This window comes from Hoplias malabaricus, chromosome Y (assembly GCF_029633855.1).
Source record: "Hoplias malabaricus isolate fHopMal1 chromosome Y, fHopMal1.hap1, whole genome shotgun sequence".
NCBI classification, from domain to species: Eukaryota; Metazoa; Chordata; class Actinopteri; order Characiformes; family Erythrinidae; genus Hoplias; species Hoplias malabaricus.
Window position 1 is genome coordinate 63,380,608 of NC_089820.1, and position 121,896 is coordinate 63,502,503.

A 121,896-nucleotide genomic window follows, 5' to 3' on the forward strand; every position below is an offset into this window, starting at 1 on the left:
ACTGTAGGTGTACTGTTCTTGGATTCTCATCAAACTTTCGTATCTTCAAACATGTGCATTCGTTTATTATCTGTTAGCGCTTATCCAGTTCAGTCACGGTGGGTCCTACCTGGAATCATTGGGCACAAGGTGGGAATACACCCTGGAGGGGGCGCCAGTCCTTCACAGGGTAACACACACACACACACACACAGAAACCGGAGCACCCGGAGGAAACTCACGCAGACACAGGGAGAACACACCACACTCCTCATAGACAGTCACCCGGAGGAAACCCACACAGACACAGGGAGAACACACCACACTCCTCACAGACTGTCACCCGGAGGAAACCCACGCAGACACACGGAGAACACACCAACTCCTCACAGACACTCACCTGGAGGAAACCCACGCAGACACATGGAGAACACGGGGCAGGACTTGAACCCACAACCTCCAGGTCCCTGTGTGACTGCGACACCACCTGCTGAACCACCGTGCCGCCCTCCAGCACAGAACACTTTCCTCCAAAAGAGTGCTGCTTGGTGTAAATGCTTGGGTGAAAATACTTGCTCCTTGAAATAGCACTTTCACTGAGAATACACCAATGAATCAGCATTCCAGCTGTGGTATAGTAGCTTAGAAGATACAGTATAAATAATGTTTGAGTTAATGGGAGGACAGCCATTCATATTGTCCAATAAGGGGTCTTATCCTTCTAAGGAAAAGGTAATGATTCTGTCTGCTAAAAGGAATCAGTTGCCAGTTTGACTCATGCGAAGTGAGAGGTACTTGCCATACCTCTGTAAAGACAAGCCTAGAACGTACTAAAGGTTAACAAAGAAGAACAATCCAAGGTTGTCTAAGTTACTACACCAGTCTATGCCTTATTTAATGTTATTTTTTTTTAAATAAATCTTTAACAGGAGGTTTGACCAACAGAGACAAACTTGTAAAAAGAACTGGGAACATGGCTGTGTTACTTGATAGTGGTTAAAGGATCGATAAACCAGACCCTGCATTTTACTCACGTTATGGTGAGGTGTAACTGGTGTATGATGTTGATGATGTAAGATGCAGTAAGGAGGTGGCGTGTGAGTTTTGGCAGGATAGTCCTCACCCACTGCTGCTTTCCTCTGAGTCAGAGCCTACGTACTGCTAGAAAAGGCGGGTAGGCGGGATCCCTCGATCTCTCTCTCTCTCTCTCTCCCCCTCCCTCTTCTTCTCTCACACCAACGCTCCTTCTACCTTCGCCTCTCACTCTCTCCCTCTCTCTCTCTACCTGTTCCTTCACACGCAGTGCTCAGAAGCTCCTTGAACACCGCGGATGATTCATTGCAAGTCATGTTTGCTCTCTTTCACCTCCGACTGCCTCTGCATCTCCTGTGGGAATGACATCTTCATCTGTGTTCATTGGCCCTGCCACCAACAGGAAGGAACAGCAAACTTTATTATCTTCATCAACTTACATTCAGCATACAAAAGCATCTCAGTTGCACTTATGTAACGCGCACAAAACAACAAAGCAACACCCTGCACTAGACGAGTGGAACAGCCCTCACCTCCAATGAATCACTGAGGTGCATGACACAAACAGATGAAAAACAGCTCGCATATTGATGTTAAGCTCAGTAGCATTCTCATGGCTTTGTGACTAATGTTGCCTCAGCCCGCCTCAACTTTCCCTGCACAAAGAAATAAACAAGAAGCAACAAAAACAACCCAGACAGTGACTAAGACTCACACAGAAAGTCCACAGAGTGAACTTCTTTTTAAAAAAAATACTCTCAGTCACTCTGCTAATTCAGAATCCACCTCTCGAGCAGGACGATCTGCATGCAGGTGATGTCATCAGCTGGGGGGGGGGGTGTTGGAGGGGGGCATCCTCTCAGCACTGAGTCAGAGAAGGCAGTGAGGGAACCCTCTTCGTGTCTGTCGTGTCTAAATGTGGACGTCCTCCTCGGCTGCTGAATCACGCCTGCTCTCTAATCTGCACTGCCGCTGTGGGGGGGCTATTTCGGATCACTGCGTGTTTTGATGACACAGCTCGACACGTAGACTTGAGCAGTAAGCCCAAGTCGATCTGGCTGTAAGTTTTGACAAGGTTCTCGTCCATGTTCTTCCACAGGGGCCACAGTTTAGATCCTACTGCCAAAAGGCCAGCCTGAAAAGACATTGAGGGGAAGAGCAAAGTCCTACAGCGCTCCCTTGTGGACAAAAAAAAAACCTGCTGTAACTTCACTAGCAGAATACTTTCACTTAAAGTTCTTCATCCACAGAGTAAACATCTAACCACCAACATATGGAACACTGTACATTAACAAGTGAGTAAACACACAACACTAATAAAAATAAAATATATCAGAGACCACCCACAGATAGCGTTTCTTTTCTTTGGTTGTAGATCATCAACAGGTAACATATAATAACAAAGGAAAAACTGTCACAGATAATATGACTGGGCCATGACATTTGCGCCGTACATATATTAACAATAAAGAAAAGGGTAAAATCATATAGCGTTTAAACCCATGTACATTTATTCAAACATTCAAAACCATTTTCACAAAATACACATATTCACAAAATATTACAGAATGCATTTTTGCAAAAGCACCTCACAAGCGATCTGAAAACAATCAGACACTGGTGAGACGCTGTGGATTGAAGTATTCTGAATTACAAGGTTTGTATTCACCACATTAGGCTCTGTACTGCTGAATAAATAATGAATTTAGAGATGCTTACTGGCAATCTACAAACTACTCTAGTCACTTATTTTGCAAGCCGTGTGATTTATCGTGTAAAATCAATGAGTGAAATCAAAGTAAATATTAATAATGTGAAAACCTTTTACAAGAATGAATACATCCATAAAAGCTGATTTTGGCCGGCGTTAGGAGGCGGTTTGTCAAAGTACAGTACATCATCCCAAAGTGTAACCCATGATTTACCGCGGATGTGTAAGTACACTGACGTACCAGTAAACCTGTAACAAGAGGGGGGCATGTGGCATCTCTGGTTATTAGATGTAGACCTAATAATGTAACTAGTAAAGTAGTTTTGTAGTTTTTTTATTAATTCTTTTTTGAGCTGTATACGTTCATATCATTGCACAAAGTAACTGTGTACAGTGACTCAAATAAAGTGTTACTAACTTTTCTAAAAGCAAAAATAAAGCTTGCTAATGAGAATGATGTCATGCTCTTTCTGCTGTCTGCCACAAATTAAATGTTCCTCACATCTAGAATATACCAACAGTGCATCGTCACCTGTTTAAACCAGAAACATATCTCATTTATCGACTTTAAACTGTGGATCTAATTTACAGAGCTAGAACAAGCTGATTTATTTGTACAAGCTCGAGAGAAGAAATATTGACTTCAAAATAACAAAAAAATATATATATTTAATAGAAACACTTATGTTCTTCATATACCTTTTCATAATTTTCTCTCCTACGCGGGTTGGTCAGTGTTGCAAAATTCAGATATTGTGTGGCTAGAGTATTTTAACTGTGGCTTTCTAGCACAACAGAGCAGTATCCCATAAATTGATCACCGTTTCAGCCTGGGGTTCACTGACCAAGAGCTGGCACAATTAATGACTTTCCACAAAGCATCTCCTTTAGCACGTACCTCTGCATTCAGCTGTGCAACAGTATGGATTAGCAAGGTCATAACACCAGCCCTTCCAGTGGAGAGGGGCAGAGGCTCGGTTACCGTCCTCTGCCCCGGGTAAGACCCAAGCATCAGAAACATTCCCACTCAGAGCCCTGACGTCATCCTCCTCCTCTAAGAAATGCTTTTAGAAAGGCATGCCGCCTGTGATTTGTCGTGCCACCTGCTCGTCTGTGCTCTCCTCCTTCTCGCTCCCACGCTCCTTATTCCAGTCCTTTAGGCCCTCGGGGAGCGAGGTGTCTTCATCCATCCCTCCCGTGCCCTCCACGAACTCCTCGTATGTTGATTTCTCCGCAAATGGGCGCTTGCCCAATAGCTCCACCATGTCGTTCTTGTCCAGCACCTCCTTCTCCAGTAGGCGCAACGCCACCTAGTTGAAGCAGAAACCCAATCAAACACAATACTTAAAATTTAAAGAGCAGACCATCACTCACAGTAAATGAAGAACAAACATACTTTGTAGTCCAGGAGTTCGTAAATCTGTGTATGCTCAATAGACTTAACCCAATAAACGTGTATTTAAATAATGCCTTAAACAGTGTGTATCATGTTTTCGCCAATTCGTCCATACCTTCTCCACCTCTGCCTTCTTCTCGATCAGCAGTTGCTGTGTGCGTTGATATGCTGCGCTAATGAGGCTTCGCACCTCTGTATCGATTAGGCGAGCGGTGGCTTCACTGTATGGCTTCTCTAGAACCATCTCTCCCTGCCGAGGGAGGTCAAAGGACACCTGACCCACCTTTTCATTCATCCCAAACTGCACTATCTGTGGAGGCAAGCAAGCATATCAGCTCATATATCACCAGTTAGGTTCATTTACACAGGAGAACTATCTAAATATTCAATAGAACTGACTTATGACAAGTTTATTCACTGCATCATTGTACTTTTTTTCAAAAGCAGTTAAATCCTGTCAAACCTGTGCGTATGCACTCTGAGTCACTTTCTTTAGATCGTCTTGTGCCCCAGTGGTGATGCGACTGAAGAAAATCTCCTCTGCGACACGCCCACCCAGAGTCATGCACATCCTGTCCAGCAGCTGCTCCTTGGTATACAGGTATTGCTCTTTGGGGAGGTACTGAGCATAGCCCAGGCCTTTCCCACGAGGAATAATCGACACCTGAGGAAAGATTTCAACATTAAATATTACAGTGTGTACGAGACACCTATAACAGAATAGGGCTTAGTTAAGGAATTTAAGGACGCACAATATCAGAATCATATCATTGTTAGCTATACACACAGCTCCAGGGACCTGGAGGTTGTGGGTTCGATTCCTGCTCCGGGTGACTGTCTGTGAGGAGTGTGGTGTGTTCTCCCTGTGTCTGCGTGGGTTTCCTCTGGGTGACTGTCTGTGAGGAGTGTGATGTGTTCTCCCTGTGTCTGCGTGGGTTTCCTCTGGGTGACTGTCTGTGAGGAGTGTGATGTGTTCTCACTGTGTCTGCGTGGGTTTCCTCCGGGTGACTGTCTGTGAGGAGTGTGGTGTGTTCTCCCTGTGTCTGTGTGGGTTTCCTCCCATGGTCCAAAAACACACGTTGGTAGGTGGATTAGCGACTCAAAAGTGTCCGTAGGTGTGAGTGAATGTGTGTGTGTGTCTGTGTTGCCCTGTGAAGGACTGGCGCCCCCCCAGGGTGTATTCCTGCCTTGCGCCCAATGATTCCAGGTAGGCTCTGGACCCACCGTGACCATGGACTGGATAAGGGTTACAGATAATGAATGAATGAATGAACTGTAAGCTATATGTTTAGATTTTAAAGATATTTCAAAACGATATATTATTTCTTAATTTACAGTTTAAGTGACACTGATAAATGGCTGAAATATCTTGACTAAAATATTATTACTTTTAGCTACATTTCTCCATAATGCTAATTAAGTTATATTTAGTACAGGTTTGTATATTTTATTAATGCATTTTAATCTTGGTCAGCATGAGTATCAGAATGAGTCCACACTTTCCATATCAGTGCATCCTTAAAGCAAGCTTAAACAAAGCTGTGTCCCTACACATACATCCTAATGAATCCAGTAATATTCTGTGCATTAGTCATATCCTACAGAGTCAGGATTTTAAATGACTCTGTATTTTGCTTTTTGAGGTGAATGATTGCCAAAGTATGCCCACACAAAATATATTGCATTGTGAGCATTACAGCACTGCTATAGAAATGCAAAATGACCTTTAATAGAGGGTCTGCATGTTCCAGGAACCACCCAGCTACCGCATGTCCTGCCTCATGGTATGCCACAGTCTTCTTCTCCTCAGGCTGTAATACCTGTGTCTTCTTCTCCAGGCCTGCACACCCACAGAACATCCATAAATCCTCCGCACTTTTATTACAACTCAAGAGGTTAAACACTGTTCTTACCCCACGAGACATTGTAGGGTTTTGAAGCAGTATGCAGCATTTCTTTCCCATATCAGGCTGTGCTTACATAAGAAACACGTTCATGCACTCACCTCCGATCACGCGCTCGATGGCCTGCTCAAAGTGTTTCTGGGTGATGGCATCGGAAAGGTGGCGAGCTGCTATCAATGCTGCTTCATTACAAACATTAGCGATGTCAGCACCTGCCAACAGTAGAATAATAGGTGAGTTAGCTGGTATTAATTGCCCATGTTACAAAAGATAAACATCCTATGATTAGACCATATGGTGAAACAAGGAACACGGATTTGGCATCCCTTAATAATCTGATATAAGCGCAATACACCAGCTTCAGTGTGTGGAAACTATTGTCCACATTATCTGCAAACAAAACATCCCAATTTACTCTAATATACATTTAGCATAAATGATTCATGCAGAGGTTTCAGCATCAACTCATGAAACAATTATCATCTTTACAGCAGAGAGTGAGTTTGGGGAAAGAAAAGAGTGCATTTGCCACTCTATTGGCAATATGTTAAATAGCTGTACAGTTTAAAATAGCAACTGAAAAACAGAACAAAAATATCACACAAGAACTATGGACTGGCTTTACTTGGTATGGTGGAAGGATGTGATATTGTGATGTGAATATTTTCATTAAAAAACTAGAAAAACAACAACTTAGCCACTTACCTGAAAAGCCAGGTGTAAGGGCTGCCATTTTTCTGGCCAGAGTTTCTTTGTCCAGCTCTGTGTCTAGCTTCAGGGGTCTCAAATGTACTTTGAATATAGATGCTCTACCTTTAATATCTGGAGGACCTGGACAGTGAAGAAATGCATGACAGAGAAATGGTTAATGCTTTAATCCATGCCCTAAAGTTGCTTATATTTATTCCATAGACATTCATTAACTCCAGCCATTGATAGAAAGTATGAGTTTATTACATCTGTGGGGGAAACTTGTAAAAAGTAATGCTTAACTAACAAGGGGAAAGATTTATCAGAATCTTTCAGGAAAACCTTAAACGTAAAGTCAATGGATCCAGTGAGGTCTTAATAACTGCTTCACACACACAAACACTGAAGGGAAAGTTTCCCAGATGTAGCCTAAACCTTGATTTTACACTGCCGTGCAGTTTAGTGCAAGATAAGGTTTAAGCCACGTACCTATATATATCTGCCTGTCAAATCGCCCTGGTCTCATCAGTGCTGGGTCCAGGATATCCGGTCGGTTTGTGCCAGCAAGAACCACCACATTGGTGGCAGTATTAAACCCTAAATGGAGCAAGTATAGGGCAACATTATTATCCACACCATTGAGCTGTATTGAATACAGCTTCTGTTTAATAACAGTCCCTCTGTTATTACGTAATAACGTCAGATACATACCATCCATCTCCACTAGTAACTGGTTAAGTGTGTTCTCCTGCTCACTCTGCCCACCAAAATTGCCCCTGCCTCTCTTTCTTCCGACAGCATCGATTTCATCTATGAAGAGGATGCAGGGTGCGTTCTTACGAGCCAAAACAAAAAGGTCTCGAACCTGAGAAAAATAAAAAACACAATGCAGAGTAGGACTCACACACTGATCTAAAACATGTTCAATAAAATTAACGCCATTGTTCAATTCAGATTAATTCCCTCTGTTAACACAACACTTTAATGACAAAAAAAGAGGTCAGTCATGAAACTGGTTCATGAGCTTTTGAAAACTTTAAAGTCTTTAAACCCAGCTAAAACCAATCATTCCTCAATTACCAAGCAGAAAAAGATTATCATTGGAGCTATAAGAAGATAAACACAGAGACTGAAAGAGTTGTAGGCATTTATGGAGAAATGGACCAAAACAACCCAATTAATCTACAAATCTGGCCCATCTTGTAGACTGACATGAAGCAAGCTATTTCTCATGAAAGACCACCATGGGTGATGTTTAAGTATGCATAACAAATACCCACATTCTGCAAGTATTTTTCGTTTTGTCGAAAGTTAAACTTGTTGAACCTAGATGTGAGGAAATTCAATTGGCAATAATACTATTTCCATGCAGATATTAATTACCCTCACTGTCAAAATACAAACAAACTAGTTCTTGTGATTGTGAGTTCACCTACCCTGGCTGGACCAACACCCACAAACATCTCCAAGAACTCGGAGCCATTAACAGTGATGAAGGGGACGTTAGCTTCACCTGCTGTGGCCTTCGCTAGCAGAGTCTTTCCAGTACCAGGAGGTCCAGTTAGAATGGCCCCCTAAAGTCACAGTGTCAATTAATCTATTTGACGTTTATTCTTGGGGAAAACAACATGCACAATTTGAATTTATTCAAAGGTCAACTTCATAAGAATGTAATAACAAGGCTGACAATGTAATTTATATTCAATAAAGTATTTGGGAATGTTTTGAAAATTATTTGAGCAACATATTTAGCAGCAAGTCTTAGTTTGCTACCTTGGGAATCTTGGCACCCAGGTCCTGATACTGCTTTGGGTTCTTCAGGAAGTTCACAAACTCCATGATCTCCAGCTTGGCCTCTTCACAACCAGCAACATCCTTGAATTTAACATCTATTTCATCCCGCAGCACTTTGGCAGTAGTCTCACTCACACTGAACAAACCACCCATGCCTCTGCCGGGCCGCCCAGCACCTGCTGGTCCCCTTCGCAGCATGAAGAGCAGGAAGCCGATGATCAGCACAGTGGGAAGCATGCTCAGGAGAAAAGACCTGGGGAGAACAGGTGATATTTGAATTCCTCTACCACAATGATAATTCTTTTCCTTTAAAGTACTGCAGAAAAATCAGTGTCAAAAGGCTTGGCCTTACCCATCACTCTCAGTGGAGTAGACCACCGGCAATCGGTTCTCACCCTCAATACCCAGCTCCAGCTGAGCGTTCTCTAGATTTCGCTCAAAGGTGTCCACACTGCCAATGTTGAACCACACGTATTGCTGTTAAAAGAAATTTGTTTTTTTGTATTTTGGGTGAAGAACAATAATACAAAAACTATATAGAACTTTTAATGCACCAACATGGAGTGCTGTTAGTGTAGCATAGCGGACAACACCACAGGCCCCAACCAGAAGACTATGGTGTGATTCCCAGCCCTGAAAATCATATCTCGCTACACCAACACCAGTATTTGGGCAAGGCTGCTAACATCACAGACATTTTGTGACATAAGTACACTGCTCTGGACCAAAGCACCCCCCTCCCCTCAGATGATACAAATTAACTCTTTACAGCACTTGTTATGATTTCAGTTCATATCTGAAGCATCAGAAAAATGTTCTGAATGAATGACATAAGAATCGTCTAAAAAGAACGAAGCAACTAACCCCATCCACTGGTGCTTTCCCTGGAGGGAAAATCACTTTCACATAGCGCTTGTTCACAACTTCCAACCTGTCAACCTGAGAGAACACAAAACAAATTTCAGTCCTACGCTTACAATCAAAATGACTTACATTACTTATGAAATCTACAACTACAAACTCACAACTCCTTTTGCAAGGTAACCGTTCACAAAGTCTTTCCAGGTAACTTCTTTCCCACCGTCCCGTAAGAAGAAGTAATATGTCACCGCCGTCCAGAAAGCTGCAGCACTTATAAAGTACATACGGAACTCCTTATCATCCCATGGAATCTCACCCTGCGAAAAATAATACGACAAAAAAAATAATTATCAAAACTGAATAATGGTAAACATGATGTACTGTAACAGCTGACTTTATGAACGTTTAGGACAGCGTATCCATGGAAATATCAACATCAATCCAATACAACATTAAAGAATGATTCTCGCCTATAAATAAAATGACAGTAGCAGTAAATTATAGTAAACATTGCAGGCATCTTCTAGCACGCTGTATAACACTGTTCTTGAAAAATGACAGACAAACCTTTTGGAGACGACTGTACCAAGTGGAGTCTTCCTTCCTTCCTCCTCTTTTGCCTCCACTCCCTCCTCCACTACCTCCTCCGCCTCCTTCTGATTTCCCAGTTGCCTTTTGGGCATTGCTTGGCTTGCCCTCTGAAGGCAAATAGTAAAATTGAAAATACAATAGAGCATTGTTTTATGCCTGTAATGGTGCCTAGCCAGTTGATTTATACGTATAACCTACTTAAAAAAAAAGAATGCATGCTACTAAAGAAACAATACCTTTGGCCTCTGCACTGGGTGGTTTGGGCTCGCTGTTCTTTGAGCTGCCGTTCTTGCTGTTTGGGAAGTATTTTTCAAATCCTTAGAGGAAAAACAAACATAAGAAAACGGGAAGGAGAACAGTACTGCCTAAACGGAGAGCAACATTTTATGTAAATTGCATACCTTTTGGAGGCTTAGAGCTTAACCTTCTGTAGGCTCCCAGGAACTGGGAGAGCAACATTCCCCTGTCAAAAGTCTGCAGCACCTCTTTGTGAGCATTTATCTGAAAAACAGGCAATTGGACCCATCTGTGACAATGAACACACACAAGGGCACTAGAGGCAATGAGCGTGCACACACACATAGTGATGGGCAACCGGTGCCCAGGGAGCAGCTGAGGGGTTAGGTGCCTTGCGCCCTGGATGTTGAGGGAGGACTAAGCTCTGGTCCATCAGTCACCCAGCCAACAACCTTCCAGTTCCAAGCCAGGTTCAGTATCCATGAGGACTGTGCCACAGCGGCTGGGTTTACATGAATACATAGTAAGATGCTAAATATTAAGATACTTAGCCAAAGACAATATTTAATTTTAACGCTGATTGATTGTACTATATAAACTTTTTAAACATAAGGTATCCAAGAAAGCTCCTGGAGCAGTTAAGCCCAGCCCATTCTTGCTGAAGCTAAAATGAATGTTGGATGCATCTTAAAACTAAGTACAATTTAGGGCAGCCAATCAAAACAGAACTTATTTACAAACATGAGTCTTAAAGGAACCGTAGCATAACCTGTTTAACTACAACAGATAAAGAGAGTTGGGAATATGGTCATGCACATTGTTAAGATCAGTAAACCAAACAAGCATTACAAACTGGGCTCCAGCAGAAAATGTCAAAAACATATATTTAAAATTGGACCGTTTTAAATATTAGCATTTATTTTAAAAAATATTAAACAGGTATTTTCTTTTAAACGTAGTCCCTACAGCACAGCCAGGGAACGTTTGTCCTCAGTAATACAATCATGAAGTTGGCTCTTCCTCGCCAGCTTTTAATTGGAATTGTCCGTTCCACCTTAAATGCTGCAGCACCGACTATTGGAATTGAAGCTAACTTCAACTCTAACGTTATATCAGCAGTAAGAAGCTTCAGAGGTCGAAACAAGAACATTTTAGCACTATTGAAACGCTGAGATAGTAATATATAAAACATGGGAAAAGAGGTTTATTATAGAACACTCAGTTATATTACCGTTAGTAAGGTTAACGTTAATGAAGGTTAAAGCTCAGCTGTCATTGCCCAACGTTAGCCTACAGGCTAAAAGCAATAAAATAGCACCTTACCACTTTCCCGCCGTTTGCTGCTCTGTAATGAGGCAGAAAAGCACTGAAAACGCTCCTGCAGCCTTTGGAAAGGCGCAGAAATGTGTGTGCCATGTCAGCACCACACAGTGAAGCCCAAAACCGAACACAAAACTGGACTTAAGGTGGAGGGTGCGAAGCACAAACAACTTCAGGAGCCATACTAAAAAGCACCAGCTAAATAATCTACTGCGCATGCGCACTTAGTCTTTTCGCAGATCTTCAAATCATAGATAAATATAGTTTTCCAAGCCTATGATATGTAAGTCCCAGGATTTACACAAGTCTCACGATTTGACCATGCTATGAATGATTTAAAGTGCCAATTTTCTAAATGTCTTAGTGTGTTTCTTTTTCTGAAGTAAACTAATATTCAATTTGTCCACTGAGATGTGTATGGCTTTATGTAGCAAACATAATCCAAGCAATATTTTTTACAAAAACGCTTTTTGTCATTATTTTTGTTTGAGTTAAAACTGCACTATATTTGGCAGGTCTGGGGAATTAGCATTTTGTAACATGGATTGTACTATCTTTCATTTCCCTGAGAAGGTAAATTTGATCGTGAGTCCATTCAGAACTCATTGATTGTTATTATATTATGGAATCTTATTGATTCAGATCACTTCAGTTGACAATATACACCTTTCAATATTAATTTAGTTTTTCTGGTTTGTCATTTTACTCAGCGAGCAAGTCTATTGAACAGGACCAATTTCTGAGCCTACCTGTGACATTAAAACATAAAGATGTCTGACATGTCCTGAAATAATTAAAAACATTTATAAAATAATACCCATAATATAATTTGCGATATCACCTTCTTGTGGCCAAATAATCAGTGCTAATACAAGACCTGAGAGCACTCAAGAAAAGACTAATGTGCTTTCTTTACTTAAATCTGTGTTTAAGACCTCAAATCCTGATTTTCTCAAGTTACCAGTCAAAGCTTAGGTTCGGATTTCACGTGTGAAATCCTATAATGAATATGATTTGTTGTAGTAAAGACAATAGCTCTTTAAAATGTTTTTATCCACAAAAGTCTCATACACAAAATTATAAAACCAACTACTGATGATGTGTGAATGAAAAATGCTGTGGCCTTTCCTTGAGAAAGCCTAAATAACCGGCTTTTGCTGTCACCTGCTGAAGACATGAATGAACATAAGGTTATTAAATGTAAGCAGCTTAAAAGTGTAAGCTGCATGTTCATATTTTACTTGTGAGTCATACATAACACACTCACTGCTGGACATGTGATTGACCACAGCTGGCCAAACGAGCAGACCACAAGGTATGTTACTAATGCAACAAGGCGACTAATTGGGTAAATAAATATTAATTACTATTTGATCTATACACTGGTCCTATAAATTGCTTTCATTGATCTGTTCACCCAATTTAAATAACAGCTGGTATTTATAAATGATGTCAAATCTATGTTAAAGTATGTCTTAAGTAAACCATTTTGCATTATTGTTTACATTTAATATCAGAGGAAAATTCACTGCAAATCAATTCAAAGATATTCCATTTGATCACCTACTCAACAAAAGACAAATTCCTATGTAGAAGATCAGAGTGGGCGAATTCAGGTCCGGAAAGTAAAAATCCATCCCAGGATTGTGTTTCAACTGCTTTGCCATCTGTGAGGCCACTTCGAAATGATTAGAGAAGCCAGGTATTTGGAATAAAATTATGGAGAACATATTCCATTTTAGTGGCGGCATGGTGGCGCAGCAGGTAGGTGTCACAGTCACACAGCTCCATGGGGTTGTGGGTTCGATTCCCGCTCCGCGTGACTGTCTGTGAGGAGTGTGGTGTGTTCTCTCTGTGTCTGCGTGGGTTTCCTCCAGGTGACTGTCTGTGAGGAGTGTGGTGTGTTTTCCCTTTGTCTGCATGGGTTTCCTCCGGGTGACTGTCTGTGAGGAGTGTGGTGTGTTCTCTCTGTGTCTGTGTGGGTTTCCTCCAGGTGACTGTCTGTGAGGAGTGTGGTGTGTTTTCCCTTTGTCTGCATGGGTTTCCTCCGGGTGCTCCGGTTTCCTCCCACAGTCCTAAAACACACGTTGGTAGGTAGATTGGCAACTCAAAAGTGTCCGTAGGTGTGAGTGTGTGAATGTGTGTGAGTGTGTGTGTCTGTGTTGCCCTGTGAAGGACTGGCGCCCCCTCCAGGGTGTATTCCCACCTTGTGCCCAATGATTCCAGGTAGGCTCTGGACCCACCGCGACCCTGAACTGGATAAGCGTTACAGATAATGAATGAATGAATAGTGCTAATTAGCTTCTACTATTTGGACATTCCTGGTCACAGAGAATGAATGAATGAATAAATGTGCATTGTAACCGTTATGTAGTGACAGCATTTTAAATCTTTCTGCATCACTCTTTGTTTTTTTTTTTAAGAACCAGTCAGTCATTTTCCCAAAGACACTTTTTCATGATATTCTTCAAGAAGGAACCTAACAGTGACATCTAGTGGCCTGAATGCATCAGAGATTCTGGTCTATTTTCAAAATAGTTAGTGAGGTTATGGAAAAAGATGCAAAAATAAATAAATAAGTAAATAACTATTCACTTTCAGAAATATTGTTTGCTATTTTAAATTAATGTGTAAATTAATATTCTGTAGTCACTTCACCGTTATCAGTGTTTCAATCAGGTGCTTACTCATAATATTTGGGCTCGAGGCTGGAAAGCACTCAGGACAGGGGGCTCCTTTCATACTGCTCCTTTACATTTGATCAGAAAATGGTTTATTACACTTTAGTGCCACCTGATGGTCGAATGAACAAACAGCAGCAATAAACTGAGGAATGGGTCTGGGTCAGGTTTAATGTCAAAAGTCTTAAACTTCACTGTCAGGTTCATGGTCTTATAAAAAACATAGGCTTAGACTATTTATAGTAAATGTAAAGTGGGAGTGGGACCTATACAATTTTCTCTGAAAGAAAAATAAAGTAAAAAGATAATTGTTTTTAGTTTTATGTCAGTCACAGTTTCAAACAAATAAAACTAGTTAATAGTAACAATTCACTTTTCCCTCAAAAAAACCCCCTCAAAATATCAGTTCCTTTACATTTTCTGACCAATAAAATAACAAGTTTACAACTGAATGTGACCCTGCCTCAACACTTTTACATTTTTGTTTCATTTGTGTGTGTCATTTGGCAGTTGCTCTTAATCTTTTAATAAACATTTAAAAATATATTTTAGAGGGAATCTAATGCAGCGTTATGAGTCTTGCCCAAGAACTCTTATTGATATAGAAATTTATTCACCTAGTTTTCCATGCATCCATTATCTGTAACCCTTATCCAGTTCAGGGTCGCAGTGGGTCCAGAGCCTACCTGGAATCATTGGGCGCAAGGCCGGAATACACCCTGGAGGTATACATTCACTCACACCTACGGACACTTTTTGAGTCACCAATCCACCTACCAACATGTGTTTTTGGACTGTGGGAGGAAACCGGAGTACCCGGAGGAAACCCACGCAGACACAGAGAGAACACACCACACTCCTCACAGACAGTCACCCGGAGGAAACCCACACAGACACAGAGAGAACACACCACACTCCTCACAGACAGTCACCCAGAGGAAACCCACACAGACACAGAGAGAACACACCACACTTCTCACAGACAGTCACCCGGAGGAAACCCACACAGACACAGAGAGAACACACCACACTTCTCACAGACCGTCACCTGGAGGAAACCCACAAAGACACAAGGAGAACACATCACACTCCTCACAGACAGTCACCCGGAGGAAACCCACGCAGACACAGGGAGAACACACCACACTCCTCACAGACAGTCACCCGGAGGAAACCCACACAGACACAGAGAGAACACACCACACTTCTCACAGACAGTCACCCGGAGAAAACCCACACAGACACAAGGAGAACACATCACACTCCTCACAGACAGTCACCTGGAAGAAACCCACACAGACACAGGGAGAACACTCCTCACAGACAGTCACCCGGAGCGGTACTTGAACCCACAACCTCCAGGTCCCTGGAGCTGTGTGACTGCGACACCTACCTGCTGCACCACAGTGCCGCCCTTCACCTAGTTTTGTTTTCCCCATTTGTTGTCACAGTTTAAAGTAATAACATGTGAATGAGCATTTTGAAGCATTGAATGCTTCAGAGGTTTTGTTGTTATTATTTGTTTGATACATTACACTAATAACTCTTTTTCAAAACTGACCAAACAAACTCCTGCAATTAAACATGTCCTAGCTGATTGTTTACGTTTGGGCTTTGTTCACACCACAAGGCAACTTTAGACTCTAGTCGAATTTTGTCACTTAGCAATAATGGTTGTCATAGTAACACGGCATGAAGTCTGTAGCGTACATGTACATGAGCTGAAAAAAAATCAGATCTGATCTGTCCATGTGAGCAAGGCGTCAGAATGAGAGGGAAATTTTTGATTGATTATTGACTGAACCCTGTAAAATAACCCTCTGATCTTGTAACCTAAGCTTCAAAAGCTTCTTCTCCCCACGCCTGGCCCCTCAAACACATGGCTGATTCGGAGAAGCTGCAGACCGGTCCAGTGTTAAAACGCACTCAGCCCAGAGCTGACTCTGCGAGGGGAATAAGCCAGGGATAAAGGGAGTGCTGAGTGGCACAAGAACACACTGACACCCTCCAGTTCACTGCTTTTGTCACAGCTGCCTCAAACCGGCACATGGACGGACAGAAATGCAAGACATATCCACACAGCCTTTCTTTCCGCACTGAGAATAGTGCACCTGTTTATCACTGATCCCCTGTGTGGGGATGAGTATATTTCCTGAGGCACAGAACATTTCTCTGAAACAGTGACAACTACAAACCTCATTATTAAATGTGAGAATCAAGGAAATGCAATTACGGGCTGCTGGTGAAGTCTTGTATCAAATCAGAATGAGAAACATTCCGCTTGCAAAAGGTATTTGTGCTTTTGTCAGTTAAATAAAATTAACACAACACAAAGTCTTGTTTTTATTGCATTTTACAAAACGTCAGACACATTCTGCCATGATGAGGCCTGGGCTGTGGGATCAGCAGCTTCTGTTTTTGTTTGTCACGTGATCTCGTTTTATGTCTATTTCCATTTCTCAGTAAGAGCTTCCTGACAGCTCTTTCACATCCACAGCATGGAGTGCTATGGCATGGTCACACTTCAGACGTCTGGTTCCTATTACCCCTATAAGGGTCACAGAGCAGAGTATTTCACATAAAAATCACCAGACATTAAACTGTTAAACGAGACACTAAACTGTGCTGAACATTTTATAAAACACTGTAATTTCTCTTAAACCCTGCCTTTCAAAAGGAGGCGCTGTTTCGCATAATTTACACTACGCAGGCTTTAAACTCGTCAGTTTGCCAACGCTGGGCAGTGTGTGTGAACTTCTAGGAAGAAAGTGTCATGCAAACTTCGTCTCTGTTTAAACTTTTACTACAAAAATCCTAGTTTTGATCCTGAGGTAAAACTGTGTGGATATTTACTGGAAAATGGAGTCCAATGGCATTATGAACAAACACGGTGAGTAACAATGTACATCTGAGTGTTAGGAAGATATGCATGAGATATGCAAATTTGTTTGCTTTACTTTAACAGAGAAGATATATATCGAAGAGGTTTTATGATCTCATATTTCCATTTCTGTGATTTCACATTCTCATCAGTCTTGCTCTGAACTGTAGTCTGTGGATGAATTCATTTGAAATCAGTTTATTCTTAAAGAGGGAAGCCACCGACCTTTATACATTTCAGTGTAAATCAATCACTGTCCTGTAAAGTCACTGTAAATGGTTTGGTGTGAAATGCTTTGTTCTAAAATAAAAGAAATGGTTTTCATGGTGGTGTTAATAGGAACCAAATGTCTATATTTAGTTTATTGCCTCTAAAAGCTTCCACATCAAAAGCTGTGATATGTTCATTTAACAAATGTATTGTGTGATGTATTTTACTTTGTTGGATGAAAGGATGTGACTTTAAATTTATTTTAAAAACAGCACAGGATTGAGAGGCAAAATAGCCTCTAAATAAGTTTTTGTTTGTTTGTTTATCTCCGCACTTCCCTCCAAAGATATACCGTTATATTACTATTTTCAGCATTACATATAAAACTGATAAAACTGCAGATGGTGTGTAGGTTCACTGGTGGTTTTGGATCATAAATAAACTCTCTATATTCGCATTCCTCTCATCAGCACTGTATAGAAATTAGAGTCCGTTAAACTCCATTAAACTGATGTTAAATTTTTTTTGTAGAAATGCTGAAAGCTAAAAAAGAAATTCATAAAACATGGTGTTAAAACCCCTTTCATAATTTCAGAGTGGTACCATGGACAGCTCCAAGGGGGACGTGTTCATCTTTGACATAATTCATCAAATATTGATGTTGGCCATCATTTCATATTACAATGAATGCAACATCATTGGCTTCACTTTACTCGATAACTAACAAGGCACCTTGAACACAGTGCGCTCTGTTGTTCTCCTATGGATGATTAACTGTATTCCTCTGTGGCTAAAATGTTGGTTAACCAAAGCCACATACATAACTGCCCTACTTCAAAAACTCCATTGAAAGAGTGACTCCAGAGTTGAAGAGTTGGCCCCTGAGGGAGATTCCAGCTGAGAAGCTGGTGGAGCGGGTCACATAACACATAATCCACTCAGTCACTCCCTGCTCCTCTCTCATTCCCCTGTGGGACAAAGCCTAAAATCATAGGCTCACCTGGGTGATTACACTTGCTTCTTCACAACATTTTACAAATAATTACAAGCTTAGACACACGCCACAAAGCTGTTCTGTGTTGTTGTAGGGAAGTGGACTGTTAAAGAAGCAGGTCACGTTTACCACCAAATATTAGCAAACACTGTTTATGACTTTATTTATAATTTTAACACATTTTGTACCTTACACGAAGGAAAAAAACGACTTGCATTGTACTCCCTGAATGAATCAATTTATGCTCCATGCAGCGGGTCCCTCTTGAAGGGCCCGCCATGTTTAAAATATGTTTAAATTTTAAAGTTGTGATAATGTAAAAAGAAATCATTGGCGAAAATGATTGACGACTCCTTTAATGCACATAAGCCTCAATATGGTGCACACTGTGGCCCTACCTTATTAAAATATTGTCACTATTTGAATAAAAGTACCTTCCCATTGGCATCTGTTACAAGTATGGTCAAAGTCAATGGAGCTTTTTGCTAAGCACACATACTAAGTCTGTGAAGTTTACAGAGAGGAACACCCTGGTGGAGTGTGTGATAATACGTCTGTTTGCAGAATTTACCAACCTTTCAAGTCGGTTATCATAGTAAATACCTGGTATTTGACATTAGCAAACAGTGGATGCTAAGGAGTTATTTGTGACATTAATTAACACAAAGATGCAAACATGGCCACGGCAAAATCAACAGAAATATATTAAGAGCCACCGCGTTAAACTGGTTTCCCTGGCTTTGTTTCAACAAAAACCTCTCATCTAGAAAACGGTAGGTTTATACACGAGAAGGCAAAATCGTACAATTTTTATTTTTATTTTTTTATATTTTATTGTTTGTTTGTTTGTTTTTGGGCCATTTCTTACCTCAGGTTTGCCTTCTTTTTGAATAATCTGCACAGAAATGCATTATAAATTAAAATAGAGCAGCCACACATAAGCCTAAGGTCACCACTCCCAATGTATGATCTAATGTTCTCACAGCTGAATGCCATCAAATCCTCACATCAGTGTTCCAGCATCTAGCGTAATGCCTTCTGAGAGGATGAGTATGTTTTACCACGTGTTTTAACAATTTTCTTTTAGTTAGAAAGGAAGATAGTGATTGCTGAAAGTGGGTCGGTTTATGACCTTTTATCTCAGGACAGGCCACAGCTTATATTTATTTATAAATGATATCAAACATTAGCTAAACACAGTGAATATGTAAATATATTGTACACTTACAAAATGTCTAACTAGTACTCATTGGTCCAGTGCTGCCTATCGTTTAAAACAATTTGCATAATTCATTCATTGTCTGTAACCCTTATCCAGTTCAAGGTCGCGGTGAGTCCGGAGCCTACCCGTAATCACCGAGCGCAAGGCGGGAGCACACCATGGAGGGGGCGCTAGTCTTTCACAGGGCGACACACACTCACACATTTGGACACTATTAAATAGCCAATCCACCTACCAACGTGTGCTATTGGACTGTGGGAGGAAACCCACTCGGACACAGGGAGAACACACCAAATTCCTCACTGACAGTCACCCGGAGGATCCTGGAGCTGTGTGACTGTGACACCCCTTGCATAATTCAGTCACTGACTAATCACTTTATGTCGTTGTTATCAGCATTTCCTATTTATGAGGAAGTGCACAGATTTTAATGTGAAATAGGCTGTATATTTCTAAAGAATTGATGATGATTAATGTGCATTTTTTATTCCTTATGCACATGAATTGTTTTGTATTTTCTCAAAGATTAACGTGAGTAAAATGTAATGAGTTAAAATCCCATGTCTTCTGATATGAGAGTATTAATAACTCGCACTTTAAAACTGTTGTGACTGCTAAAGCGGCCTTTCTCTTGGTGCCCTAAAGGGTTAATTTAAAATGTGTAAGTGCTGCATAAATAAAGTATAAAAATAGCAATATCCACCGAGGTATAATCATAGTGTGACCAGACGTCCTCTTTTACCCGGACATGTCCTCTTTTTTTAGACTTAAAAAATGTCCGGGCGGAATTTCACAAACGTCCGGCATTTTGTTTTTCTAGAGCTTACATAGACCTTCGAGAAGTTTCGTTCACAAACTAGTCCCGCCCTCCCCTACTCCGATTGGTTCGCTTGAGTGAGAAGGGGGCGTGGTGAAGTAGCCTAAAATCTCCTGATTGGACGGTCTGATTGTAGAGCTAACGTTATTGGTCGATAACCTTCTCTGCAAACATTTAATTGGTCAATCTGCACTTCAGTAGTCCTTGTTTACGTCAGGCAAAGCTCGAGCAGCTATGCCGAAACGGAAATGTAAGTTCTCGGATGAATTAAAAAAGAAATTCCCATGTTTTGTGTAGAAAATAAAGGTGTAAAGGACCTAAAAGCACACATAGGTTCAGACGTGTCCTCTTTTTCACCATCTCAGATCTGGCCACCCTAATAACCACCTTTATTTTCCGGGTGGCTGCAGTTCCCACAACATAACATCACCAGCAGCAGCGAGAAAACAGGTATTACATGCTTTGAACTGTAGGGGGCGCCAAAGCTTAAATATTCAACAGCGAAAATATAAGTATGTTTTTATAGCAGCGCTATTTTATCAATTAATTTTTAATACAGTGGTGGCCTTCCTAGGGCTGTTTTTTTTTTCTTCTTACGTATAATTAAATATTAGCGGATCCCTTAAACCTACTGTAACCTCGAATAATCAACTAATCTACAGTTAGTACCGGGCTGTTATAATTTCCAGCACTGTGTGAAGTGCAGGAGTTTGCTGACCAAAGATGACTGGGCTCCTCAGAGCTGTGTAACAGGCTGCTCTGAAATACAAGGAGTGAACTTTGGATAGTACACGCCCAAAAGGAAAAAGATACGAGTGCAGACTTCCTTCTGTGAAAACAGAAGCGCGTATTCTCGGTGATATTTCCCGAGAGAAAAAAAGCGCCGCGATGCAGTGCATTAGAAAACAAGCAAGCAGGAGCAAGTCTGAGGAATTACTGCATCAAGCTCAAAGCAAAAAGGTGGCAAGTCTGAACTCGAAGATTCTGGGTAGGTGCTTAACGTTTTCACCTTTCCCTGGCTTTCGTGTCACAGCTGACTGAGCTGTTTTGGGCTGTGTTTTCGCTTAGTCTGGGATTTCTGTTGGTTTCTTGGAGTGTATCTTCCTGTTTTCTTACAGCAAACTGAAATGTGTTTGTTAATTTGCCTCAGCTCTTGCCTTACTTCATTTCTAAGACTCTACATGACACCTTTCAATGGTATTCAGGATAGACAACAAACCACAGAAACATGTATAAAAGCTCATTTCAGCAGGTCATAAGACTCAACAGCTTTCATGACTAACACTAGAGCTTCATGAATGTTAATATGCTTATACAGATATCATATATGAATGATAACACAGTCAAGTGTTAAAGAGAGATCCATTCATTCATTCAGTCAAGTCATTCTTCTATTGTCCTTTGAGGTAAACAGTGTTTAGTGTTATGAACTAGTAACAGACACAGTTCATTTCAGGGCTATGTTGCCTAAAGGTTGTGTAGTTATCCTGCCTTTTAAAGTGGAATCAATAGTTTGAAGTCGTTAACACATCCTCGTGATATTGTTTATAAGTTAGAAGACGTATGTCTGGTTCAAACACGGTCTCAAAGTCAAGGATTCAGACAGCCAGGGTTTTGCAGTGTAGGGCTTTCAGTCTGCGGGTGAGTGGAGATAGAGTTGTGTATAATGGCATATTCATAAATTCATGCATACTAATTTAGAGGGAGTGTGTAGAGTAAATCTAAGCCACGTATAAGGCATTTGAAATAATTCTACATATGTTTTTGATGAACATATGTTAGTATTTAGGCTGAACTGATGGATATATGACATTGTAAAGACAATAATAAAAAGAAAGTCTTAATATGGGCTGTACACACTGAGTCGATTTAACGTTTAGGCATTTTTTAAACATACAGCATTAGACTATTCCCAAAAGTAAAAGAATAAATGAAGATGTAAAACATAGATTCCAAATATGAAAGGAGTGGGAAGTTAAGGGTCATATTTTATGTTTTTACATACTACACCAAACCCTATAATTTATTTATTTATTGTACATGATATTGGACATTCAAAGCTGTTTTGCACTGCTCTTGTTGTTATTGCACAATAATAACACATAGACAGGTGTAGACTGAATGATGAGGCGTGAACATCACTGAATGTGACATAACAAATGAGCAAGTAGATTATTTTCCTTACAAACGATACATCTATTAAATAAATAAATAACTAAATGAAGTAAGTCACACAGCTCTAGGGACCTGGAGGTTGTGGGTTCGATTCCCGCTCCGGGTGACTGTCTGTGAGGAGTGTGGTGTGTTCTCTCTGTGTCTGTGTGGGTTTCCTCTGGGTGACTGTCTGTGAGGAGTGTGGTGTGTTCTCTCTGAGGTTTGCGTGGGTTTCCTCTGGGTGACTGTCTGTGAGGAGTGTAGTGTGTTCTCCCTGTGTCTGTGTGGGTTTCCTCTGGGTGACTGTCTGTGAGGAGTGTGGTGTGTTCTCTCTGTGTCTGTGTGGGTTTCCTCTGGGTGACTGTCTGTGAGGAGTGTGGTGTGTTCTCCCTGTGTCTGCGTGGGTTTCCTCCGGGTGACTGTCTGTGAGGAGTGTGGTGTGTTCTCCCTGTGTCTGCGTGGGTTTCCTCTGGGTGACTGTCTGTGAGGAGTGTGGTGTGTTCTCTCTGTGTCTGCGTGGGTTTCCTCTGGGTGACTGTCTGTGAGGAGTGTGGTGTGTTCTCCCTGTGTCTGTGTGGGTTTCCTCCGGGTGACTGTCTGTGAGGAGTGTAGTGTGTTCTCCCTGTGTCTGTGTGGGTTTCCTCCGGGTGACTGTCTGTGAGGAGTGTGGTGTGTTCTCTCTGTGTCTGCGTGGGTTTCCTTCGGGTGACTGTCTGTGAGGAGTGTGGTGTGTTCTCTCTGTGTCTGTGTGGGTTTCCTCTGGGTGACTGTCTGTGAGGAGTGTGGTGTGTTCTCCCTGTGTCTGCGTGGGTTTCCTCCGGGTGACTGTCTGTGAGGAGTGTGGTGTTTTCTCCCTGTGTCTGCGTGGGTTTCCTCCGGGTGACTGTCTGTGAGGAGTGTAGTGTGTTCTCTCTGTGTCTGTGTGGGTTTCCTCCGGGTGACTGTCTGTGAGGAGTGTGGTGTGTTCTCTCTGTGTCTGTGTGGGTTTCCTCCGAGTGACTGTCTGTGAGGAGTGTGGTGTTTTCTCTCTGTGTCTGTGTGGGTTTCCTCGGGGTGCTCCTGTTTCCTCCCACAGTCCAAAAACACAATTTGGTAGGTGGATTGGCGACTCAAGAGTGACCGTAGGTGTGTGTGTGTGTGTGTGTCTGTGTTGCCCTGTGAAGGACTGGCGCCCCCTCCAGGGTGTGTTCCTACCTTGCGCCTAATGATTCCAGGTAGGCTCTGGACGCACCGTGACACAGAGCTAAATAAGGGTTACAGATAATGGATGGATGGATAAATAAATAAAAAAATAAGAGTAAACTTAATGTTGGTAACAGGTCTCACATTCAGACATTTTCATCCGGTAGTTTTGCCTTACTGAGATCTAACGTGTCCCCTCTTGTGCCCTTTCCCTGTCTTCAGACATGGAGGATGATCTGGATCTGCAGTTCCTGCTGAACGGCGCTGGGCTGGTGAAAGTACGTTCCGGCTCCTGGAAGAAGACACGTTTCTATAAGCTGCAGGAAGACTGCAAGACCATGTGGCACGAGTCCAAAAAGACACTGAGATCTAAACAAACCTGTAAGTTTGCGCGTTGTTTTTGAAGTATCGGTATATTAGCTACTTATTCTCATGGGCCGTTTACATTACACGTACATCAATAGTTGGAACTCCTTATAATTAGTGAATTATGCCGCTTTAAACTGCACACATAACTTGTATTATCTCTGTAGAAAAGCATGAAATTGGAAGCCCTGGCCTGGAGCAGCACAGAGTAGAGTAGTAGAAAGCCCCTTACTGGAGCCGTTCAGCCACTTGCTTCCCAGATGTTATGAGTCTGATATGGTTGATATTACCGTAGGTCTTGTATTATTATTCCTTTGTTTTCTCTTTGTATTGTTTTACAAGCCAAACATTTATTCAAATCCTGATTCATAACACAGCAATCATTAGTTAGATTAGGTGCTAAAAGTCATGGTTTATTTGGATCGACTTCTGTGTTGTGATATTTTTTAACATAAGCCTAAGAAGGGTTTTGATTTTGTTGTTAATCATAGGTCAGTAATATTCACTTAACCCTGAATCAGAAGGTGGGTGTCAAGCCAGAAAGTGTGATAGTTGCTATAGAGATGCTGTTATCGCTTTAATGCCTGATAAACCAGTCAGAGGAGGACTGACTTATTCTTTTATGCTGATGATGACATCGTCTGGTTTAATTTAGTGTTCGGATAACAGACCCATTTGGAAAATCCTGCACTAAGCACAGTGCGATTGATGCTGTTAAATTTATGACATGAGTGTGAAAATAAATTAGGTTTATTGTGTTAGACCTAAGTTCACACTCATGTTGTTTGCTGAGGTTGAGCGGTCACTGTGTTTGTTGAAGCTAATCTCACCATCCAGTAAAGCAACGTGTTCTGATGTACGCTATGTTTTAGCAAGAATGTAAATCTCTGGGATTTTGCTTCAAGTTGATTACCATATTTTGGGAAACGCATTCGAGGTAGTGTCACATCACACAGCTTCAGTGTCCCGAAGGTCTGGATTGAAGCCACTGTTTTGTGGGTTTACTCCAGGCGCTCTAGTTGTGACTGGGTGAGTGTGTGATGCCCTGTGCTGGACTGGCAACCCATCCAGGGTGATTTCCTTCCTCGTGCCCAGTAAATCTGGTTAGGCTCTGCACCCACTGTGACCCTGAACAAGATGAAACTGTTATACAGGGTGCTATTGGTAGGTCAGCGCACACAATTTAAAATTTAGTATAAAAATATGAACATTGACAAAGACAATAGGTTTATATTTGATGGTGAAGTCATGTTTCTTGTTTGTTTTTGGAAGTTTTTTAGTGGATTTGTATTGTTCATATCAGTATCGGAATTATATCATATCAACCAAAATTAAGAAAGTTATCGTGATATAAATGTTGGCCATATCGCCCAGCCCTAGTCTCTCCCTAACACTCTCTTCAACCAAGCTGTGAAACTGAAGATTTGCACATGCATCTGTGAGATTTATGAAACCAGCCACCTCTTCTTTTTGAACCGCTGGTTAACACTGGAACTCAACACACTTAGAGGAGATCACTTGCTACTCAGATCTGTTATACTAGCTGATAGATGCTTGCATTGGCTAACATTGTGTTGAACAATGAAGGGCAAACCAGGGCTGTGCTACTCACCCAGAGGATTGTTGCGAGGATTATTGTGTTCTCTTAGACAGCATCTCTCTATCATCAAGGTTAATACTTAAGAATATTCATTCATTCATTATCTGTAACCTTTATACAGTTCAGGGTCGCGGTAGGTCCAGAGCCTACCCAGAATCATTGGACGTAAGGAATACACCCTGAAGGCGCCAGTCCTTCAGTGCAACACACACACTCACACCTACAGACACTTTTGAGTCGCCAATCCACCTACCAGCGTGTGTTTTTGGACTGTGGGAGGAAACCGGAGCACCCGGAGGAAACCCACACAGACACAGGGAGAACACACCACACTCCTCACAGACAGTCACCCGGAGGAAACCCACACGGACATGTGGAGAACACACCACACTCCTCACAGACAGTCACCTGGAGGAAACCCACGCAGACACAGGGAGAACACACCAACTCCTCATAGTCACCCAGAGGAAACCCACGCAGACACAGGGAGAAAACACCACACTCCTCACAGACAGTCACCCGGAGGAAACCCACACAGACACAGGGAGAACACACCACACTCCTCACAGACAGTCACCCGGAGCGGGAATCGAACCCACAACCTCCAGGTCCCTGGAGCTGTGTGACTGCGACACCTACCTGCTGCGCCACCGTGCCGCCCTTACTTAAGAATATACAAAATTTTAATAAAAAAAAAACATTTTAATAAACCAAATTGTTATCCTTTATCTAACATTACTTCAGGTGACTTCAGATCAACAATCCACAATCAGTGCTGTTGAATTGCCACTTTCAGTCTGACGTGACGGTGAGTGTTTTTCTTGTTTTAACTAGTTTCTGTTGATGATATTGAGTCGGTGCGGTCGGGCCGTCAGACTGAGGGCCTGAGGAAGTTCACAGAAGAGGGTCTGGAGCCGAAGGCTTTCTCCATCCTGTTTAAAGGCCGCCGCAAAAACCTGGACCTGCTCGCCAGCTCAGATGAGGAGGCCAAACACTGGGTGAACGGCCTGCAGAAAATCATCTCCAACATGAATAAACTCAGTCAGCAGAGGAAAACCCAACAGTATCCTTCTGTACAGGCTGGAAAGGCATGTGTTTATGCCTGTATCTTCTTGTAGCATGCAGAAACAGTCTTACTCTTTCCTTTATATTTTCAAATCACTTCATTTGACATTTATAATGAATAATGCTACATCAGTCCCATCCATTTCAAGACAACATTCTGTAAAGCAGTTGGCCTTACATCAAAGCATTAAGCTGGATCTTCAACTGTTTGCGGAAAGCTGATATAAACTGTGACAACAAGATGAGTCCAGAAGAGCTAAAGAACTTCCTGCATGATATTAATATAGAAGTGGATGATCATTATGTCAAAATGCTCTTTGAGGTGAGCTTCCTTTCTGAAAGTGGTGCATCATTTATTATAGAGCATGTCAGAGCCATAGGCTTCAAATGTCTGTATTTATTCTAGAAGGGACAGTTCATATGCACCACATAATGTCAGCAATTGGGTACAAAAGTTCAGCTTGCAATCATGATTGCAAGGATACTTTGTTTTTTTGACTAGGGTTTGCCATTAGTTTATGGCCTGAAATGAAGACATAGATCTAATAATCAAAGTTCAACCACTGCTTACATGCTAATCTCTCTCTCTCTGTCTCTCTCTCTCTCTCTCTCTGTCTCTCTCTCTCTGTCTCTCTCTCTCTCTCTCTCTCTCGCTCTCTCTCTCTCTCTCTCGCTCTCTCTCTCTCTCTCTCGCTCTCTCTCTCGCTCTCTCTCTCTCTCTCTCTCGCTCTCTCTCTCTCTCTCTCTCTCTCTCGCTCTCTCTCTCTCTCTCTCTCTCTCTGCAGAAATGTGACAAATCAAAATGTGGCACTCTGGAGGGAGATGAAATCAGGCATTTCTATGAGATCCTGACCCAAAGGGATGAGATTGATGTGATTTATGCAGAGTACGCCAAGACTGAGGGCCTGATGAGTGCTGCTAACCTTCTTGAGTTCCTGCTGAAGGAGCAGAGGGAGGAGGTGGATTTGTCTCGCGCCGTTCAGCTCATAGACCAATATGAAGTGGATGAAACAGGTAACCGTTCAGTTTCTCGGTTTCTTAACTTTACTTCACTAATATATCAGGTGTTATACTGACACACATCCTTTCAGACCCACAGTGTTGTGTTGTGTATAATGGAAGGGTGGACAGAAACAGTGGATTTGTGCAGATCTGAAGCAAAATGAAGTTAATGTTGTGAAGATGAAACCTGTCCTGCCAGGTGCTGGATGTTTCTTGGTATTTGTAATTGTAATGTTTTCATATGGGTACATGGGGTATGTTTGTTGATGCTACACACAGTCAGGGTGGTGTAAGAGGTGTAGCCCACTACATGAAAAAAAAATTTCCATTTCCATTGTTTTGCATTTATGCATTTGTTTGTTTTGCCTACTCCTTAACAGCCAGAGTCAAGCAGCTGATGACAAAAGACGGTTTCCTGATGTACCTGCATCAGCCCGAGGGTCTGATCATGAACCCAGCCCATAAGAGTGTGTACCAGGACATGAACCAGCCATTAAACCACTACTTCATCTCCTCCTCTCATAACACTTACCTAATGGAGGATCAACTGAAAGGCCCCAGCAGCACTGAGGCCTATATACGGTACGCTCATCACTCACTGGTTAAGATGTGAATTAAACCTTTCAGAGTGGTTTGTCTGGAAATTAGTCTTAGTTTACAGTAGTGGTGATAGTAACAATGTCTTTTAATACAGAACAATAACTAGAAACAGTTTTCATATGGAATGGTGAGGATGTTTTCAGGCATCGTATCTGAACCCATTTCATGAATGTACTTGTACCGTAAAGGTTTTCTGCAGGGTATCAGTCATCATTCAGTGCATGTCCATACTGCTATTTTATTTGTTTACCTGCTGGTACAAGAACACTGCAGTTTTTTCTTCAAACTTCCTCATCTAGAACATCTTTAACTCACATGGTGCATAAGAAAAGGTCAGACAGGGATTTTTTGTCAGAACTCACCTATATAGTCATAGGCAATGTTTGGCGCCATTCACAAATAACATTTTCAAAGTAAAAGTAGGTCTCTACAGTTCAAACTTTCCAAAAATAAAATATTGTGACCAGGAATGTCCAAATAGTAGAAGCTAATTAGCACTATTCATTCATTCATTCATTCATTCATTATCTGTAACGCTTATCCAGTTCAGGGTCACAGTGGTTCCAGAGCCTACCTGGAATCATTAGACACAAGGCAGGAATACACCCTGGAGGGGGTGCCAGTCCTTCACAGGGCAACACACACTCACACATTCACTCACACACCCACACCTACGGACACTCTTGAGTCGCCAATCCACCTACCAACGTGTGGTTTTGGACTGTGGGAGGAAACCAGAGCACCCGGAGGAAACCTACGCGGACACGGGGAGAACACACCACACTCCTCACAGACAGTCACCCAGAGGAAACCCATGCAGACACAGGGAGAACACACCACACTCCTCACAGACAGTCACCCGGAGGAAACCCATGCAGACACAGGGAGAATACACCACACTCCTCACAGACAGTTACCCGGAGGAAACCCACGCAGACACAGGGAGAACACACCACACTCCTCACAGACAGTCACCCGGAGGAAACCCATGCAGACACAGGGAGAACACACCACACTCCTCACAGACAGTCACCCAGAGGAAACCCACGCAGACACAGGGAGAACACACCACACTCCTCACAGACAGTCACCCGGAGGAAACCGACACAGACACAGGGAGAACACACCATACTCCTCACAGACAGTCACTCGGAGGAAACCCATGCAGACACAGGGAGAACACACCACACTCCTCACAGACAGTCACCCAGAGGAAACCCACGCAGACACAGGGAGAACACACCACACTCCTCACAGACAGTCACCCGGAGGAAACCCACGCCGACACAGAGAGAACACACCACACTCCTCACAGACAGTCACCCAGAGGAAACCCACGCAGACACAGGGAGAACACACCACACTCCTCACAGACAGTCACCCGGAGGAAACCGACACAGACACAGAGAGAACACACCACACTCCTCACAGACAGTCACTCGGAGGAAACCCATGCAGACACAGGGAGAACACACCACACTCCTCACAGACAGTCACCCAGAGGAAACCCACGCAGACACAGGGAGAACACACCACACTCCTCACAGACAGTCACCCGGAGGAAACCCACGCAGACACAGGGAGAACAGACCACACTCCTCACAGACAGTCACCCGGAGGAAACCCATGCAGACACAGGGAGAACACACCACACTCCTCACAGACAGTCACCCGGAGGAAACCCATGCAGACACAGGGAGTCTGCACCACCGTGCCGCCCCTAATTGGCACTAATTGGTTTCTATTTATTTCTACATATTGTTTTGTTACTTTTAACAGACCATAGTAAGTTGTGTAGTAATTCTGTAAAGAGTGTCATGTCCAGGGTAAGTATTCTGGATATAAGCTGAGCTGTATGGGATTTTCAAAAATTCCATTCTTACAGCCATCAAACTATGAATACTCTCACAGCCATGTTCATTGGTTTATTACTCCTGACCGAACTATGACCGAGATATTCTCCTAACAGAGCACTAATGAAGAGCTGCCGCTGTGTGGAGCTGGACATTTGGGACGGTTCTGATGGAGAACCGGTTATATACCATGGCTACACCCTCACATCTAAGATCCTCTTCAAAGATGCCATCAAAGCCATCAAGGAGTACGCCTTTAAAGTAGGTCCTATACACTTCCTCAGACATCAGGAAAACGTCTGTCTTCTGTAGAAGTGTGGGCATGACGGGCTGGTTCTGTTTCTCCTCAGACATCAGAGTATCCAGTGATTCTGTCCTTGGAGAACCACTGCAGTGTGGAGCAGCAGAAGCTGATGGCTCACTACATGACCTCCATCCTGGGCAGCGCTCTGCTCACTAAACCCCTCGGGGAGCACATGCCCACAGAGCTACCTTCTCCAGAGGTTAGTTACAGTCTGTACAAGTTTGAGTGCCAGCACTAACAATGCTGATAATGATTGGAAGCTCATGACCTCCACATTATAATATACAAATAAGACCAGGCTTGCTGATGCCTGCTTGATTCCTCCAGTCACATTTATTTAAAGTGCCTCCTTATTGAGCCAGGAATGATCATTTTAAGTGCTGCTAAGTGGGTAGCTGTGGCTTAATGAGGCTTGGGACTGGAAAGGCACTGGTTTGATTTCCACAATCAACAGGAAAATTGGGGGAGGGGGAGCATAGAGACAACACTATCTCCTCCCTCAGTCCAAGACTGAAGTGCCTATGAGCAAGGCACGTACGCTCCAACTGCTCCCTGCCACTCACTGGGTGTGGGTGTGTGTGTGTGTGTGTAAGTGTGTGTTCACTACCATGTATGAGTTAAATGAAGAAGACATTCCGTTCAGACGTTGTACAATGAATAATAAATGCATATTTATGTTTGCTTTGCAAAGTATGGATTAGACATGCTGTTTTTTTTAAGCTGATAGGCATCTATTACACGTCAGACCTCAGTGTGAGACTGAAGAACCAAACCTTGCACATTACACTTTGGTGGGGTAAGTGGGGAATTGCATTTATTTCCCCCCTGAACTTTTCCTTAAGCTCTATCTCTAGTCGTGAAGAATAAAAGAGGATTTTTCATTGCCTGCTGAAACAGATGCGTTTTCTCATCAACAAATTCCCTGTGGAATGTGAGGAATGCCTGCAGCTGGAGTTCAGTCAAGTTCAACTCCTCAGCTTCTCTACAGCAGCTGTGTGTGATCAGAATGAATAAAACATTAAATAATAGAATTATTCAAACTATTATATTTTAATTATATGTACAGATTTATTGAGACAAAACATAATATTTAATGGTTTGGTGTCAGGATTCTGTCTGAAAATCTGTTTTGCTATTCCGTTGAATTGTAATTACAAAATAGTTACATTTAAATTAAATTTTCAAAGGTCACTTTGACTGATTTTCACCCTTTTTTCCAATTATTTGTTGTTAAAACTTAGGATAAATGTAAATTATTGAATTAGGTTCAAAAGAGGGCGGCACAGTGGTGCAGCAGGTAGGTGTCGCAGTCCCAGATCTCCAGGGACCTGGAGGTTGTGGCTTTGTTTCCCGCTCCGGGTGACTGTCAGTGAGGAGTGTGGTGTGTTCTCCCTGTGTCTGCGTGGGTTTCCTCCGGGTGACTGTCTGTGAGGAGTGTGGTGTGTTCTCCCTGTGTCTGCGTGGGTTTCCTTCGGGTGACTGTCAGTGAGGAGTGTGGTGTGTTCTCTCTGTGTCTGCGTGGGTTTCCTCCGGGTGACTGTCAGTGAGGAGTGTGGTGTGTTCTCCCTGTGTCTGCGTGGGTTTCCTCCGGGTGACTGTCTGTGAGGAGTGTGGTGTGTTCTCCCTGTGTCTGCGTGGGTTTCCTTCGGGTGACTGTCAGTGAGGAGTGTGGTGTGTTCTCTCTGTGTCTGCGTGGGTTTCCTCCGGGTGACTGTCAGTGAGGAGTGTGGTGTTTTCTCCCTGTGTCTGCATGGGTTTCCTCCGGGTGACTGTCTGTGAGGAGTGTGGTGTGTTCTCCCTGTGTCTGCGTGGGTTTCCTTCGGGTGACTGTCAGTGAGGAGTGTGGTGTGTTCTCTCTGTGTCTGCGTGGGTTTCCTCCGGGTGACTGTCAGTGAGGAGTGTGGTGTGTTCTCTCTGTGTCTGCGTGGGTTTCCACCGGGTGACTGTCTGTGAGGAGTGTGGTGTGTTCTCTCTGTGTCTGCGTGGGTTTCCTCCGGGTGACTGTCTGTGAGGAGTGTGGTGTGTTCTCTCTGTGTCTGCGTGGGTTTCCTCCGGGTGACTGTCTGTGAGGAGTGTGGTGTGTTCTCTCTGTGTCTGCGTGGGTTTCCTCCAGGTGACTGTCTGTGAGGAGTGTGTTACAGATAATGAATGAATGAATGAAAGGTTCAGAATAGACAGTGTGCTGAATATATTTCATCTTTTCTGATTAAACACCTCTTTTTATACTTCCAAACAGAAATGTGGAATGAATCGAAAGTTGCATTTCCATAGAATATCTTTGCTGGTTTCAATTAGCTACAAGGGACAAATAATTCATATTGAATTACAACTCATAGCCCCATAGCTTTGTTAAAGACAGTTATAAGTGCAGCGTTTTAAGGGTTAATCATAGCGCCTGCAGCGTTTCATTATAGTAGTGGAGGACATCCTGAAATGACACACTTCACATCACCCATAATGACTGTGGAGTTGTTTTGCAGGGGAAGGGGTAATTGTAGCTGTCCCATTGTTTTGTTCTATTCACCACAGTCAAGGTGTGTCTTCAGTTTTTTGACCTACTTTAACAATGCCATAGAACTGCTGATCTCCTTTGGGGGATTGGTCCTAACTCTACTGTTCTTTAAAGAAAAATAGTCCCCCAAAGATATTCTAGAAGGGCACCAGTCAGTAAAGCGGTTGGTTCCATGTTATTTGCATAATGCTAACGTCTACATTCATGGCGTAAATATGTAAATGCCATTAATCAGAGTGACGTATAGTTATATTTGTTGTAATAACCTAATTGAGTTTTTTATTGTCACTGTCCAAATAAAAACAGTAAATTTACAGCAAAAGGAAAAAACCTTCTCAACTCTCAGTGGAAGTGAAAGTAAAAAGATTTCATTCCAAATAATTTTGGAGCATTTCTATTGGTTCGTTCATCATTAAATTTTCACGCGATATAAAGAACAGTTCTGTGTTCAAATGTAAAAATCAACAAAAAATAGAGATACGTGTTTTAATTGGATAGCAACAATATGCAAAAGTAGGTTAACTTCCTGTTAGGCGTCTTGCCCAAGGACTCCAAATGGTATAGCAGTTTCCTTCCGTAAAACTTTTATCTAGGATTATGTGCATGTGTCTACACTAGCTTTTATTGACTATGAGCTGCACTGTTTGTTGTGCACATTACTCCGTAATTGAGTTGAGGCTAGATGCCCTCCATAGCTTTGTGTTGATCATTGTATCTCCCTCAGGCGCTGAAAGGCAGGTTTTTGGTCAAAGGAAAACGGCTGAACAAACTGGAACACTTTTTCTCAGAACATGCTGCTGCAGAGGATGAAGAGACGGTGACAGAGGAAGAGGACTGTCGTGATGAAGACGAGGAAAAGACCTCATCCAAGGTTTGCTGGACTTATGGATGTACTTTTCCTAACAACAGCCAATTTAACTCATCCCCAAGGTAGTGGATGGAGCTCCATCACTTCAGGGATGGAGCAGCCCCCTCCATATCGTCCCATTTTTTTTCGATGGAGTTTATTTATCAAGTTTTTCAGTTAATACAATGGGTGTCTACAAACCCTTGGATATAGTTGGTTCACTACAAGCCTCTATTTGCTTAAGTCTCTACCCTGGCTTTGTCAGAATCGCTAATTTTGATCCGTGTATGTGTCCAGAGATCAAAGAAATTGAAGATGGCCAAAGAGCTTTCGAATATCGTCATCTACTGCAAAAGCGTCGCGTTCCACGGATTTGAACATGCACGGGAGAAGCAGGCCTTTTATGAGATGTCTTCTTTTAAAGAGGGGGATGCTGCCAAATATGCAGAGAAATCTGGTAAAATACAGGTGTCAGAAAGTAATGTCAATATCAGATAAATTACGGAATTATAGCTTCCTCATGTCACTGACCTTCTGTTTCATAGCAAATGAATTCATCCGCCATAACTCTGAGAAACTGAGCAGAATTTACCCATCATCCTTCAGGACAGACTCCTCCAACTACAACCCGGTACCTTTGTGGAATGCAGGTTGCCAGATTGGTGAGATTCAACTGTGATAAGCATTTTTCAGTATACATAGTATGCATTGTATATTCGGAAATGATAACGTTACAGGTGTGTGTACAGCATACTGTAATGTTGTATAGAGTTGTATTTAAAGTCCTCTGGTCATGGTTTAACCCCTTTAATGCATCTTAAATTCGTCAGAGTGACAGATTTAGAAGTGATGTCCAAGAAAACATATTCCCCAGTAGTTCTAGGTCTTCATTCAAGGTCTATGAATATGCAGTTCGTCTATGACATATTCACAATTTAACGAGGTGATTACTTGGGGTTAAAAAAAACCCTGTCTGGGGTGACACAGTTGGTCAGAATGTAGTGTCACTGTCACAGCTCCAGGGTCCGGTGCTTGTGACTCGGGGTAGGCTCCGGACCCACAGCAACACTTAGTAGGTGGTTGAATGAAGGTATGAACAATGAATGAACCTCCCATTTGAGACTCTTGTTGGAGCTACGCTTTCAAAGCAGAAATGCTTTGTAGTTTGAATGCTAGATCCTCTTTTGTAAGTCACTTTGGATAAAAGCATCTGCCAAATGCATAAATGTAAATGTAAATGCATAGCCACTGCACTGATTTCTTATTTCACGCTTGATACATGTTCTAACAGTTAAACACCACCACACGGACACGGTGACAAGGTTGCACACTTGATTTCTACTAGAGGATCCATAATGTGTATCTCTCTGTCTTTTCCAGTGGCCTTGAACTTCCAGACTCCAAGCTTAGAGATAGACCTGAGCCATGGCCTGTTTGGACAGAATGGACACTGTGGCTATGTCCTGAAGCCAAGCTTTCTCAGAGACCGAGCCACAGAGTTCGACCCCATCACTCTCACCAGGGGACCATGGCTCAGACACAAAGAGTTACATGTGATGGTGAGTTATTCCTTCAATCTTAAACTGATAGTTTGACTGATAAAAGCTACTAGGCATGTTTGTATATTTGAGCAAAAATGTAATGTATCTACAGGTTTCATAAAACTGGGGGCACGAATTCTTGATTTTTTAAGTGAATATAACAATGTAACATTACAACACAAACAAATACATTTAGTTTATGTTAAACTTTATGTTTATGTTTTGTTACATCACCAAAAGTGACATTATCGATGGTAATATTCACGATAAACCTATTTTATTACTCTCCAGATCATCTCAGCCCAGCAATTACCTAAAGTGAGCGAGAAAACAACTTCTATCGTGGATCCTCTGGTTCGAGTGGAGATCTATGGAGTGCCAGCAGATACAGCCGAGAAAGAGACACAGCACATTCACAACAATGGTACTGAAACTGTTCCCTACCACTTCTGCATTTATTACTTCCCTAGCCATCAATTAAAGAGAGAACAGTTGCCCCAACCCCTCTCTCATCACTCCCTGAGCTGTTAGACAATGCAGAAATGTTGGGTTAATATTCTTCTCCAAGTGTGTTGAGACTCCTATCTCAATAGCTCTGTGTAATTTGGGGAGTCATAGCTAGAGCAGGTCGAAGAAACAGGAAGAAAATGGAGTACATTTTAAAATGAAATTGAAGAAAATACTGTCATGGCGTCTAATGCTTTGAGGAGCATTAATGAAACCCGCAAAAGCAAAGCCAACGTTATTCTCAAAGTTTGTGAGGCCTTTTTGTCCAGGTGTGTATGACTTTTGCAGAGGTATTACATTACAACCTGAGGCCTTTATTCCAGGTGTACTCAAGACATATTGCATGACAGAATGCTTTTTTACTTCAGGAAACTGCAGTGCAGTTGTTTGAGGCATTCCTTCATAATGTGAGAAGATGTAATCCTTAGCTCTGGGTCATTTTGGCACAAGAATGATGTTTTCTGTGAATGCACTAATTAAAGGGAAGAACAAAAGCGTGACGTAACACTCACTCTCTTTTTACCAAAGGCTTCAATCCTATGTGGAACACAAATTTCCAGTTTGACCTGTATGTGCCTGAGCTCGCGTTAGTTCGCTTTGTTGTGGAGGACTACGACAGTGTGTCCAGCAATGATTTCATCGGACAGTGCACCGTCCCTTTCAGCAACCTACAGAACGGTTAGTCACATTATAATGACAGCAGAATGCCTGATTTATGTACATTAGTGAAGCTCAATGATATGTGAAACATACTGGAACCTGAATATACTGTATTTACATAAAGAAAGCCACTCGGCACGTTAACATGCAGGTAACACTGCTACACTACTACTAGGTTCACCTATTCCAGCAAAAAAGGGCAAATTCCCTACTATTACCCTTCATTTCAGAAGATATTTAGATTAACAGGTGTCCACACATTGTTGGCCATGTATTGCATGTGTATAAGCTACAGCGTGGGCCATTTATATGGATACACCTTAATAAAATGAGAATGGTTGGTGATATTAACTTCCTGTTTGTGGCACATTAGTATATGGGAGGGGGAGAAACTTTTCAAGATGGGTGGTGACCATGGTGGCCATTTTGAAGTCAGTCAGCACTTTGAACACATTTTATAAGTGGTCAGAAACTTGTAAATAACTCATGAAAGAATAAAGTTACGTTAAAACCAATGTATCATTGTTTTTCTTGTGAAATTCCCAATACGTTTGATGTGTCACATGACCCTCTTCCCATTGACAAAACAAAAGTTGGATCCAAAATTGCAGACTTCAAAATGGCCGCCATGGTCACCACCATCTTGAAAAGTCCCCCCCCCCTCCCATATACTAATGTACCACAAACAGGAAGTTAATATCAACAACCATTCTCATTTTATTAAGGTGTATCCATATAAATGGCCCACCCTGTGTATCAGATATCAGTATCAGCCCCTAATTCCCACATTACTGCATACCTGCAGGGTACAGTTAGTGTAATATTTGCAATTTCAGTAGTGGGTCACAAATGATAAAAAAATATATAGTTTACATAATATGGAAGAGGAATAACACGATTCCCCTCGTGTTGGAATCATCGCAAAAACCGGAAGTTACTGAAATAACAGGACACAATTACAATAAAATTACGATAATAAATGGAGGTGTGGGGGTCGTTTCTGGTGCCAAAGCAGCAGCTCTATCTTACTTTTAAAAACAAGGATACAAAGACAGGAGTTTTTCATGTGAAGCACTGAATAGCTCCCCCATGTGGTGCAGTTCATAAACATGTGTTTGCATATGAGTGGGTGAGTTACAGTCCTGTTTCATAAGCCTTTACATTTACAAATGTAGGGATTTGCAATGATTTATACGGTTCAGAGTGGACAGCCGTGGCCTAGGGAAGAACAGTACTGTCTGCTCTGTCCACATCCAGGACTCAAAACCCCAACTGCTCCGTGGCTGACTGCCCATGACTCTGAGTGTTTGTGTGTGTGTGTGTGTGTGTGTGTGTGTGTGTTCTCTGACACAGATAGATACATAGCAAAGTCTACATATCCCCAATCTCCTATTCTGAAACTGTCATTTTAAACATAGTCCTGGTTTTACAGGGAATTTGGGCCAGTGACTTTGCCCATTTTAACTATCATTTTCACTATATTAATTTTTAAATTACATTAATTTTATGGTAATAGCTTCTATATACATCAGAACACATGAATGTCCACAACTTAACTGTAATCAGTAGGAAGCTCTAGTCGGCAGAAATTGTGCAGTTTTCTTAACAGAAACATTTTATTTTGCCCTGTTTTTCTCATACAAAATACAGAAGTTTAGACTGATTCCCTACTCCTTTCCTCGGCAGGATATCGGCATGTGCCTCTCTTCAACAAGAACGGAGACCTTCTCTCCTCGGCCGGACTCTTCGTTCACATCATGGCACTAGATGCTGAATAATGGAGCTGTTAAACGACTGCACTTAAGCCTGTGGTTTCCATTCCAGTCCACATTTTTTGTTTTCCCACAGACCACGAGGGGATCAAAGACACTAAAAGATCTGATTACAGGGCCCAGGCAAGTTGGAGCTGGAACAGAATGAAAATATGAACTCAGGACATTTTACAAGGCTCTTTTAGGACTGGACTGGAAATACTGCACGTCTTTTGCTGCAGGACAACAGACATTTTACAGAATTAACCTCCTTCAAAACGTCAGCCTTAAATCTAGTGACATACCGTTAACGGTGCTTTGACACTGCGCCTCAGAGAATACGTATCTTTTAAAGTCTTTATACAATGACATCACAGGAGAGGGTAGTACACTGGTTTAATACACTGAAACATATAAAGCTGTAGTTAGAGAAAGATAAGTTACACTACTACTGAAATACAGCAAATCAGACACCAGCAGAGGTTTGTTTAAATTTCCGGTCAAAACCAACATGAAATACAAAATGCTTTGTAAATGTTCTTTTTTTTTTGTCCATTCCCTTTTCTCAGTGAGTGCATCTTAACTGTTACAGACACGTTCTTTTAAACTCTTTTAAAGTGGTTTTCTCAAAGTGGAAGTATGGATTTTGAGGTCTGAAGCAAAAAAAACAGGAGCTTGGTCATTCTTCCTTCTCTCAAAGACGTCTCCATATTTTTAAATATTTTTTTTCAGATCAGTTTTAAAATTTCTAACTTCCCCTTTCTGAACATATACCTAATGCACTCAGAAATACCTTCTGAAAAATGAATAACTTGGGCCTAAACCAGTTTTACTGGAATTAAATAAAGAAGGCTTGGTCTTTGACATTTGCACATTGGTACATGTGGAATAATATACTGTAAACTATTTTTATATATTATTTTTAGCTCAGAAACCCACTACAGTGGTATAGAAGCGTTTTAATATTTTTTAACCTCAAAAGGTTGTCTAAGGTTCATTAACCTCCATTATTCTAAAGGCCTTTTGACTTCATCCTCAGCATAAAAGGTAACTTTTGTGGGTAATGTTGGGGAAACCCCATGTGAAACGTCATTTCTTTGTGAATTCATATGGGAAAAAAATAAAAATAAAAAAGAAAAGTGTAGTGAAGACCCTACGCTGACTCTGTTCTTCCTCTTCCGGTTTTGTGTTGTTGGAGCAAAACAAACAAGCCCTGTGTTTCCAGGACGACCTGCAGGAAGCCGCTTACTGTAACTGAGCTGTTCCAAAATGGAAGGGTCAACACTTGTGTAGATATCTCATAAAAGACGTTGTATGACGGCAGCCTTCACGCCACACCTCCATTTATACCGCGTTGTAATCATTTCCAGATGTTTCCTTACGGATTATCATAGAAGAAAGAAGAAAGCCGTTAGTTTTGGCCAATTTTCAAGAATTCTCAGAGAAACGCGAGTTGCTCTCAACTGTCGCCATCTGCTGGGCTAAAGGGGTAACGTCACTTGGCCGAGGGTAGTCTACAGGCCTTAAAACCAAAACGAAAAGGATCAATAGAGAATGTGTAAAATAGACGTGAGAATACCACACCCACACAGCCGTGAGAACTGTATTCAACACCGTCCTCTGAAATATGAAACCACAACAGATTCCATCTGACACAGCCATAATATCTTCTCCCGCATTCTTCCCTCACAACACTGCACTTTTTCCTGCTGCCGTTAGCGGAAAGAACTAAATCCTTCTGAAATTCAAAGTTTTAGTTTGAAAACTCTTGGGAAAAAAAACACTGAAATGAAGTCGTTCGCCAGTATTTCAGAGTTTAAACAGATAATTCGTTAATTAATTCTGCGTGGTTTGAAAAATAACTCATCTTAAAGCTATAGCACACAAAAACCCCTACACAATTATTACCAACACAATGACTAGTACTAAAGATAGAAGTCAAGTCAAAAGTAGCCTCTGGAAAAAATATTATGATTTAGATTAACCAGTATTTCAGCATATTCAATATTAAAATACAAAACTTTGGCAGATGTTTAAAATGCCTATTTAGGCTGTTGGATTCACAACCGTGCAAATCTCCACACTTTCTCCTCATAACGCTTTTACATTTCATTTAAAATGCACAAATTACACGGACTACACCAGCCAATGTTAAAGGCTAAGCACCACTTAATGGACCTCCATGAATATTCCACATTATTGTAGTTACTGACAGATATAAGTATGAATTAAAATGAAAATAGCAGCTTAATTTGCTTTAAAACTGACAATTTTATTAAACTGACGGAAAAACCCGAGCTCGCTACGGAAATTCTTGAACGCGACCGTGACGTCACTGGTGGACAACAGCTGAACAACGCCGCGGTAAAACACCGTTATGACCGACTGTTATGACAGTATCTAGCTAAATAACCAACATTATTCATGACAATAGCCTAGCAATAAGCTAAACTCAAATGTAGAGGTACCGTTATTCTTGTAAATGTCGAAAAAAAAGTCGAACTCGAATTCCTCCGACACTATAAACCTCCGTAATGCAGCTACGTAGCCGAGTATAATCTGAGACACCGAGTTTAGCGAGTCAAGCTAACGTTAACTAACACCAACTAAAACAGGCGAAGTGAGTGTCCTTACCCTGTTTACCTCCATGTTACAGAGGCTCTTGAACACCTTTCGTTGGTGTCCTTACATGCCCATATTGTTGGAACAGCGCCAGTGAAATGAGCTACAGATAACGGAGTGAGCGGAGGGTCCTTTCCAAAGTGTCCGTTTAAAGTGGACAGATTTAGTCCATTTTCTGGATATTTTGGGATCTTTGGGCCATTTGTTCACAGATGTCCCACTGTACATTGAATGATTGCAGCCAGAAACAACACACCTTTTCCTCATTTTGCATTAAATTAAGTGCAGCTTCTAGAGTGTTGTCCACCATCTACGTCACAGGCAAGACGCCTATTAGAGTTTCTATTGTGACGGGACCAACGGTCTTTTAAACCTTATTCCTTCAATTAGTAAGAAATAACTATCAATAAACACAAGTTAGGAACTCAAACTCCACTGTATTTATTTATTTGACACTTTCATAGAGCTGGTGTTTAGCCTTTAAAACCCGAAACCTGAGTCGTCAGGCAAACGATTAAGGGTGCAGTTGGCATGTGTGGCCACAAGGGGGAGACATGCGCTTTAGAATTTTGAGGTAATGACAATACTTCTTTGAAATAAAATCATTTTTATATCCCCACATTCACCACTCATACATGCTGCGTTTTAATGTACCACAGTCAATGTAAAAAATTCTTTATGAAAGTTGAATCAAGAGGTAAAGTCATGTTTTCTTAAAAAGGTGCTTTAATATAACGTCATAGTCTGGAAGAAAATGTTGCCACAAACCATGTATCATATCACCTTGAAACATACTGCAAATATGGCCCAGCACAGCCCCTTGTCACCGGTTTCAAGCTGCAGTGAACTCTTTCAACCTGTCAACACATCTACATGGCTTTTCAAATAAGCATAAAGAAAAAAAACATATAAATTTAAAAGACAAAACCCCATTTGGAAGTAATGCTTTGCGATAACACAAGTAATGTCAGGACAAGTAACTGTGCCTGTAATTGTTAGTGAAAATATCTGCTGGAAGAACAACAGAACATCCATGGCCAACACCAACACGTGCTCCAACTGTGACTGTTCACTGAACATTAAAAAAGGTGAACTACACAACTGTGGGAAAAAAAAGTATACTCTCCTCAGACTCTAACATGATTATCTAAGAGTGAGATTCGAAACCAGAAACCACACAAGGAGCTGCACGGAGCCGAAACTAGAAGAAACAACAGCAGCAGGATTATATAGATGTTTAACATTTCAAACCAAATACTGACAGATTATCATAATGAAAACAATGAAATACTCTCTTGCATTGGTTGCAGAGGTTAGACAAGGATGGAGAGAGGTAGCGCAACAAGGGACAAATTATCTGAGGGAAATAAAGAGACAGAAATAAACACAGACGAGTCATAGAGTGAAGAAGTGTGGTGTAGAGGAAGAGAGAGAGAGAGAGAGGTTATTGCGTGCTCTGCGGCGTTCTTTTCGATAAAGCCGAGGCTGCTCCTCTCCTAGGCACCGTGGTGAGGGAGGCTCCACACAGACAGCGCTGCCAGCAACAGCACCCAGAGCCAAAAAAACAAAGAAAAAATAAACAAACAAATAAAAAGTAAACCACCCTTTCAAAACCAAATTCCATCTAAGTGCTGCACTGACCTGGAATCTAGGGTTCAGCAAGAGCTAATGCTTCAATACACTGAAAGATTCATCGCTTTTGTATCAAAGTTGCAGCTTCAAGGAGTGCACTTTGAACAACATCCTGCAGCTGGACAACTGGAGTTTCTAAAAAGTCTGTGAACGAATCAAACATCCATGCAATGTCATGTCAACAAAGCTGCAACTAGGTGGCAGACCGGCACGCTTTTAAGCTTCAAGCCAGAAAATACGTACGCATTGCCCTTGGCCAAAAAAAGGCCTCCACTTCAACCGATAGAAAAATACTCCCATGCTTATAACACAGCTAAAATACTGACTTGAAAAATCTGCAATCAGATATCTTGGTTCAGCTCTACTCTGAATGGCCCCTCATTCCTCAAGTGTTCTGGACACATGAGCCCATGGTAATGAACTGCACACTCTGGCCTTGAAGGGCTTGGTCAGCTCTATAACGCCCAAAACACATGCTTCTCCATCTGCTTTGGTGTCTGTGATGTACTGGAATCCACCGCATTTAGCAGCAGGCTGCAGATTCTAAGCAAGTTAAAAACCTAAAATCATAGCAAATCCCATACCAATCAACTAAGTTGGGAAAAGAAACGTCTAAAAAAATTAAAACGGATACATCTGCAATTGTGCATCCCAAACGGACGTTCCCCTTTAAGTTAAATTAAAGGGGACAGGGCCTCCACGTCATGGTGCCTAAATTATTTTGGTGAATCTCTGGGTGAACACTGAAACGACCAGATGTGTGCCATACCATCACAGGACTGATATATACCCTACATTTCAATGCTCTCAGTTACCTGGTAAAATGGACCCACACGCTGATGTCGAGCCTCAGCAAGTGAATTGTGTAAAAATGAGCTGCTGGAAACAACCACCTGTTGGCACAGTACAATCTGCAGTCTGAGATTGTTGCTCATCATCTTTGAAACAGAAAAAAAAAAAAAAAAAAGAATCTCAATATAGTGTAAGATTAACATAAGTGCAAATGCATTCCTTTGCTCTTATAACACAAACAAATATACACGTCTACAAAGAGTTAAAGATAAAGACCATTTCTATAATGATGGCACAAGCTGAAGGAGGAAGAAGAAAAATAAAAGAAATCACAAGAAAATATTAGAAAAAAAAAATTATTAAAATCCCCGCTCTGGCCATCGTTTCTGACTCGCCTCCCATTTTAAAGAGTATAATTCTGGAAAAGATTCTCTGGAAATATGCCGTGTACAAAAACATATCCCGTTCCCCTTTAAAAATGACATTCAAAAAAGGCACTTGGTTGGGTAAGCGAAGAAAAACAAAGCCCACAGTCCTTTTTAAACGTCTACAGGTTACAGAGCCTGCCTGCATAGCAACAACCCAAAGATCTGCGCTTAGAGTCTCCCATTACATGAGGGGGAAAAAAAGCAGGAGTTGGTTTTTTTTTGGTTTATTATTAAGCACTTAACAGGAGAGCCAAATCTGGGTCTCTTGAACAGTAAAGGTCCATGTGTAGTGGAGTTTTCATCACACTGTCTGGGTCTCCCTGGAGGCTGCTGTTCCTTTGTAGTGAGCAGCGGGCTGCTGTTAAGTGAAGTCTGGGAAAGCAGGGGACGGGAGAAAGGGACCCATTGCCTTCTGCCTGAGCACTCCACTGCGCCCCCTTAAGGCTGGGAAGTTCAGCTTGCTACCTGGCTCTGAGGTTCTGCAGAACGTCGTACACATTCTCTTCTTTGCTCAGTCCTTCAAAGAATGGGAGCAGGTCCAACAGTTCGGTGTCGTTCATGTCGTCAAACCACGACTGCACAGGAACCTGTGGAGGAGAAGACACCCCCTGGTTATTTCCATTTAGGTGTATTAAAGGACAAACTACTGAGAAACCTTCTATTTACTAGATGTAGATCATTGAAATAACAAAGGCTCGTCATTGGCCGTCTCATCGGAAGTGACACTACGGAGGGTGTGTTTGCAAAAGGTAAAACGAGGCTCACAGCATTCTCGGGGTGGAAGATGTAGGAAGCTGGGGAGTTGTCCACTATGATGACATTGTGCAAATCCCTCCCGAGTCGGCTGAGGTCTTTGACATAGTTTCCTCTGTGGAACACGCAGGATTCCCGGAAGAGGCGTGCCCGGAAAACTCCCCACTGGTCCAGAAGGTCAGCCACGGGGTCAGCGTACTGCAGCAGAACAGTCAGAACTTCAGTGTGTTACAGTAACATTGTGGTTTGGTACTAAACACTGTTAAATTAACAGAAGTGGTAACAGCGGTGAAAACATCTTCCATTTGCTTCTCACAAGCAAGAAAACAATGACACTATTGCCAGATGAAACTAAATAACTTTAAGTTCTTACACAGTCCATCTACAAAAAAAAATAAAAACAATTCTACAAGGAACCACAGAGGACATGCAGGTATTCCACAAACACAGGTTTGACATTTTGGGGACTTACCTGATTAATAATAAATATAAGATAAATACCTCAGAAAGGTGCTTAAGGTGTTAAAAAGCATTCAGCCACTTAAGTTCTGTGTCTATCAGACTTCAGAATTGCACGCTAGGGCATCCTAAAAAACCAAAGCAGCTAGGAAACGCAGACTATTCTAGAACAATCAGCCATGGCTCTTAACAGCTACTGTGCCGTGTACAACTAACAAGACAAAAAAAGCAGCGTCTGAGACATTGTGTGTGTTCACAGCAACAAAGGAAACTTCACGATGGCCTGCAAAGCGTCCCAACTAAAACTTTTAAAATAGGTGAAGCTGGCAGCGTCTGTAGCTACAGCTCTGTGGGCTAATGCTACCGGTGCATGGAGTTGTGGTGGCAATAGAGACACTTACCCATGCATTAGCAGCTAAAAAAAAACGCTGGCCACACAGAGACAGAGAGGGGTGTGTCAGATATTAGGAGGAGAGCAAAATAGTTCACAACCCATTCACAAGCCTTCAGGCATGCTACAAACAAGCATCACAAATCAACAAGCCCTGACACAGTCAAAGGTTTTACTGCTTTACAACTTTTTAGTGGGTTAAGAAATAATCTGAAGACTAAATAAAATTAATTAAAGACACAAATAAACTGAGCAAGGTCAAGTTTAACACGAACCGACCCATGAGACCACTGTGTGTTTAAACTTAAGCCATTAGTGGTGGCCAAAATTAGGAAGCGGTGTGTACATAGTAAGTGTGCCAAGGGTCAAAGCAAGAGTAGTGTTTACATTATAAGCCTATCACATGAAACCCCCCTGGTTCTGAAAATGGCAGCATTTAGAGTTGGTGAAGCTGTCCAACCTTGGCTAGACTTGCTGTGAAAAGCACACACTCAAACAGCTCTCCCATCTTCTGCAGGAACTCGTCCACGTGCGGCCTCTTCAGGACATACACCTGAAACACAGAGGCGTTCACAACCATTCGTGTTAAAGGCTGTCAACCTTTTTTCCCAGCTCAGAAACGAATGACAAACTGTCCAAAGTGTGAAACATGAGTGAAACGAACACAAAGAATAAGTACATCACAGTACAGGAATTAATGACATCACTGCTAATCTGTAACTTCACATTTTTAATACATGAATAAAACCAAAAAGGCCTGGGAATGTCCACCTCCCTCAGAGGTGAGGCCCTGATTGCTCAAATGTCCTCCCTAACTGATCTAAAACAGTTTATGAAAAAGAAACCTCAGTTAGGCCAAACAAAGCCTCAAGTTAACTGGTCATAAGGCCTGCTTCACTGAACTACAGACCTATAAAAATATACAATAAACAAATAAGAGCAGTATGTTTTGAAGACACAAAGCTGCCACCCAGTGCAAGTAATCATGAATAGGCCAATCAGGACAGACACAGCCTATCCTGGATTACTTGAACAAGGTAACAACCATAATCACCTCTTAAAAAGCAAAATAAATAACTCACCACAGAGGTCTGAAAAGAAGCAATTCTCATAAATGTAATATGATTTATTAAAGGAGATTGTACTGCGTTATAATCAGGAAAGGAAGTCACTGAGACTGCAGTACCTGATGTACAGTGCCATCTATTTCCACAGGAACGATGAAGTCAGCATTGCTAATGGGCTGTTTGGATACAAACAAAACACATATCTATATTAGTTGCACAACAAAATTATAGTATTGTATCATACTTACACCCATAACACATACAGGGGTTGGACAATGAAAGTGAAACACCTGGTTTTAGACCACAGTAAGTTATCAGTGTTGTGTAGGGCCTCCTTTTGCGGCCGATACAGCGTCAGTTGGTCTTGGGAATGACATACACAAGTCCTGCACAGTGGTCAGAGGGATTTGAAGCCATTCTTCTTGCAGGATAGTGGCCAGGTCTCTACGTGATGCTGGTGGAGGAAAACGTTTCCTGACTCGCTCCTCCAAAACACCCCAAAGTGGCTCAATAATATTTAGATCTGGTGACTGTGCAGGCCATGGGAGATGTTCAACTTCACTTTCATGTTCATCAAACCAGTCTTTCACCAGTCTCGCTGTGTGTGTTGGTGCGTTGTTGTCCTGATACACGGCACCGCCTTCAGGACACAGTGTTTGAACCATTGGATGCACCTGGTCTTACTGGTGCAGTGTGTAGTTAATGAAGATTGTCCACCAGGCTGCTCCAGTTTAGCCCTGACACCTCCCACACTACAATCACAGGTGTTTCACTTTCATTGTCTAACCCCTGTATGTCAGTGGAGCTGAGAGAATGGACAGTGAGTGCAGAAACAAATATGTTATGGCTGTTATGACAAATGCACGATATTCTACATTAAAAAAAAAAGCCTGTTAGAGTATATATACACATATAACAGACAAATTATAACCGAAATAAACCTACCATACCAACATTTTTAAAATTGAACACCAGGTGGCATCAATGAACTTACAAAGGAAATAATAATTGTGATAATAATGTGATTATTACTAGTAATCTAAAAGTGCATTACATTTTTGCTCATTAAAACTGCAGAGAAAGTACAATAAACTTTTAAACTGTCTAATTTACAGGAAGCCTTTTTGTTGGCTAGTTTTTGACGTATGATTTAGTCTCACTGAGGGATCTCTTCGTATAACATCTGGGATTGTTTAGGCGCATCAGCCTCTTTCTCGCCCTTTTTCAACAGCACTAAAACTGGATTAGAAGAGGAGGATTATGCCAAACCTGGACAAATTTAATCGGAACAAGAGGGCCGTTAGGCTACAGGCCCCTTTCGAACCCTGATGCTAATGCTCAGACCACACAAACATAGAAAGCTGCTGAATTGGTGATGCTCTCCAAATCTTCTTCCAGTACGGCAGAAATAAAAGCAGTGACCACTCAAATCCATGTGCATATAGAGCTGATTCAAACAGTCACGGTGGGGTCATAAGCACCATCCCGTTAAAACCAAGCTGCACTTCACTAGTCCTTTCAGCAGGGTTTTTTAGTGTATGTGCGGTCCTTACACAGCCTACACAGTGATTATGTTGCTGCATTACTGGAGAGAAATCCATGGTGATACAGCAGTGCCCGTTTATTAACTTGCCTACCTTAAATGAACTGTGCACCAGAGTCTCGTCCAAGTCTATTACAACACACTTCTTGCCGTAGTCGTTGATGTTCACCTCGGGGAGGAGGTATTTCTCTGGAGGCTGGAGAAAGAGAGCACAGGGAGGATGAGCGTGATCGAAACCAAGATGCTATCAAGAGAGGGGGAGGACGGCTGAGAAACTGCACAAAGTGAGCAGCAGTAGCTTAAGGATGTTAAAATGTTAAAAAGGAATGCATTCAAGGCACTTTTTCAGTCCACTGCCACCAATTGCTCAAAAAGGGAAGAGAAAAGGAATTAAGGAGAAATAATGCAGAAATTAGCTGTTCAACCGAACACGAGGTGAGTCAAACTGATCTCAAAAGCAAGTGATGATGACTAGTTTCCCTTGCAGGACACCGAAGCACTGTTGTCAGAGTACAGAAGCTTATGTTGTTGTGCTAACCTAATCTATAATCCTTGTCTTTTTTAAGTGGATGAATCAAACTAATCTTTTAAGCAAAGTAAATCTGAGTGCACTAATGAACCTGTCCTAGAGGTGCATGAACACAGCTCATGGTGAACATACACAAAGTCGAAAGAAATGCTGTCATAACCCAGACTCTTAGGAATCTGTGAATGAATTGAGACGTTTTTATTCATGTTTACAATGTCTTAATTCTACAGCTCTAGATTGGACCTGCTCAGATGAAAACTCCTAGCATTCTAAACAAACTGTAATACTTTTAGTACCTCAGTCAAGACTATGTAAACTGGAGAAGGCTAACTAAACGAGAGGAACAGAATGTGTGAGTCCTCCAGAATTGTTTCTGGAAAAAGCCCTTTACCCTGACAGTATGCACTCAGATTTCTGGAGTTTTCTGTGATGCCATTCTCAATTTCAACTCTAAAGGTTTACTACAGCACTAGTGTTTATTTTGTTCCTCTGAACGGTAGGTACTTGAGGGCACATGGCCTATGCCTGTGTTTTAAAAAGTCTTGACACATGAAACACCCCAGTCAGCCCAGCAATGTTGGAAAGGTAATGTGGCACTTAAATCCAAGGCCAACATGAAGAGGTTGGTGCAAGTGCCTTAGTAGCAGAGCCCAGTTCAGAAACATGGCTCTGATTGGCTTCTCTCTCTTCACTCTGCATGCAAAAAAAAATCACAAGCAGGAGGAAAGTGGTAATACATACACTGGGAACAGGGATGACCTCAGCCTGCTCACACTGGGCCACGACACACCAGGAGAGATGAAGACAGAGACACATAAACAGGAAAGTGTGAGGTGATATAAACATAGTGCATGTGTACCAGTCTAGAAAGGTAACAATGAGGTGGAAATGAAGACATTTGAGGCGAAACAGACAAACTGAACATAAACAAGGTCAGACAGCCTGTACACTGTGGATACAGTCCTTTAGGGCGGCATTAAAAGTGTCTCAGAGAATAACACAAATGTTATTTAAAAAATGATTAAAAGCCGATGTAGGCTGTCTGTGATTTGCTGACCTTAGGTGGCGCTCCATTCTCCTCCACAGGTGGAGGGAGAGGGCTGGTGTTGTTGTTGGTTGTGGCAGGAGGATCAGCATCATAGTTCCGCAAGCAGCAGAAGAAGGAGCTGAAGAGACTCCGACGATTCTTCTTTTTTATGCTGTTGCTGGACAGCGAAACTGGTCCAAAAAAGGCCAAAAAACATGTTAAAAGACAGGCTGTGTAGCTATGTTTTTATTTTAAAGAGCTCTGCTTTACAAAATAAAAAACCCTTCTCTCAAGAGGCTAGGTGGTACAAGTCAGGAACAAGAACACGAGCACTTTTTATAAATTGTAGCTATGAAATGATATTCAAATCATAGAAAATCTGTGCTACAGAACTACCCAAGATTTCACTGAATCCTGTAAAAGATACACTGTAAAAACTTTCAGAAGGCCTTTGTGAATTATTATTTTAAAAATATATAAAAAGGATAACTGTAGTGATGGATGAGTGCTAGCATAAATACAGTGCTAAGCCCTTCATGCTTCTTCAAATTTAATGGAAGGCCAAATATGCAATGCAAACATATCTATCGTTGCTGTCCAAAGAATAAGAAATTGTCAATATTTTTAGATTTTTGGTTTACAACATTATCTGTTCACAAAAGCTGTCATTCACACAGTGTGAACATTTCATGATAAATGGACCAATAGAAATGCTCCAAAATTATGCTTGGAATATAAGCTGTTTATTGACTTCCATTCAAATTTAAGAAGGTTTTATGTTTCTCATGTAAATACACACGTGTGAGAACACACACACACACACAGAGAATGAGGTTACATTATATTTTAGTATCATGTCTAGGGTGTGAAATTGAAGCCACAAATCATTAAGCTGAGTGACACTTGATAACATGAGAGGTTAATTTGCCTTCAGGAATAAAGAAATCCAATAACGCAGCTTCAGTTTTATCAGTTATAACCATTGATGAGATGTTCCTCTCTGTAAATCATGGATAGTGTTAGAGTCCAAAAACACTGACTGGGTGATTTAACTGGATTTAGTGCAGGGAGTTTCAAAAGCTGAATATAAATCAGGGTTTCCATAGTTTTGACAGAAATGTTAGGGCATTACTGGTGGCTTTTTTTTTTTTCAGTTCCAACCGAGTCCTCAGCAAACGTAAATATTAAAGTAATACAATATTATGGTTATGACATTCTTTGATACTCTACCCCTGTGTAAAACATAGGAGTATTTTCCTTTGGAACAGTATTAACAGGCTAAGAACAGACTGACACCACAGTGCAAAGGAGCAGACAGTGAGATGCCATCAAAGTCACTGCTCTTTAAATCTCACACTAATAATAATCTCTGGCCATACCAAAGCCACAGCAAATGCGCTAAACGGCGACACTGAGGTCACCAGAGAGAGAATGGCCTTTAAATATAGAGGGGGGAAGAAAAAAAAAAAAAGGAAAAAAAAAAAAAAGAAACTGGACCCTCTTACTTCCTGACTCCACCTTGTCCACTATGGTGCCCAGCACACATTGGCTGATGCCTGCAGCTCCATTTTAAGGGTGCGCAAATATTTTGTTTCTTTCCGGAGCTCGAGTGACGAATCTTGTGGTGGCATGGAGCAGACAGAGTATGCGAATGCTAAGAGGAGGAATGGAGGGAAAGCAGGGGAGAGGGGAAGGGAGGGGAGGGGGGCTGGTACAAAAGAAGGAGGTTCCAGATAAACCCCACAGCCAATAGGATGACCGCATTCCTCTCCTGCCCCTTAGCTCAGTGCTGAAGTTCTTCAATGCAATTCAGACCAAAGTACCACATTTTGGAGTGAAATATCTCTACATATCTAATAAAAAAAAGTCATATTCATTTTTTTGTTTAAATAAATGGTTTTACATACAGGGCCATGACAACGTATGAACAGGTTTGGCTATTATTATTATTATTACTATCACGTCTGCGATCATCATGAATAATTTCCATGATGGCAAGCCCACTTAACAGCTGGGAGAAAAAGAAAAAAAAATGTATAGCTTAGGACCCCCTAATACACACTCTTTGATATCTCTAGCTGTACAAACCTCTTTAAATATAAGGCATTCTAAAACAGAACTGGAGAGTATTGACGGTTTGCCAAAATGCAGTGTTTAAAAACCATCCAGTGGTTAAATACCTTAAATCAGCTGCTATCACAAATCAGAGGTTTACAGAACTCAAGTTTCTGCATTTACTTTTGACCTCAGTAGATGTTGTTGATATTGGTGTACTTGTTTATCATATATAAAGTGTTATATATGATATAACACTTTATATATAAAGTGTTATATCAATACCAATATAAAGTGTTCTCTCCGTATCGTCCAGCTCTTCAATATGTAAATACTTTCTCACAAAAAAAGGCCACACACATTAAGCCCAAAGTCAAGCCTGACCAAAAGAAAAAGAGCTGGGGTGCATTCTTACAGGACAGTGCTCCACTTTGGGCTTGATTTATCGGTCTGACTGAGAAATCCTGCTTTATGGAAAGCCCCCCCATCTTGAAGGTATGTAAACAAATGTAAAATGGTTTAAGTGTTTCCAACCTTTCTGTAGGGGCCACTTTATGTTACCAACCTGAAGAGTGATCAGTGTCAGTGTCATTTAAACAAATCATGACAGGTTTGTAAGATATCAATCTGGAGCCTAATTTAAACACCACTCTGTACTGAACTCTATCTGGAGTCTATTGAACAGTAGTAATAGAGGTCCAGCCATTGTCTGATAAATAATAAATGCTATAAACTCTGTAGCAACTTTCCACAAAGCTTATTAGCAGCATTACCACATTTTCAAGCCTAAATAATTTCTAAACACAAAAGCAGCTGCTAGAGAGTCTCCATCCTCCAAAGCCAGAGGTCAAAAGGGTAAAAACCTGGAAGCACTCAGGGCCCAATTTGGTCAGCAAGGAGGACAGAGGGCATCTCAAACTGACTCACTGCAGTAACAGGGCAAAAATGCTGGCATCCCTGGGTTATTTTTCACTCAAGACAGCTTACCATAAACAGCCAGAGATTTACGCAAGGTGCAGCATCCTGTTTTAGACCTTACAACTGAAACAAATCTCTGGACACATAACATCAGGGTAAAGAGGAAGAACAAGGGGAAATGCGTCTTTCTCTGCATGAACAATATGGTATGTCTTTTCACTTTTTCCATAGTTCAAAACATTAACAAGTGGGTAAGAGCTTTCTCGTCCTTTATGGTCATCTGCCCTTTCACCTAAGTTTAAAACAGAAAAAACCAACAACCCAGGCCTACGATTCGCTTTTCTTTATAGGCACTAGTCCAAAATCCAAGCCTAAATAAATGACACGGTTATGACCAGTCGACCAATCACAAGACAAGCCCTAAACATCACATTGCTACCTCCAGTCACAGCGCATAAAAATTATGTAACACCCACCTGCGTGATTGGATATCAAGTAATGGACTTTGTGCACTCGCTCACTCTAGAGACTACCTACAAACTCTAACACCAATTAAAAAAAAAAAAAGAGTCTCTTGTAAAGAGAAGTTTTAATAACGCCTAAGTGTGGACACTTTAAATACTGTGGGAGCCTTTGAACTTCAGTTATGAATCTCTGACTAAAGAAGGTTGCTTAATTAACCACTGTTGTAAAACCATAATAAAGTTACATAAAGTATTCTAGACATTGCTGTTTGTTCACCAACGAATGTAAACGGGAGAACCGTCTCATGAAGATAATACAAACAGATCATTTTGGTTTTTCTTTGACACCTTAGTTCAAAGAAACAAATTAAACCTGGAAATTGAATGACATATCACTCCCACATTCCCACAAATCTATCAAAGCTAGACATATGAAATATACCAAGTAGGTATAAGTGGTTTTCAGTGATATAGAGCGGTCTGTGTTTGTGCCATTTTCACAGTTATGGCAATAGTACGTACAAAGTCTTTGAATGAGAGCTTGAATACGGTCCAGTTAAAGTGTCGCCTGGGGATGTGTTAGGGTGAATTACATATGCTACACACATAGATGATGACTGTGCAACAGATGGCAGGGTGACAGCATTTAGCCACGTGAAAAAGTACAGAATATGCAGAATTGTGTGTCTCAGGGGAATAAGCATTATTAGAATATTGGGCTGTATAACAGAACGGTTTGGTGCCGGATAGAGGAAGAGGAACACAGTTATATGCAGCAGTAACATAGCGAGTAAAAGGTAATGGAAGTTCATAGAGAGAGAGAGAGAGAGAGAGAGAGAGAGAGACTGTTTCAAAGCAAAGAAGCAATTTAAACATTAATTAATTTTATCACTATGCTAGCAGAAAAACATTAAAACAAACAAAATGGCACCTAAACATACAATCATTTATATATATATATATATATATATATACACACACACACACACACACACACTACTATTATTTTAATTGTAACAAGAAGACAGGACAGTATTGTGTATTGTATATTATTGACAGGGACATGGTCCTAGTTTTGTTCTATACAGATAACTGTAAATACACGCAACGTGATTCACTCGGAGCTTCTCAACCCCAAAAAACAGGCTTAAAAACATGTAAAAATTTGCACTGTAACTCTAAACAAACACAACTTACCTTTTTCAGGGTTTGACGATAGGATCTCCTCCTCCTTTGGATTCGTAACTTGCGTTATTATGGACGTGTTGTCCATGGAAAACGGGGAAGGTTTTCCTTGTTCTTTCCCAGCAGCGAGAGACGAGCTCGGGTGTAGAGGCGAAAAAAGCGGAGGATAATTAACTGTACCCGAAACAGACCGAGGATAAAAGAATTAAACGTTTCTAAAATGATAAATTCTTTTACTGTTATTATTCTCGCACCTCCTCGCATGGAGCCCCAGCCGAGCCAGGTTTACCAGGCTATCACTGACTAGCTTCAGAAACCCGATGTGTCCAGCTTTCGTCCCTCACTATCTCTTAAACCTCGCAGTATTTTTAGCACCGAACCTAGCTCTGCACATACTCGTTTTCTAGGTCCAAATATCCCTCTAAACCGTTTCCTAAAAGCTGAAAACAAAACACACTTATTCGCCCAGGCGCTGTTCGCGCAGCTGGCTAAGCTAACTTAGGGCTGTAACGTTAACGTTAGTTGTTAAAACTATAAAAGCAGCGGTAAATAGTGGCTGAGGAAACCAAACCCCTCGGTGTGAAGTTAACGCGCCCAAATCAATAAAACACAAACGTAGCGAGGAGTATCCGATATCATACAATAGTACGAGGTTAGTTTGTCTTAAAAAAAAAGCCCGTGTTTTGAAGCCAAATGTCTGTTTTCTGTATTCTCCTTCCAATATGGTGGCGGCGAGCGTTTCAAATTCACCAGATAGATAGCATTGAGCCAGGGCGCCTGGGCTGTGTCCCAATCCGCGTCACGCTCCCTAGATAGTGCGCCTTGTAAGCCACGAAGTGTTGGCTTCTACAACCAAACAAAGCCTCTGTTTTCCTAGTATGAACTATTTGCAGACGCAATATCTGCTTACGGAGCCCTACGGGTGAATTCGCCCAATAATATAATTAAGACGTGTGAAATAATAATGCTCAGGGACAGCTTCACAAGGCCAGTGAACGACTTAACGAGGCGCGGGAATGACATTTTAATTTGTAGGAAAAATACATTTAAATACCTCTTTACCTAGGTTTATTAAGTTGGGGGTATTGCTTATGTATTATCCCAGATATTTTGTTGTTTTGTATACTAATGACAGTAAAACTCAGTTCCCTCCTAACCATTTTCTAACTCTTTTAAAATTAAACAGGTGTAATACATGCAAATTATCTTTTTTCTCTCTCATTTGATTTTAAGTACGGCGTCTCATTCTAAAGTAGTCTGGGTCTGGGTAGTGTCACACAGCTCCAGGGACTTGGAGGTTGTGGGTTCGATTCCCGCTCCGGGTGACTGTCTGTCCCACAGTCTAAAAACACACGCTCGTAGGTGTCCGTAGGTCACCGCGACCCTGAACTGGATAAGCGGTTACAGACAATGAATGAAAATGGGGGGGGTGGACGACTACTGACGTGCAAAACTGACCAATTAAATGTTTACAGAGAAGGTTATCGACCAATAAAGGTAGCTCTACAGTCAGACCGTCCAATCAGAAGATTTTTGGCTACTTCACCACGCCCCCTTCTCACTCAAGCGAACCAATCGGAGTAGGGGAGGGCGGGACTAGTTTGTGAACGAAACTTCTCGAAGTTCTATGTAAGCTCTAGAAAAACAAAATCCCGGCCGTTTGTGAAATTCCGCCCGGACATTTTTCAAGTCTAAAAAAGAGAACATGTCCGGGTAAAAGAGGACGTCTGGTCACCCTACATTAGTTGTTCACCGCTTTCAGTATCTGGTGATTAATAAGTTATTCAGAAGCATTATTAAGTCGTACACAAGACTTAATATTATTTTGAATGGATGTCACTACCGGGGCTCCGTATCCACTGTCCGTGAGCAGGAGCAAGCCTCCTGAATTCCTATGTCGCGCACTAAGTAGGGCGTCAGAGGCCATTTTAGACTCAGCCGTTCTCCTCCCCATAACCACAACCACCTCCTCCTCTTCATATTAAAAATAAAAGCATGGTCAATATCATCGCTTACAAAGACTTTTATGACCCTCGGCGAACCTTTCATTGGTTTTAAGCAATAATTTGGGTGTGAATGGCGCAGCTGAATAAAAATACTCCAATATTACATATGAGCTTCCATATTTGGACTGTATGGACTGGTACATTTTAAATCTGTAGAAATATGTATTATAAATAATACACGGTGGTGCAGCGGGTAGCGTCACTGTCACACAGCTCCAGGGACCTGGAGGTTGTGGGTTCGATTCCCGCTCCGGGTGACTGTCTGTGAGGAGTGTGGTGTGTTCTCTCTGTGTCTGCGTGGGTTTCCTCCGGGTGACTGTCTGTGAGGAGTGTGGTGTGTTCTCTCTGTGTCTGCATGGGTTTCCTCCGGGTGACTGTCTGTGAGGAGTGTGGTGTGTTCTCTCTGTGTCTGCGTGGGTTTCCTCCGGGTGACTGTCTGTGAGGAGTGTGGTGTGTTCTCCCTGTGTCTGCGTGGGTTTCCTCGGGGTGACTGTCTGTGAGGAGTGTGGTGTGTTCTCTCTGTGTCTGCGTGGGTTTCCTCGGGGTGACTGTCTGTGAGGAGTGTGGTGTGTTCTCCCTGTGTCTGCGTGGGTTTCCTCGGGGTGACTGTCTGTGAGGAGTGTGGTGTGTTCTCCCTGTGTCTGCATGGGTTTCCTCCGGGTTTATTCTCACCTTGCGCCCAGTGATTCCAGGCACCCACCGCGACCCTGAACTGGATAAGGGTTACAGATGATGGATATATATTATAAAGAAAAAACTGGTAGTCCATAATAAACATCATTGATCCTTTAAAATAACTGCTTTGTATGCCGTGTCTTTTGTGAGATCTTTAAAGTGTATAAACATGTATCGATATATTTGTTTCTATAAAATGTATAACTACTGAGACCATGCTTAATCTGGAGACAAAAACGGTGAAAGTGAAAAGAGCGTTGTACGTTTTAGGATAGAAATCTACAAATAAAAGCACAATTTCAGTATATAAATGTAGTGTTTGTAGGTAAAGATGATCTACAATAAGTTCAAATATATCAGTGTAATCTGCTTGTTCTGATGGGGGTTTCCCTCTCTGTACAGTTTGAGCTGTAGTTCAGATGTAGCGCCCTCATGCGTTCAAATATAGTCATTGCACGTTTATTACAGCACACTCAATAACTATGGATTTAAACTCACGGAGTTCAGCTAGAAAACATTCTCAAAGACATGTTTGTGTCCTATTTGTTTTAGAATATTATGCCATGTGCAATTTAACCCTAACTTTAAAGGGAATCTTCTCCAAAGTTTCAAAATTTTCACTCTTCCACTGTTGGATTATGAGGAAAAAAAATGTAATTCCACTTGTTCTGATGTTCAGAGTCTCATTTCTTCACAATGGTGGTGATAAGAACCAGGCATCACAAAGTCTACAACAGACACAATTTATAAAAAACACAGAGCCTGCACCTCTTTCTCTGGCTGCATATTAATAACAATTTCATGTAATACATTTCTGCCTGGCTCTTAGAGATATTAAATTCTCCACTCTCTGGTTCCTGTCATCACCACGGAGCACAGAGCAGATTTTTCATGTTTCTATAATCATTATGCTGGATATATATATATGGCAACACACACACACACACACACACACAGTGAGCTGTATGTAGAGACAACATATATTTCACCGTAACCATGTAATCAATGTTATTCACTTCATCCAATCAGATGTTTTAAACATGTGGCTGATCAGTGTAGGGTGTGTAGCTCTAGGGTCATGACTAGCATTGAGTAGACTCAGTAAACAGGGTCTATTATCATAACATGTATCAATTGAGCAACTGTATGTTCAGAGAATCAATTAAAAGCCGCCTTGACCCACTGTGAAAGGCCTTTGACCTAGTACCAGTGCCTTAAGGAAAAAGCCAGAGACAAAAGATATAGAACACCGCAAACTACATCCAACAAAACTTTAACAGTGTTTAAACACTGCACTAAACTCTTACATTTAAAACAGGAATGGGTCTTGTTATGTGGGTCTCTTAATACATTCAGAAAGCCAGGCACCTATCAGGTTTTGTTTTACATTTAGCTGCAGCAGTTCAGTGACAGACAGCGCTGGACCCTCCCCCCTTTACTGCAGTACTGGAGTGAAAAAAGAGCTAAATATACTCCCCCCCTCACCACCACCACACTCCCCCCCACCACTTCGCAGTTCACAACATCCACACCAGCCACTGCACATACCCACTGTACAATCAGCACGGATGTATTAGGACAAGCCCAACATTGATCCCCCCCCACCTTTTTCTTTCCTTTTTTCCCCCCTTTTTTTTGTGGGGGTCAAAATCTACTCTCCAAAACTACTCAGCCTCCTCAGAAAAGTGGACCTAAGGTCAGTATCTCAAAGCTCATCTTCACTTAGAGTGTAGTAATGCATCCCTGTATTAATTAGCCTTATAACGACATAAGCGCTTCTCTTCTCTTGTCCATAACCTCACCGCTGTTGGGACAGTTTGATTAATGCTGACTTTATAGGGGTTTCTTCTGAATTATCTGCTGCTGGAGATCACATAGCACAGCAGATGCCCCGCACTGTAGCTAAAATAGGAAGAGGTTGTGCAGAGCAGCTGACAGTGCTCTTTCTGAGGAGCTGTGAACCAAGGCACTCCCATTTAAGTCACTAACTCTTTAGCCTTTACAGTCCATTGGGGTTTAATGGCCTATTGACTGGGCTTCTTTGGAAATGAGGTTTTGATTCACCTTTCACCTTTTGTTTTTGCTTAACCATTGACTTTGCATCTATTCTGAACGGGTACCTTTGTTTTATATGTTCTTTTAGTTAGTTTGTTTAGTCAAATCAAATATATCATATGTTTTTATCACTTTAATCAAGTCTTTGGGTCACACACGTGTCTGTTTCTGTAATAAAATAAATCTAATTACAATCTAATTTCACTTTAGATCAGTTATGACAAGCTTTGTTGCCTTTATTTCTTATCCAACTTTATGTGTTGGGTATGAAAGGGTTAAAGGAGCAAGTAAAAATGGAAAGGAAATTTCTTATTATTTTAAGAACAATTTTGAAATTAAATGCTAACAGTTTATTTAATCCATTCCGCTCCACAGTCTGTATATTACATTTATTTACATAGATCTACCTACAGGAGTAGCTCCACCCCTCAGAGTGATGTATGTTTTACAGCCCACCGCTTTTTAAACATGGTGCAATAAATGGCAGCCAATCAGAACAGAACTTATTTTCATGTATTTATCACAGTAATCTGGACCTCAGGGGAAAGTATAAAAACAAATATATATATAAAGTGTGGATATGGATTATATTCTAGTGCATTTTTAACACACACACACACACACACAGTCCAAAATGGCTGAAGATGCCTGTATTTACTGTATAATTAATGAGCAACTTATTGTACATTTCTAAATGCACATTTCTGAGCTAACATTGTTTACTTAAATCATCCTAAAGTGAAAATGCAGCTGCTTTTATGAGCTATTCGTGGTAGCATTATAAATAGATCAACTTTAAAGAAGGGTTTAATCTGGATAAATACTGGTTAAAGCTTCATTAGGTTAATAGCTTTTCTGACTGATTAATTTCTATCAGTATTTCAGTTAGTCAAGCAGAAGTATCAGTGTGTTGATAGAAAGGTGGACAGTGTGTCCTTAAAGTCCTGCACAACAAAATAATCAGCACCACACAAGCCTATCTATATTAAATTAATTTTGGGGTGTGGGTTTTGGTGGGAACATTTGCATTGGCTGTTAACACATTTGGCTTTGAAGATGGTAGGATGTCAGGTAAAAATGGATTAATAATATTTTTCCTACACAAAGATTTTTGACTTGCATTTGCAAGTATCAGGGTGGCACAGTGGTGCAGCAGGTAGTGTCACAGTCACACAGCTCAAGGGACCTGGAGGTTGTGGGTTTGATTCCCGCTCCGTGTGACTGTCTGTGAGGAGTGTGGTGTGTTCTCCCTGTGTCTGCGTGGGTTTTCTCCGGGTGACTGTCTGAGAGGAGTGTGGTGTGTTCTCCCTGTGTCCGCGTGGGTTTCCTCCGGGTGACTGTCTGTGAGGAGTGTGGTGTGTTCTCTCTGTGTCTGTGTGGGTTTCCTCTGGGTGACTGTCTGTGAGGAGTGTGGTGTGTTCTCCCTGTGTCTGCGTGGGTTTCCTCCGGGTGCTCCGGTTTCCTCCCACGGTCCAAAAACACACATTGGTAGGTGGATTGGTGACTCAAAAGTGTCCGTAGGTGTGAGTGTGTGGGTGAAGGTGTGTGTGTGTTGCCCTGTGAAGGACTGGCGCCCCCTCCAGGGTGTATTCCCACCTTGCGCCCAATGATTCCAGGTAGGCTCTGGACCCACCACGACCCTGAACTGGATAAGGGTTACAGATAATGAATGAATGAATTTGCAAGTATCAGAAACTAAAAAATTAATATGGAGCATTATTAGCATTTGCTACCAGCTAATACACACAATATTACATCTAAAAACAAATTGATGAAAATAATGAATAATTTTAACTAAATACAATCACTCTTTCATAGCTCACTGATTATCTGGAGTTGCCAAAACCTCACAAAACTCATTTCTATCTAAATGTTAAAGCTTGGGAAGCTAGCTTTGCTAACCAGTCATGACATGGTCAATTCTGTATTCATACCTTACAGATAACGTAGACCTAGCTTGGATATTCATCAGGAATATGGTCTCTTTGGTCTCTTACAGTTCCCCCTCGAAATTTGGTGCTAAATTTTGACCATGGGGATCAAGACAGCTCTCCCTAGGACTGAGCTCTACCTCTACAGTGCCGTGCTTGGCCTGGCTCTTCTGTGGGCAGGCAGCTGGATCATAGAGGCATCCAGTGGTAAGTCAGGACATCTTTTTGAGAAAAAACAAAAATATGATTAACACAGAGGCGTATTTTATTCCTGGAGGTTGTGTATTATTAACACGTGGAGAGAGGATTAGACTAGCTGTGTAATTCCTTAAGGAAAAGACCCAATTAATGTTGTCCCACTGGTGCTTCTGAACTATTTCTCTCATTTTCACACGTTTAGGAGAATGGAATTTGCTATAAATAATTAGAATATATTTTAAAATCTGTTAATCTTCAGTCAATTGCAGCAGGAGAAAAGAAAGCCATTTGCAATCAAAGTCTTACATAAAATAAAAATGAGATATTTCAGATATTCTGAGTCAGGAATCTGGGGCATAAATTCTCCAATGTTTTTTTGGACACCTACCACCCACTCACAAAAACGCTCACCACCAGCACCGCTATGCAGTGACACGTATTATGTAATCCCTTATTATTTGTATTCCAAAATACCAAATGAGATCTTCCTGAAATAGCTCCGATGCTCTGGATTACAGTGTACAACAATTGTCCTGGTGTCCTAGTTATTTTACAAAAGTAGTTACAGTAATGTGCAAAACTGAGAGACAACCCTCTATCAATTTAATTTCCATTCAACACGACCATTAAGCACAAGTTATTCAAGGATAGAGGACTGTTTTATGGAAATTGAACAAATTAGGAATGTCCTGTTACACAAGAACATGTGGCATATGTGTTTGTCATCACAGTAAACTGGTGTATTTGTATGTGGATGTCAATGTATGTATTAAACAGTTACGGTCACATATGTACAATACAGTGTTATCTTTTTATCTATAAATCTGAAGTACTAATAACTGATCTTTTGATCTGTAGAAAATGTAAACCGGAAGACCTTTAAGGAGAGTGTGAAACCAGGATGGCACTACTTTGGAAGAAAAATGGTAAATATATATATATATATTGATTGTCTCTCTCAAGGATGTGGCTAACTTTGAATGTGCGATGTGGCTCACTATATATATATATATATATATATATATAAGCATATAGGGATATAAAAACCAACTTGTTTAGTGGTTTTGTTGAAGGAAATGCTCCATTTTATTTATATCACGGAAGTAATCTATATATATATCCAAAGCTTGCACTTTTTTTTACCCTCTGAGATGGTAGATACACGATGAAGGCTTTCACCTTGACACTAGACTTGTGTGGATTTGCTTGCATTCAGACAGTACTAGTGCTGTCTAGTTCTGATATCACAGATCCAGAGAGTAGAAATTGGAACTCCAGTTCATCTGCTCTACAGCCCAGAGCTGGGGGTATAATAACCCTCTAGCTGGCACTTTAAGTTAGGCTTGGAGAACTTAGTCTCATGCGGCTGCTTCAGAGCATCGGATTCTATTAGCATTGCTTTTTCACAGAGATTATTACAGTTGCTGTATCCATTCATTGAAAGGTCTGTCTGAATACCTTTGGGCATAGAACATACATATTTGATGATCCGTGTACTTCATGATTCTTAACAGAGCACTAATCGATTGTCTCTCTCAAGGATGCGGCTGACTTTGAATGGGCGATGTGGTTCACTACCTTCCGCAACCACATCCTGTTTGCCCTCTCTGGTCATGTGATCTTTGCCAAAATCTGCTCCATGATTTCTCCCAAGGTGGGTATGTGTCCTGACATTGTTCTCGAGAGCCATCCCAATAGCGTGATGCTGTAACATCAATACGTATTAAAAATGCATGAGTTTTAAGATTGCATTAGCTTTCGTATCCATCTCTTGTGCAAATGTAGATTGTGATGGCTGGAAAAATCAAAAACATCTCAGGTCTCACTCTAGTGTTACATGAGTTCTTATTTTGTGTTTTCTGCTTCCTCTGAAGACTGGTATAGATGGATATAAGGTAACATTCCTATGGGGGATACTGTCCTTATAACTGCATGCTGATTAAAGGGCCTATATACTAAAAATTGCTTTTCTAAGTTCCACTGACTGGGTCCACAATTTGTACCTTTACTTGAATTCCCTTTCATTGTATTGTTTTAATGATGTTGTAACCCTCTTCCATGGTCACACCTTCATCAGGATGTCTCTGGACACTCAATATAAAAAATACTCAGCTGCACTTTGTTCTACTCCTGTTGCTTTTCTAAGGCCATAACCTTCCACATCCTGATCCACAGCACAGGTCTCTGATCTACATGCTCTATGGCTGTTTGACTGTGCTCATCATTATGGGCTGGACATACATCTCTCTCATCCTCTCCCACTGCATCGTCCTCTACAGCGTGGCCCTGATCAAGAGGAAGTGGCTCTGTTTCGTGGCTGGACTCACCAGTCTGGCCACATTTAAGATGGAACCCTTTGTCTCTTGGCAGGTCAGTGATTAAACTAATAATCAACCCCGTAGATTCCTGGTTTATGGCTTATAAGTATTAGTAACTTAGTGTATACAGTCAGCAAAAAGGGCACTATAAGGTACATAGTCCCTACCCTCCTCCAAAAGTTTCACAGAGCAATTTCTGCAGTGCTAAGCCCAGAGTGGCAATGACAGGGGCCCTGTTCTGCTAATTACAGGTCAGTGGAGCATGGCAATCATTTTCAAGCTGTAATTGTAGATAAAAATATTATGTAGCGTTACTCTAAAGCTGAGTAGGATCCCTAATCTTTGATATTTCTTGTGGTGGGTTCTAGGCTGGTTTTGTTACTGGCACTTTTGATCTTCAAGATATCCTCTTCTATGGAGGGTGTGGGTTTTCAATCATGCGCTGTATGAGTTTTGCCCTGGAGAACTGTGAGAAGAAGGACGGAAACTACACCTTCATGGATTTGATCAAGTACAACTTCTACCTCCCCTTCTTCTTCTTCGGACCCATCATGACTTTTGACCGATTCCATGTACAGGTGTGTTCACCCCACTGTGAAGGAGAGTGTTCAAGCTTCTATTTCTAAAGGTCTAATAACATCAGTCTCTGTAGAAACATAATACTAAGTTCTTGTTTTTTAGGCTAATGACCCTAACTTGACTCGCAAGCCCAGAGAAATGTGGAACATAATCATCCATGCTTTGGTGCACCTTGGAGCCATCTTGGTGGTAGATGTGTTCTTCCATTACCTGTACATCTTGACCATCCCCAGTGACATGAATCTGGTGAAAAACCTCTCTGACTGGGCTTTGGGTCTGTACCAACATTTTTAACTTCCAACATTGACACTGTTGTACATTCCATAGATATTAGTACACGCACCTCAGCAGTACACACTTTTTTGGTGCTGGACTAAATAAAGGCCTGTCTTTGTGATGTTTCCAGCTGGTTTGGCCTACTCCAACCTAGTGTATGACTGGGTGAAATCAGCGGTCATGTTTGGTGTTATCAACATTGTGTCTCGACTTGATCACTTGGACCCTCCCCAGCCCCCTAAATGTATCACCATGCTCTATGTCTTTGCCGAAACGTAAGTATTCACATTATATTTAACGTTTTATAGCACAGTAAAGTTATCTTTACTTAATCGCCTTTTGCGTTGTTTCCATCTTACAGGCACTTTGACAGAGGAATTAATGACTGGTTGTGCAAGTGAGTAGTGCTAACTTAACACAGAGTACTGTATATCAACAACAGGTAGCTGCTTGGAGTATCCTACTTTACTATCACTATTTCAGAGTTGTTTGGAACAAAATTAGAAGTTAATACTGCATTAATTTGGATAATTTCATTTGGTTTAATAGGCAGCTGGAGATTTCAAACTCTGTATATATACCGTATATTTATATTTAAAAATCACAGTTGGAATCAATTACAATCTAGTTTGGATCTGATCTGGGCCAAGATTTTGTGAGCATTGCTCATGCTTGTAGCTCAGATATCAACCGGTCTTAAAGCGATCATCTTCTATGTACTCTGAAGGTATGTCTATGACTACATCGGAAAAAACCATGATGGGATCTTCAGGGAGCTGGTTGCGACAATCTGCACCTTTTGTGTGACGACTCTGTGGCTCGGACCCTGTGAGCTGGTCTACATTTGGTCTTTCTTCAACTGCTTCGGCCTGAACTTTGAGCTGTGGGTGGCTAAGCTCTTCTCTTTTCCACCTCTGTCTACTGTAGAGGTAAGAGTCAGGGAGACTCTGGATTTTAAAGCTTGTCAATCAAGTACTTCTTAATCCTTAATGACAGACAGAGTGGAGATTTGGTAAGGAGCTGGACTAGAAGACGCTTTAAGACCACCTTTGGGCTACTAAGAATAAAGCTTCTGACTGCAATAAAGGAACAACCAAACAGAAAAAGGCAAAGATGATCCTAAATATCTATTTAAGTTCAAACTAATTTAGACCCTTCCTATTGGTCTGATTATTCTTGAAACTCTGACATCTAAAAATTGACAACTGGAGTTTTCATGTTATGTCCATAAAATAATGCAATAAAATCAACAGGGACATATGACATTATACTGTTCTTATACTTACTTTCAAAGGGTCTCATGTCAGAGGCAATGTCTCGTCGTATCAGGGGACTGTTCAATGCTGTCAACTTCTGGCAGATCGTCCTTTATAACGTCCTTGCCCTGAACAGTCTGGATTTCGCGAAGCTTGTTGCCAAGAGACTGCTTTTCAAAGGTAAGTGACAACTGCAAACGAATATAGAATTATTTAAAGAATTGAGGAAGCAATGACAAACTTTTACTAAAGGATTCTTTGTAATGTTATGAAACAGCCACTATACTGACACCTCTTGGCCGGGATGTGCCACAGAGTCTGTACACAAAACACATTTTAAATATGGCTTCCTCCATCTGGGGACCTCACTCTGTTGAACATAAACTGCTTCCTTCAGGGACTACAAAGTAAATCGATTCTTCATTTCATGAGTCGTACTTTATAATAAACGATGCAAAAGCATCACTTTCATAATTATTGTTTCCTACTTTTTTAATGGTCAACATAACTCCTGTAACCCTCGCTGAGCAGCAAAGCATTAAAACATAGACCAGTTTGGCTGCTAATCAGTTGCTGAATCTAATTAAGTGATGTGTCTTTTCCTGAGACTGTTAGCCGTGATTCTGGACAAGAGCTAAACATTGTCCCCTTCTAAAACCAGCTGTGTTTGCTTTTGTTTCTCCCTCAGGCTTCCCCTTCTCCACCCTCTCAGTGCTGTTAGTGACCTACAGTGGCATTCAGCTGGTGAAGGAGAGGGAGCGAAAGCTGGCTCTGCTGGAGGAGCCAGAGCCGGCAGCCCCCCTCCAGTCGGAGCCTGGAAAACCCAAAACTGAATAAACGAAGAAAAGTGACGGTTCACTGAGTCCAAGCTTCCATACCAAACCCAAGCAGCCCCGTCGCCATGGCCACTGCTCTCAGCACAAGCCTGTTTGCTAAGCACAAGGCGTTTTTTTTAAACTGTGAATAGTCCTCAAGTGCACTTGCTGTGTATATGCCAACTGCCTCACACTGAAACCAAGTGCATTTTTTATTTTATTTAATACAAGATCCGATATTCAGAGAATGGGCTTGCCAAATATTTTATGCAGATGTAATATATTGAACCATTAAAGGAAGAAATACCTTTATTTATCTTGTCTATTGTGGTTGATCTCCTTAAAAAAATATGGTTTAAAATTTAATATTTAGTAAATATCAAAAATCGTTTTGTATCGTTGTGAGAATGTAGAGTAAGCGTTTACAGACACATACTGGCCCTGTTTGAACTGCAAAAGAAAAAATGGCAAAACACAGGCTGTGAACTACAGTGACCCTCGATATCCTTCATGAGAAGGTGAACTGATACTTTTTGTTGTATTATTCGGTCACATGCTACAACATGGACAAATGCTTCTGTGGGAACGCCCTACATCAGACTGTGGGTCCCACCGAGGAAACAGGGTCAGTCAATAAACCTGTAACCTGCACCAGCCAATTACCTTTTTCAGATATCAGGAGAAACAATGGGATGGTGTCCCATTGGATTTAGGATGCTGTCTTCAAAATCTAGAGGGAAAATTGCTGTCAATTATTTATTTCTTACACAATACTGTGTAGAAGACCCCCCCCCTTCATTTATTTATGGTCCAGGCAAATGACCAGAGGAAAAACAAGGTAAACAACAAGAAAATGTTCAGAATTTGCCAAACGGAAACTGTATACTCAGAAGAATGGACATGTGTCATCATTGGCCAAAGGAGGGGGACATACGTGCAAGTAAATTTATTTAAAACAAATAACAAAACCAGAAACAAGACAATTAAAAAAAACAAGCAAAGCAGAATGTGGAAAAAAAACTTATTTAAACAAAGTTCACAAAACAGGACAGAAACAAACAGAAAACAACACACCACACAGATGTGAGAAGCGGAACCTCACACACACACACACACAAGACCAGACCAAGGAACAATGAAAACAAGGGGGTATATATACACAGGGCCACAGACAATGAACACCTGGGAAAGACTAAGAGGGCACAAAGGAGGCACAGGTGGGAACATTAATGATGAGGAGGGGGAAAGAGCAGGGGCTAAGGAGGAGACAAGAACAAAACAAAACAGAGCCATGTGCTAAAGGAGCACATGACAAACAAGGAAACTACCCCTGATCCCAGGCCTCAGCCTCTCTGAAAATGTTTGGGATTACAGGAAGTGTAAGGAGAAAATGCAACGTATTTCTAAGACTGTAGTTTTCTGTGACATATTTATTGCTCCTCACAAAATGAATAATTTAACTTAATGGTTGTTAGACTGGAAAATCAATAAGCAACTTGGGGTCTCTGATTTTGCTCTATACTTTATGTAGCATGTAATACATACAGCAATGCTACCTAGCATAAAGATGTACTATGTGGTTTACCTATATGAATATTAGTATACCACTTCTACTTGAACGAGAGAAGAGAAATTAAGTTGACAGTGTAACTTACCTGCTAATGAAACAGTGTTTAAGGGGGGGAAATGTCAAATACAATTCTTATGGGTAAATATATGAGGGTTAGTTCACTGGAAGGCTGTGAATTTGCCCTCAAACTTGGGCATTCCTTAGCAATACTCTCCCTGGCATTGTAGGTACCTGTTCTATAGCAGTCTGTTCTTCAACTCTAGTCAACAAGAACTACAGACCCCCCAAAAAAACACATGTCTCATCCTCAGGACCTGAGATGTGACAGTATTCTCTGGCGACATGTCAGCTGTCTGCCTTTTGGTGAAGATGGCAGAGAAGAAGGGGGAGGGAAGGGGCAGGATTCTCGAGTTTCAGCCTCTCCAAATGTAAGTCCTCCAGCTTTGCTCAGAACTAAAAATAAACAAAGCTGATGGTCCATGACAGCTGTAGTGAGAAGCCACACCACCACGCCAGCCTCCATTTCTCTCTCTTTGGGTCACACAGTTAACACAATCAGTCCAGCAGTGGGAGAGAGGACGCAGACTCTCCTACTGCCCTATCACGCTAACGCTACACAAACCCTGACAAGATGGCCGCCGAGCCAGTGGATCCAATGACGGAGCCGAGGATGTACCAACAGACGCTCCTTCAAGATGGGCTCTGTGAGCTCCTGGAGAATGACAAGTTTGTGGACTGTGTCCTGAAGATCAAGGATCGGGAGTTCCCATGCCACAGACTGGTGCTGGCTGCCAGCAGCCCGTACTTCAAGGCGATGTTCCTTTCAGACCTGGAGGAGAGCAAGAAACGAGAGGTTGTGCTGAAAGATGTGGATCCGGGCATAATGGGGATGATCCTCAGGTACATCTACACCTCTGATATTAATCTCACTGAGCAAAACGTTCAGGACATCTTCATGGTGGCCAACATGTACCAGATCCCTTCCATCTTCAGCGTTTGCGTGACCTACCTGGAGCAGAAAATGGTCCTGAGCAACTGCCTGGCCATCTTCAGGCTGGGGTTGCTTCTAGAGTGCCCCAGGCTGGCTTCCAAAGCCCGGGACTTCATATGCGACCGTTTTGAGCTCATCGTTCGAGACCAGGACTTCCACCAGCTGGGGTCTGGAGAACTGGCTGCTATCATCACCTGTGATTCCCTAAACGTGGAGAAGGAAGAAACAGTCTTCGAGGCTCTGATGGACTGGGTTGAGCACGATCAGTTTGAAAGGATAAAAGACGTGCCCGACCTCTTGCATTGCATACGTTTCCGCCTGATGGCGCCGGATTATTTCAAGCAGAAAGTGGAAGGGCACAGGTTGATCAGAACCAACCAAGACACCAAGAAAGAGCTGCAGCTGATCAAAGATGCGCAAAGAGGGCTATTACCTAAAGTCAAAGGGTCCTCAGGCAGGAAGGTGGAAGGCGCTGCTGTGGGTGGGGGTGATGAAGAAGAGGAAGATGAAGAGGAGGAAGGCCTGCTTCCAGGAATCCTGAATGATAACCCACGCTTCGGAATGTTTCATACGGACTTCATTCTTATGGTTAGCAACACAGGGACAGTCGCTTATGACCCTGCTGAAAACGAGTGCTACTTGGCATCCTCGTCGACTGAGATCCCAAAGAGTCACTGCAGTTTGGTGACGAAGGAGAACCAAATCTTTGTGGCTGGGGGCCTTCTTTACAATGAGCAGAACAAAGAGGACCCCTTCAGCTCTTACTTCCTACAGGTAACTTTACAGAAACACTAGTCTTCTGATTTTAATTATTCTTATCTGTGTCATGCGATTTTCATAGCATTTCCAGATTTGTCTTTGTTACAAGCGCATACGGCATGTGGTACCTCACTTACTCTAAATATAATCAGTGATTCATCTATTGCTCATCAGGGATTAGCATGCTATCTAAACAGGTGCTATGACTACATAGTACATCACAGCAGCTCTAACTCCATTTACCATGTTAGAAATGTCAGGGATTATCATTGTTTTACCAAGCTCAGTGGCTGTGTTGAAAAGTAGGCCAGTCAGATTTTGTGCACAGGAACTCAGAGAAGAATAGCCCATGCTAATTTGTATGCTCTGTCTTCTCTTGTCCAGTTTGACCCCATGAGCTCAGAATGGTTGGGGATGCCCTCACTGCCCACCCCCCGCTGCCTGTTTGGAATGGCTGAGGCCAACAACTCCATTTTCATTGTAGGTGGAAAAGAGCTGAAAGAAGGAGAACACGCTTTAGACTCTGTTATGGTCTATGACAGACAGTGAGTAGAGATTCTCTTACAAATGGAAGGAAAATCCATTCAGTTTCTTGTCCATTTACGTCAGTACTGTGTAATAGCTGGCAGTTATACTTGTGAAAAGATGTGATTCTAAGTAATTCCAGACAAGTGATATGGGCCCATTTATCATTAAAAGGAACACTGCGTAGTATTTTTACCTTAAAATTACAACTTCAGAATCATTGTGATACTGCACTGACTTATAATAATAAGACTAGGGCCTCTGTCATTGCTACTCTGGGTTTAGCACTACAGAAACTGCACTATATAACATTTGGATGAGGGTAGGGGTTCGGTTCCCGCTCCGGGTGACTGTCTGTGAGGAGTGTAGTGTGTTCTCCCTGTGTCTGTGTGCGTTTCCTCCGGGTGACTGTCTGTGTACTCTCTGTGTTTGCGTGGGTTTCCTCCGGGTGACTGTCTGTGAGGAGTGTGGTGTGTTCTCCCTGTGTCTGCGTGGGTTTCCTCCGGGTGACTGTCTGTGAGGAGTGTGGTGTGTTCTCCCTGTGTCTGCGTGGGTTTCCTCCGGGTGACTGTCTGTGAGGAGTGTGGTGTGTTCTCCCTGTGTCTGTGTGGGTTTCCTCCGGGTGTCCGTAGGTGTGAGTGTGTGTGTCTGTGTTGCCCTGTGAAGGACTGGCGCCCCCTCCAGGGTGTATTCCCGCCTTGCGCCCAATGATTCCAGGTAGGCTCTGGACCCACCGCGACCCTGAACTGGATAAGGGTTACAGATAATGAATGAATGAATGAATGAATGAGGGTAGGAAACCACTCCCATTTTATTTCAGTACAGTGCTGTGAAATGTATTACACCAGGAGAAGCCCCAAATCTTACACAGTGTTCCTTTATTGAACAGCAATGCTATACTGTGTACTTTAAATTATTATTTTTATTTTTACATTAAATCATCTTAATTCAGAAATATAATTTGACAACAAATACATGTTATTCAGATTTTACATTTGGGTGATGATTATTTAATCTCATGCTACTCTTTGACATAAAAATAATTCAAATAAACAAAAAGTAAATCCAAAGTGTCAGGTTTAGAGTGTAATACAGCTTCAACAACTGCCATTAAGTCTCTGTATGTGTCTATAATATCACTGCATATATTCTTCTTTCTTGTTGCCCATAGGTCATTCAAATGGGGTGAATCGGATCCTCTGCCATACTCAGTCTACGGCCATGGCACCATCTCACATAATGGCCTTGTCTATGTACTGGGTGGAAAATCTGAAAGCAAGTAAGTTTGTTCTTTTATTTTTGGGGGTGTGAACATTTTATCCAAAATCGTGGGCCAGTCTGCACAATGCCACTGATATAAATCTAGTGTAAACAAACACATGCTTTCTACAACCGTATTTTCTGTTACCTCTGACAAAATGTCTGTCATTCACTCACCCAATGGTTTTCTATTAAAGGAAGTGCCTGAAGAGGGTATGTGTCTACAACCCTAAAAAGTTTGAGTGGAAAGAATTGGCACCAATGAAAACAGCCCGCTCTCTTTTTGGCGCTGCCGTCCACAAAAACAAAATCTACGTGGTCACAGGAGTCACCGACAGTGGCCTAACCAGCAGCTCAGAGGTGTATGACATCGCCAGCAATACGTAAGTTACACACTTAATTGAAACTTTTTAAAGAAAATCTTGCTCTAGAACAGGGGTGGGCAATCTTATCAGGAAAGGGCACACCGGCCCTTTGTGGATAAGACGGTCCACCCCTGCTCTAGAATCTACTGTGGCACCTCTGTAAAAGAGAGGGTCCTTTTTATCTTCAGATATATAATTTTGGCTGAAGTGCCCCTTTAATTTATGGGACCGCCATATTTTAGTGCTACCCCTGGCTCAATTTGTGAAAAGTTCGGATTTAATTTATTCTTCTGTCCAAGATTTAGCTGTATTTTTTTTTTGTTTGAACAAAATCATCTTTGGCTTGTACATGATGCCGCAGGTGGTCCGAGTTTACTGAGTTTCCTCAGGAGAGAAGCTCTCTGAACCTCACAGAGTTGGCTGGATGTCTGTACGCTGTGGGGGGCTTCGCAATGATGCCCAACGACATCACTGAGAAGCTGGAACCCACTGAGATGAACGATATCTGGAGGTGAGTCCACCCCTCAAATTTCCAGAGTGGTTTGGTATGTGTCTGTGATAAGAGCCAGACGCCTGAACAGTTAAAAGTTCAATGGGCCCATAAATCTAATAACTATGATAATAATAAGAAGATGTACTGTGCTTCCCAGGTTTGATGAAAAGGAGAACTGCTGGAATGGGATGCTGAGGGAGATCAGTTACGCTTCCGGAGCCACAGTGTTAGGAGTGCGCCTCAATGCTTTACGACTTACCAAGATGTGATCAGAGATGTGATCAGCAGCACGAGTGAACAGACATGTACATACGTTTTAGAGTGTGGAGAGCAGCTGAATTAACATAAAAGGCCTCAGTCATTAACTGTAAGTGGAGTTAATGGATGTTCCTGGAAGATGTCTTACTGTAAAAGCTGGACACAAGAGGGAGACAAAGAATGGACCACTACGGTGTGAAAATATTTCAAAGTAAAGAGTGGAAACATGAACTGCAGGAAGGAGAGACTGATGCAATTGCAATGTCCATGTCTGTGTATTTGTATTACTCACATATTTATTAGAGTTATGCTGGATTTGAATAATATCTGCCCCATGATTTCCATGTTTAAAACACTGAATGGAGCAGTTACAATGAGTGTACTGTCATCACAACAGACTAAAATTTGAAGTTCATGAAAATACAGAGATCCATATGCTTTCCATACGTCGCATGAATAACATCGGACAGTGAAATGCACACAGTCAGAGACCACCCTTCATTAGATTTTCAATCAACAATTTTACAGTGAAAACAACTAAATCTTTAACATAAGGTTTTTCAAAAAATCTAAAAATAAAGAAACCTTTAGGGATATTGTCCCACTCTTCCAATGTAAAGTTTTAGAAGCTGGCTGCGTTATGTTCTTCTCATGATTGGAAATGAAGTAAATAAAGGGGAGTCTCTGAGTGGTGCAGGTATCTTAAGTACAAACGAAAACGAAAGGACAGGACTGTGCACAAAAGAATTACAATTTGAGTCAACAAGGATGTTTCCATAGGGGTTTTACAGATATAACAGGCAGCACAGTAGACAGAGTATAGACCAGTATAAACATCACTTTAAATCCTATAGTTTCTATAAAAGGTTGCCTTTCATGTAACAACACAACAGTAACATTGGACATAGCAGTACCACCACAGAAACAGTTCAAACTCTCCATTTTAACGCCTTAAATCTGACAAATGAAACCACTTTCAACAACATTTTTTCCCTCATAAATTCTTCTCAGCCTGTGTTTTCCAACAAAAACTGCTTCAAAATCAACCAGAGCCACAACAAAACCTTAACCGTACAAGTCTTCTGCTACAAAAAAAAAAGCAAATGTAGTTCCACTACACTTTTCCAATTGTGTTTGTCACATTTCAAGACCATTTAAAGTTCACCTAAGCAAAAACCCAAGATCTAGAATAGAAAAAAACAAATCTATGTGGCAATATTTGGAAGAATAAAAGCTCAGAGAGCAGCGTATAAGCTCCGACTGCTGTTATAATGTGCAAGTAATACAATATAAAAGACATAAGAGTAGATACATTTGGCTACAAAGCTGTATACAGAGATAACTGCATACAGTGCAGGTTAAAAACACTATTTTAAAGTGCCTACTGCAGTGGCTCTCACTCTCCTGTGCACTGTGTAGTTTAGCGTTTGTTTCAATTTCAACAACAGCTGACAAAATACTGTCAACTGACGCATCCATGCCCCACCCACAAATGTCTAGGTGCTGCTTAATGTTTCATTAAATATGGGTCAAATATGCTTTTGTCCAAACATGGATCTTTAAATGATTGTTTCATTCATTCACTCGTCTTCCTTCATCAGTCCATCTGGATCAGGTTACTGATCAGGCCCGAGGAGGGAACACACCTTTGACAGGGCACCACCCCGACTGTGAATGCCAATGAAACCCATGCAGACATAGGGTTAAAGCTGGATGAAACTGGTGCAGGAAAATTAGCAGTAACTGTTAAGTAATCTCCATATCCTGATTTTTTCTGCTGACTGCTATCGGTCTCACAGAAGCATCAGCAAAAAGGGAAACACCAAACCACACAGTGTAGAGGTGAATTAGAACATAAACCACTGCCCTGTTGTATTACACTTACCCTAACTCTCAACCTAATTATATTAGGACAAAGGGCAATCGTGAAATGATGGTTTGACTTGGACAAATTAATATGCCGTCCTCGAACATAAACACATTCAACAGTACAGACATAGAGTACCAAGTAGCTACATCCACTTAACATCGATGAAGAACAGTCTTTATAAAAAGGTACAGTATTGAATGCTATTTAAACTCCAGTCTGTTTTAAGGGGATGTGGGGAATTGCCTTGGCACTGGGCTTAAAGATAGTCTTTCGCATTCTTGGCCAAATATCCAACCCCATCCACACTGAAATAAAACATTGATTTGTACAATAAAGTGCAGTAAGCATTGAGTGTGAACTCTCTGAGATTATATGCAGCCTAACTTTCTATTTTATTTATTTATTTCTGTAAACATTCACTAGTACTCAAAAGATTGGAATCACTAGAGTTACTGACTCTTCCTGATCAGGGTCAGGGTGGGTCCCAAGCTTACAATTGGACACAAGGCAGGAACGCACACTGCGCAGGGTGCCAATCCATCACCGGGCGTCACACACTCATTTACATAGTCACACCTGTGGACAATTTCACACGACCAATCACCAAGAGCTAAAAACATGTTTTGGGGCTGAGGAAACCCTCACAGATACAGGGAGAACACACCAACTATTGACTCAAGGGTTTGGAGCTGTGTGGCAGTGACAGTGACCCCCATTAAAATTAAAATAAAAATTAAAAATTCGCTTCAGTTATGATTCCAAAGTTTTGGGTGCTAATGTATATTTCTTGAAACTGTAATAATGTTACAATAATACAATTGTGAAGAAGAAAAAAATATATATGTGGGATTCAAAGGGAAAGACACATCCCCTTAATGCTTTCATTCCTTCACTTAAGGGTTGTCATTTACAGCCCGATCTTCAGTATGAAAATAGACATAAAGACCATAAAAGTCACTTTTACACAGGCTTAGACTGCATTAATGAAGACTGCATTTCAACCTTGAGTATCTGTGGAATGCTAAGGTCTGTGAAATGTCTGCGATGCAAAACATATACAAATGATCTCAATACTTTACCTGTAACTCTTCAGTATACTGAATATATATTGCAATATAGAACTATAATTACTTATACATCAAGAGTTGTATTTACCAAAAACGGCACAATCATGTTGTTTGCAAATTGAGGTGATTTTCGCTATATAAAACTTAATAATAATAATAATAACTACTGTATTTCTCCTAGCTGTGCAGATTACACACAAAGAGAGATGGGCAGTGTAACCGCATTTGTACACATTAGGGATGGGCATGAAATATCAAGTAATTTGATCAGAAGAAATGGACACAGATGTGTTTAGATATTCAGCGCAAACCAGACTCGGTGTGAAGTATAATGGCAGTAAAATTACATTAATTTCACACAGCCCCTGGTTGTTATTTATTTACTCATTAACCACCTTCAGGCTCAAATGCATCCTTTTGTAGCAACGGTTGCATAATTGTGTTGAATATTAACTGCTACATAAATAATAGTGATTAGACAAGTTCAAGCTCAGATATATTTAAATGTAACTTGCCACAACCCTCTGCAGGTGCCACAGCCAGGAGCCAATTAATGTGCTTTCTTCTTGCATTTAAACGTATTTAAACATAGTAAAGCCTTATGGGCAGCTGTGGTTCAAAGGCAAGAGAAGAAGGCATGGAAGTGTGGGAACTGTGCTGTTTCCTCCCTCAACATCCACAACAGGTGTGACTTTGAACTCTCTGGGTGCTGCCCACTGCTTGGTGTGTGTGTGTGTGTGTGTGTGCTCACTGGCCCTAATGCACTAGTTTGTCTCTGTGTGTGAACGTTCTAAATGTATTTTATTTGATTAAAAATGTTTGTTCTTTTGTCAGTGGAACATTTCTATGAGGATCTGATGGCATTCTCTCACCAACATCTGGAGGTATAATGTACGTAGTTGACTCACAATGGTACTGGCATTTTAATGGTGCTTTATTGACGTGTAACTGAAAGCTAAGTTAATATTCCATTACTGATAAATAAATGCCCATCCCTCACACGTTTTCATATAAAAGGCATACATGCTTTTGTTCCTATTTCTTTACTGGAACACAGAACGCTATCTAGGCCTCATTAGAGTCAGTCCTTGCAGAGGGGAACAGAGGTGATAGAGGAAGTAGGTGCGAGTGTGAGGGGAACTGTGGCAAAGCTGCTGATAGGCCAGTGTCCTTACATGTTTCGGTCCCCACTGGATAAGAAAGGGCCTGATTTCCTACAGCTTGCCCAGGCATGGTGGCAGGGTTATACACGTTGGGAGGAACCTCTGAGGTTGGTGTTTTGTTCACTGAAAAACACTTTTCTCGATGAGCTTTCAGCATGTTGGAGAACCGGAAGCGTTGGCCACACGTTTCACAAGGATATGGCTTCTCTCCTGTGTGGGTGCGCCGGTGCCGTTTCATGTTGGGTCGACTGGTAAAGCTCTTCCCACAAATCTCACATATGTACGGCTTTTCTCCTAGGAGACATTAATGTCGGAATGGTTCGATTACTTGTCATAAATGATTTATTACATGTAATTAAATATGCTAGTTCTAGCCTTAGATGCAACATATAGAGGTGGGTTCTATGGACGCGGAGGTGCTGGTTTCCAGCCCACCTTCAGAAGATACATAGTGCAGTTTCTACAGTGCTGAACCTAGAGTAGCAACAACAGAGGCTCTGTTCTTCCTATTACAGGTCGGTGGAGCATCACAATGATTTTGAAGCAGTGATCCCTCGTTTTATGCGGGGGATGCGTTCCAAGACCACCCGCGAAAAACAAATTTCCGCGAAGTAGAGGAAAGATATTTATTTATGTATTTAATGAGTATTTGGACTTTTAAACCCCTCCCTGTTACTGTTAACAACCCACCCTTTGCATTAAACAGTCGTTCTATAATGTTTTTCAGCTGGAACTACATGTGATATCCCACCAGTTTCTTTAATAGAGTCATTCCTAAGCTGTGATTTAGCGTCAGTAAATTTCACTCAGATGTGGACATGAACAATACATGTACTGTACGTAAGAAATACTTGTAAATGATATATTTTGTCACCTACAGGCCCAGTCTAATACATGTACATAATAAAAAAATATATTTTGGCTATTCATCTTTCATGGTTTTCCTAGATTTTCCCTCAGTATCCACGATATAGCGGCCATAAGCCCCTTGAAAAAACCCGCGAAGTAGCGAATCCGCGAAAGATGAACCACGAAGTAGCGAGGGATTAATAATGAAAAAAAATGGCTCCACTATGTGTTCTAAAAGATCTAACTGATCAAAGCGCCTTCTCATTGTATCCTACCTGTGTAAATCTTACCTGTGTGGGTTTTCATGTGCTCATCGAAGTACTGCTTCATGTTGAAGTCCTTGCCGCACCATTGACACATGAACTGCTTATGTCCAATGTGGATACTCATATGAGACCGAAGCTGGTACTTGTACTGAAATCGTTCATTACAGTTCTGAAAAACAGAGATTCAAGAAGTGACTGGTGTAGGGAGTATGATATATATAACGGTATACACGGCAATAAAATGATTCTGGTTTTAGAAACTCTTTTTTTTCTTTTAACACTCTCCTTCCATTTGTAGGTAGATTTATGTATTACCTCAGGAATATATTCTGAACTTCTGCAGGAAATTAAATAAGCAAACGAGGGTCTCGGACTTTAGCTGAATTGTCAGATGTAGCAAAAATAACTGAATAGGGTTGAGACTATTTTGCTTTTTGAGGCAGAAAAGGCAAAGTTATCTTCATTCATTTATTCATTCATTCATTATCTGTAACCCTTATCCAATTCAGGTTCGCGGTGGGTCCAGAGTCTACCTGGAATCATTGGGCGCAAGGCGGGAATACACCCTGGAGGGGGCGCCAGTCCTTGCAAAGTTATCTTCTAGAACATTTTCAAATGTCTTTTTTAAAAACAGAAAACCTGACCTGAACCATTTCTTTAACTGTGAGTAGCCAGGGAAATGTATTTACCTCACACCGGAAGGGCTTCTCTCCAGAATGCTGAAGAAAATGAACTTTCAGAGACATACTTCGTTTGAAGGACTTGCCACATGTCTCACAGGTGAATGGCATCTCCTTCGTATGAGCTGAGAGCACAAAGGACTGGTCAGGAGAACTCGGGCCATGTGACGTAGATGAAGAACCAAGTGAGAGAATGGTCTGAAAGCTATTAGCGCGACTCACCGATCATGTGTTTCCGAACGTGTGCCATGGTGAAAAACTTTTTCTCGCATATCTCACAAGTGAACTTCTTCTCCGCGTAGCCATGGACTATTTTATTGTGCTCATGCAGAGACCAAAGCTTCTTAAACTCTTTGCCACACATGAGACACTAAAGAGTGTAAGTAAATAGAAAAGAAATAGAGGTTGATACAATGACAGTGACTGTTAAAACGATAGATATATTTACATATATACATTTTACATTGCATGGTTATGTTCCATGAGATGGTGCATTTAATGGGTATTTCCACCAATTCCTCCCTCTCCCACGTAACTTAGCACAATGCTAATATAACAAAAATGGCAGATAGCATTATCCTCCAAGCATGATGAGCTGTCCAATGATCATCAAAATTCGAGAGCTGTGGACAGACCCACTAGCCTTCAACCTTACAGTATTGTTTCAGTAAGTGACCAATCAGGACATAGGTGACACAGTTTCTGTGAACACAATTTGGCCAAGACAACCGGCAATTTCATCCCCTGCAGGTGTGTGTGTGCATTCATACCTGGATGTTCTTCTCACAGTCAGTCTGCTGATGCAGCAGCAGCTCGCTGTCCAGAAGAAAACGCTTTCCGCACTTGTCACACACCTGCATTTGGCTGTGTGCAACATTCACGTGCTTCTCCATGTCCCAGCCGTTAGTGAAGATTCTCGGGCACCTCATACATGGGAAGCTCTGCCTATCCTGTATCTGTGAGTCCGGCTTGAGCCCTTCACCGTCCTCCTCCTCACCACGCCTACTCCCACCTCCGTCCCGCCTCACTCTCATGCTCGTTCTCATGGTAACTGTAGCCATGGTGTCCACAGATGCCCTGGTTTGTCTGCGTGGCCTCTGAGGGAGGAACTCAGGCAGGTTGAGGTCACGATGTCCTACCTCTGCTCCTTCTTCTTCGCTGGTACCTCCAAGTGCTTCGTCCTCACATTCACTTTGATCTTCTTCTTCCTCTGAGTCCCCAATGTCCTTCTCCTCTGTCTCAAAGGCAGATGGACCTCCTGTGGGGGGCGAGCTGCTGCCATCCATGCTTTTGGACACATTGAGGGTCTGGTTGTTCAGGTTCAGTTCCACAATGATTTGCTCTCTGTTGAAGGCCGCAAGGTCTTCTGGATCTCTGGCTACTTCTGCTTTTGCTTCCACTTTACATGGCTGTCCCACCTGTCCATCGCCGATGTGAACAGCATATGGGCTCTTCTCACTTTTCCCAGCAAAGATCTTAGCGCTGGACAAATCCTGCTCCTGCTTGATCTCCACGTAGAAGCTGGTGCCTAGGGCCAAGTAATAAAACCACACAAATATTCTTCTCATAATTATTTTTGAAGACAGTGTCATTATGAAGCTCTTATTAAGCCTGCCCCCTTGAGGAGAACTGTTAGCCTGCTAAACATGAGTGAGTGAGTGAGCGAGTGATTGAGTTTTAGTTTCAATAGGTTCTCTGCATTTAAAATGAGTAGATCCTTCTCAAATTACCAGACTTAAATAATAAAATGTCTATGGTCAGAATACGGCTTACTTAAACTTATTTTAAAACATACATGTACAATTACTTTGACTCATATATTATGATTTTAACTCTATTTCCATTTTAATGAGCAGTACCTGTTGGAACACTGCCTCCCGAGCTGCTATTGCCATTGCTCCAGGCTTTGCTGCTGGTGTCCTGCTGTTGGGGCTGATCAACTGTCGCTGGACGTGTGTTCAGTGAGCCGCGGGAGATGAGCTCACGGCAGGACGAGACGATGTTGGTCATCTGCAGCACGGTGGCAGCGCGAAGAATGTCTTGGGCGTTGCCGCTGGTCACAAGCAGCTTGGATGTGTAGATAAAGTTGAGGATCTGCAGCAGGCCTTGGGGTCTGAGAGCCTCCAAAGAAAGCTCCACACGTTGCAGCTCCTTGCTGGAAGCGAAGAGTGAGTGGAAGAAGGGGCTATAAGCTGCCAGAACACCTTTGTGTGCCTGGAAAGTGGCTTTGTGGCGCAGCAGCACGATGTCCACGTCACAAAGGTCTGGCTGCAGCAGCCTTTGCTCATTCAGACGATCCATCAGGAAGGTGCAGTGGAGGGCCACATCCTCCACCACAGAGAACTCCACAGATGGGTGGTCAGCAGTCTTCTCCACTATCAGCTGAAACAGGAGCAAGTTATGAGCAGGGATACACTGATCACTCTTTTTTTTTTTCATTTTATTTATTTATAAGTTTTTCCACATTACATAATACACATCACATTAATCTATAGAAAACGTAGGGGGTTCTGGCCTAAAAATGTTCATTTTAGTAGCAAATTACATCTTGAAACTGGTTTGTAAATCATTCATTCACTAAAATTCATACTCACTCATGTTCAAAAATGCACCACAAGGGGTAACTAATAGTCACACACTAGCTTTTAGAAACTACCCTACAATTGGGTGATATTCAGTGTTTTGTAACAAAACCCTAATGGTGTTGGTTCCTATATAATAAAGCTGGCATACTTCACTATAATTAACTACTGCACCATTTAACATAAAATCACCCTAAATTACCTTGTTGTTTTAAAAACAACAACTCAACAACTTGGACATGTCGTGTGGGCTGAAATGGCAATATAATTTTGCATAAATCTTGTGTTCAATAGGAAATAATCTGCCGTATTTCACAGAAGGTAGCACTGCGGTGAACGGACCCACATTTCTAGTGTTTAATACAACATATATTTTTTCAACCTATATAATAACCTTTACAAAACCTTTAGAAAACAAATGGTTGACTGAGGTATTTCACAGTAAATAATATGACTTTATTGGCATTGTGACCCTTGGTTCCTATCACCATCACTATAAAGACATCTGAGTCTGTGCATTTCTCTACATTTAATCACACCAAATCCACTAATAACAGTGAACTCTGTAACCTTCATTTAAATCTCAACTACTGCAGATTGCACAAAAAAAAAACGAGAAAAATGAATGGAACTTCCTCTTTAATCAATCATTGTTGCTCTGAGGTAAATAAAAAACTAAGAAGCGGTCAAGTTTCACTCTAGGTTTGGCGGCTTTACAAGCTCAGACTTGGATAAAACCGGGGGAATTTTAACTAGACTAATTAAAACTATTTTAAAAAGGTATAACTGTGGAACAATTCGATGTCAGCTAAAAAACAACCACTAAAAAGTTACACAACTGTAGACCGCGAACACGGTTCAGCAGTGACCGTTAAAAACTGTGGACTAACTGTACAGCGACGAAACATCAACACTGGCTGTGTGACATGTATTAATCCGCCGAGGCCTAAACCGAATTCCCAAATGCGCAGAGCAACCAAAAAGCCCTCGGACAAAACGCAAAAAGAGACGGTGCTGCTACCATTGCGGTCCGGTGGCGATATCAGCGCTTCAGCGGAGCTCCGTGTGTCCTCCTCAGGACCCGCACCCTTCCCTTCCATGAACAGAAACGCCTTACTCTTTGTATTTAAACGGCGTCCTTTGATTTGGTCGGCGGGTCTTTCTCGCCATGTTTGCTGATCGGCGGCTGCCTTTGGCGGAGGGCAAGTGGTGATTGGAGCTCCAAAATCATATGGGGCGCTCCGTCTGGAGCGTTAAAGCGACAGGGATGCCTTAATCCAGGAAAGCGGTTTCACTAACTGCCCTCAATTCGGGTGTTGGTGTTTGCTGTGAGGAGCATGTGTGAAATATTGATGGGAAGAAAGGACAGAAGGCGGAAAACTGGGCGCTTGTCCCCTGCTCCCGGGGCGCTGTGCCCGGCGGAGTTCAGAGACGCTGCTCGGGGTCAGCGAGTCCACCGCGGAGTGAACCGGTTCACCATAATCCAACAGCTCCGGGTGTAAAACCGTCCTCCTCCACACAGTGGCAGCACACCACTGTAGAATAATGGGAAGCTTTTCGGGGAATAATGGAGGCCTGTGCAGGTTTATATACACCATAGTGTCGATTCAGAGAACACCCTTCATTTTATTTCCAGACAAAGCAATCTTTAACTACAAGTCATTCCTATCTGATGACATATTTGTAACTTAGTTATAATCCACTTGTACAAGGAAGGGAAACAAAGGAGGTATTTGTACTGGACTGGCCACCTCAGACCTCAACATCATTGAAATGTTTTGGGATTAGCTTGCACTATGAAAAATGCCACCATTTTTCATAGGCCTTTGTAAGTGTGGAAAAATATCCCCACAAAATGGACACACTAAATACAGTGAAGCTTATGTGTAATTCATTCTCTGACAAACTCTTCTATCATTTTAAACCACGAATAACTCAGTACTTAAACCCTTTTGGCTGTACGTTGAATATATAAAGATTGGTCTCTGACATTAGCACATTGCTGCATATGCCTTCTTCCAAAAGCTGAGGCAGATGCTAAGGAATTCAGATTAGTTTGTGAATATCTTCCACAAACACTGCCTCCTGCTAGATAACTCCCTAGGTTATTAAAACAGTGGGATGTTGAAGATATCTTATCTGACTGGCCATCAAGCCAAAGCATGCTCAGGCCGGCTCATGTCTGATGGGGTTGAGCTCTGAAAGATGGACAGCAGAATGTCACTGAGGCATGGGGAGAGACTTGCGGGAATCATTTATGAAGGGATTTAGAGGATAAATAAATAACAGATGGGATGTATTTCAGAGGAGGGCTAAACAAAGATGGTATCGTTTTCATAGGCTCGCTGGCGATCTGTCCACCTTAGTCCTGTTTGCTCTTTTCTCACCCTCCTTTTCTGGTTATACTTACTCTTTAAGACTTGGGTGAAGAATGAAATTTATTTACAAATGTTTTACTCAAAATATATCAATTCAAACACAAATTTCAGCCAAGTTATTATTATTATTTTGTTGTTGTTTATATAATGTTGCTATAGTTTAGTTTATTTGTTTCAAAATGATCTACACATTGATTCCAAGCTAATTCAATCCCAGTAAACATTTAGCCGTTGATTCAACGTTGAAATAACGTAATGACGGCCGTCTAATCAACGTTCTCTTAAGGTTGAAAATGAAAGTTGAAAAGACGTCCAAACACAGACATTGAAAAGACGACTATTAGACGTATTTTGGACGTCCATTGACGTTATTAATTGGTCCCGAAATAAACGACTTTTATAAAACGCGTTTTGGACGTCCACTGACGTTATCGATTGGTCACCACTTAACTAACTTATTAAGATGGATTTTGGACGTCCATTGACGTTTAAAATATGTCCTTGACGGACAGACTACTTTTAAACCTATTTTGAACGTCCAGGGACGTTCCTTGTTTACTGGGATGGTTTACTTGGATGGTTCATATTTTTGGACTTGCATTATTGTTGAATCATATATTTATAAAGCACATAACTATTGTACTACTGCTTCCTCAATGTCACATTATGAAGCTTATGTAAATGATTTCATTCAACAGAACTGATCCAACATAAAATACATCAATTATTGTTGTTTATTAATGTTATATACACATTGATACTAATATATACCCTATAGATTCATGCACTTGTGTGATGTACAATAAAATGAAACCTCTTAATAATGTGCAACATCTGCAAATCACTTTAATTGACCATTACATCGATACTCTTTATATAACACAACATTTACATCAGCATAAATATCTAAACCTGTTGTAGGAGTGTGAATGTAAACGTACAGGAGATATGTCCCAATGTAAGTGCTACAGCATGTGTTCCTTTGATCGTTTACAGACCAACAGTTCCAAAGAATGTACACTATATACAGTTCTCTTGAAATCAACCATATGAATGGAGTTGGTTTCCTTGTTGCTGCGGTAACAGTGTCTGCCTCTTCCAACTCATGCTACTGAAGAGAGTAGGGGTTTATGCACCTCTAGCCCACTCTTGGAATAGGAGTTTTTGAGCTTGAGCCTTGGAGCATCCCATTTCTTAACAGGGTCCTCTATGGAGATTAATGAAGCTGCAAGTGCCCTACAATGGGGGCACCATTAACCAGCTGAATTCCCTTTTTATAAGGGGTGTCTACAAATATTTCTGACGAATATTGTACTTCGCACATTTTGTACTGTTCAAACTAATGTAACACAATAGAAAAGCAGCACAGGACTGGACACAGATTACAATAAACAATGTAAACATTTACAGGGAACTGTAAAAATGACTGACTATAAATCACATGGCAAGAAAATGTGCAGAATGATATATACTCTGGCATTCACGTGACAAAAACCTTATGACCTTCAGCGAAAGAGACTGCTGTCCACGTTTATGAGTAAACTGAAAAAAGGAAGGACAGCACAAGTGGGAACAAACATGAAACAAAGACTAGGGACTATATTACAGAAACAGGCCAATATCTGAAAAAAGGCAAGTTAAGATTGTTCACAAATTCCTATTACAGAAGTAATCAAATGAGGTTGATAATTCAGTTTTTATGCCCATTATCAACCAGCCAAAACCAACCATACATGGACAGTGGAAGTGTAAACAGAATTGAAACAACCTTTAAAATGCAGCCTAGTTATATACAGTTACTGATATAAAAAAATAAAGAAAAATGTGTAAATAACTAAAGAGCAATAAGCTGTGAGTGCAAAGAACATCATACAACCACCGGTAATCACAGTGGAGACAAAAAAAAAAGATATCAAACCTAGGCTCTTTTTGTATTCTGTCCTCTTCTTCTAAGAGTAATTTCTGTGTTTGAGGATGCTCCTGTGATACTCTTTTTAGGATAAAATAAATATTCTGTAATATTGGCATGACACAATAGCTATTGTGTCTGCCACACATTTCTTAGGATCCTGTATTTAATGCGCCAACTTAGGTCACTGTGTGTGAGAGGTTTTGTGTGTTTTCCCTGTGTCTGTAAGGGTTTCCTCTGTATGCAATAATAAATAAAAAACTAAAAATAAACATGTAGCTGTAGGTCAACTGGCTATGGCAACATTTCCCATAGATGTTAGAATGTGACTGACCAGGTGACTGTGTGGTGCCCTGTCCAGGCTGTTTTTTCTGGTATGTGCTGTCCTTGCGCTTCGCATGTCATTGCTGTATTGTGCGCAGTGGTGTTGGTTGAAATGACTCCCTAATGTTTAAAAAATATAAAGCACTGGGTGTATTGAAAAGTTTGCAAAGTTAATAAAAGCTACAGACAATCCATAACAGAAGCTGATCAGATCTCAGAGTTAGCCCCTAGAGGACAGTTCGCTCACGTTGGTCACATTGAATTGTCTACTTGTAATAATGAGACACACACAGAGGCTAGACCACACATACCCCACTAAGGTCAGTGTCATAATAGTTCATTAAGGGTTTGTAGATGGGAGCATTATGCCAACCAGAGCAGCATAATGAACCTGAAAAGGAGCAGGATGACATCAGGAAATGTCAACCTACACACCCACCAACTTGAAGAATCACGGTATAAGAGAGAGGGAAATTCTGTGTGTGTGTGTGTGTGGGTGAAGGGTTTGGGATGATTCAGAATCCGTCTGGATTCTCTGGAGCAATCCCCAGCGGAAGATTCATAAAATAAATATTAAATGTTGTAATGCATGGGATCATTTGACCTCATCCTTGTATTCCAGACACAGGCGGTGACCACAAAATCCATTGACTGATTAAAATATTCAGAAAAAGAAGACGGCTGATAATGGGATTGTTTCTCTGAACCAACACTTAATTTGCTGGATAAATACTTCCTGTGCTTGTAGGGAAGCTAATGTCACAGGGAACTATATACACTGGTACCCAACCCAGCTGAAGCTACATCACTGCACAACCCTACACATTTGGAGAAGAGCGCTAAATGCCAATTACTAACATCAGCTTACAGATGACCGTGCTGGCTAACTTAACAGAACTGGGCAGTTAGCGTTCTCTGAGCTAGCGTGCCCCATCTCTATCTCCCCCGGTCTCTTCTGCCGACCAGTACATGAGAACGATGAGGAAGGTGAACATTCACATCACAAATGCACTGTAAAAACATGCCTATATCTAGCACTGATCATCTAAACGTAGTCACGAGACAATGTTTGTCAGTGGTGACGAGAGCCAGGCTGTTTCCATGGCGATGGGGACAGGACCTGAGTCCCAGTTTAAGAAACGTGTCCTGGGGTGGACTTCTTGCTTCGGTTCTCTGCTCTGGCCGGGCTCAGATGGAGGAGAAGTGTTCATGGGAGGTGGATGGCCAGTGCGTGCTGGGGCTACTCTTGATCAGCATGCTGATCTGAGTGCTGGAATGGTTCCCGTTACTGGCCAGACACGGCTGCTGATACTTCGTATCAGAGCCAAGAAACCTCTGCATGTGCCACCGCCGCCATTTACGCTTAATTTCAGACTGCACCTGGATGTAAGAGAGAGTGGGGGGAGGGGGGGGGTGATGTGATATGAGAAATGTATGAGACAATGAAAGCAAGAAACATAAAAGAATACAAAGGGGAAAGGCAGAAAATGGGGGGGAGAAGGGGAAGGAAGAAGAGCGAGAGAGAGAGAGCGAGGCATATGCCATAGATAAACAGGATAGGGAAGAGAACAATAAAGATGAAGGTAGAGAATGAACAATCACTCTCTCAGGAGTTATTTCATTCACTTTCATGTATTGTCTGTTTAAAACAGTTTCCTAAATGATAGATTGATTACACAAAATGTGCTGAACTTGGGGTTTTCAAACAAAACAGCATCAAAACATCCACACGATAGCAGCCTAATGGGAATTCCAGGTGCTGTAAAGCTGAGTGCAAAATAAGCTAAAATGTTCAAGGGTTACTCCAGCTTAAACCATCAGATCTGTTCAGAGACAGCCAATCAATGTAATCTCAGGGGAGAGTCTAATATAAATATATACTGTTTGGTAGTGTGGTAGTAAAGATGACTTCATCCTATTTTAAATAACTGGCTAACACAACAACAGTAGGGTAAACTCCAGAATGCTGTGTGTATTACCTCTCCATTTAGGAAGCAGTATAGGACGGCAACACAGAAGCCCTGCAGAAATAAACAGCAGACAGCATTGATTATAAACCCGGATCAGACATCCAGACATGTGCAACACCGGCATGACCTCTCGACCTGAAGGCAGGAAACCTTTCAGTCTAATGGACAAAAGAGAAGTGGGAGACACATTTGCAGCTGCTACTGAATAACCTTTTTCTCCGTGGAATGACCACAGCGAAGTCCATTAGGAGTGTAAAAATGTATTGTTATATACTACTGGGCAATATATATATCATTTATATCTGTATGCTGGTGTTGGTGAGTAAAACACCACCCTGGCCACTAGGGCCATTACACAATGAAAGTGAAACACCTGTCATTGTAGTGTGGGAGGTGTCAGGGCTAAACTGGAGCAGCCTGGTGGACAATCTTCATTAACTCCACACTGCACCAGTAAGACCATGTGCATCCAATGGTTCAAACACTGTGTCCTGAAGGCGGTGCCGTGTATCAGGACGACAACGCACCAATACACACAGCGAGACTGGTGAAAGACTGGTTTGATGAACATGAAAGTGAAGTTGAACATCTCCCATGGCCTGCACAGTCACCAGATCTAAATATTATTGAGACACTTTGGGGTGTTTTGGAGGAGCGAGTCAGGAAACGTTTTCCTCCACCAGCATCACGTAGAGACCTGGCCACTATCCTGCAAGAAGAATGGCTTCAAATCCCTCTGACCACTGTGCAGGACTTGTGTATGTCATTCCCAAGACCAACTGACGCTGTATCGGCCGCAAAAGGAGGCCCTACACCACACTAATAAATTACTGTGGTCTAAAACCAGGTGTTTCACTTTCATTGTCCAACCCCTGTAAAGTTAGGTTATTTTCTGAATAACTGTAATAAAACTGTTGCAAATACAAAGGTATGGAAACTCCCTAGAACCCAGTAGTTGTGGCAACATGGCTAAAATACATGACTCATTTCCCAATACCCATTAATAAAACACATGGATACAAAGCGCTAATAACGGCATATTTAAAACCAACCAATGATTGTTCCTGAATTTTATACACACTGTGCAACATTCAGACCAGATAAACTGGGCTTATTATGTTCACCCAGAGATGGATCATGCAGTGTTCTTTACGTTCTAACATTATTTACAATATGTGGTGTATGAAATATGTTTCTTTTTAAATATTACACCATAAAGATATCATCACATCAATCGATTCTAGGATCCAGTTTCAAACAGCTGGAATAATTCTCCCAATCAAAGCACACTGACCTTTAAGTTACAATGCCTTAGGGGATTTTCACTGACTTTTACCAGCCTAAGAGGTTTCATACAACTATATTTATACCTTATGACACTGTCATATTTCACTCTCTCTCTCTCTCTCTCTCTCTATATATATATATATATATATATATTTTATTGGATCCTAGAGGCCAAAAAGGATTGTTTGGGGATATGAGGCTATGCTTCTATCCTTGTATAACCTTTTCTGGCTCAAAAACAAACACGTACAGATGTGTGTGTGTGTGTGGGGGGGGGCGGGGGGGCGGGGGGGGGGGTTGTGATGGTAGGCGTGGTGGTGGTGGTGGTGGTAGGGGTGGGGGTGGTTGGTGGGGGTTAAGGGCAGACGCATTCATCACTGCGGCAGACATTTTCTCTACTCTCCTGGCCTTTAGAAAATCCAAAGCGGATAAACAATGATCAGAGAGGAATAAGAAGAGAGTTTGTGTGTTTGTGAGAGAGTTGAGTTTTACTGATTCATACCTGAAAAGATCCCAAAATTAGGTCAAACACCAGCCGCACATAAGACTGAACGTGAGTAGGCATGAAGACGAAGATGATGTAGTTTATTCCAAACAGAGGAATCAGCAGGAGAGTGGATTTTGCCAGTCTCCTAAAAAGCAAAAAGAAAAGGAGTACATGAGTAATTGAGCTTACAATTTCCTATCCACAGAGAGTCTCCACTCATAACGTTGTGCAATTGAGGGTTAGGCTCAAGGACTAGGACTAGACTAAGGATCTATGACTACAAGAGGTCTTCAGTCTAGACCATAAACAAAAAGTAACGTTCATGGAACAACACGTGGTTGATAAAAACTCACGAGTACTGGTTTGATTCATTTCTGCCAATATCTCTGCAGTTGATTTTCTGCCGGAGAATCCGAATGATGCAGATGAAGAGAATGAAGTTCATCTGGAAAGACAAAGGAAATCCAGGATTGGTTAAAAACCACAGGGCTTGCATTTCATAGTAAAAGAGGATTCAAACAGGACACAGTCAAACTCACCAGGTTTATAATCAGAATGGGAGTCTTTATGATCCACCAGAGATCATCCTCTATCATTTCCCAGCAACTGCACAAAGAAAAAAGAACACACAGCAATGTGTTGATTAAAGGTATATGTTCAAAAATAATACGGAGCCAGAGAAAGGCGGTTTAATCTAGTTTAATACTGCGGTACACCTTGATGACTCTGTGTGTGATTGGTGAGACCACTCTAGCTCTAAACGTTTAATCACTAAAGACTCTGTCAATGTGAGTCACAAACTGAAACCTGGATCTGATACAATTTCTCTGCACGGAGCTATAAATTCTGCCTTCATTATCTCTGCAGTTATTTATAAGAATATGCAATGTTTCAAACTTATCACGTACCAAATGGAAGAGGGAACTTCAGGTCACTTAGTTGCAGTTAGTTTTAACCCTTGTGTTTCAACCAAGCCCCAAAAGGAAACCACAAGAGAAGTCTATATAAAATGACTGTTGGAACAATTCCTTGCATCTGCATTTTTTTGACCTGTTCTTTGATGCGATTTGCACTGAAGTGTGTCAACGTTTCACGACAAACAGAGCAACAGAAACTGTCCAAATTGTCGAGTTAAACACTGGAACACTGAAATTTTTAAGAGTTTTAAGAAGATGCAAGGTTTCTGTTCAGTAAAATTGACTTCTACATCATTTCTTCAGAAGTTTTATGCCCAAATTCATCAATGATATACTATAGTTGTAGAGCCTGAAGTGTTTAAACTTAATTTAAATTTAATTATGTATTATCGAAGTGTATTAGAAAGATGTTAAATGCCAAATGTTTAAAAGATAATGTCCAGACATTCGCTTTCAGCCTAGAAACCTTTGAAATAGTATGAAAAAGTTCAGTTCAGTTTTAGGTGCATCTATAAAACCAGACATTTCTGAAGTCCATCCAATGGATCTATACTGTGTTCTATAAATAGACTATATCCTGACCTCTGTGGTGACACCTCATTTATTTCCCCTGTAAGAAAAGCCTTGAGATCTGTGGTAACAGCAGATCTGGTCAGTCGTGTCGGTCGGCCTCATGGGGTTTTCATGGTGACAGAAAATAATCAATAGGAAACTGGTTTGTCACTGGATGTCACAACCACAAGTGGAGACCCTGTGATATCAGAGTCCTCTAATTCATAAACATGCAAAAAAGCATTAGGTGGTGATTTGACAAAACGTGACTTTGTTTTGTTTATACTTAACTAATGAAAAGCCCTCGGAGCGTATCAAAACAGGGCAAAATGGATACATTCCCCTGGGATATGCTTTCTAGAATAAATGTTTGCATACAATAAAGCAGATGTAAACAAGCTTTGTTTATAAGTAAACGTGACTGAGGAACAAACTTCACAAACACAGCCGTGACTTACCCAACGTCGTGTAAGTAAGCTTTTGTGATGGCCCATGTGGTGATGAAGATTGCAGGGACTCCTGTTATCATTGTAGACAAACACACACAAGCAAGTGTTATGGCTGCGGATAATGGACAGAAAAATAAACCATCTCTGAGCTGTGTCATGACTCTAGAACTGCTAACAGGTTTTCTGTTAATTAGTGTGGGATCAATGGCGGCATGGTGGTGCAGCAGGTAGTGTCGCAGTCACGCGGCTCCAGGGACCTGGAGGTTGTGGGTTTGATTCCCGCGGTGACTGTCTGTGAGGAGTTTTGTGTGTTCTCCCTGTGTCTGCGTGGGTTTCCTCTGGGTGACTGTCTGTGAGGAGTGTGGTGTGTTCTCCCTGTGTCTGTGTGGGTTTCCTCCGGGTGACTGTCTGTGAGGAGTGTGGTGTGTTCTCCCTGTGTCTGTGTGGGTTTCCTCCGGGTGACTGTCTGTGAGGAGTGTGGTGTGTTCCCTCTGTGTCTGCGTGGGTTTCCTCCGGGTGACTGTCTGTGAGGAGTGTGGTGTGTTCTCCCTGTGTCTGCGTGGGTTTCCTCCGGGTGACTGTCTGTGAGGAGTGTGGTGTGTTCTCCCTGTGTCTGCATGGGCTTCCTCCAGGTGACTGTCTGTGAGGAGTGTGGTGTGTTCTCCCTGTGTCTGCATGGGCTTCCTCCAGGTGACTGTCTGTGAGGAGTGTGGTGTGTTCTCCCTGTGTCTGCGTGGGTTTCCTCCGGGTGACTGTCTGTGAGGAGTGTGGTGTGTTCTCTCTGTGTCTGCATGGGCTTCCTCCAGGTGACTGTCTGTGAGGAGTGTGGTGTGTTCTCCCTGTGTCTGCGTGGGCTTCCTCCAGGTGACTGTCTGTGAGGAGTGTGGTGTGTTCTCCCTGTGTCTGTGTGGGTTTCCTCCGGGTGACTGTCTGTGAGGAGTGTGGTGTGTTCTCCCTGTGTCTGCGTGGGTTTCCTCCGGGTGCTCGGGTTTCCTCCCACAGTCCAAAAACACACGTTGGTCGGTGGATTGGCGACTCAATAGTGTTCATAAGGTGTGAGTGTGTGAGTGAATGTGTGAGTTTGTGTGTTGTCCTGTGAAGGACTGGCCCAGTGATTCCAGGTAGGCTCTGGACCCACCGCGACCCTGAACTGGATAAGGGTTACAGATAATGGATGGATGGATGGGTGGATAGTGTGTAATCAGTCTGACATTATTCATCATTTTATTTAAATTTCATAGTTTTATTGTTGTATTAATTTAACATAACAGAAAGAGTGGAAATCCCTGGAATATCAACCAATCCCAAATCACCAAACCAACTCAAGTTCCTGTCTTCATGATGCATCAGAAAGTGTGTTTATGTAGTCTTTAAAATTGAAATTCTCACTAGAAGATGGTGATGAAGATGTAGTGGATGTAAAATTTACAGTTTTGGCCAGTGTCCTTTTGTAAAGTTAAAAATAAAACACTTGTAGTTCCTTGTGTACTTCAGACACATAATACATTTTTTATCAATGTCCATAAAAACTCATAAAAAGTTACATTTTACGGCAGATATAAACCTGTTAGACAGGTGTCACTCTGGCTGAGGTAAAAACAACTTTGACATCCATTTGGAGTTTCGACGCCTGTTGAAATAAGCCTTTATAAAATTTTATTTGGGTTTACATTAGCTATCACAAAAAGCAAATGTAGGTCACAGCCTTATAATTGCTGGCCTTCAATTAAGTCTTGTCCTAGATACTGAATAAACAATCTATCATCACATTTATGACATAATATTGATGAGAAATATGGCCTGTTTTTTCCTGTTACTGCTCCAGTTCCACTGATCTTTTTGCTAAGCTTTGTTGATGGTTGATTTGTAGTCCTCAGTAATAGGACAGGGCCTCAGGAAAACATTATTCAATCAATATAGTTGGTTATTTAAATGATTAAGTGCACATTTCCTGAAGTTCAAAAGTCTCTGAAGCAGCCAGAACTCCCCCAAATGCCTTGAACATGCCACCATTTTAAAAACATTGTTGATGTTGACACCACATCAAGCATAAATGAGACATTTTATTGCGCCATGAGCTGTCACTTACCCCAGCCAATCAGAAGGAAGCACCAGAAGTACTTCCTGTGGGAAAAGAAGGAGACCGCAAGAAGAGCATGGAGGTATAGGCCTTCCACCAGGAGCCAGAAGAAACTGGCCATGACTCCGTACTGAAAGAACACCACCACCGCCTTACAGCCCACCTGGAATAAACACAAATAAAGTCTAGGGGTCAGCAGTGTTTACTGGCCGGCCTGACATGTGTACACAGCCACAACCGAGACTGTTCGCCTGTTTCCTGCGTGTTTACAGAGGGAAAGTCTTTAGAACGTACTGCTTCACTCGATCACTGTATATCCAGCACTGGAAGAAGGAAAGAACCTTACACAATTCTAGTGAAGATTCATAGAAGAGGAAATGAAAGTCCTGTTACAGCAATCAACCTTGGCTTGGCTTTACTCAACATTTACTTTCTCGTTGGCCAAAATACAATCTTTAATCCAGCACAATAGGTTGTTGATTCATTGTGGCATAACTCTAATAACAGATATGCAAATGAGCCCCAAACAATCCACTAATACGTCAATGAAAATAAAAAATAAATAAATAAACAACACGGTCTGACCATGGAAACAGTCACAAAAGGGCTGTCACACATCCAAAACATACAACACAATGTTGTGCATTTCAAAAATAGTTTTTTTCAATTTATGAGATAAAATAATATTTAAATATTCATTAAAATATAATTAAAACATTTTTTACATGTTACAAATGTACTTCCCCTTAATTACTTTATTTCCACATATATATATTTTTTTCTTCATTTGCATTTGAGCAATAGCGGTTATTTCAAAACACTCTGACTTGGTGATAATCAGATTTGCATATCACAATGACCTCTACAAGGCCCTTGTTTTATAAGGAACTTTGTGTAGATATCTTTAATCAGTCCTGCCGTGTTGACCAGTAGCTGGAGTGTTTGCTCACAGTGACGGATGTGATGTGTTCTTCTAACCAGCAGCTGTGTCCAGATGACACCACAGCCACAGAATGTGTGTTTATACGGCGGAGTAACAACTAAAACAACTTAGAGGTCCTTCAAAGCATTATCCCATTTGTGGCAGAAGAGAGTTGCTTTTGTTGATGAACGGACAGCAGGGCAAACACTAGCAAGTTTATGCTTTGTTTGCTCCAACCTTTAGCGAAGGGAACCATTAGCTAGCTCTCCAAAGCTTCTGGAAGACTTGATGAACACAGTCTTGCCAAGCCACGGCCGCAGAGACCAATGATCAATTGATTAAGCAGCTTTTAAAGAGCAATGCTAGCTCTAACATAACTACATATGAATGGTTTAAATGGAAAGGAGTAGGAAGTAGCTTTAAACTTGAATAAGCTTTAATACGAGTGAAAGCACTGTACATCTCCCAAGAAAGATGTTAAATCAGACACTGTGTAACCACACTTCCAAGCACGTGGTGGTCACTGACCAAAGGCTAGCTCTGTTCAGACGGATCAGCAGAAATGTTCCTTCCTTGTTGCACCATCCAGCTCTCACTGGAGTCTTTCATCTGCCACAAATCCAAGTAACATTTGAACCTCTTCAAAAGACCACTGGGTCATTTTACAAGCAGCAGTTTTGAGTCAGATCAAAACAAATGTGACAGCTAGTTTGTGCTGAACCTCTCTGGCCAATCAGCACTCTGCTGCCTTTACACGGCACATTTAGTTCCTGCTCAGCTCACTTGGAACCAGGAGTGAGCAGTGGAACCAGGTACCAAATGTGCCTAATGGAAAAGCAAAATATATATATATATATATATATATATATATATATATATATATATATATATATATATATATATATATATATATATATATCAGTTGGGTCGAGTAGAGCAGGGACCACGTAGTGGAAAAGCGGCATGAGTCTTTTTAAGTCATACTAGAGACAAGAGTCACGGGAAGCATAAAACAACATTGAGCAGCCACAAACACATTGAGCAGTGCATATATACAACACATTACACCAAAATAGCCTTATACACATCAAAACCCACTAAATAAACAAGAGAAAGGGAAGCTGTGTATCATGGAAGCCATAACATTAGCTATTTCCTTCTTCTTGCAAATATACAGGGCTCGGCACAAGCCGCTCAACATCCACACTGAAGGATGACACGTTACTACAACCACACCTCAGTGTCCTTAAACCAACATTAAATAAGTATCACTAACCAAACCGGGTACTGCTTTCTAGCAAAGGGCAAACAGGCAAATTTGTGCCATGTTTGCTCTACACCTCAGCAAAGAAAACCATTAGCAACCTCTTCAAAGGTTCTGGAGGATGTGATAAAAATGGTTTTGCTTAGCCATGGCCCCAGGATCAAGGATCATTTGATTAAGCAGCTCTCAAATAGCAAAAGCCAGCAGTAAAGCATTAAAACAACAGTGTCCCAGCAGGTGATTTAATACTGTTTGTTTCCGAGAACGAGAAAGAACACTTGAGCCAAACAGTCATCAGTGATGACCTCAGACAGTGCACTCACAGGTGATCTGGGGTTAGTGGAGTAACAGGTGGAAAAATACATTTTATGTCCAAAAATGTTAGGGATCTTTTTCACATTAACCTGCAGGTGCCATGGCCAATGCCAAGTGTCAGTTATTGTGGTATAAACTCTTGCATTGTTCTCAACGATGACGGTCATTGGCAAACTGGGACATCTCTAAGACACTAATCTCCATCCATCCATCCATTATCTGTAACCCTTATCCAGTTCAGGGTCATGGTGGGTCCAGAGCCTACCTGGAATCATTGGGCGCAAGGCGGGAATACACCCTGGAGGGGACGCCAGTCCTTCACAGGGCAACACACACACTCACACATTCACTCACACACTCACACCTACGGACACTTTTGAGTCATCAATCCACCTACCAACGTGTGTTTTTGGACTGTGGAAGGAAACTGGAGCACCCGGAGGAAACCTACGCAGACACAGAGAGAACACACCACACTCCTCACAGACAGTCACCCGGAGGAAACCCACACAGACACAGAGAGAACACACCACACTCCTCACAGACAGTCACCCGGAGGAAACCCATGCAGACACAGGGAGAACACACCACACTCCTCACAGACAGTCACTCGGAGGAAACCCACGCAGACACAGAGAGAACACACCACACTCCTCACAGACAGTCACTGGGAGGAAACCCACGCAGACACAGGGAGAACACACCACACTCCTCACAGACAGTCACCCAGAGGAAACCCACGCAGACACAGAGAGAACACACCACACTCCTCACAGACAGTCACCCGGAGGAAACCCATGCAGACACAGGGAGAACACACCACACTCCTCACAGACAGTCACTCGGAGGAAACCCACGCAGACACAGAGAGAACACACCACACTCCTCACAGACAGTCACTGGGAGGAAACCCACGCAGACACAGGGAGAACACACCACACTCCTCACAGACAGTCACTCGGAGGAAACCCACGCAGACACAGAGAGAACACACCACACTCCTCACAGACAGTCACTCGGAGGAAACCCACGCAGACACAGAGAGAACACACCACACTCCTCACAGACAGTCACTCGGAGGAAACCCATGCAGACACAGGGAGAACACACCACACTCCTCACAGACAGTCACCCGGAGGAAACCCACACAGACACAGAGAGAACACACCACACTCCTCACAGACAGTAACCTGGAGGAAATCCACACAGACACAGGGAGAACACACCACACTCCTCACACACAGTCACCTGGACCGGGAATCAAACCCACAACCTCCAGATCCCTGGAGCTGTGTGACTGCGACACCTACCTGCTGCACCACCGTGCCGCCCGACACTAATCTCATGAATCAAAATGAACAGCCTAATATCATATTGTTGGTGGAATTAAAATTACTTTTAAAGTCACTATGAGGGTTTCCAGCAGGGGGATATTAACAGGGCTATGCTGTTTCTGGAGGTGTTCATGGGCACATAAGTATTTAAAAGAATGCACTATATATTTAATATGCTTTGGAATTACTACTACATGTTACACTCCTATACTAATATCTTATTGCATTCACTACACCTAAATCCAGAACAAGATGCACTTAGCTTACTGAATCAAGGCCACAACTAGAAGCTGTAGCCAGCTAATAATAGCAAAGATGAGGTTTCCAGGAAAAAAAAGGGAATAACGTGTCAGACGAACCAGACAAAGATTTACAACCACTTGGCATGTATTCAGCAACTCAAACACATAGACAGGCTCTCCATATAACTCTACCACATCACTATACACTCCATTTATATCTGAGGATCTGTCAGTAAATCAGATATGACGCAAAACAGAAGATGGAGTGCACACTGTGACTGCAAATCTTGTAGATAAAACAAGCAAGTGTGCAGTTTGTGGATCTACTGACACAGGGTAAGGTTAATACACAGCAATGTCAATTAGATTTCAGAGCAGAGATGAGAGCAGTCCAGCTTCTGACAGTGAGAGCTCCAAACAAACAAATAAATAAAGCTCAAACCCTGGGGATGGCTGCCCTTCGCTCTGGGTGTGTGTTCACAGCCCCTAGTGCACTAGAGTGTGTGCGTGTGTTCACTGCTAAAGATGGGTTAAATGGGTTAAATTTTGTTGTACCTTGTACAATGACAAATAATCGCACATCGTTACATTATTATTATTATTAAATGTTCAATGTTTGCCTCTAATACGAAGCAGTGCTTGCCCAGAGGATGTGTGCTAATCACACACAGAGTATGTCCAAAAATATCTATACACCTGCACATTCATTTCCTCAATAATCAAAGTGTATTAATTGTCAGGTTGTCTCCACTCTACAGCAGCCTCTTCAGGGAAGTCTTTACACTAGTAATTTTCTTGAACAGCTCTGTAAGTACTTGATGGCATTCAGCCACTAGAATATTAATGAGGTGAGGAGTGGATGATTAAATCTGGATAACAAACTCCACGATTCAAAAGTGTCCGTAGGTGTGAGTGTGTGAGTGAACGTGTGTGTGTGTCTGTGTTGCCCTGTGAAGGACTGGCGCCCCCTCCAGGGTGTATTCCCTCCTTGCGCCCAGTGATTCCAGGTAGGCTCTGGACCCACCGCCACCCTGAACTGGATAAATGTTACAGATAATGAATGGATGGATGGATAATGAATGAATGAATGAATGAATGAATGAACAAACTCCACTCCAGCTAATCCCAAAGGGCCTGGATGGAGCGCTGTTGATCCAGAGAATGCATGTCCACGTCTCCGCAGTCCAGAAAAACACAATGTAACAGAAAACAGAATTCAGGACGATTAAATATGAAAAAAATAATAATTTCCAGTTTTCATGAAGCTAGCAAGAGGAGGAGGAGGCACTTACGGATTCTTGATTGCAGGCATGCTCCTCCACATCCAGCAACACGTCCTTCATAATAATGGCCACAGCCTTCACGATGAAGGACAGGAACAGGTGAATGTGGATGTAGTTCCTTGTACAGTGAAGTTTCCTGGGCACAGATTAAAAGGCATGGATGTACAATAATATGCAAAAACCAAATATAAATAATTTCCAATATAGTTGGAGGTGACACTAGTGTAAACTCCGTACACTAATTAGCAGCGGAAGGTGAGTAGTGATTATCAGTAGCTCTTCCTAGTGTCTACAAACATTTGTAATAATGAGAATGTTCTGTGGTTATGATAAACATATGCAGTGGGATATTAAGAGTGCGTATAGGCAGAGTGTGGCTAGCACATTTTGTTTGTACTTCAACCAATAGAGAATGCTTGGGGGGTGTTTTCCTGTTGATTTGAGTGAATGATGTATTAAAAGCCACAAAAGGAAGTCACATAAGATGGAGTGGGTTAAACACGAGCTTCTGCATGTCCGTACCATTCCTTTAACCTCTCCAGTGTTTGTGTTGAGGGCATTTTTCACTGTGTTGTTAATGTTGATATAAGGCGATCAGCCATAACATTATTAACATAACACATTTCCCAGTACTGCAGTGACACTGACGTGAAGTGGTGTGTTAGTGTGTGTTGTTCTGATGTGAGTGGATCATTGTTCATATTTTCATGTCAAATATAATTAATTTTGTTTTTGAATTTTAATGTAAAATATTAATTTAATATTGGTTTATTAAATAAAATGTAACAAAAAACTAATAATAATAGGGCGGAACGTTGGTGCAGCAGGTAGTGTTGCAGTCACACAGCTCCAGGGGCCTGGAGGTTGTGGGTGCGATTCCCACTCCGGGTGACTGTCTGTGAGAAGTGTGGTGTGTTCTCTCTGTGTCTGCGTGGGTTTCCTCCGGGAGACTGTGAGGAGTATGGTGTGTTCTCTCTGTGTCTGCGTGGGTTTCCTCCGGGTGACTGTCTGTGAGGAGTGTGGTGTGTTCTCTCTGTGTCTGCGTGGGTTTCCTCCGGGTGACTGTCTGTGAGGAGTGTAGTGTGTTCTCCCTGTGTCTGTGTGGGTTTTCTCCGGGTGACTGTCTGTGAGGAGTGTGGTGTGTTCTCTCTGTATCTGCGTGGGTTTTCTAAGGGTGACTGTCTGTGAGGAGTTGGTGTGTTCTCCCTGTGTCTGTGTGGGTTTCCTCCGGGTGACTGTCTGTGAGGAGTGTGGTGTGTTCTCTCTGTGTCTGCGTGGGTTTCCTCCGGGTTACTGTCTGTGAGGAGTGTGGTGTGTTCTCCCCGTATCCGAGTGGGTTTCCTCTGGGTGCTCCGGTTTCCTCCCACAGTCCAAAAACTTGACTCAAAAGTGTCCGTAGGTGTGAGTGTGTGAGTGAATGTGTGTGTGTGTGTGTTGCCCTGTGAAGGACTGGCGCCCCCTCCAGGGTGTATTCCCGCCTTACGCCCAATGATTCCAGGTAGGCTCTGGACACAACGTGACCCTGAACTGGATAAGCGGTTACAGATAATGAATGAATGAATAATAATAATAATAAAATGCTTAACCAGATTCTGCCATTATGATATGAACACTAAAAATATCCACTTGCACATCATTGTTGTCCAAATGAAAACATGTATCTTGAAAACTGTCAATGGAAGTCAGAAAAAACAATATTTTTCCCAGTCATTTTAAAGCATTTCCACTGATGCATTCATCATGGAGTTTTCACACAATGTGTATAAAGCTGCTGTGTACAAATGATGTAGTAAACTTAAAATCAACACAAATAGAGATACATGTTTTTTTCTGGACAGCCACAACATCTTTACAGAACTCTGATGCACAGTGTGCCCTTACTGAAAGACATAACAATAAAAAAAGAGACAGATAACACAGCAATTACACAGAGAACAATAAAACATCCATGCGGCCATAACTGCTACTACCCCCATGGCATAATCAAATCCAGTTTCTGTAAAACATGATACTGTGGCTTACCTGAAAAAGCACAAAATAAAGATGGCAATTATGAGTGAGGTCAGAGACACAGTGTGGCCAATGGTGTAGCCAATCCTCACTGAATGTAGGAAGTCCATCTGAGAACAAACAACACCCCCGCAAATGCACACACACACACACACACACATAAAGAGTGAAGTTAAGAACCCAATATCAACATGTCTACAATACACATCCACTTTATTTACAGTCCACAACCCTCTACACATGTCGTCTAAGTATATAGTTTAATGGTAGTAATTGTACAAGTGGCAGTTAATCTGAAACACTTGTTTATGAGGATTCATTCGTGACAGTGACTGAATTATTTGTTTGTTTCATTTTATTGGACCAATTCTCAAGCAGGCTTCCAAGCAAACATCAGTGAGTGTGGACTTATATAGACTTAAGTATTGTTGCGTTACCTCAGATAACCGCAGACAGGGCCGGACGACACGGACAAAATTTATATTACGATATATTTCGTAATTTTGGCCGATACAATATAATTCGTATCGATATGAACGTGAAAACGTTCAAGAACAAACAAGAAACATGACGTCACCATCAAACCAACCTCTGCGCTTTGTCAAAATTAATATTTTTAAACTAAATTTTAAACTGAAAATACACTAGGGCCAGGTGTGTGGTGTCTATAGAGTTTACTGATAGGAGACCCTCTCCTTTTATGAAATCCATTGCTCAGGTACTTGCATCAGCAACACACAGCAGCCATTTAACCTCCAATAACTACCCACAGTTGTACTAGTATAGTTGTTAATGATGTAATGTTCGTGCAGATGCAGATGGATAGGTTTCAACTTCCTTGCCAGGTAACCACACCAAGCTACACCAATAACATCCCATAATCAAACCTCCTTCCTTTAGAGTCATCGACCAGTAACATGATAAGAAATGTGAGTAATTCTGGATAAGATTGAGTGCCAAATGTCATAAATGTATGTGCAATTGTTAAAACCAGCTCTAGACTGAGAAGAATTAAAGCCACATTAAAACAACTCATTGTCTTACCTGCTCTTCTTCTTCTGTTAAATTGACGTTATAACCACAGTTCTGGGCAAAAGAGGGAGGGTCTGTTTTTGCCCAGCCGTCCTTAGTGCATTCCCTAGATATGTTACCTGCAGAGAGAAGAGAATACGTTACAGCACTCTTCATACTTCTGCTACAGGTTTGTTAGATTCAGTAACATCTGTGTAAAAAGAAAAGTTTGAATATCCCTCAACAAACTATTTATCACTGGTTTTTCTAAGTAAAAAATAAACTAGATTCTGGTTTTCACTTTATTTTTGTTTGTTGGGCCTAATGTATTGCACACACACCCACACCCACACACACACAAAATGTCACACACTTTTCCATTCAGGAACATGAATTTCTCACTTTCCTGAAGTAGAATAGAGTTTCTACACTTTATGGGACATTTCTTTTGATTTAATTTAGTTTAGACATAAAAACTACAAAGAATATTAAGATGCTGCAGTGCTTTATACTCTTCTGTTTGATGCTTGGCATTGAAGGTTCTTGCACAACATGTGTATGCAGCAGAAACATACAGCTTGTATCCTTTGACTGAGCAAAACATAAAATGCTGTCCAGAATGGCCTTAAGCCTTCAGTGACTCATTCCTCCAGCAGCCACAGCCACAAAGGTACAAATCACAGCCAGATGATAAGGGCCTTAATTAAATGTTAAATAAGCCACACGATTAATAAATAAAGCCCAACACGGGTCTGTCTCCCTTCAGACACATATATCTCCACTGTTAATGACAGCAGACAGATTCGGAGCATCTCTGCCTCGCCGTTCCGCACTTCTTCTTCTCCTAAAGTTGTGAAACAAAACATCAGTATTCACCTTTGGCTTTACACATCTGAGTGAGTTATGTCTGTTTGGATGAGGTTTCGCAGGCGCTGCTGGGTTCAGATTCAGCAAAATGTTTAAGTGTTTTTAACTGTGGTTCCCAAGAGCAATCAGAGCTAGATAAAGGATCGTTAATGGTTTTGCGATCACAAATGCCGTCCAATTCCTCTCAGAGGTCAGTTCAGCTGATCCACATAGTGACCTTACGCTCATGTGCAGCTGCTCCAGATCAGCCTCTCACTCATGCTTTTCCATGGAGATTATAAAAACGTCTGTCCATAATACATGCAACTTAAAGTCATAATAAGGGGTGTCTGAGTGTATTCTCAGTTAGACTCAGTTAAATGTGTGACTTGTGTTTTAAAAGCGACTCCCATGAGCAATCAGAGCTAGATAGAAACAGAGTGTGGCTGATTGAATTGGGACTGATTTACCGTCTCCATCTGTGGAGTAGCTCATCATCTCCACGGTAATCTTCTTCATTGCTGAGACCACACCCCCGTGACAGAGGCGTATAAAGCCACCCAGCTTTGGGCTGTGGAAGAGTGGCTCTTTGGTTTTGTGATGTAGTAAGGTATGGGGTCCAGAATTTATCATTCAATATTGGTACCTGACATCAGTAACGTTCCCATGGCTGAATGCCATCAAATTCTTACAGAAAGGTTCCAAAGCCCTCGCAAAAGAAAAGAGGATGTTACTGTAGAAAACTAACTAAATATCATTGATTTCAGAAGAAATGTCAGATATTAATATAGAGTGTGGTAATAAGGAAATGAGGCACATTAAAATAATGAAAATGAATGTGTTATTAAATTGTATTGCTATACTTTTTCTTCTTTTTCTTTCACAGCACATCACCGCAATCTGCATATTTGATTTGGCACAGATTTTAGGCCGGATGCACTTCCTGACACAACACTCCCATTCGTCCAGGTTAAGCATTGACTCTACAAACACACCAGCTCATGCTCCCCCAGTGGCTGGGGCACACACACACACACACACACACACACACACACACACACAGAGGCAGAAAACCTGTAACTTATATATTCAGTACCTTTAGATAGGGAATATAACTATCATATTTTATAATAATTATTGATTTTTAAGTTTATTTCATACACCACATTTCATCCCCAGGACTTGTATCCTGACTTCTTTCTTTCTTTATTTATTTACACAGTTGCACAGTTCTATAACGATGTCCAACAAAAATTCACTTCTCGTTCTGGAGATTTGTTCCTTTAATGACAGTAAGGTACCTGTATCATATCTTTTCTTGTGAGAGTGGACACACACACACACACACACACACACACACACTTGGCATAGGCTATAAATTGTTTATCAAAGGTGTAAATGGTTAGCATATCAATTCATCATTCTACTGGCACAGAGGTAGGATGTAAAATAATACTCCTTTCATGGGATTTGTCATGGGAACTACCTGTAACTTTAGAAGATTTCTATTGCAAAAATATAATGGCTTTAATTTTCCCCATGCAGCCCACAGTTCCAGCTTTATCTTATGTAGGTCTCCTAACTATGTAGTTACATTTTAATAACATGTTTTCTGCACATGAATAACTGCACGAATTAAGTAAATTATGAAAAATAATTTAATATGCTGAATTAAATTAAAATGAATAATGAAACAGCAATGTAACCACTGCTGATGTACTGACGGTTACAGATGGATGACAGTAGTTCAGCGATTGTAAACTTACATGTGTATCATTTTCAGTTTTTACTTGAATTATTTTAACATACTTAATATTAGATAATATTAAACTCTACTAGGGTGGCACGGTGGCACAGCAGGTAGTTGTCGCAGTCACACAGCTCCAGGGGCCTGGGGGTTGTGGGTTCAATTCCCGCTCCGGGTGACTGTCTGTGAGGAGTGTGGTGTGTTCTTCCTGTGTTCACGTGGGTGTCTTTCGGGTGACTGTCTGTGAGGAGTGTGGTGTGTTCTCCCTGTGTCTGTGTGGGTTTCCTCTGGGTGACTGTCTGTGAGGAGTGTGGTGTGTTCTCCCTGTGTCCACGTGGGTTTCCTCCAGGTGACTGTCTGTGAGGAGTGTGGTGTGTTCTCTCTGTGTCTGCGTGAGTTTCCTCCGGGTGACTGTCTGTGAGGAGTGTGGTGTGTTCTCTCTGTGTCTGCGTGGGTTTCCTCCGGGTGACTGTCTGTGAGGAGTGTGGTGTGTTCTCTCTGTGTCTGCGTGGGTTTCCTCCGGGTGACTGTCTGTGAGGAGTGTGGTGTGTTCTCCTTGTGTCTGCGTGGGTTTCCTCCGGGTGACTGTCTGTGAGGAGTGTGGTGTGTTCTCCCTGTGTCTGCGTGGGTTTCCTCCGGGTGACTGTCTGTGAGGAGTGTGGTGTGTTCTCTCTGTGTCTGCGTGGGTTTCCTCCGGGTGCTCCGGTTTCCTCCCACAGTCCAAAAACACACGTTGGTAGGTGGATTGGCGACTCACCATTAATGTGGAAGTACGTGGTCAAAATTGGCAAAATTAAATATTTTCCAAAGGTATATTTGAAAGACAACTTTCAGGACCGAAACCACTATAATTACAGAGCTCCAAAGAGGAAACATTTTCAAGTCCATTCAAGGAATCATATGTTCTTTTAATGTGTCACTTTTCTTTTTGAGATTCTTTATTGTTTTGAGTTACTGGTTTTAGCCCAAGATGAAATCCCCTGGGGTTAGGGGCAGCTGGGGAGGGAGCAGTGATTGCTCTGTGCTCAGTTAGTTGTGGTGGTCGTTAGATGCTACAATTACAGAGAGGAACCATGAATAAAACAACTCCTTCTCCACCTCAGAAAAAATTCTCCTTTAATTTGTAGAGCTCTCATTAGCCCTGAGGAACATGCTGCCGTTAATGAAAGAGAAGCGAGAGAAACGACATCACAGGGAAAAAAAATCTACAGCTTTATGTACAGAAATTTACATTTATACATATATATTTTATGAAATGACGTGAAAGAAAATCACAGTTGCGCAATGCTTATGTAAAAAAACAGCTTAAGAATGTAGGGGAATATCTGTGGAGGTGAAGTAAGCTCTCAGACATGCAAAACAGCTCGTAACCTTTCACAGAAAGTCGTATGAATATATATGAGAGCAGTGTGGTGGTTTAGTGTAAGGTTTTTGAGAACATTTCTTGTGGTAATTGTCATTTCCGTACACACATAGAGGTAGCTCAGTAACTCAATAGGGAGAGTGTAAACAGAATAGGACTGAATTTCTTTAAAGACTGCTTAAAAAAGACAATTCCACTCTTCTAAACCAACCAAGTGGATGTTACTCCCATTGTGTTTGACCCTTTAAGAATGAGGCAAAAACAGGCTTATTACTCAGTGGAAACAATGCTAACAGAATGACGGTATCAGTGTTACTGATATATTTAGCTGTAAGAGTGGGTGAGTGTGAGAAATGCAAGCTTAGCTGCACCAAAATATCCGCAGTATTTAAGGGGTTAATAACATGCTTTCACAGTAATGTCATATAAGGGACATTATAAAAAATCATGGGCTTTTATTTTGTTTTTTAAACTACCATTTTGTAGTCATGCTTAAGGCTGTTGTGTTGTGTTGCAAAATCCTGCACAACATACCACTAATATCCAAACTTCTGTGAAATCGTAACCCTCCTGTTCTACTAAATGATTGCAAAATTCTTTGATCACATTCAGGGAGAGCAATCATTCCACGAAAACATCACAGACTGGAGCAGCCGGTCTACTCGCTCAGATATGTGTGCATTAGAGATGGGCAAGACATTGTCTCCTTAATCTCCAGCAGCAGGGACTAGACAGGAGAAGATAAGCCACTGCTGCTGGGGTCCGCTCTGTGGATGGGGTTTGTTTTGAAACTGCGGCTCCACCAGAGGAATGCTTTCATCAGGGCGAACAACCAGGGGGCAGAGGATTTTTGGTGTGGCGCACCAAGACACTCGCGGGAGCTAATCGGCCCAGAGCTGTGTAGTTTCAGAGCTTTTCACAATCTAGACACCCCTCCCCTGTCCAATCACAGAGGCACAGGCTGAGGGTTTCTTCTTTAGACTCACACTGGAGCTACAAGTCCAATAATGTAATGTGGCTGAGGAGAAGTGAAATATTATGTACTCAAATTGGCAGGGAGTCCATTTCAAACTACATCATTAAACAAATGGGCTTTTTAAGTTTCTAAACAGACAGTTCTGAGCACAGTACTGTGCTGCACACTGTTTTCTATGAATAAGAAAATCATTATAAATCTACCTCTGTCTATTTTATATGAATGCCTTAAGGTCACCATGACCAATGCCAAGCATTGGCTGGAGTGGTTTGGAACCCCAAGGCATTAAAGTGGCATTCTGCAATGTGTTGGAGTGCTGTTTGCAATACAGTATGAACAGGAAAGCTGGACTATTTGCACTCTCTCCTCCTACAATGTACACCTCAGCAACTGTAGAAAAAAAATCATCTACAATATGAAAGTCAACAGTCTGAGTCCCAAAACAGATTCCTTTACTTTTAACAGAACGTGCTAATGGAAACGACAGTGAGGTATGGGACCTCTGGTATGTTTTTACCACTTTATTAAGACTTATGAGCAAAACCCAGCCATAGTGACTGGAGAGATGAACAGCTTCTTGTCTGCTGTAAAGCTCCTGGGTAAAAAGTTCAGATCTGTCGGGCCCCTAAGGCCCCACCCTCACTGGATTTATGACATGTTCCTGGATCCGTGTGGCCACACGTTTCGTAATGCTTGTTTACCTCTGTTCTCTCTTATAAAACCGGGCAGTTCTCAGACTGGACGTGTCAAAGCGTACGGTATCTCTCAATCCGATATGAAAATGAACAGTTTTAGCCTTCGAAGTTTACATCATGTGGAGAATATTCAATGTTTACTAGATTCTAGATTCACGAGACAGCAGTTTTCAAAATGCATTTATTGTAATCATCAACAACAAAAATTGGCTTAACAAGATAGAATTAAACAGCACACAACTAGATGAGTTCGACCATTGAGAAGCAGCCAAAACCGTGTGCTGTGACATCACAACATCCCCAACTTAAAAAGAAAAGGTAAAAAAAATATCCCCAAAATCTTCAAGCCACACCTTTCCAAATGGATAGCTTCTACATTTTTAATAAAAGCAATTCACCCATTTTGTTTAACACACACTAGTGAGACTGCCGTGTCTTCTGTTGTAAATCTATTTATCCCCAGCATCAGTAAAAGGAAACCAGAGGTCAAAATGTTTCCACACATACTTCTGACTCTTCAGTTACCCCCGTTTCTTACGAGCAGACGCTGTAAATTAACAGTAAAAGCCTCTATGTCAAGGAAATGTATTAGAGCTTATTATGCAATGTGCAGGTGCCAGGGCATCAATAACATTGGGATTCTGGGAAAGACATTCCTGGCTGGTCAAAAAGACAAGCTCCGAGGAAAATAAGCCCATCAATACGATCACAGCAGAAATTCCCAATCTGTTTGTCGTAAATTCAGCCCGACTTTTTTATCTGCAAGGATCTACGCTTTCCCTTTGTTCCTCTCCTCCGATGACACACAGATCGTCATTAGTGTCCGGTAAAATACAGCTCTGTCTTCTGCAGAATGTAACACTGGGCACCACTTCAAGTCTTTATCTGTGTTTCCCATCAAAATCCCAGAGGTGCAAATAGTCAGAAGTTCAGGAAGCTTAGCCATATGAGAAAACAATAACATAATGATTCCTTAAGGCATTTTAAAGATCGACAAAATGTGTTGTCATATTTAGGTTCCCAAGCAAGGCTATATAGAACACACTGACCCACAAAATAGCAGTGACTAATCCAGGTATAGTCAAAAGAAATGCTGTTTAACTGAAGTTAAAATTTGTTTTAGAAGATATAGAGGAAATGGGACTCCTACAACCACACAATATCATTTAGAACAACAACATTCATTTGCTCTGTGAGAATTCAAAAGACAGCTCAGCACCCTGGGTCTGAAAAGATATGGAGATGTAGGTGAAGTTGTTCCTCGCTCTAAAGGTTCGGTCTATGCCCATGACATATACAATATTTAAGTGTGAACAAACGTTTATTTACGTTTAAATAATGACAGTCATGTTTGAGACCACTCCCTTCACCCCTTCAGTTTACTTCCACGCCATTAGCGCCCACACAGACCTTCTCCTCCAGTCACATCTGGCCAGTATCACCAGTCTCCACCATCTTTCCTCCACTGTGAATCCCACAGTGAAACAAGGCTGATAAATCTTTGACGTTTCACCCTCAATCACCTAAATCCCTCACTTCTTGTTTTGAATGCTCTCCAAGAAGAACTCTCTCAAGGGCTCAGGGGGCTTTTCCCGGGAAAGCTTGTCCCTTCCATCAACATGGAGCGATGTCTTGGAAGCCATTAGACAGATCTCCGAAGGGTTCACCAGGTTGCTACCAAAGCTGTACATCATAGCTGTTATTTTGACAGAGGAAGGAAATCTGCTCCACTGTAAGAGTCACACTAACAAACCTAAAAATAATACTTGCACGGTATCTGAAGAGGCATTTGAATTCTACTCACGTAAGGAGTAAATACTCAAACAACACCATTTACATCACTTCACCAGGATGTAAACTTTTTCAGGAGGATATTCTCCTAAAGAGATCCTTTATTTATTTGTACATTTAGGGCTGGATAAGAATTCAATATCAATATGTACTGCCGAACAATTATATTATTTTTAAAAACATTTTTAATGTTATTTTTACAAATACTTATATTGATAAAGAGGTTTATGTTTGACGGTGATGTCAGGTTTCTTGCTTGTTCTTGGCCATTTTTCTGAGGCTTTCATATTGTTCAAATCAATATCAGAATCATATTTTATCACCCCAAATTAAGAAATATATCGTGATATAATTATTTCCCAGCCTTAATCATCCAGCCTTACATTTATTCATATTTTGTGATTCTGATTAGGGTTGTGGTGAGTCTAGAGCCCATCCAGAATGATCAGGAACACACTATAAACCGGAACTGATTATATAAATGTAATATAACATATTCCTTAAGAAAGTATTAATCAAAGGAACATGAGCAAACAACATCAGAATTTCAAAAAACTGAGGTGGAAATGTATTCTGAACTATAAATAAAGTATAGGGTTTTGTGCAGGGGACTAAATTTAGATTCCCAGACCTGCCAACCAAATCGCCAGATTTGCGATGCCAATAAAAGTCCTTTGGAAAGACTCTTAACAGTTTTAGCTTCCAAATAATTTAAATGTAAACAGCACAGGTCCATTAAGAGTCAACGAGATAAAATGGTTTTCCGTGAACTCTTGATCTTTAAGAAAAGGAAACCTTGCACACCCCGTGAATTGTCAGATGTGTGATAACTGACAGTAATCTCCCTCTTATGATAATGAAATAGGTCTAATATCATGCGCTTCTGGAGTGAAGCCATTTAAAAATAGTTTAGTGCTGAAATGCCTTATGATTACAGCCTGATGACTCACCATATTTCCACACACATCACTCCACACCACAATTTATTAACTCTGAAGAAATCTTGTGCGAATCCCTGTAACTAACAGAGAAAGAATAAACGTACGCCAACACATGGAGGTTATAACTTTGATCCAACACAAGCGTCTGTAACCAATGCGTCTACAACACAAGCGTCTGGAACTGTGCTAATGGAGACACTTTACCAAAACCCACCACAGGTTAATGTTCCTAACTATGTGCCGCACTGTGTAAAAGTTAGAGATTGCTTTTCAAACTTTGCTTGGATATTAGGAATGACATCATCAATTGCATAAGGATACGCAAAGGAGGTTCTAAAACTGGACTTAAACGCAGTACAGACAATGAGAGCACCAAAACGACCAATGAAAAAATACTTACGTTTTTAACCTTAAGTGTCAGAATTTAATTTAAAGTTCAGCTCAACCCCTTGGGTTTCAAAGGATATGGACTGGTCAATAAGTCCTTACTCAGAAAAGGATATAGACCAAAAAAACTGTACCTGAAAGGCAAAGAACTTGCGGTTGATCATTTAAATTTTAAAATCCTGTAATATTTACATCTGCAAACTGTGTTAGATCTTACTTTTATGGCTCTGAGCAAAAGAGCATCAAAGAAACTGTCCATCTGCCGATCTGGCGGTAAAGAATTTGGAATTAATTCCAAATTAATGCATCTAACCTCACAGTAACAAACACATAATCACATGCAAAACTCTCAGCCACTCAAGCTATTCCACGTTACTACACCTTTGCATGACAAAGTGTATTTTTACACACTCAACACTTTTACACATTTCAACACACTCAAAAGAAAACTGATAAGCTCTATCCTGTTTTTCTGTGAGTTGCTGTTTATTTTTCTTGTTATATCTGGGGTCTCCTGAGTAAGAGAAAAATGAAATGTGTTCTTCATTCACCTCTATTCAACCCTTAACTCCCTATAGTCAATCTTGTCGCACCAGGGTGTCTCCAGAGACGAACGCATCACTAAAAGACCAAGCTAGACCTCTGACAGCAGAGATATAGATCCCAAGAGTCTCATTCTGACTCCGGTCATCAATGCTCCTCTCATCCAGCTTTTCAAAGGATAATGTTGTTTTTAATGGAATTCATCTTTGTACTGAGCTACCTGTTACAAACAAACCAATTACACCACTGCCTCAGACAGGACTTGTTATTTACTGTTATTATTTACTGGAAATATTCTTCAACATCTTCTTCTGGGAAAATCTAATTAGTTACATTGAAACAGAAGCTCTTTAAACTAACGCTAATGTTACCTCTCTGGTGACTGATGTGGCTGAAGTATTTGGGACAGGGGATGGTGACCAGCTGTCCAACTTTCGCTGACGGCCAACAAGCGACATTCCATTCACCACTGCATTCTGTAAAATAGGAGTTAGTTGCATGAATAAAAATGAAGGGATAAGAAGATTAGCATAATCTTATTTACAAATGCTTCAGTGTTTTCTTCTCGTTATTCACCATAACAGCCAAAGTACATTGTATTTACATAAACTAAAATTTAAAAAAATGATTTGACAAGATGAAATATTGTTTTGAATTTCTGATATAATCCTTGTAGATCTTGGACACATTTTATCTTTCTGAGAATCAACAATAAAAGGGAACCTAAGTGTTCACAAACCACTGTGGCATTTTGAAGGGTTATCACCGCCTTTAAGTGATTAGAGACAAAACCAAGCAGAACAACCCGTTGTGGATTTACTGTAATTTTCTTCAGGTTTCTTTGTAGCAGCAGATAAAACAGTCAAGATCAAGAAGACATTGCATACCTAATAGTACAAGAAAACACTCTGCATATTGCTCTAAGGCAGATTACTCTGGGGGACTATCTGTCAATTTGTTTTCTTTGAACTCAGTGTATGTTCGTGAAACACACACACACAAATAAATGCTTAAATTTCAAAACCGCCAACACCTGCCGTTGGTTTGACTATTATAAACATAATCAATAGAAGATTAGTTTTGTCTGGATTAGGGAATAGACAACACTTCACTCTGATTAGCTGCCTGTGTGGAGGTAAGGTAGAACAACTCTTATTAATGTCAACAAACACAGATGCTCACTTTATTCACACACAGCCTTTTTCTGTCTACTTTATATTAGAAACACAAAGCCCATTCTAATGAATTAAGTCTTATCTAATATCTGTACAGGTGTATAAACATTTGAATACTATTTTTGTTGTTTCTGAGCTCATTTTGATTCTAGATTCATTCATTCACTATCTGCAGCTCTGATCCAGTTCAGGGTCACGGTGGATCCAGAGTCTACCTGGAATCATTGGGCGCAATGTGGGAATACACCCTGGAGGGGGTACCAGTCCTTCACAGGGAAACACACACTCACACATTCACTCACACACACACACACCTATGGTCACTTTTTTTCTGTCGCCAATCCACCGACCAACGTGTGTTTTTGGAGCATGGGAGGAAAACACTACACTCCTCACAGACAGTCACCTGGAGGAAACCCACGCAGACACAGGGAGAACACACCAAACTCCTCACAGACAGTCACCCGGAGGAAACCCACGCAGACACAGGGAGAACACACCACACTCCTCACAGACAGTCACCTGGAGGAAACCCACACAGACACAGAGAGAACACACCAAACTCCTCACAGACAGTCACCTGGAGGAAACCCACGCAGACACAGGGAGAACACACCACACTCCTCACAGACAGTCACCTGGAGGAAACCCACACAGACACAGGGAGAACACACCAAACTCCTCACAGACAGTCACCTGGAGGAAACCCACGCAGACACAGGGAGAACACACCACACTCCTCACAGACAGTCACCTGGAGGAAACCCACGTGGACACAGGGAGAACACACCACACTCCTCACAGACAGTCACCCGGAGGAAACCCACGCAGACACAGAGAGAACACACCACACTCCTCACAGACAGTCACCTGGAGGAAACCCACGCAGACACAGGGAGAACACACCAAACTCCTCACAGACAGTCACCCGGAGGAAACCCACGCAGACACAGGGAGAACACACCACACTCCTCACAGACAGTCACCTGGAGGAAACCCACACAGACACAGGGAGAACACACCAAACTCCTCACAGACAGTCACCCAGAGCAGGAATTGAACTCACAACCTCCAGGTCCCTGGAGCTGTGTGACATAAGTGTAATAGTTCCCTTGAGATCTGACTATATACACAAACTTCTCGGGTTAACAAAAAATGGAATTGGCAATGACAAGCCTGTTGTGTCAAATGTAACACAGATTAATGATTAGAGGCGTAAAAAAAAACATTCAGAGTGCTTTGGTGTGAAGTCACTCTTTGTAGAGAAGCTCACACACTAGGATTTCTTTATAGCGGTGGTGACAAAATCCAGACGTCACAATATTTACAACACCAATATATCTCATTTAACACAGAGGTTGGCCCCCTTTCTCTCCCATCATTCAGCACAATGTTAGCCAACATCAGCTAGCATACCACTATCAGTTAGTGTTCTCCTCCAAGCATGCAGAGCTGTATAATTATGTTTTCTGTTGTTGTGTGTGTTGGTTTAGTTTAGTTTTTATGGTGGCATTAAATCCTGTTTGCTACTTAAATAACTTACTTCTCTTTAGACAATGCTGTTCAGCAGACTATACATCATGCTGGTTTAAGGGAATAGAGAAGCATTCATTAACAGTCCGTGGAGGCATATGGGGGTTAAAGTCTGTATTTTCCTAATGTTTTTTGTTGCTACAAATTATTAGAACACTGGATATTTGGGCTTAACGTAATATCTTTTCAAAGTCCCAAAATCCCATGTATGTCTGTTAATAACATACATTCAACCTCAGTATAGACAACAAAACCATTAGTCATAGAGCCCATATATTCTAATGGTGAATGCGCTGTACATGTATGCAAGTGCCACTCATTCTAATTAACAAGCATCGTCTCTTGTCTTATCCCAAAGGCCAATATAAACAAGCACAAATCATCAGATTATAAAAACGCCTTAGAAATCTCTTCCATCAGCAGATAAGAGGGGCTACCTCTGACCTCTGTTCGAGTCCATTCCAGAGGAGCTGAAATTTCTGTCTTTGATTGTAATGTCTGCAAAACCACAATGAGTTTTAACCACTTTCGATGAATCTGATTCAAATTCTAGTAAATAAAAAAAATGCCATGGCCCAAAAATATAAAAACATGACGATATATTAATGCAGGATTATTGCATTTTAAGTTCGGCAAATGAAATAAGCTCATAATCTTCAGGGTTCTACCTTCCACTCTGGAGCGTGAACTCAGCACAGCGTGTGTTGATGAGGATTGCAGTGACTCATCACTGACATTAAAGTAGATGCTTGCTGATTAAAAAAAATGTTTTCATGAAGTTTCTTCGAACACGTTTGGTACTTTGAACTAGCTGCCTGTTATTTTAAAGCACTTTCGGTGCAGCTATTCTTCTTTTCTTTGAAAACACAATAGCGCAAGCACATCCTGTCGAGGGCAGCTGGCACATTTGAAATGAATAACAGAAATTAAAGGTGGTTTGAACAATTATAATAAGCCTATAAATATTTATATATTCCCCAAAACCTGGTCATAAGATCTCTATTATCAGCATGGCCCTTTTTTTTTTTGAACCACACTCCTCACAGACAGTCACCCGGAGGAAACCCATGCAGACACAGGGAGAACACACCCCACTCCTCACAGACAGTCACCTGGAGGAAACCCACGCAGACACAGGGAGAACACACCACACTCCTCACAGACAGTCACCCGTAGGAAACCCACGCAGACACAGGGAGAACACACCACACTCCTCACAGACAGTCTCCCGTAGGAAACCCACACAGACACAGGGAGAACACACCACACTCCTCATAGACAGTCACCCGGAGGAAACCCACGCAGACACAGGGAGAACACCACACTCCTCACAGACAGTCACCCGGAGGAAACCCACGCAGACACATGGAGAACACACCACACTCCTCACAGACAGTCACCCGGAGGAAACCCACGCAGACACAGAGAGAACACACCACACTCCTCACAGACAGTCACCCGGAGGAAACCCACGCAGACGCAGGGAGAACACACCACACTCCTCACAGACAGTCACCCGGAGGAAACCCACGCAGACGCAGGGAGAACACACCAAATCTCTCACAGACAGTCACCTGGAGTGGGACTCGAACCCACAACCTCCAAGTCCCTGGAGCTGTGTAACTGTGACACTACCTGCTGTACCACCGTGCCGTTTCTTATTATTATTTCAATAAAATCACACCATCTGTCACTTTGCCCTCTTACCTTTGATGAGACAGATTCAATATTAATCCAGTGCATAAGTGGGATTGTTCTTGAACACCATTATTATAACACCACACATAGCGTCAGAAGTGCTGCACTAATAGCTGCACTTTGGCTAACAATGGCAGGCAAACACAGCAATCACAGCCCCTTTTCCCAGTGGCTATTATTATGTGCATAAAAAGATAAACAGACCTGATGTGACATTTTCCAACTTGGCCAAACACTCATCCTTCTCCATCTCCAGGTCATTCATAATGTCACATATCTGGGCCGAAAACTGTTGGTGGAACAGACAATTCAAGTTAGATTTTTTATTTATTTTTGTGCATTCACTGAAGCAAACTGGACATTTTCTCTTCTTTCACAGCATTTTTACTGACATTCACAAATAAAGGTTACAGACAACACCTTTGTGAGTGACGGAGGAAAGAATTCCCTGATGAACGCTGAATGGAAAAAAGCATTCAGTTCCTTTATAACAAGCAAAGAACTGCACACTGCTGCTGCTTGCTGCCTGTTGAATACCCTTTTTCTTGGATGTCAAATAGCCTTTTGACGCTCTGAAACACATTGTACCCTATATGTCCAACCGTATGTGAACATACTGCTAACTGGTGAGCTACTTTAAGGGGCACTCTTTGCTAACACAGATATTCAGTATGTAGAAGCACCACAGAGAATGACAGACACACTGGAGCAGCTGTGCATGAGCCTTGGGTCCCTATGGTCAATGCCAAGTGTCGGCTAAAGGGGTATAAAGTCCCCAGCACTGACTATGGAACTATGGCATTCTCTGGGGTGGCCTAGCATCACATTCTCACAGCAGTTTTCTGTATCTAGTGCCTTTTTTAGTAGATAAGAGGCTGTCACACATGAAACCCCTCCTGAAACCCTTAAATTCAGTGTATTAAAAAAGGTTAAATGAGCAGGTGTCCATAAATTTTTGCCAATATCGTGTCTCTGTCAGGACACAGAGGGGGGGAAAGTATTTGAAAATGCATGTGATGTAAAGAGGTTACCTTCTCAAAAAGTTGTAACCGGAAAAACTGGAGTTATGGGCTCTTTTTATGACAACGCTACACATAAATTCTACATTATGACCCTTTTGTTTCTTTAAAATTCCCATTTTATTACATCTCAGGGACTAAGTATGACTCCTGACACTTTGTATTAAAAATATAAAAATACTGGACATCTGTGCATTGTTTAAAAACCTCCCAATGACATGTGACAGTGCAATTCATCTCCTCCCCACCTCCTTCCTTCTGAGGCTGGGGTCCAATTTTCCTTAAGGCGTAATCTCCATTATTAGACTATGTGCTCTTATAGAAACCTCCAAAGAGCTCTAGAGGACGAGGGAATTTATGGCCGTTACTTTGGCAGATGGAGGTGTTCAGCAGCGGAATAAATCTCTTGCTCCAGCTGTGATTGTTAGCCTCAAACTAGACCCATGTGGCTAGAGAACTGAGCTCCTACTGGTCTAGACTTTGGATATCAGGTGCAGGTTGGGTCACTGAGATACAAGTTTCAGGTACAGCCCTTAAGAGAAATGTGCAATTACAGTGGCGTTGCCTAAGATTGTATGCCTTCATTTAGATTAGATATGAATATAGCATGTCAACATCTGTGCTCATTTGGGGGAAAAAGGCAAAGTTACTGCCATTATCAAGCTTTAACGCTTCTCAGACAGACATCGATGAACAAGAAATGGGCAAAATGTCCTTCAACACGTACCGAAGCGCTAATGAAAGCTATAGGAGCCATTTATAAAAAATGTCTCATGCGTCACAGTGTTTTCGAACAGCACTGTGATCAAGGACAACCCTGACTCTGGACTTAACCAACCAACAATGAAATTGGTTGCTATGGTGTCTCATCCACAGTTGGAAATTAATGCATCACTGCTTTGAACAGAGCTCAAGATAACAGCGAGTTTATCCCGTACGTGGAAGGAACCCCTGCATGGTAACACCGCAGCACCAGTGCTCAGCAATGTTGGACGCTTACATGCAACACGAAAGATGCTACTGAGGTCTCTAGAGTTCTTTCTTATGTAACTGACTCAAGACAGGAAGTGATGATGATGCAGAGAGATAAATGATACAGGAATGTAGCATAAGATTCAACAGAAACAAACTACATAATAGGTGAAATAACAGGAAGTACACAATTACATCACTCAGACCCTCACTAAAATCCTCAGGTCTGACTTTAATCTATAAAGCATTGAATTCACTTCTGAGGATGTTAAATCTCACCTGAATTGAACATTATTTGCAGTGGTATTGATATTTAAGGTATCGACTATAGGTCTATGATTGACTTGTGGGGATATTTAATAGATATTTAATCCTATGTCTGCAATTTATCACCTATAGTGTTGATTAAACACCTTCAGAAAGACAGTATTAATGAACACCTACTAGTAGCACATCATATTAATATTTAATATTGAATTAACATATGTCATGTTTGAATTTACATCTTTAAGGTCTCTATTGGTTTGGACAGAGATGTAAAAACAAGTGTTCATTCAGCGCTGAGGTTTCTAATGCTCAAACACTTAATGTGTTAATCTGTTATACTTTAAATATAATATAAATACACAGTTCAGCATGAGTCGATGATATCTGAGACAAACCTCAAGGCTGAGCAACCACATAGTGTTTCATATGTATCTAAATAGACTTTAAAAGAAGGTCGTGAGCACTGTAATGACACTGTAGGCTTTAGATGGGATTAATAATAATTAATAACATGGATTTTTCATTTTATACTTATTATGAGTTTGTTTTTCCTTAAGAAACAAGCTTTCAGACAACTATCAACAGCTGCTGTTGAACGTTCTTCAGCACATTTGCAAACAGTATGAAATACTCTATATACAATAAAGTATTATTGCTTCTGTAATTAATTGCAGTTAAGCTGCAAAGATGTTTCCAACTTTCATATTGAGTTAGGTGTGCATTTAAAATGCTATTACGTTGGAATTTATGAGGTTAGACACTAAATGAATCACTCTGAACCTTTACAGCAGTCCAGTTACTTTTTAAAATCATACCTTCAGGACAAAATATTTAGCAAGAGATGTCTCATGAAGTCAAAGCAAGTTCAGGAGGTTTCACTGAAGATAAACCAAAGACCTTCTAATGCATTCAGTTGTACCCTTTCCAAAGAAAAGCACTGTAAGAATGAAAATGCCACACATGAGCATGAGGGGGGGGGGGGGGGGGCTCAGAATTGGGCTTCTGGTTCAGTCTGCATTCTCTGGAATGATGAAACACCTTTCAGTAATGTTGGGATGAGTCTGAGTGACAGAACTAATGATCCAACCAGAGTGCATGACCTCTAATGCTCTAAGGCTAATGCTCTCTTGTGACTGGGTGGTATTGAAACCACCACTCACTGCAATGTCCCGAAAGCCTTGCTCAGCGAAGGGTGACTCTGTATTCAAACGTTTCATATCAGAAGAATTTCATTCATAGACTAAAGTTTCAGTAGCAGGCTACGCAAAATTTAAGTGCCTGTTGTTCATTGTTATTAAATGCACGTCCACTATATTTTACACGTTTTGAATGTGCACTCTTTATCTGTTAAATTGCAAATATTGGACAGAAATCTGAATACAAAATGTGTGCAAAGGTTATGGCATTTTTAATTTTCCATTTAATACAGATATCACAGGGAATACATAGGAAAACACTGAAATCTGCAGGAAAAAATATAAACAATCCCAGTAAACAATTAGCCGTTGATTCAACGTTGAAATAACGTAATGACTGCCGTCTAATCAACGTTCTCTTAAGGTTGAAAATGAAAGTTGAAAAGACGTCCAAACACAGACATTGAAAAGACGACTATTAGACGTATTGTGGACGTCCATTGACGTTATTAATTGGTCCTGAAATAAATGACTTGTATAAATGTTTTGGACGTCCACTGACGTTATCGATTGGTCACCACTTAACTAACTTATTAAGATGGACTTTGGACGTCCATTGACGTTTAAAATATGTCCTTGACGGACAGACTACTTTTAGACCTATTTTGAACGTCCAGGGACGTTCCTTGTTTACTGGGATGTCTCTTAACACCGCCAAAACAACGTTCCGGAAAAGTACAAGTAGTTAATATAACTTCAAAGTGCTTTTGAAATCCAGTTGTGTTCCCTAAGTGTACTCTACATTTTCTTTTCTAAATGTGGAACCTTTTTCATATGAGAACTGCCTGGAGTGGATAAGAGGTTTATAAAATCATTAAAACGTAAACATCTATCATTTAAAAAGAATGGGGTACAATGGTATTCTCTCATTAAATGTGCTAAGTCACTCCTGTGAGGACACCACCACAAACACAGTGAAAGATACCAAGAGTGACAGTCAAACGAGTGAATGAGCCGAGCATGTCTTTACCCGGGGGTGTCCCGGCTGCAAGAACGAACACAGGTGCCGAGAGATGACTGTAAACGTGCGCAGGAGTGAACAATCATTAACTGTTGCCTAATAAAGTCTCAGTCTGAAGAGTGTGTGGATGAAACTCACAGGTCTGAGGGAAGTCAAAAACACGAGGAAGATCCGTTGGAACGCGTTCATTTCTTTCGGTTTCTGCCTCTTTCCCAGTTCTCTTCTGTGCTTCTTTTGTTCTTTCTTCTTCTTGCCTTATCCCAAGTGAAACCCTGTCACCACTGAACAGGAGGAAACTTGACTACAGCCTAAAACGTAAACGCGAGGTTATTTCCAAAGAGTGGTTTTCCCTCGGAACTGGAGTCCACGCTCAGTCAGAACGGTACAACGCGAGATAAAGGCACGCGATCTCTTTACGCTTATCTACTAGAGATCCCTCTGAAATGACGCTTGGTGAAATCGCCCCTCGAGCGTAACGCCCACAGCTTCCACGCCGTTCACACGCAAACAGCTCGAGGCTCCAGAGAGCAGCCAATGAGAGTCAGGTGAGTAAACAGGTGAATTGAAGAGAAATGAGAGGCATAAGATTTAGAGTAACCGTTTCCGACGCACTGTAGCTATTACACGTTTTTCAGAGGCTTAAAGTTGCTCCAGGTAACTTTTGTAAATCTGCGTTTGTGCCGACCCCTCTGGTGGATATATGTCATTGATCAAACTGTGAAACATGGGTTGTGCTCTCTCCCCCACCCAAACTATCTGATGATTGCAAGTGCATTCACGTTTGAGGAGCATTCACTGAGGAATGATTGTCCAGCTGAACATTTCTGAGCCTGATGTCATCCAAAGAACTCCCACCAAATGTGATTCAGAGTCTCTCAAGAAAGAATGGGTTCAAAGCACACGCACAACCATGGATAATTTAACACAGGTGGTGGATTTTTATTTTGTATTTTTTTGGTAATGGGAGACAACAAGAACACCTGGAGAAACCCACACAAACACAGGGAGAACACACCCAACTCCTCACAAACATTGACCTGAGGAGATGATTGAGCTTTTTGAGACTTTTCGAAATGGTTAAGAGGACTTCCTTCCATTCTCTTGCATTAGCATTTACATTGATTGGACTATGTCAACTGATATTTGTCCAATCGTATCCATGGATACACTGATCAAGTATAAACCTAGTTCCAAAAATATTGGGGCAGAAGGTAAAGGGCAAATAAAAACATTCATTCATTCATTATCTATAACCCTTATCCAGTTCAGGGTCACGGTGGGTCCAGAGTCTACCTGGAATCATTGGGCGCAAGGCGGGAATACACCCTGGAAGGGGGCGCCAGTCCTTCACAGGGCAACACAGACACACACACACACACACATTCACTCACACCTACGGACACTTTTGAGTCGCCAATCCACCTACCAATGTGTGTTTTTGGACTGTGGGAGGAAACTGGAGCACCCAGAGGAAACCCACGCAGACACCGGGAGAATACCAAATAAAAACAAACAAACAGAAAAAGAGTTTGTAAATCCACCTCGGTGTATATTGAAAGGAAAAGCAAGGCAATCCATATCTGGGGACACACACACATATTAACTCACAAACCAGGACAGTTATTACAGAAGCCAATTCACCTACCCTCCATGTTTTTGGACTGTGGGAGGAAACCGGAGACCCCGGAGGAAACCCACGCAGACACGGGGAGAACATGGAAACTCCACCCAGATGGGACTTGAACCCAAGATCCCAGTGCTGGGAGGCGAACGTGCTCATGATTATTAAATGCTGAAAAGTGAGTTGATGCAATAGTAAACATGACCTTATCCCAAGTTTCTGAAAACGGTTGTAACCAACATATTTGTAATGAGAGTTTAAAAAAATACATTTTGAATAATTAACAAGAATTTATTCATCACTGAATTCTTATTACTAGCATTTCATACACGGTCCCAACTTTTTTGTACACACTGCTTGAAAACATAGATACCGGACAAGTACATGCCTCAAAAATGATGGGAAATATTGATAGATATCATGCCAAAGAAAAACAGTATGCAAACCAACACACCAAAGCAAACATTCCATTCCAAAAGCGCCCGATTCGTTGGT

General features: G+C 41.6%; 7 protein-coding genes across 8 annotated transcripts; 3 read left to right on the plus strand and 4 right to left on the minus strand.

The window, feature by feature from the left end:
- Positions 1-2,507: 2,507 nt before the first annotated feature.
- On the minus strand, positions 2,508-11,692 carry LOC136678621 (mitochondrial inner membrane m-AAA protease component AFG3L2-like). The gene is made up of 17 exons (XM_066656674.1): positions 11,519-11,692; positions 10,360-10,459; positions 10,195-10,275; positions 9,935-10,065; positions 9,532-9,684; positions 9,371-9,445; positions 8,859-8,983; positions 8,486-8,759; positions 8,149-8,286; positions 7,424-7,577; positions 7,202-7,309; positions 6,728-6,853; positions 6,124-6,234; positions 5,843-5,958; positions 4,582-4,782; positions 4,234-4,428; positions 2,508-4,032 (listed from the first exon to the last, which is right to left on the minus strand). The coding sequence occupies exons 1-17, from the start codon at positions 11,609-11,611 to the stop codon at positions 3,790-3,792; spliced, it is 2,424 nt and encodes an 807-aa protein (XP_066512771.1). The 5' UTR covers positions 11,612-11,692; the 3' UTR covers positions 2,508-3,789.
- A 9,479-nt stretch (positions 11,693-21,171) lies between these two features.
- Positions 21,172-39,468, plus strand: LOC136678095 (1-phosphatidylinositol 4,5-bisphosphate phosphodiesterase delta-1-like). Its single transcript, XM_066655936.1, has 15 exons — positions 21,172-21,308; positions 23,879-24,037; positions 26,457-26,685; positions 26,880-27,009; positions 27,473-27,701; positions 28,070-28,271; positions 30,259-30,403; positions 30,493-30,645; positions 33,683-33,829; positions 34,103-34,262; positions 34,351-34,467; positions 35,186-35,364; positions 35,638-35,770; positions 36,382-36,531; positions 38,200-39,468. The coding sequence occupies exons 1-15, from the start codon at positions 21,209-21,211 to the stop codon at positions 38,289-38,291; spliced, it is 2,325 nt and encodes a 774-aa protein (XP_066512033.1). The 5' UTR covers positions 21,172-21,208; the 3' UTR covers positions 38,292-39,468.
- A 2,143-nt stretch (positions 39,469-41,611) lies between these two features.
- On the minus strand, positions 41,612-54,849 carry LOC136679231 (CTD small phosphatase-like protein). 2 transcript variants are annotated; one of them, XM_066657643.1, is made up of 9 exons: positions 54,142-54,849; positions 49,538-49,698; positions 49,222-49,254; positions 48,046-48,147; positions 46,528-46,584; positions 45,802-45,894; positions 44,504-44,689; positions 44,204-44,325; positions 41,612-43,456 (listed from the first exon to the last, which is right to left on the minus strand). In XM_066657643.1, the coding sequence occupies exons 1-9, from the start codon at positions 54,215-54,217 to the stop codon at positions 43,453-43,455; spliced, it is 834 nt and encodes a 277-aa protein (XP_066513740.1). In that variant the 5' UTR covers positions 54,218-54,849; the 3' UTR covers positions 41,612-43,452. The 2 variants fall into 2 exon arrangements, with proteins under 2 accessions (XP_066513740.1, XP_066513742.1); XM_066657645.1 differs by lacking the exon at positions 49,222-49,254 and having other exon boundaries at positions 41,612-44,325.
- A 6,045-nt stretch (positions 54,850-60,894) lies between these two features.
- LOC136679579 (protein-cysteine N-palmitoyltransferase HHAT-like protein) lies at positions 60,895-66,425 on the plus strand. The gene is made up of 12 exons (XM_066658189.1): positions 60,895-61,003; positions 61,853-61,920; positions 62,535-62,658; positions 62,879-62,889; positions 63,170-63,364; positions 63,681-63,890; positions 63,994-64,165; positions 64,298-64,442; positions 64,529-64,564; positions 64,895-65,096; positions 65,462-65,603; positions 66,112-66,425. The coding sequence occupies exons 1-12, from the start codon at positions 60,898-60,900 to the stop codon at positions 66,258-66,260; spliced, it is 1,560 nt and encodes a 519-aa protein (XP_066514286.1). The 5' UTR covers positions 60,895-60,897; the 3' UTR covers positions 66,261-66,425.
- Positions 66,426-68,439: 2,014 nt separating this feature from the next.
- On the plus strand, positions 68,440-72,547 carry LOC136678993 (kelch-like protein 40a). The gene is made up of 6 exons (XM_066657227.1): positions 68,440-69,573; positions 69,943-70,103; positions 71,255-71,362; positions 71,541-71,726; positions 72,070-72,219; positions 72,359-72,547. The coding sequence occupies exons 1-6, from the start codon at positions 68,440-68,442 to the stop codon at positions 72,468-72,470; spliced, it is 1,851 nt and encodes a 616-aa protein (XP_066513324.1). The 3' UTR covers positions 72,471-72,547.
- Positions 72,548-74,538: 1,991 nt separating this feature from the next.
- Positions 74,539-82,259, minus strand: LOC136678992 (zinc finger and BTB domain-containing protein 47-like). Its single transcript, XM_066657226.1, has 7 exons — positions 81,958-82,259; positions 80,214-80,736; positions 79,125-79,882; positions 78,577-78,724; positions 78,364-78,479; positions 77,699-77,843; positions 74,539-76,853 (listed from the first exon to the last, which is right to left on the minus strand). Exons 1-7 carry the CDS (start codon positions 81,958-81,960, stop codon positions 76,462-76,464), a joined length of 2,085 nt encoding a protein of 694 aa, XP_066513323.1. The 5' UTR covers positions 81,961-82,259; the 3' UTR covers positions 74,539-76,461.
- A 1,875-nt stretch (positions 82,260-84,134) lies between these two features.
- On the minus strand, positions 84,135-120,107 carry LOC136678181 (vasoactive intestinal polypeptide receptor-like). Its single transcript, XM_066656111.1, has 13 exons — positions 119,919-120,107; positions 115,570-115,654; positions 111,331-111,435; positions 101,704-101,810; positions 100,672-100,769; positions 98,659-98,785; positions 93,299-93,452; positions 91,219-91,279; positions 89,831-89,897; positions 89,645-89,736; positions 89,307-89,436; positions 87,527-87,568; positions 84,135-86,927 (listed from the first exon to the last, which is right to left on the minus strand). Exons 1-13 carry the CDS (start codon positions 119,967-119,969, stop codon positions 86,736-86,738), a joined length of 1,311 nt encoding a protein of 436 aa, XP_066512208.1. The 5' UTR covers positions 119,970-120,107; the 3' UTR covers positions 84,135-86,735.
- Positions 120,108-121,896: the final 1,789 nt, after the last annotated feature.

Coding starts and splice junctions, on each gene's coding strand:
- LOC136678621 (XM_066656674.1), bottom strand. CDS start 11,611: ATGGCACACACATTTCTGCGCCTTTCCAAAGGCTGCAGGAGCGTTTTC. Junction 10,460..11,518: donor CAGCAAACGGCGGGAAAGTG/GTAAGGTGCTAT, acceptor CCTGTTTTTCAG/ATAAATGCTCACAAAGAGGT. Junction 4,429..4,581: donor CTCAGAGTGCATACGCACAG/GTTTGACAGGAT, acceptor TTGCCTCCACAG/ATAGTGCAGTTTGGGATGAA.
- LOC136679579 (XM_066658189.1), top strand. CDS start 60,898: ATGGGGATCAAGACAGCTCTCCCTAGGACTGAGCTCTACCTCTACAGT. Junction 61,004..61,852: donor GATCATAGAGGCATCCAGTG/GTAAGTCAGGAC, acceptor TTTGATCTGTAG/AAAATGTAAACCGGAAGACC. Junction 64,565..64,894: donor ATTAATGACTGGTTGTGCAA/GTGAGTAGTGCT, acceptor TGTACTCTGAAG/GTATGTCTATGACTACATCG.
- LOC136679231 (XM_066657643.1), bottom strand. CDS start 54,217: ATGGACAACACGTCCATAATAACGCAAGTTACGAATCCAAAGGAGGAG. Junction 49,699..54,141: donor ATCGTCAAACCCTGAAAAAG/GTAAGTTGTGTT, acceptor TTTTTGGACCAG/TTTCGCTGTCCAGCAACAGC. Junction 48,148..49,221: donor AGGTCATCCCTGTTCCCAGT/GTATGTATTACC, acceptor CTCTTTCTCCAG/CCTCCAGAGAAATACCTCCT.
- LOC136678992 (XM_066657226.1), bottom strand. Junction 78,725..79,124: donor ACTGTGAGAAGAACATCCAG/GTATGAATGCAC, acceptor TACACTCTTTAG/TGTCTCATGTGTGGCAAAGA. Junction 77,844..78,363: donor AGAAGCCCTTCCGGTGTGAG/GTAAATACATTT, acceptor TCTGTTTTTCAG/AACTGTAATGAACGATTTCA.
- LOC136678993 (XM_066657227.1), top strand. CDS start 68,440: ATGGCCGCCGAGCCAGTGGATCCAATGACGGAGCCGAGGATGTACCAA. Junction 69,574..69,942: donor TCAGCTCTTACTTCCTACAG/GTAACTTTACAG, acceptor TCTCTTGTCCAG/TTTGACCCCATGAGCTCAGA. Junction 71,363..71,540: donor GGTGGAAAATCTGAAAGCAA/GTAAGTTTGTTC, acceptor TTTCTATTAAAG/GAAGTGCCTGAAGAGGGTAT.
- LOC136678181 (XM_066656111.1), bottom strand. CDS start 119,969: ATGAACGCGTTCCAACGGATCTTCCTCGTGTTTTTGACTTCCCTCAGA. Junction 93,453..98,658: donor ATGCCTGCAATCAAGAATCC/GTAAGTGCCTCC, acceptor TGTTTATTCCAG/GTGGGCTGTAAGGCGGTGGT. Junction 87,569..89,306: donor TAATTTTGGGATCTTTTCAG/GTATGAATCAGT, acceptor TTATTTCTGCAG/GGCTTCTGTGTTGCCGTCCT.
- LOC136678095 (XM_066655936.1), top strand. CDS start 21,209: ATGCAGTGCATTAGAAAACAAGCAAGCAGGAGCAAGTCTGAGGAATTA. Junction 27,010..27,472: donor ATGTCAAAATGCTCTTTGAG/GTGAGCTTCCTT, acceptor CTCTCTCTGCAG/AAATGTGACAAATCAAAATG. Junction 30,404..30,492: donor TCAAGGAGTACGCCTTTAAA/GTAGGTCCTATA, acceptor GTTTCTCCTCAG/ACATCAGAGTATCCAGTGAT.